This window comes from Gobius niger, assembly GCF_951799975.1.
Source record: "Gobius niger genome assembly, chromosome: 5".
NCBI classification, from domain to species: Eukaryota; Metazoa; Chordata; class Actinopteri; order Gobiiformes; family Gobiidae; genus Gobius; species Gobius niger.
In genome coordinates, this window is record NC_136856.1 from 12,088,174 (window position 1) to 12,213,908 (window position 125,735).

Sequence of the window (125,735 nt, forward strand, 5' to 3'; positions counted from 1 at the left end):
AGTTTTTTGAGGATAAATGGAAATTCTTTTATGACTTGTCTGATATGGAAAGATAATATTAAACTTTAAAAGCCCAACATAGAAAGTATTCCAAAAGTAGTCAGAATACTTTCTGAAACTCATTATGTGAAACATCAGAGTGTGTCGGGCAGTGGGAAGAAGAAAGTGTGAAAGTGGGAGACGGCGCTGGAGCCAATTTATTGCTGTGTGTGATCAATAGGTCCGATGGTAGTGGAAGGCTATGATTTGCTGCTTTTGCAGACTGCAGCACTGATTCACAGATAACAGTGGAAGAGACTTAAGCCGCGCTGCAGGTTACCCACCGGACCCCAATACAAGCTTATAGGTGAAGTCTCGTGCTGGGATCCAAGCGGCCAAAATCATTTAACTTACTTCACAAAACCGCGCCACCAGTCCTGCGCGGATATGACAGCTGTGCGGGCGGAGTGCAGAGGGGCAGAAGGGACCCCACAGTAATTCAAGCAGCTTCCTCCAGGACACGGTGGCCGTCACAGTCGTTTAAGGAAGATTTATGTGTGTCCCTCTCATTGTGGCCCGGTGACATTTCCATTTGCAACATGACGTCCAATCACACGGCCAGGCGTAGGCTGAGGCATTTGCAAAGAAATATAACTTGTGGAGTCAGAAAGATGAAATGTCTTGACTTGAAATATAGTGTCAGTCCAGTGTTTCTACTCAGAACAACGACAGAGGTATATGGCTGCATGGTTTAAGGGAAATATCTAGCTAGGTTTTTTTTTTCCTTCTCTTCTCTTCTCTCTCTTTTCTCCAAGTATGATCTGAGATTGGATTTGCAATTATTGTTTTAAGATTCAAGATTCAGATCACTGCGCACATTTGAAACGTGGCCAGACTCCTGGAGCAACAACATTTGAGAGAAGACTCATGAACGGTTGTACACGAATCTCATTGAATTTCAGAACATGTTTGTTGATGTCCAAACTGCACGACAAGCAGCTTTTCTGAAACCCCATGGAGACAGGATATTTTGTTTTTCGCAGTGGATTTGGTAGTGCCTAAAAGTGCCGTCTTTGCAATGTGATAACTTTAAGCTACAGCCATGCAATTATTCATGCAGCCCTTGTTTTACAGTAGTTACACTTGTACCCAAAGAGTCCAAAGAATTTTCATGTTGTAATATAAATCTTTTGCGAGAGTGTTATTCCAAGCCTGGGCAAATTTGAACATGCAAGAACTTTGACCAACTGTCAAATGTACAATTTCTGTTGCCACCCAAGAGACAAAATACGATGTAGGAGGAAAAAAACAATTTAGTTGAAAAGGGAAATTGGGCATGAGCCAAATAAAGATTTGTTAAGCATAGTTAGCCAAACAAAACACGAGAGGAAAGTGTCCAAGGAGCAGTCCGGAAGTCATCGAGTGCAACAATGGGTCAAAGATAGAAACATGAGAAAAAGAAATGCTTAATTCATGAACTGTGTAGGAGACCATTACATGTAATATAGCTCTCTATGGGGAAGTTTGCGGCACATAGACCTGTGCTGAGATTATGGTAAAATGAGCAGCCATACAAATGGCACTGGTTTTAATGGACTGCTCCAAGGGGACATTTGTCTCTGAGCCTAGTTGAAAAGAGTGCCAGTTGTGCTTGGGCCAGTCCCAGCCTCATCAGTGTCTGGCACAGTGAAAAGCTCAGACTTAAACTGCATTCTAAATGAACTGGAATGCCCAAGAAATACAGTTTATGTGGGTTATTATGGAAGTAGTTATAAAAGGCAGAATCATTTTGAATCCAGTCTTACAAGAGCTCTTTCTCTTGTGGCTGTCCCAATCACAAACAAATGGGGAGGAGACAATGACTTTTTTTTAATTTATCACCTTATATTTTTACACATAAAAGCCTACTTATAAAGATATCGCCTTTTCATGCTTTGTAAAAGATCATTCAAGTATTTTAAAATATGCTCATTACTGTATGTATAACGTAAGAAAATCTCTATCATCTTGTGTACTATTTGCCCGCTGAAATCAGAGCCTTTTATGATTCAGCTTTACAGCAGTTTGGACATAATTTACTGTAAAATGATAAAAGTAAAGCACATTGTAAATAATACTCTGCTGACGTGTCTCCTTGAAAACAGCAACCTCGGAAAAATTACACGGCGTTCAAGTCTTTATATATGGTCCATAAATATTTGGCACTTCAAACCAGGGTCACTATGGAACTTGAAACTACTATAACAATACTGAAGTTTGTTGAGCATAATGGAATGGGGACGGAAAAATGAAGTAATACTAGATACTTCAGAGGGTGCTGGTAGAGAAGGGTTTCAAAGGCTACAATATGCATAAGAAAGGGTCAAATTCATGTACTGACAATTGTTGTTATTGTGATGCCAGATTGTGCGCACTTTGATCTTGTTTCCTCAGGTAGACACTTCGCACCCCCAATGGCACTCCCTTTACCTACACAGTTGAAACAGGAAGGGCATCCTTTTAAAACATCTGCCATCATCATCATCCACCTGTTTTGTGCTAACCATGAACAACAAAGCTTAAGTTTTTTTAACCATGTCATAATCTTTCCTCTTCAAAACCATACCTGCAGTAGTATTTTTGCTTCATTCACGCAAGTTTGAGTACGGTAGTTGGGTTTACTGAGGCCGTCTCCCAAGTGTCTTTCGTTCTTATGAATTTTTTCTACACAAAAAAACTAAATTTCAACGCAGAGGTGCCCAAAAGCATGTGTACAAGCTGCCATGATGTGTCCACTGAAATCCAACAAATCCAACAAAATCATGCATGTTGACTTAGAAGCGACAGAGTGAACTTAAACGAAATACTATATGACATATACTGCATTTGGTCACTGCAGAATGCAGGTTACGCTTGGTCCAGGTGCTGACTAACCCTGAGGTGTTTGTCGCTGCCTGTAATTATTCGCCAGGGCCAAAGACACAAATCACATAGTCAGATTGTCGCTTTAGGCACAGCTTCAGTGTCTATCTCCTTCCTCTATCATAGTGTGTGCCTCTGCCATTGTCACTGTTGTGTCCTAATCTTGTCTCTGTCGCAGTCTGCCACACAGCGATTGAGCATTTAAGTGACCATTTATCTCCCATACAGCCATTTCACACTGCAAATGAGGTCAGTCCATGGCTGCTGCATGCTATCGATCCACTAAATAAGCATAAGTAACAAGGCACCGGCTTGTTAAGGGACTGGGTTAGCACCATTAGGTGGACTGCAGGGGAATGCGGCAAGATGTGCACCTATAGCCTGAAATCTCATAAGGCGTTATTACGCAGCGTGTCCCCGAAGGCTTTATATGGCACTACGCACGCCACCTCTCTCCTAGGTCAGGGTTTGTAATTATTGCAGCCAAATCTCAGATGTGGAGCCAACAGGACCATGAACGCTAATGGAGATTAATCACTGTGCCACAACTGCGCTGGAAAAATGGCGATTTAGCTCATAAACCGTCACAGCTCCAGGAATTATTATTAGAACATTGCCGATTATAAGGAGATTACAAGAGCTGTGGTTCTGAAATTAAGTGCTGGAATCAATATATGAACAGCAGGGGGAGTAGCCTGTAGAAAGTGCCTGGAAAGCATTCGCGTAAGAAGAGGCCATTACTCTTTACATGGTCATGGAATCATATTTTCTACGTCTGTGGATGTTTGTATAACTGTTCATGTGATTTGTCTGTTGGATACAGTGATATTTAAGCCCTGTACTAATATCTAATTAACAATCGTTCATTGCTCCATATGTTACTGTGTCAAGCCCGTCCTTGCTTGAATGAGCCATGTGCAATACAGTGAGCGGTGGTCATTGGAGAGGCGTGTGTAGTTGACACTGGGAGAAACTTTCCAGAATTCTGTTCTGTCTTTTGTCAACCCATCGAGCACATTTGGGTGATGTCAAAGCCAAGTTAAAAATGATCACTGAATATGCAAACCTTTTGAGAATGTTAAGGTGAAGGTTTAAGGTGGACTATTGTCCCTGTGGCCACTAACCTTCTTTTAACACAATAATGATAAACCACATACAAGATATTAACACGTCATACTTTATATATAAGGATTGACTTCACTATTTATTATTCTGTGGAGATATTTTTTTACAAACTTAAAACTTTTAATGTCTGAAATAACAAACAGGAGCTAAATGTACACATTTGATACAATAACCGCAGATTGCCATGGCCAATGCAACTTTTTGTCACAGCACAGCACATATCAATGCAGTGATATACTGTACAAAACAATCATGCAGTCTGGCCAAAACAACAGATGCTCTCTGAAAACACAGACACACAATTCCTGTTGATACTTCAGGTGACTGATGTTAGTAAAAAGTTCATTTGGATATAATTTTCTAAATGAGGATCATGAAATCTCCAGATTACTTTCTGATGCAAGACCTTCTGTGGAGCCGGAGGACAATGAATGCTAATGTTACAACTGATTAAATGGCTTCTTATCTCATCCCAGAAATTATTATCATAAAATCATCAATTAGGAAGTTCTCAGTGGGTCTGTAGAGAAGCAAATATGCAATTAAATTAATAAACGTGTTGCGGAGTGTTTGGTTCGGAGAATAATGGAAACATTTACCTTGGATTCATTAGTATCAATGATTAGGAAGGAAAGGAAAGGCCATATTTTGTTCACAATAAACTTCCTCCTTACTTACCCACTTCAACTCTACAGACTATTTTCCCGTATCACTGGAGATCAAATGTTGGACTCAGTTCTCATCACAACTTTGTTGTCGATTTTGATTAGACTCGTTGGAAAAGTTTGAATGCCCCAGCGGCACAGATTTGAATCTCCCTTGCTCTGAGCATGCAAGGTCAAACTTGTGCACAAACTTGTTATTTTCACCATCATGTTGGTAAAAAAAAAAAAAATCTCCTCCAGTCGAGCCTGAATAATGAGGGTAAACATTGGTCACTGGTCAAAATACAAGGGCCATCTGTGCTGTGGATGAGATACTGCCATACTTTTAATCTACCTAAGTCTTGTGTGGCATATTCAGCTCACACCTCCATCTTTTGGGATTAGTTATGTAAGGAACCACTGGGATCGCTAACTGTCAGCCTTTAAAAAAAAATGTACATTCATCCTTGCTTTTTAGCTTGGATAGATTTCATTTTCATTTATTTATTTATTTAATATGGACATAGCAATTACATTGGACGAACCAGATGCATTGTTTAAAGTGTTATAGCACATGTGCTAATTTTCAACACCTGTCCATAGGGGGCTTTTAGGTTTCAAAGATAAAACACATTATTAAACACAGTTACAATAAAACAGATTATTAAACTAAATATGGCACATTTTACACATGTGAACACCTTTGGGCCGATCTGAGCCACTGTTTAAGCTCTCTGGTGAAGATGGTAACGTTCGTCTGCAGTTTCAGAGCCGTAGGGAGAGAGTTCCACAGTGTAGCCCCTCTGAAGGAGAAGCACGACTGTCCAAAAGATTTTCTAAATTTTGGGAGCACACAATCCCCATTAACTGAGGCTCTGGTGGAAGGTCTGAGAGAGCCCTGACACCTCACCATGAGGCCAGAGAACAGAGGTGACACACAATTGTTCAGACATTTAAAAGTCAATTTCAGTATACTAAAATTTACAACGTTTTCAAAAGTAAAAAGCTTGTGCTTTTGTATGATATCACAATGATGCCATCTCAAAGGTTTCTTGTCAAAGAATCCATATCACAGATCCATATCAGATCCATATCACACTGTTTAGGTGAGAGAGTGATTTATGGCTTCGGCATCATTTTGAAAAGCAGACTGAAGATACGAAGAAAATACTCTCCTTTATTACAAGTTAGACCTATAGGAGGTATCGGCCCACTGCTCAATGATATTTTATCCTCAACTCGATCTACACATGCCTATAGGTGGCAATATTAGGGAAGGGAGCAGAAAGGGTGTGGTCCTGCAGATACCAAACTTATCTTCATGTGTGAACAAAAATACTGAATGTTAAAAACAGAGTGGGATAATACAGCACTTTTTCAACACTGGGATGCAATCTCTCGATGTTGAAGTTGACAAATTGCTTGTACAAATCGAGTCTAGGTATGCTTCCATTTTGCTTCCATTTAGTTATTTCTTTACGGTCGAACAGTAGTTGATAGTTACTCACACAGAAAAATGGAGATGGCCTTGGTAATAATGGAAAATGTCTGGTTAATTGCTCAGTCTCACTGCTCACATGATGGTGCCATGTTCTTGGCCAAGGCACTTCACTCCCCTGCCTCTGCGTGAAAGTGCCATGTGAAAGCAATACATGATTATTATTACAGCCTTTAAAAATACACTGGGTCATTCAGGAATGGCCACAGTGAAAGATACGACCCTCTCTGCACTTCTGCAATTTTGGATCTTAAAATGGGCCCTTCCTCCCATGGAGTTAAAGGGGCTCCGCTCAAAGTATGACACTAATGCAATCCAACTGAAGTTTGGAATTGAAGTGGGAGCGGGCATAAGGCGAGGAGATAGCACAGAGCTTCAGGAGGCGTGATGTCATTGTAAATCTGAGCAACTGGAGGTAGATAAAGATTAAGGGGGCTCGAGAGTGGTAGCGTGGGAGGAGAGTTGCAAGAAAGAGGGGCAGAAGAAGAAACAATAAAAGTGGCTGAATAGAGATGGGGACGTGAAAATGCAGCACGGGCGAGAGGCATAAAAAGTGAGAGAGAGAGAGTGTGGAGAGCGCCAGTGAAGGTGTAGGGGTGGGGGGGAGCTGCACAACAGGCATCAGCCGTGGAGCGCAATACAGCTGTGCAGCGAGAGAGAGCAGCGAGACGCACCAGGGCAAGAGATTTATCCACCACATGGAGTAAAAAAAAAAAAGGAAAAAATCTGGACTATGACATAAAATACCAGGAGAAAAGACACAAACGTGTTGATAGGAGACTGGCAATATCTTCAGCTGCAAGACCTTCAAGCTACAAACAAAGGGGAAAAAAAGGAGTGACCGGTCCAGGAGGCAAAGGGACAAGCTCAACATTGTGACAGGTAGGAAGAAGACACTGTCAGGTGATGTGCACATGCATGGTTGTAGTAATTTGCACGATATTTTGTTGCATGTACAGTGCTGTGTAAAAGTCTGAAAGGTTATGGAAGAAAAGTGCACCTAATACTCATACTACATACATGCATACATATTTAAAAGACAAATAAATCTCGTGCATAGACGGCAAAGGCATTGGTCCTTAGTCATATTTCACAAAGATAACATATTTAATACCAAAAGGTCAGCTTAAAATACTTAATTACCAAAAGCACTACATGGATTTGAACAAACACAACTAAAGCTAATCGAGGTCTACAAACATTAACTTTTTTTTTTCTTCATAGATGATGTATTTACCAGTGGCTTGTGTGGTAAAACAACTGAACAGCAATGTCAATGTGATTAGTGAAGGTGTCAAAGCATGGCATGGACAAATTGAAAGGAAGTGGCCCCTTGCCAGCACTGGCTCAAAAACGGCGCACAAACATGGAATAATAGATGCATGAATAAATTATAAGTGCGGGGCGGCAAATGAGACCTTATGGCGGAGCGTTCATTTTGACTATTAGCGGGACAAGAATCAATGATGCTCATATGTGCCATGATATGCCACGACAGGCTGTTTGAATAATACATTAGGCGTCTAATTGAATGGCTTTTGCAGATGCTATGGCTGTTTGGAGGTGCGCTAACCCAACACTAATGTGGTTTTCCGGTGTAAAGATTGCTCTGGGAGTATGTAAGCGCATAAGACGGGAGATTTATGTGGCTTTGATGCAAAGGATGAGGTGGCAGTGATGCTAAGTGAGAGATTTATAGGTGCGGCGATGGGAGGGGAATTAGATGACGCGCATGGCTCCACTATTGGGGATCGTTGATAAGTTAAAAGAGAATAAGTTGTCAGGGTTGGAGTAGAGACACATTATGAATAAATTATGAGGATGCGGCCACCTGCAGGTAAGGCTTATAGTAATAATGGAAATTCATTGATAGATACAAAAATTGAAGCTCTGCTATTGCGCGTCAGGCAGTTACACTGGAAATAATCCTCAGATGGAGAGGAGACGACATGAGAGCTTTTTTTTTTTTCTCTGCTGCATTTTACAAGTATCTTGGTATTAGGAAAGGCACATTGAAAAAGGCCTATGGTTGGTGAGTTGCAGTGGCAGTTCCCCTGAGGTCTGAGCGCAGGTTGGGGAGGTGCTGCCCCCATGTGAAAGAACCAGGTCATAAAAGTCATGACAGAGACTGATGAGGTCTTCGTGCACTGATGTTTTTGACCTCTACCAGGCACTACTACAATTGGCAAGAATCCAGCCGTATATTAAATTGCCCTGTATATCAATTTGATAATAATGGGTTGAAAAAAAACTAATTTGTACAACTACAAATACATAATTGTGGGAAGCGGGAAGAGCCCTTCAATGCATACACAGTGGAGGTATGTTGGATAGAAAAATCGACAATCCCAGGTGTTTGCCAAGCTGGGCCCTGTTTAAACTACCTGTCCTGAACACTAAAGGTGCAGGTTTACTTCTTGGTCCCTGCAGTTGTAAACTTGCCCTATATCCTTTATCTTGTTCTTCAAATACCATGCGGGCAACTTGCCAGGAGCTGCCTTTGGGGACACTTCTCCACATATTGGCTCAGAATCTCGATTAGCAGTACCTGGGTAAAAAGGATGACCCTATCGTGCGAGTTTTAGATTGATGGGAGAGAAATTGGAGCATCCCAGACAAAGAGAAAAATTGTTCAAATACTAAACACCAAAGAGAATAAGATGAGAGGATAAAGGCAGAATGATGAATGCCAGTGCTTTTCATAAATAAGTTGCTTCATCTCAAACGTGCCACTGCTAAAGCGTTTGTGAATTCTATTACGCAAAATGGATTCTGTCTTCTTTGAATATAAGCCATCATGTCTTCCAGCCTTCCCCTCCGTTATCCTTTTGGAAGCGCTCCCAACTCATCACCATGCCCTTCCTGCTTCGCATCCCGCTGCTCCTGTACATGACCTACACGCAATGGTGAGTAAAACACGCCGCAGTACAGTGGCACTGTAATCTGTTTGTTCTATTGATGTTGTCGTTTTCCCAGGAAAACCCATTGAATCAGCTTATTTTTCCTGTGCTTACTATATCCCATGTAGTTGCCTCCAGTAATTGCCTTTTCTGTATGTTTTTTCCATCAGTGGGTGCGTGTTCCCCTCTCATCACTGGGGAGAATGGAACGACTCTCAACTCCTGCCAACGATACAGAAGCTTATGAAAGGATACAACCGCTACCTCAGGCCCAATTTCAATGGTAGGAGCTTTGGCGCTTGGCTTCTTACAGTAGATACAGTATTTCATTATATGAGCCATATCGTTTGAGCTGTCTTCCCGCTATACCCTTTGACACACAACACCGGCCTGTCCCACAAACCTATTTTTCACTGCGGAAGCAATCAGCCTGGCCTGTGCGCTTCAGAAAAAAAAAAAAACTTACTGTTCTGTAATTCCCAGTGGGGCCTGTGGAGATTGGAATGAGCCTGGATATTGCCAGCATCGATGCCATCTCGGAAATCAATATGGTACTAAATCCTGCTACATTTTTTTTGATCGTCTATTGATAATACCCAGTAAATTAGCTTTTATTTATTCATTTCTTTTTTCAGGACTATACGGCCACAATCTTCCTGCGACAGAGGTGGCGCGATTCCCGGTTGGTTTTCCCGGGGAATGAGAGTGTCAGCGTGGACGGGCGTCTCGTGTCGCTGCTGTGGATTCCTGACACTTTCATCCCCGATTCCAAGCGCTCCTTTCTGCACGACGTGACAGTGGAAAACCGGCTCATTCGCATCTTCAGCAATGGCACTGTTCTCTACGCATTACGGTAATTGGTTTATAATGGGAAACACTCACAAAGCAAAGAAATGCTGATCGACAACGTTTTTTGTGCCTCTTGTGCAAATTTAGACACAGCCTTGACTTTTTTCTAAAGGAAATAGCTCTGCTTTTTGAGGCGTCTGCATCTGAAGGTCACGCTGCGGAGATTGAGTTCCCCTAATTGTTTCTAGTATCATTCATAAAAGTGCCCTGACCTTTTATGGAGCACTGGTAATGAATTTAAATGAAACCAATGTATCCAGTGTTTAACAGTCGTATCACACCTTTTTTAGTAGTTAAATATGCATTACCAAGCTGAAGTCATAAATCGTTATGTTCAGTCACACGTTTGTGTCCAGCAAAATCAATAATGAAGACACAGATGTACCGTCAAACAAATCACCTTTGCAGCGATAAGCATATCCAAGGCTCTCTGGTGATGATAATTCTGTGCTTATTAATTAACAAGAAACTGACAGTCCCTCAGTGTTGTCATAGCTTTGGAGCACTCCAATGAGGGAAAACGCTTTCTTTTGTAAATTTTGGTTTTCATGGTTGCTGTGATGCTGATTCTTCAGCCAACGCATTATATAAAAAAGCATTACCCTTAACCCTAAAGATTACTAATGCTTATTGATACCTTTAGGGCTGGTTACTGTGAAGCTATACCAGTATGGTATTGGAAAAAATTGTTAGGTACTACTGGTATTGATAAATTACAGTGTTGAAAGATACCAAACAAGATATTGAATCTTTAGATAGTTTTTGTTTGGTCCAGGGACAGCATTAAACGAAAGTAATTGACTTGGTTGTTTCAGCTTTAATTAATCATACAAATTTAAAAGAAACTGTTTTCTGGTTCTAGATGACAAATATTTTCATATAGGTATCAGAAAAAAGTATTGTGCAGGTATCGGTAATGGAAACCAAGTATCGTTAAAGTACTGGCATCAGAAAAAATTGAATGGTACCCAGTCCTAGATACTACCTTATTAATATTTAATGAGCTTGATATAAAACAATACCTTTTTCTTAGAAGCATAAATGATTGTTCTTTTACAATGAGTAAAACACATATGACAAAGAGAGCATTTTTACACAACATTACACGGACATTATCAAACCACTCAAACACTTGACCTCCCAAGTACCACCAGTTCAAGATCAAATCAAGACTATACCCGGTCTGAAAAGGCTCCAAAATAGACCTAATTTGGACAAATGTAGGTCTGAACTGGGTGTAAACCAGGTCTAGGTCAGAAAACAACTAAAAGAAACATATAAGTCATTAACGAGTCATTAATAAAATTGCATTTCATTTAAATGAATGAAGTTTGAGAACCATTGATCTAACACAAACATGAAAAAGCAGTCCTGGTTGAAAGCCATGCTTAGAACTTTCCTTTCTATTAACTTGAGTTCAGGGCCGTCACCACATGGGGTTGTGCTTTAACTTTGATTATTGTTTATTCATCACATTGTGCTTTGGAAATACGACCATGTTTTAGTTTGATTTGTATTAGAGGGTTAAAGGAATAGGCCACCGTTTTTACATACTAAGATATGTTCTTACCTCACTTTAGACGTGTTAATATATCCCCGTCTGGTCTTTGTCCGTGCGCTCTGTCACGCAAACGGAGCACATACGCAGCCTCTCCCACATGTCATATAGCTCCGAAAAAGCTCACGATAGAAGCTACCAAGCTCCTCCACGTGTTCCCTATTTAAATAAAGTTACGTGAAGTGTTTTCATGCGAAGTATATTTACACAGAAATGTAGCATGTCGATTTTATAAGCAAATACAAAGGGGGACTATATTGTGAGGCGTAATGATACGAGGAGTAAAACGTCCGCGCAGTAACTCCTAAAGGTTATTGACGGAAGTGAGCGGGGGAAGTCTTTAGGAGTTACTGCGCGGACGTTTTGCTCCTCGTATCATTACGCCTCACAATATAGTCCCCCTTTTTATTTGCTTATAAAATCGACATGCTACATTTCTGGGTAAATATACTTCGCATGAAAACACTTCACGTAACTTTATTTAAATAGGGAACACGTGGAAGAGCTTGGTAGCTTCTATCGTGAGCTTTTTCGGAGCTATGTGACATGTGGGAGAGGCTGTGTATGTGCTCCGTTTGCGTGACAGAGCGCACGGACAAAGACCAGACGGGGATATATTAACTCAACTAAAGTGAGCTAAGAACATATCTTAGTATGTAAAAACGGTGGCCTATTCCTTTAAGGGTAAGATAGCTACTGTCGACTGAAATAATAAAATGCCAAAAGTGCAGACGCTTCTACTCAGTTCAGTGGAATAGATGCAATAAAGCACTGAAGGAATCCTTGCGCTATCTTAAGGGAGCAGTGGTTAGATAAGACAGAGCACAAGCAGGACAGGGACTTGGCGAGACTTGGCTCCTGCCAAAGGCACTCATCATCAAATACCTTAGTCACACTATTGCAAAAGGAAAATCTTCATGTTGTTGGTTTTTAGAACAATCCTGTCCTTATTTCATTCTGCTCTTTTCCAGGTGTAATATTGATTAGGAGAAGATTGAGTGGTGAATGGTTTGAGAGATTAGTCAATGTTAACCACAACAACACCTAACAGCTCTTTTACCAGAGCTTAACTATATGTTAGATGGATCACGCTTTAACTGCTTTTTCTTTTTGTTCCAAACATGTTGAACACAATCTGCAAACATTTGGTAACCATAGTAATGTAGTATGAACTCAAGACATTTTCATGATTTGTGTTGAAAAATCATCTCGGGCTATTAACTAATAGTTAGTAATAGTAATAATAGTATATTGTACTTGTATCTAATACAGTACTAACATATATCACTATTGACCCAATATCTCTTTGCTTTAAACAAGAGGCCTGGTGCTGGTTTCAAGGTCTTTCTCAGGGAACTATCATTCACCTCTCGTAGCAGAAGAACTTCAGAATTGAAAAAGCATCTTAGTTCGAAGGGGACGGCTATTTTCCAACACAGATATCTGCTAAAGTAAAGAGAGCATTGAACAACTTCAGAGACCCCATACCCTATAGCACATGTGAATTTCAACATACATAATTCATATTTCAAGTACAAAGATGTGTGGAGTTGACTCACTTGGGGCTTGTTGAAAAGACGTTTAATTGGATTATTTATTCTTGTGCACAATAGGATCACAGCAACAATAGCCTGCAACATGGATCTCACCAAGTACCCCATGGACCGGCAGGAGTGCACGCTGCAACTAGAGAGCTGTGAGTAGCATCTGCGACGCCCCCATCTATCATTCACACGCCATCCGAAAGTAGATGAGCTTGAGATCAATGTCATTTCACCCCTGCCATATCCCCATCTCCATCTGCATAAAGCCCCCAGTGAGTACGAGTATATAGATGGCATTATGAGGGGAGCTGTATGCCACGGGCTGATTGTGGTTCTGCGGACAGGGGGCTACAACCTGCAGGACGTGGTGTTCTACTGGACCCGAGGGAACGATTCTGTGCGAGGCTTGGACACTCTGCGGCTGGCGCAGTACAGCGTGGAGAGCTATTACACCACAGTCTCGCAGGCAGTGTACGAGACAGGTAATGTATACTAACACTATGCGCCACTGCACCATATCCTCCTCTCAAAGTGCTGACAGTGCAGGGGAATCGTTCTAGTTGTGTGTGGGATCAAAGTCATACAGAAAGAGTCTGATTTTTGGGGAGTTTGCGCCTAAAGAGTGTTTTGAATTTGAGCAAAAAACAATTCAAACATCTAAACTAAATGTCGTCAAGCTTTCTTTAATTGGTGAAATAATCAGGCTGCCAGGATTCAGGAAGCTGAACTCTCTTCCTTCCCTGCCTGCCCTCCCTTCTCCAGCCCCAGCGCCTTAAGGAAACTGAACTCTTAGAAATAAGGGGGTAGAGCTATACATGTGAGGGACTGGGAGTTACGGAGTTACGATTTGTTATACTGTAGGCATTTTGACATGTGGTGGAAAGTTGCATATGACTATAAATTGTTGCTTTGAAGGAAGGTTAGATTGGCTTAGTCGGTAAGAGTGTTTGTAAATGGGTCCAAAGATCACCAGTACAAATCCTGGTTTTGACTGGTGCATACTTCATCCATCTTACCCATGTGAGTAAGTGGGTGGTGGTGCAGATTGACTCCCGAGCTCCCATCAGTCTACCCCAGGGCAGCTGTGACTATACATAGCTTATCACCACTGAGTATGGAGTGAATGTGTATTTTGATCTGGATATCAAGTATTTATTGTGCAACTCACGGGACATTTGACACACGCTTGGGGGTCAGAGGAACCCCAGACAGGACGCCTTTGAAACAGAGATGGTTAATCTCAAGGGGTTAAAAGTAGAACAAGTATCCACACAGCCAGGTAGCTCTCAGGAAAAATACTCATTGATTAGCACTAAGTGTAATGTTTTGGCTATATCCCTTCATCATTCAAGGGGCTTTTCCACTTGAACATAGATTAATGTCAACTAATTTGTATGCCTCATATGAAGCAGCATGATATGGATGTTTAGGGACATTATGTCCCCTCCCTGTACACCCCCAACATCGAGTTATGGAGCGAATAAATAATGACTACAGTTTATCACTTTGAAAAGCTTGTAAAGCTTACAAATGTAGCCATTATTATGTTGTGTTTCAGTGACTTTCGAGCCATTTTTCAAAGTATCCCCCACAATAGTCACTGGAGGAGGCTACACTCCCAGAAATAAGATATGAATGTGCACTAAACTCATTTGATATTTATTTTAACCCAAAGCCTAAACAGACGTTGCTATTTTTTTTCACATATAAAAAACGGTTATGTGTTCATTAAAGCGACTTGTTCTTTATGAGTGTTTTTGTAGAAAAACTCCAAAGTACTTTCTGGAACAGCAGCAACATAAAGCAATCAGATCACGCCTGCAGCACTTGAAAGCAGTAACGTCGTTATAAATGTGTTGTGCCTCTCTTTCTCTATTTGCAGGGCACTACCCGAAGCTGGTGCTGCATTTCGCCCTGCGCAGAAACGTTTTGTTCTTCATCTTGGAGACTTACGTCCCCTCCATTCTCCTGGTGGTGCTCTCATGGGTCTCCTTCTGGATCAGCCAGTCCTCTGTTCCCGCTCGCACATGCATTGGTCAGTGCTGCCTTCTTAACAACTTTACTGCAGTGTGATATATCGCTCCAAATGTGCACCAGACACTAGGACATACATAAAGATTTATTGCTGTGGCCTTTTACTGGGTGTGGAAAGAGCAAGTTCAATAAGGAAAAAGATGTTTAATTCATTTTTATGGTTGGTTTCTACTTAGAATACTAATTTAATTGTCTGTTGAATTAACATCAGATGCACATTTGAAAGAATTCACCAGACTCGCATAACACCACACCCTCTGCCTGCTGCACTGAAAAACACTGATTACATTTTTATATTTTATTGTACACTTTATTGTTTTACCCTTTGTTGTTATTTGACCATTCCTTTAACCATTGTCCCAGGGCAACCTGTAGTCCATTAAGCCACACTGTGCGGTGAGCAGCCCTGTGGAAAGTTTATTACTGGGTTTCTAAATTGGAAATGGAAAAAGACTTTTGCCAAGTGCATACAGTAGCGCTACGCCAATTAAGCCAACAGAAAGTAATTGTATATCGTGCACAATGGGCAGAGTAGTTAGTGATTCTACCTCCCTGAACGTCCAACAGAATCTATACACTAATTAAATCTAACTTATCCTCCGACTCACTGAGAGCAGTCTCTTTGAGCGGAGTTTGCGTTCCTCTTTGTGGTACAGTTGATTTCTATCTACTTCACACTCCAAAGGAAGCTACTAACTCTGATGAATCTAAATTGTCTGATTGAATTTTACTGCCACTGTGAACAGCCTCAGTGTTTTTGTGCACACACATTGGTCAGCCGGAAAATTGACTGGTCTACAGTTCCTGCAGTGCTGGTATACGGACTAATGGCCTATGGACTAAGTAGACGATTGATTTTATGATGTGATGTGTCGTATAGGTAAAAGTATTCACAGTTTCGGATAAACTACATGGTCTTTCACAACTGGCATATGGTATACAGATACTATAGTCCTGGCTTATCCTCCAGGCGACTCTTGGTGTTGTTTTGCAGCTCTGAATCAGTCTTAGCATCAGCATGAATAATAAAAAGTATATGCCTACTTTTTATGTATATATAATACAGATGTAGCATTTGTTTTGCACAATGATATTAATCTTAAACTACTCACGGTATAGTATTGTCCTCACGTGAACCCTTGCTCTTCTTTGCCTCAGGCGTGACGACAGTGCTGACCATGACCACTCTTATGATGGGAGCGCGCACCTCTCTGCCCAATGCCAACTGCTTCATCAAGGCCATCGATGTTTACCTGGGAATCTGCTTCACCTTCATCTTCGGGGCTCTGCTGGAGTATGCCTGTGCTCACTTCTACACCATGCAGCACCAGACGCTACAGGACTTGCACCGGGTAAGCTGAATTTAACACAACGCAGCGCTGTATGAAAGCTAAATGGGATTGTTGGTAAATGTGTAATAGGAATAGTATTTGTAGAAGACTCTTGGGCTTTCTTCCCAATTTGATACAATAAATTGTGAGGTAACTAAATATTTTAACATGTACTAAATTGAAACTATAAATGATCAGTTTTTATTCCATTCTGAATATTCATGTGACTTCTTTATGTTTTTAACTGTGCAATATAGTTCCTCATGTGTTCTAATACTTCGGCAGACTCTTTTTGAACATTTCAGCTCTCATACAGCCTTCACATATTATTTCTTTAGAATAGAATTCTTTATTTGCCATTATACACAAGCATAATGCAACTTGAATAGCTCTCAAAGTCTCAATAATAATAAAACACTCACTTTCAAAACAGTGATAGCAGCTACAATGTGGAGCTAAAGTGCTATTAAGGTGTGATGGAGCTGGAACAGCTTGATTGTAGAAACTGTTTCACAATCTGCTGGTGTGAGTCTTTTACACTCTAAAGCATTTGCTTGAGGGCAGGGGCTCAAACAATGAGTGTCCAGGGTGTGTTGTGTCCTTGTAAATGTTTGTTGCCCTCCTCTTCATCTGTGTGGCGTATGCAGAGCTGAGCGGGGGGGAGCTCCAGTTCCACCGTACGACTGGCTGTCTTCACCACACGCTGCAGGTCTAGAATGGACTCAATTGTACATTCTCTGGTGTGCCTTCTTCACTAGTGCCGAGGTGTTGTTAGTCCATGTCAGCTGGTTAGACAATGTGACGGCGAGAAACTTTAGGCTGTCCACTGTTTCCACCGCCTCTCCATCGATGTGCTTGCCTGGCTCTGTCATATTGTTCCCTATCCATTCCACACAGGGAAGTAACGGAGCAGTTGGAGCAGTTTGAATGGGTGGGCCTAATGCGCACAGATTGTCAGGGAAATAAACCAATCAGCAATTAGAGGACATGACGACAGCTGTAGTCCAATTCACAAAATATGAACTGAATATAAACAGACGAGAGCGCGGAGGCAAAATCCTCGACTCCTTCATCCATAATAAGTTTTGGCAAATAACTTCTGCACATGTCACTGTTGAGTGAACTACAACATAGCAGCGCAGCGAGTGTCAACTCTCCGTGACGGTCATGATTGGTTCGGGCTTCTTTCACGCAGAAAAGAAGTAGGGTGTGGTTTACCAGGCTATCGATGTGCAGGGGCTGGTGTGATAGTCTTTGTCCACCTAAAATCATCAATCATCTCCTTGGTCTTAGTGGTGTCAAGGACCAGGTCAATGTCCCTGCACCACTGAGTAAGATGCTCCATCTCTAGCCTGTAGTGAGATTCATCATTGCTGGAGATGAGGCCAATCAGAGTGGTGTCGTCTGCACATTTTATTATTGAGTTGGACATGTGCGTAGGGGCGCAGTCATGCGTGAAAAGGGTGTACAGCTCATGACTCAGGACACATCCCTGGGGCATACCTGTGCTGAGGGAAAGTGTGGAGGAGATTTCCCCACCCTGGCATGCTAGTAGATATTCTTGTGCTGGAAGAGGTTGAGTCCATGTGTTCAAGGTGTCTAGAGTTATTTTGGCAAAACGTGAATGATGAATTAATTAAGGATGAATGAAACTTTAAAACTTAAACCTCAAGCTTAATGTTACTCTTAACAAGGAAAGTTGAGGTAATTTTGTACATTTGCTAACTAATATCAGATTAAAGTGTTTTTTAATGGTGATGGTCCTGCAAATGTTTCTGTAACATCAGCAACACGGGGAAATTAGATCGTCATTAGATAATTACAGTCTATTCCTTTTCCAACCAGGAACTTCTGAGGGAGTTATACGAGTCCAAAGGAAACGGCTCGCTCCCAATCGCCAGCTCCGCCCATGCCACCCAGCAGCCGGAGGTGGGTTCCACCGCACAGGAGGAGCCCACAGATCAATCGCCCAACCAGGAAGTAAAGATCAACGGTGACACCAAGTTGGACCAGGGCTGCGGACTGTCCACTGTGAAGGACGCCTCTCGACGGGCCGCGGCGATTTTTGTCGTGGAAAATCCGCACAACATTGACCGACATGCACGCACAGCCTTCCCCACCGCCTTCTTCTTTGTGAATATCCTCTACTGGCTCTACTATCTCTGCCTCTAAGCGCTCGTTGTTAAAAAAAAAGATGCTGCCTCTGTTGTTTTTACCATCTGCAAGCTGTTCTACCTCCGCTTAATGGATCGTCAATGGGAGACTGTACAAAATATGGTTTAGTGCTTTTTTTGTACCATGCAAACTGCTGTGCATTTGGCTAAAGCTTTTATTGCAGTGGTTTAAAGAACAATTCATACTCTACTTATTCCTGCATTATGTTGAAGTCTGATGCTGAAAATGTTTGTTTATTTAATGTTTTCCATTAAAAAAAACTCTAGACTCAGGTTTATGCAGAAGAGGATGCACCTTTTTGTATCAAGGGGGCAGATAATGTGATCTGCCCCAGACTTAAACTGAGCTCAGCACAAGGGGTTTGCAGCACATACAGTATGGTCTAAAGCAGATGTGGGGCTGGCTCTTCAAGGAGTTTGATTTAGGCGAAGAACAGGTGTTGACATTTGCAAAGTTATTGGACTATAATGTTTTTGTACAGTAACAGCACTTTTCAAGCACAACTGAGGTAAAATCAATCATGGATCCGTTTGCAAATGACAACAACATGAAAAAACGTTTTGCATCGGCCCTCAGCTCTAGTTTTGGCCCTGCACACCTCCAGACTAACACAGGGTTTCTGCGGGGCATTAAAAGGCATTTAAGTCATTTAATGAATTATGCCAATTATGCAAAATTTCTTTGAAAAGATCACATTTCTTCAGAGGCAGAACCCACAACTATTTTTACTGTATACAGTCATCAACAAATAACTATGGTCTAAAACAAATAGAGCTGCACAATCTTTTTCTCATAATTTGTCAGTTTAGTCTGATTTGGTTTTGATTACAAATGAAATTTGCCAGTGTTTTTTTTAATTTTATTTATTTATTTACATTTGTGGCATTAAGAAGTATAATATTTAGGTATTAAAATGGCACTAAAAAGCATTAAATGTGACTTGCTGCCACCTGTTGAAACCCTGTAAAAGCTTAGTTTTACAAAATGATATATCTTTTAATGCCTTAATGTACATCAATCTGTCTAGATGTATCAATAGTTTGTTTTTTGTTTCAGTATCAGACGCCTACATATCAAAATAGATTAAAAAATTGTAAAAAAGCTACAAATGTAACATTTCTGAACCCGCTGTATGTATGAATGCATTAATGGCTACAAACAGCATGTCTATCTACTCTGATCAATATTCTTAACTGTAAAGGCTGCCTGAAGCACAACGATACTTTGCTGCAAATATTGCCTTCATGACGAAGTGACTTTCTCTCGTTACGTTTCATATTGTACATTTTCATAGTTTATTGTAATCATATTAAAGATTTGACAACAAAAAGGGAGAGACTGTCAATCTGTGATGCATTTGGGGAACAGACTGGATTTTCACTTTTTATTAGCGGCTGTAGTGAAGTGCGGTGGCCATAAAACTTAATGGTACCTGCTGCTGTTGCTCATTAAACCTCACTTTGTCCTCAACAGCAAAGCAATGTTTACCAATGCAAGCAATTATCTGCACACGAATATGCAAACCTGCAAAACAGCGTCTCGGTATGCACTGCACAGTTATGTTTCACTGATTTGTGGTGATCGTTTGAAATCCGCTGCATGAAGCATCTGCGTCAAAGCGCTTCCTACACATCAACACATTCACATTTACTGCATTCATAAATCTCGTGAGGATTTTTACACCCGGCTGCAGTAACCTACGCGTTTCCAACCCATCTGTACTGGTTAATTCTCACTTTCTACGTATGCATGTGTAAAAGGGCTTTGTGATGGATCTTCATTCTGGCAGAGACTCTGCTTTAGACTTGGGAGAATCCTAGGCCGTTATCCCTTACGGCTAGATGTGGCATATCTTTGTTCTTCCAATATTTCTTTTCAATTTCAACAAGCCAAAAGCATGAGCGCCCGTAAAAACTTTCATGGACCGCTGGCCTAAATGTTTGATGTACATGTTTCTTCAAGTTTTAACTGGCAATCTTTACAATTATGATATTTGCTATCTGTTTTAGCGATAATGATATTATTGTAATAATTAAAAATATAACATTTTAAACTACCAAATATGGACAAAGACAAGGCTTAAAGGGACTTATTCACTTTTTCCGGAGGTTTGCGTGGGCGCCGCCATGAATTGTGCCCGCCAATTTTCTCCTATCTGTTAACATGGGATTAGAGAAGTCCACATAAAATCAGTTACTACACGAAAACAAAGCCGTTTTTCGGCCGCGCTGGCTGAGAAACGGTGCGGTGTTGACATGTTGGTGCAAGTGAACTTTGGCCATTTTACACAAATCAATCTACTAAACATCAGATTTGAGCGGGGAATATTTTCCCTCGTTCTCCATTTAAATGAACAAGCTTTACAACAAAAGTGCTGAGACAAAGCAAAAAGTGGCAAAAGTGGGCGGGGCGGAATAAGGTGAATACAGAGTTTAAGAATGTTAAAATTATGTATTATCCTCCTCCTACATGTCCCAGCAATGTGTAGAATGAGCCGAGACCTATTCACCACAACTGCCTCTAAAATCCTGCACTGTCACTCAAAAAAGTGCTGCGGGTCAGAATTGCCACCATGCACGAGCTTAAAGAGGGGGTATTATGTTTTTTTCAATCACATAGCACCAGTCTATAGCACACTACAATGATGACCAAACCTTCTGTTGGTCTGTAAATGCAGTAAATTAGAATAACTGCCTTGTATGAAATTGCTCTCTCAAAATGGCTGTAGGGAAAGTCTTGAAATAGGCCTCTGTCTCTTTAAGAACCTCTGACCCTTTCCAACACGCCCCCTCCACACGCTGTCTGTGGCATCAGTGGGGAGGGGGTTCTGCTGAGGAGCAGTGGTTGGTCACTCAGCTGGTGACGAAAGGTCGGAGGCGTCTCCAGGAGGTGGAGGCGTTCCTAGGAGGAATCAGGCAAACCTATCCTTAAAATGGCTGCCATCAGAGTTCTTACAGATTACTCAAAAATACGCGAATGTGCCAAGGCAACACTTCAGGCATGTTTTTAATGAGGGAATGACATAATAACATGATGTAAAGCTTGAACCAGTCGATTTTGCATAATACCCCCCCTTTAATATAGAAGCCGCAGTTACACATAAGACCTGAGGTGGCAGTATTGAGAATAAAATGACCAACTTGCATCTGGTCCCTTTAAATTGAACAGAATTGCAATGTATAACTTCTGCACATGTTTTAAGATGCCATGTGCTTTTCTTGTTTTAGGCTGTAATAGCAATAAAGGTGTAAATCTCAGTCAGGATGGAAGACCTCAGTGATTTTGCGATATATTGCACCTTCTTGCGATATGGAGATCAGCAATGCGGATTATTTGTCGATATATTGTGCAGACCTACTGCTTCTTAACAAGCAACGCTGCTGTACAATCTGCCCCAAGCAGACAAATGGGTCCTGTAAAAATGTGTCCTTAAAAGCTTCTCATGTGAGCTTATGTAAAATTTTAAAAAGCCAACAAATTATACTTAAAACTGATACTCACACAAACTGACATTTTGCAAATACAATTTATTAATAAAACCTTTGGAAATAGGACATACAGTTACAGTTATTGCCCTGGTGCAGGCAGAGGACAGTAAAGTGCAAAAGTCTCCCATTGGTTCAGCACAGATTTACATATATGTTAATATTGAAACGAGAACTTAATGACTTCGAATGAGAAGCACTTTGTTAGTCGCTACAAAGCGGGGACAGCATAATCTAAAGCCACAGACAGTGCCACAGGTCTTCCTTATATTTTGCTGAAAGCTCATCATTTCTAGTTATGGCTTAGCTGTGTTTCCCAGCCACAAGCTTTGAGAAGAGAAACTGATAAGTGCAGTCAATTTATAATGCAGTAATTGAGTGGCACGCGGCTGAGGAGAACTGACACACTCTCCATGTTTAATGATGACGTTGATTTGATATGAAGCATAGTATAAAAAATACATTTAAAACAGTAGTCATCTTTCTCTATGTACAGACACAACCACACATAAAAGGCACTCTCTGGCTTAGATCAACTCCATCTCATGTCTCAACGTAGCGATTAATTAAACATTTTTACCCTTTAGAACACTGATCTTCAACTGTACACTCCATTTCACACTTACACAACTCTTTCCGAACACAAATCGTCTACAATCCAATCTCAGGCCAGAACCTTTGCCAACACAACCCCTGGTTACAGTGAGACTTGCCTCGTTCATGTAACACAAGTGAATATTCAGGGGGATATACTTCCATCTAGTGGCCGACGTCTTTCATTACAAGCGACTCACAACAAATAAGGAATGTTTTGAGTATCCCAAAAAGTCTCTTGGTCCTTTTGAAGTTCTTATAACTGTGCCTTCTTTAGGTTGGTTTCTTTGATTCCCATTCCTGAAAAAGAAATGGTGACAATAAGACATTTCCATGTGCCGTCACACTTTGTTCTCAGTACAGTCCTATCGTCTGTCCTGTTTCTATGAAAGCCTGTGGAGAATTTAGCAGATCTCGAGCAAATAAATAAATATTTTAAATTCACACACAGGACAGCAAGTTTCAATGAGATAATCACTTAGAGGACATTTAAAACTGTATGTAGGATGTGAAAGATGTACCGAATGACAAGTCTGTGTTTAAAAAAGTAGGTTTTTTAACAGCTGTTGTGACTTCAAACTATAGACAGAATAATGAGTAATGGCCGTTCAAATGCTACTGACACAACCATGAAATAGAGTATTTGATCAGAAATATGACATTAATGTATAACTTTAACATATATATATTTGTAACACATATAAGACCAAACACAGATTGGGGAACTATTCAGTTGTGCCATTTTATTATTAATTATTCACATTTTCAGTTCGTAGGGAACTATTTCTCATTGGCAATTTTACTTTCTTATTTCGAGCGAGATTTACCTTAGAACCGGTCTGAAATGTCCTCAAACAAGCAAAGTAAACTTGGTCCGATCAGGAAAAATGTCTAAATTAGTGAAAAACGCTCAAAACAAGATATATTTCCTCAATTCAAGTCATTTAAGACAATGCTTGATATTTACTTTTTGCAGTGTACAAAAATAACACCAGTATTTGTGATTTGATAGTTAATGTGTTCGACCTTCACAAATCACACCTGTTGGCCATCAGTAGACTTTAATCTAGTCGGGAAACATAAACAAGCGTCCCCCAAAAAGAGACCATTTACCCTTTTTGACCAAATTTGAAAGCAAAATATTCCAATTTATTTTCCAATGATCTATAATAAATGAAGCGTCATTTACGATTAACAAGGACAGTACCTTAGCTTTCTGCATGACAGTCCCACCGGACGAGGCGTACACAGACGGAGGTCTCCTTCTCAACTCAGACGCACAATTTACAGGTAAACCCTCAGCGTAGATATTCTGATGCTTCTTATTAGATGCCTAGAAAACACAATACTTTACATTAATGCTTCTACTAACTACGCACTATAGAGCATTTACAACACATAATTAAAGTATGTTTTTTAGTATGTTTATGAGTTGCCTTGTGAATGAAATGTAAATAATTAATTCATCATTATGTATGCGCAATAGAGTAAAGTTATTTTAAAACATTATCCTTCAGGTAGAATAGACTTTATTGTAGACATTTTATAAACATGACCTAATTGTGTCTCCTGATATGAGACTGTTCTTTATGTTACATGTATTTTAGTTTGTTTTTTTTGGTTCTCAAAGCAATTATCCAATCAGAAAGCAGAACGAGGCCTGAACTTTGAGTGGCCAGTTCTTATAGCTGTATTGTATGATCTTTTGTGCAGCACTTTGGAAACATTATTGTTAAATATAAATAAAGTGGATTGCTGAACCAATTTGGAAATGAACACAAATTGGCTCCTATTTACATTATCCCAGCATCTGTTTCAAATAAAGTACTTATGTTGAGCTAGTGCAGACCACCAGTAGTTCAACTTCTAGATTTCTAGACATTCTTAGCTTTCAAATGTGGAAAGCATGTTCTCCTCAGCAGCTTGAGGCAAACCAAGTTCAATTGTAGTGTTGTGCATCAAACAAATATTACCTTTATTTATTTATTATATTACACACAAACAAATGAACACATGTGACTTTTCAGACCTTGGCTGGTGGTTTGGTCTCCACTGGAGAGACCATGCCGCCTCCTGCCAGACTCTTCTGGAGGTTTTCTTTGACTTGGGTCAGTTTTAGCTCCAGATCCACTCTCTCCGACTCCTTGCCCCGGCATTTTTCATCCAACTCGGCCACACGCTTGTTCAGGTAGGGCTTTCTCCTCTCTGCACAATGAACAGTTTGAGAACAAAATGAGGTCAGTATCATTTTGAACATGGATTATTAAAAGCCTGGGGGTGAAGCATTTCATCTCTCTCTGTGGGAAAGTTGTAATAAGTGCCGTCAGACGGAGTAAAAAATCAAAGATCTCTGGTTAATTTAAAAACACATTTATCCAGGTTGTAAAAACATAAGGTATCTGATGCAACGACTGGTCATATTTACGTTAACGTAATGTAATAACAAGAAATAATAAAGATCTGATGATTTGCACTGGAACGTAGCCCAGAAAAGAGACTGTTTCAGCTGAGAAACAAGCTGAAAAAGATAAACATTAGGAACTCAGATATCAGGTGTCAAAGTGAATATCAGCATAATAATTACAGTATTTACAGAACCCTTTTCAGCTTTCATGGACACACTATAATGTTATGGAGCCTAATTTCAAATGATAACTTTAACATTAAAGAAAATAGTGCTAGAGAAATACTATATAGCATATTATGCAGTAAATACGAAAGTGACAGTGACAGAAAAGTCTTATCATTAAACACAACAGTAAGTATTGATGTAACTAAATTCAGAATTCAGAGTTTATACGGGCAGAAGCAAGTCAAATTCGATGTTTCTTAATGCCCAAATGCCATATTTTAATACCATAAACATAAGAGCGCATATATGGAGGTGTCTGTGAATCCGCCATAATTTCCCTTTCAAACGTGGTCATTATGGTAAACGGGGAGGAGTGAGGAGAAGCTGTCTATTAATTCTACAGTCTATGGCGGAAACCCTGCTGTTGGAAATAAAACTTGTTCTCTCAGCACATGGGATGTTTTAGTGTGTGTTTACTCTAATCAAGACTACATTCGGGGCTGGTGATTTTAATAAAGGATTACTCAAAGTTGATCTAATTGTTCCCTATATAAACAAGGTTCATCGAACAGCTTATACTGTATTTGGGACATCTTTAGTCTGCCCGGCCACAGGAGTGGATCTCTCCTTCAAAGTGGTTCTTCTCATGTTTCTCTTTTGTCCTTGAAGTTAGTGAATATTAAAAATAAAAAAAAACCCTCAAGAGCCCCATTTACCATGTGCCGTTTTCAGCTCCTCTTTCAGCTCCCTCTTCTCTTGCCTCAGAGCCACAAGCGCATTTCGGATCCCATCCTTCTCTCTCTCCAGCTCCTCTTTCTCCTTCAGGTAGCGTTTGGCGTCCTCCTCCGCCCGGGTTTTCCCATAGCGGCCATATTGGTTGTCATCTAAGAAGTGAAGAAGACATCAAGCAACAGGAAGCAAAAGTGAGGTCATGGGGGTTATGGGAAGAAAAGGTGGGCGCGTATCCTTAAAATTTCACACTTTTTTTGTCAAATCTGACCCATTTTTCGATTTCAAACAAGAAACTGGGGAATTATAGAGTAATAAAAGCCAAGTGCTCCTGCAGAGAGGGGTCACGTCACAGCTAATGCTTCCAACCAATAAATCTAATGTTACAAGTAAAGCCCAAATCCTTGTTCTTTGATGTGGGAAAAAAAACACATTGACCACACAGATATCCATTTCAGAAAGCTTACAAGGCTCATCTGCGTTATCTAGACGGCAGAAAGCAACTGTCACGATTGAGAAATGGGAGATTTATTTATTTTTTGCCTGAAATTGAGGAAAATGATGGAGGGGGAGAGCAGAGCGGGGCCACATGAAAGCTGAGGTTTTATTACAGGAATTGTTCAACTGCTGACAGGATGCTCGACTTGGCGCGAAACCCTTCAGAGTTGGACAGAAGCCACAGAGCAATTCGTCATCTTTATGAGGACAAGCAAAAGCCGCAGTGATGATGATGGGACTTACGTGAGCCCGAGCGTTTGAGGGAGACGAGGGGCTTGGTCCGGTCCGAGTCGCTGCTGGAGAAACTGGAGCGCCGTTTTCCCTGATCTCCGCACTGCCCCTAGAGAACAGACAATTTAGTGAACTGCTTTTTTCTGTACAGGCTTTATTGACTTTATATATACACCTGCAGCTGTACTTTTTTACTTGGCTTAATTTGGGGAGGGTCAATACTTTACTTTGCTGAAGAAAGCGGTCACTCTTTTCCTAGTTAAAGCACTGATTGACTCCTAAATGCTGATGCGTAGGAGGATGTGCAGCGGGCAGGAAAGTCAATAAAACAAAGCCACGTCCTTCTTAATTTACTGTGTTGTGGAAACGTGTTTAAATGGCCGGAGGCGCTGAGAGCTGTGATTCTAATGCATGTCTTCTGGGGTTAAAACAGCAATTTACGGGCTGTAAAACTGCCATGACCCGAGCCTTCCTCTCACCCTCCGTTTTCTTTCCACCCCCCCCCCCTCCGTCTCTGCAATGCTATTTCTCTCACCAGACAGGCGTGTAGAATAGCGCTGCTGGAGACTGGAGCTTTGAATGATTGGAGGCATTGGATTCAGACAGTGATGGGCACGAACAGCTGCGCTCACACAGACGAGCCCTTTGTAATCCCCGAGTAATTAAAAAAAGCATTAAGATGGGAGCACAGCCAAGGTGGTGGGGTGTTACCTTTACAGGAGGTTTAACTCAAATCACTTACTCAATGTTTGTCTTGCATCACACACCACTTACTTAGAAGCAGCGATACACCATCTTTCTCCACCGGGGTTAAAGGGATATTTCAGGATTTTTGACATAAGGCCTCATTTCCTAGTTATCCAGAGTGTTGTTGATTTCAGGAGATATTTTTCTTTTTAATTCATGCAGTTCTTATATTTGAAGAGGCTAGCCTGCATTAAAAACAGTGCACCTGAGGCAAAGCACTTATGACGCCAGACTAACGATATAAATGTCAATTGAATATTTTTTTTAAATATAACAGACCCCAATTGGTATTGCTACCGGGACAGGGAGCTATAATGGCACCCACTTTAGGCCTTACCCACTTTAGCTCAAAACAGCTCCACTGCTTGGTTTCACAGTTTTTTCTTATGATCTAATTTTAGGTATATTCTGTGTAGCCATTTGGCTTTTGCAATGTTTTCTATTTAGTTCCTGCATTATTGTACACCATCACACACATACACATAATTGAATAGAACATTCCCAAAGGCTGCCATCATTTACATAAAGAGTAATGGGTTTGAAGTGACCTTTATATGTATTTGTTTGATAATAGTAAGTATTCAGCCTGCAATCATTAGTGTTTGCTCATTTTTTATGAAAGATAATGAGAAATATGAGATTAAAAACCACTATCATGTATTTCTCTCACTTTAATTCACATTGTTGTGGGGCCCATGAGATCTTTTTATCGAGAAGGGTGTCAGCGATGTGCTGGACTTTGGGAAAGGCTGGAATGGATACCGCACCTCCTATTGGATAACAGTTAACTAGAACATTTAATCTGACAACTAAACCAATGTTGTGAGAAAAACACTGTGAAGTAAGATATTTGTTTATACAGACTATGACTCACCTGCAAGTCTTCATGCGGGACGTCATCGTAGTCTGGGGAACTTGACGTAGTGGCCCACCTACAAACATAAAGGAGACAAATAGCTTCATATTTCACTGATGTGTCCGCTGTGTCCTCAGTTTCACCCGGGACAAACTAAAACACATGAAAGCTCAGCGTCATGTCCCACTCACAGGAAGGAGTGTCGCACGGCATCGCGGATGTTGGCGATGGTGTCCACGTCAACGTAGTCGTAATGGAGCGACTCTGGGTCAGTCATCGAGCCGGACTCTGCTAACAGGACGCCCAGCCACCGACCCATTTCCTCTGAACTGCTCGCCTACACAGGGAATGACATGAAATAATGGATTCAAGAGACATTTCACAACCCTAATTTATGATGGAGTTCATGTGGAAGTGTCACTGAGAATTTATACATAATGTACTGCTATTAAAACAACTGCATTTCTCCGACAGATTAGAATTAGATTAGATTAGATTACTTTTACCCAGAACATAGTTAATACAAGAAGAGGCAAATTTATATCCTGCAAGAACACCCACGTTATTTTCCTCTTCCTCAGATGAAACGCTGCGGTAGCTTGTTGTTGGTAGTTTTGCCACTGGGCATTTGCAGGCTGCAGCAGCTCTGTAAATGAAACCTCACCTCGAGGGCTGCCACCTCGTTGCAGTTCCTCATAATCCGGAACGCGAAGGGGTGTTTGGGTCCCAGCCCGGGCGCCACCTCACAGTCGTGCAACGGGACAGAGGGCAGGGAGGTCCGCGGCTCTCCTCGGTCATTGTAAAAACGCAGGTAGCCTTTGGACACACAGCACCACTGCTCTTTCCAGACCTGGTTCACGAGCACCAACATGTGGCCTGTAGGAAGGAGAAAGTCAGGAAATACATTAAAGATACAGAGAGAGAATCAGATTAAATGTTGTTGGCATGAACACTTCAGTCTTGGGTTAAAATGAAAATAATTTTGGATATGCAAACCAAAGATGCAAATTTCACAATTTCACCTAACTAAAACAGGTTTTACATTTATTGATTTAAAGTTGTCACAATATACTATGGTTTTGTGGCAAAAAACACATATTTGAAGGCAAGGGGCATTGTCTTTGCAGAAGTCCGTACTTGTATTTTTTACCTTTATTTAACCAGGAAAACCCCTCAGATTCAGAAAGAATTTTCAGAGTTCTCAGTTTGGACTCTATTGAACATGTTTTAGAGGTTGGAAAACCAGAGCACATGGAGGAAAGCCACACAGGAACTGAGAAAACATGCAAACTCCACACAGAGAGTTTGAACTCAGGACATTCTTGTTATGAGGCGTGAGTTCTATGTGAACCAGCATGCTGTATATATCCAAGTACTGATGAATGTCCTTTAGGAAAGCAACAGTAACTATTTAAGCTGATCCATGTTTTTATCTTTTTTGTATCAATGACAGAAATATAGAAAAAGACAGACACTTTTTTATTCAACGTGAACCTTATGTATCTTCAAGGTTTTCCACACCACTGTCTAAGTAAACACGATGAACAGTGTTTGCAGAGTCACACCTTGTCGGGGGTCATTGAAGCTAACCCCTGGTCGTGGAGGCTTTTTCTTTGAGAAGCTGATGATGCGTGTGATTTTCCGGCCGGCGGCAAAAGCCCCACGTTTCACTTTACCTGCATCGACAGAAACACTGCTGTAACATGGGAGTTTTACTTGCCAACTCAGTGATACATGTCGCCTCACGCCTGACTCGTCTTACCGTTTTCCTTTCCGGTTTCTCCAGCGGACACACCCACGCTATCTGAATCGGAGGTGTTCCTCTCAGCTGATAATCTCTGAAAAATAACAGATTTAAAATGTAGCTTTTCAAAACCCAATGTACATTTTATTTTAAGGACAAGCAAAGGACACAAAGCTGCATCGCCTTATCCAACCATTTTCCCAAACTCTCGTCTTTAATTTCAACTTCCCTCCTTTGTCCAACATCGACACCGGGGCTAAGTGATTGTTAAAGAAAATTGATGGTGACAACACAATTACAGCTTGTCTTGACTTTTCCACACCTCGCTCATAAAGATGAATTGTGGCTCGTGGGGAAAGAAATGACACACACGCACAAACAAGCTCTTGTACCTTGTCAAGTTCGTTTTTTCTCGAAATGGCCGGCGATGCAGACTCCTCCGGGGCAGAGCTCTGGCCGCTCACCTCTCGAACCACCTACAGAGAGCAAGAAAACAAGCTTATTCTTCAGTAACAAAAAGATGCCTTGTTAGGACTGAATAATGTTCAGCTAATGTGACAGACTATGCAAACCAGGGCTACACAACTTGGGCAAAAGAAATGATCGTATTCTACATGCAGTTCTACAAAGCAATCTGAGCCATCTTCTCTCTATGGACCCCATAATCCTACTGTATAGGACAGCAATGCATTCTAAGATTCCTAATAGTTCACAATCCTTTCCAGACACCTATGGTAACTCTTCTTTTCACTCAGGACAAGCACTGACTAATACACTCACCCTGAGCCACCGGTGGGCCTGCTCCTTGCTCTGCACAGCCAGCACCAGAGCATCTCCGTTGGGTAGAGTGAACCGCAGCTCGTGGTGCTTCCTCTTGCTGTCTTTGGGAGCATAAACGACAGTGCACTGGGGCAGGAGTAGGTCCACATACGGGGTGGTGTCCTTTGAGCTCTTATAACACTAGATAAAGATATTAAACAGGTGTGATGCTGAAAATGACATGATTATTAAGGACAGTGCCAGCTACTTCCATGGTTGCGTACCTGAAGCCTGTTGTCTCGTATGACCGTGAGCTGCTTGGCCCATTGCCCGAAGCGTTTCTTGCGCAGCAGGAAAGCACAGATGCGGCAGTCGCGAGCGGGAGGCACTGAGCTCATCTCCTCTGAGGGCCATTGATGGGTCAGTCTCACACTGGGACTACGCTCTTCCTCGTCTTCCTCATAGGACTCATAAGAACTGCTCAGGGCATCAGAGTCATTGTCTGGAAAAGAACATGAGTAAGAAATACACTGGGTTAGTATACAGTTGCCAAGTGTATGGCTGTGCCTCTTACTACGTGGAGCAGTGGTTATCGAAAGGCGTTCAGAACCCACCATCACCAAAGAATAAGAAGCTTTGACCCAAATTTAATAATTTTATTTGCTTTTGCAAAGTATTGCTGTATAATCATTTACCTGTCACCTGCCACCTTAGGGTTGGAGTTAGGGTTAGCAATTATGCATATCCAAATCTCAAAGCGTATTGACTTGAGACCTTATAGCCTACATGCCAGTGTAGGTCAGTCTAAAATGGTTATGATTAGGAACAGCCATTGTAATGTAAGTTTTGTTTCACTCACACAAACACGCAAACATAGTTTTAAAAACTAGAAGGTCACGGCTTTCAAAAGGAGGTATCACACTGTCATATAGGCTATAAGCTCTCCAGTCAATACGCTTTGAGATTTGGATATGCATAATTGCTAACTCTAATTCTAAACCTAACCTAACCCTAAGCTGACAGACAACAGGCTGAAATCATAATCTAATTTACTGTCTTCATACTTCATACTGGCAGGCATCCCACTGAAAATGGTTTCACAACACGTTTTTGAGTTCCAATTCACAAGTACCACAGATAAATATTAAAAACTATGACTTTAATATAGAAATGAACCAATCATAACATTTTGACAGTTGTTAGGCCTTTAACAATCGTAAATCTTTCCTCTACTTGCTTCCCAGGTCTCCATAACTAATCAACTGTCTTCCAGCTTTTATTTTATGCATGAATTTAGCCTAACCCAGTGGTTGCTCTTCCTTACACAATTGTGGTAAATTTTCAGAGCTGGGCTTGTTATTCTCACTTCAATGAGAATACCTTAAGAAAGAAGGTATTGCACAGCCCCTGTTTGAGATAACAGGGTAGTAGTTTGCTCAAATCAGGGTGGGTCTATCTCGTTCTGCTTATATACATTTTCACTATTTGCATTGCTACTTACAGGAGTTTTTCCGATGTGAGTTGATGCACGTTGTGGGGTACTGGTTTTCGGCATCTTCATAACCATCTTCAATGGGAGGACTAGGCCTGACTGAAATTTGAAGACATGACGGTACAAATGAGATCTTTCAGTGCTTGGTGTAACTTCTCCCTTGTAATTTTGTTTGCTGTAAGTCTATGTTTATATAAATTGCAGTAAACTGGGCCCAATTGAGAGGTTTTAGCAGAGAAAATGTCATTCAGAAGGATTGGCTTTGGTTAGACCAGAGGAAGCAACGCAAACCTCTCGTGATGATGTATTCGGGCAGTTTGCCAGGACTGAGCGGGACGGCCTCTTCGTAGTACTCCTCTGGGGGAGGGGTGGTGGGCAGAGGAGGGGGGGAGTCGGCCGAGTGGGAGGTGGGGGAGTTGGTACTGTCCTGCAGACAAACATTACATACTGCAGTGATGATAATAACAATAGACAGCCACAAAGTCCCAGAGCGTATAAATCAGTGGTTGTCAATGATATTAAGGATAATTTTGTAATTCAAGATCTAGTGGGAAGCAAATCTGTCATTTTATGTTAAATTAGCCATAAATAAATTAGTTTTTCAATAAACTTGTATTCCTATAGATTATTTAACTATTAACAATTTTTTTTTAGAGTTCAAAGCTCAATAAATCAAGCACGGAAAAAAAAGCTGAGAATGCCTCTGAAAAATACTTGTTGAAGCAGAACTAAGTAACTCATACCCCTAAAGGCCATAAGTGCCACTGCAGGTGTCACGTGTTTTTACTAAATACTACGCTGACAGAAAAGACAAAGGGAGAGAGGGATATTGTTCATCTAATTACACAATGGAGATCATTTTTTTCACTCAAACTTGGCTGTAAATACTGTTTAAGTGGCGCTAACCCGCAGTTAGCTTTGCCCGTTAGCCTGTTAGCTTCTTCTTCGTGAGTCTATTAGTGTGTATTGGTGACTACAACCCGGAGGCAGAAAAGTTGCATTTGTGGTTTTCAGGCCAGAGACACCAGGGGGAGATGAAAGACCCCCAATCATCCCATTAACACTTATAGTACCCCCTCTGGGACTACAAAAAGGATTTATTAAGGTAAAATTACAAGACTGGAAAATTTGGAGTCTGTAATTTGCTTGCAAGCTTGTAATGAAAGCGTAATTTTGAGACAACTGGCGCTACAGTTTTGCACACGCGTCTGCCATCAGCTGCGGATCTTCCACAAAGGAATTATCAATGGGTACACAACGGACACACAATGGAAACACTGCGTAGTGATGTTGTAGTGACTTCCTGACAAAATCCAAAGGCACAAGTCAACAAAAAAAGTGTAGTCTATTTATGTTTTCACCTGCCTTGTCTCGCCTCGTAAAATGGTTAAGTAATGTTTCAGATCAGGTTGAGTTCTGGTTTAGTCAAAATTTAGTTTATTCGCCTGATTTATCCTTTGTTAAGTAGTGGTTTAAACCTTGTGTGTCCAGTTTTTAGCCCGATACAGATAAAATAAAGAAAACCCAATAGAAATACAGCCCTGGTACTTGACGTGACATGAGTTACAATCACGCATCTAAATCATTCATAAATTAATGACCTATATGTGCACTGTGCAGAGGCCTTGAAACCAACGTACACACACTTCATTTGCAATGTCTGCAAAGTCGGTTAGAAGTTCATGACGCCGTATAAAATCTGATGACAAGGGAAAAACGGGACAACCTTTTCTTGCCAAATACCCCCAGGCCGCACATGTATCGGCTTGGCTGTCGGGATGAGGTTCGTATCACGCACTTGTATTTGCAAATTACATGCATTTGAGTTTTTACTATATACTGTCGGCTATATAGGAGAAAAGCTGGCACGTACCTGTTTTAAAGTGCATGTCCGTGTATCTTTGTCCAGTTTTAGCTCATCTGTGACTTCTTTTAAGTCCCCAATTTCACAGTCTAAAGGAGACAAATTGCAGTTTCAGATTACTTATTTTGGAGGCATACGACATTTCGTAATGTAACACTGTCATAGCTTTGGATTTGCAGGCCTGAAATGTTTGTCTAACCATAAAATAGGCAATACATCACCATAAATATCCCACTGACAACCAATTTCATGCCATTAAGCTTACTCGTGTTCAGCGGAGGCCACAAATATCAAATCTATTGGCAATAGATTTGATATTTGAGCAATAAACATAAATGTGTGGACAATATTATTCCTGCGGTGACCAACACAAAAAGAAAGTTGTGAGATGTGGTGGGACAGACTTGAGGAATTTAAACTTGTATTAGATAAAGGCCAATATACAACAATTGCATGCACAGTCTTACCCAAAATATTTACCCATAGTATTTCACAAGAACATTGACAATACTTAAAGGTTGAAGGAAGTAGCGGCTGTTGGGGTTTTGTTAATCAGTTGGTTTGGCCGCTCCATAAAACCACAGCTCGATGAGACACACAGATAATAGCATAACGTAAAACCACCACATGTAATTCCAGCCAAAGTACACACCATTACTATACTCTCTTGTGTTTGATTCTGATGTGTGCATTTTTATGTATGCATGCGTATGGAAACACTTACCAAAGGACTCAAATAAGGACTCGACAAAACTGGTGCCGTTTCTGTACACTGATGAGTTCACGTAGATGTAGTCTGTACCGGACACTGCACAGAGAGACAAACCAATTTATTGTTTATGGCAGTCAATATGTTAATTTAAACAAGATACAATATTTTAGGTTGCTCAATGGGGATTTTAATGTATTTACAATATTTAAAGCTACATTATTTAGGAGGAAAAAAAACTTTTCATTAGTGAGTATTTGACCTTTTAGTGACCCAGTGGTTAGTATGAGGCCTTTACTTTCTATCACAGTGGTCTCAATGATGCTGCAGGATCACCAGAAAACCTATAAAACAATTGATCCTGGAGCGTTCCACTTTGATGGAAAGTAAAGGGGCCAAGCTGACCACTTACTGTACATAGCCGGTCAGAAAAATGTCAATAACGCACAAATACATATACAAAAAAGTGCATAAAAAGTTCCATAATGTACCTTTAGTTCCTGCACAAGTCTAAGAATATTCAACCACTTCCATTTACTCACTTACATTATTTTATTATTATCATTAGAGGGAACTGCATAGATCAGTGGTATGCAACCTTTTGGTCCAAAGAGCCAAAGCAAAAATGTTAAATTCTTTGCAAACAATTTGAATAAGTATGGTTGTTTAACCACTTACCCCCCCACCTGAACCAATCACATTTTCTCCCGCACCAAAAAAGCGACAAAAAAGAGGATGTAATTGCAACAATGAAGTGACAAAATCTTGCCAGAAAAGCCACAAAAAAGCAACCATAAAAAGCAATGCAAAAGCAACAGAAAAGCGACAAAGAAGAGAAAACAAAAACACTCCAAAAATGTGTCAAAAACGTGACGAAGATGTGAAAAAACACGGCGACAATGCGAAAAGTTAGAATCACTTCTGTAGGTCTTCGCTTTCAAATGAGGCATTACACTGTTGCTCTCCAGTCGAGAAGCTTTTAGATTTGGATAAAGCCGAATTGGAGACAATGCAAACATAAATGATAAGCTGCGTGGCTGATTGAATCTTCTTGCTTGATATTTCAGGGCAGTAGCTACAAATTACTTTATAGTATATATCTCTTGTTCTATTTAATTTGACTTATTAGAGGAAAAGCAACATTTATCTTAAGATAGATTTAAATGTCGGATCAACATTGAACTATTCTCCTTTACCTTGTGGCTGTATCTGCTGTAGGAGGTTCCACACCGACATCTTCTTCTCCTCTGTGGAAGAACTGAGGCTTTCCTGGTCCAGCATCTTCAGCAGGACCCCCAGCTCGCTCACCAGCACCTCCATGGCTGCAAGGGTCAAAAGTCAGGGGTGAGAGGGTTCAGTGTATCAGCCCAGGGCTCAAAGGTCACACACACACGTCTAAACAAACCCTATATTTGAGAAACTTATCACCACACTTCCCCCTGTGCATCAATATCTGCCGTCACTTCAGTTCACAACTACAGCAGGCTTTATTATTGAGACGCATCGGGTATGTGGTGTCGTATTGGGACAGACTAAACAAAAAAGGTGCAGACTTGAAAGGAAAAGTTATTTGCAACCAGTGTCTCTTGGGAATTTACATGAGAAAGATTTCAGATTATACCCATGTTGGCCAGTCTAAACCTATACTCTTTAGATTTCTCACAATTTCACTTCTCCTATACATTCCAACTTATTATGGATCAGGAGTATCCGAAGTCTATTACAGCAATTATGGATCTTTCCCAGTAGCTATGCTCTATATAGGGCTACGTCTGGTTACCTTTTAATTTCATTCTGTACTTGAAAGGGACGGGACTTGGTTACTGGTTTATTGAAAATGTAGTCGAAGTCAAAGTACTTTTGCAACTAAACGGGCAAATATATATTCTTATCAGGCCTATATTGAAGGTTGTAAAGTCTTGGAGAACTTATGTCTAAAGTTTAGGGGTTGGCATGGCCGATAGCTGAAGCATTGGCCTTACATTTATTATTAGAATAAAGGTTTCAACCACAGAAATATAGAACTTTTCTATTAGAGGTCGACCGATGTGGGTTTTTCTAAAGCTGAAGCCGATATGCACCGGTGACACTGATACACTGATATTTTTTATAATCCTTTGTATGATGCTTCTAAACGTGTTGAACTATGACAGCAGGGGGCGCTGTATATTCATGTCTAGTAGGTACTTTAGGGGGAGCTTTGAAAGACAAAAATCAGTAGATTCCAAAACATAAAAAGGCAAGTCTCGGTCTTTAAGGATTCGGAAGTCATAGCCGAAAGTCTACAAAATAGGTGCACAAACTTGTGACTGATTTTCACCACGATGTGTCTCCGCTCCCCTGAGGCCTAATCTAATCTCTTTTTGGTGCAAAAAAATGGGAAGTCTCTATCACCTTGGTTTCCTGAGATATCGGCCGATTGCCAATATTGAAAATACGCTAATATCGGCGCAATCGGTCGGGCCCTACAAAAGACACACTTTCAGGATGATAAGAAGAGTGTAAAAACAAAAAAGAAAGTCAATTTAAACGCTTTCTTTAGTCAGTAAGTGTTGGTTCACTTGAGACATGCTACCTTAAGCTTAAGTGGAAGCAAGGATCATTTTTGGAGTGAGAATCAATCAATGTCTCTGTAACACACTTTGAGAACATCTCCTCAACTATTTGTTTTGCTTCCTCCCTTATCTCCCTCAGACACAAACACCATCAATCAATGCTCCGTCTCCCTCTTCCTTCCCATATTGTTGTTTTTATCTACTGTATACACTACTTACTATTCTCTCCCATTGCCAGACAGCTAGCCACTTCTGGCACGTTTTTTTTTTTTTAGAGATTTTCAGCTTGTATCTCTCTGGGGTCAGCTACGGGACACTAGGCGCTGAGGCAGAAAAGTCTTTGTTTGATGGAGCGGTCATATGGAAACAAGAGCTAGACAAACACAGGCCAAAACATTAAAGCCACAGGAACTCCGCAGTCTGTTTGCTCAGTGAGGTGTGCAGCATACCTGGCTCGCAAAGGCACAATTAGGAGCTGTGTGAAGGGGATAAACGGCTACCAAAAAAAAATGTCTGCAATGCGATATGTAAAGTTGTGTGTAATCAGTAGAGTCTTTGCAGAAGGCCTGAAGATGTATCTGGGGTTTGTCAGTGGCGAGTTCGTGCGAGAAAAAGCTGCTCCCCAACATATTTCCACAAGGTGGGTCTTCCCGTGGGGTCAGAAAGTGCGCTGCAAAGCCCACTCTACACAAAGGCAATATTACGATTCGTTATGAAGCGCCGTGTCTTTTTCCTTGAGCGCAGTTTCCTTGCATTGTGCAGTATAAGTGAGGCGAAAACACTTAGGTGAAAATGATGAATAGGTGCAAGCAACCTAAAATACCTAAGTGGCTCATTAAAGGTGGGGTGTGTAGCTTTTGGCCGCAACAGGTGGCGGCTTCGTTGATTACGATCCCACGCCAAACGGCGCAGTGTAATGGATGCGGACTTAGCACTTATTGCAGCCAGGGAGGGACAGTGTTGGTATCTAAATACAAAGCCTGTCAAATAATTAATGCATCAGGAAATTAGAAACAGTGTTGATAAATGACTTGGCGTCTGCAGAATCCAGTTGCAAAATGTAGGTGCTTCCAGTCATTACATTTGGACGTGAGATCGGCCAGCTTCAAGTACCTGGCAATTAGTATAAGGTCATTTGGTCCAACCCGGGCAGATTGTTAACAATGTAATAACGAATGTTGCTTTGTCATCATCAAACTGACCCCATCCCCAATGCCATTACAGCCGCATAATTACTCCCTCTCAACAGCTGAATCAAACTGTCAGCGACTAAAGCAGCCCACTTCAGATGATGCGTTCTTAACAGTTAAATAGAGACAATGTTTAGTATATGTTTTGGCGAGTTTGTGAACAGACATTTTGCAGATATCAAACAAATGGAGCACAACAACCCCACCTACCAGATGTCAAAATCCCATTAAAAATGTTCATACTTTTTTACTTAAATCATTATCAATAGTTCAAGGAACATAATCAGCTATATGTGGTAACTCATGGACATAAAACACATTTTAAAGTGCTTATAAACTCTTAATATTTGAGTTTTCTTAAAGTCTAATGTGATTTTGAATGTGATTTTGACTTCTGGTATCAGGAGGGTGGCAGGACAGTTGAGCCATATATCTGAGATAAAGATTCTCAAAAACATGACATCACTATAAGACAAGGAATGGGAAGTAATGAGAACTTTGTGGATTAATGGGAATGATGCTGCTGACATGCAAATGCAAAGTTGCGTTTTTTTTTTATCTCAAATGTAATAGACACGTTAAATTTTCTTCTGTCAAGCTCTTATTGGGTTTTGAATGGTTGCAATATAAGCAATCATAAAGTCAGTAGTTATTTAGGTAACATTGTACCTGTAAATAAAAAAATGCCATGGTTTTTAGTATAATACCTGTTTGCCCTACTATCTATAACATATTCTGAAATGCGCATGATTCTGGCATAAATGTCCATCCATTTTCTTCCGCTCTATCCAGGGCCGGGTCGTGGAGGGAGCAGTCTCAGCAGAGATGCCCAGACTTCCTGATCCATGCACACCTCCTCCAGCTGTTCTGAGGGGACCCTGAGGCGACACCAGGTCATCTCGGAGACATAGTCCCACCAGCGTGTCCTGGGCCTTCCACGAGGCCTCCTCACAATAGGACATGCCTAGAGCAGACCAGGAGGAGGCATCCGAAACAGATGCCCTAGCCACCTCAGCTGGCTCTTTTCGGCATTCTGGCATAAATGTTACAAATGTTGTAAATGCTCCTGAATGTGTTGCAAGTGGTTGCAAAACTAGCAATTAAATCACTTAGCTCCATTCTCTCTTCCACAATATATACAACAGTTTTAAGTAACACAACGCACCTTTAACGCCCACCCTTCAGACCACAGTGCGGCGGGGGACGTTAGTGCGAGTGGGCTGAATTGTGGCTTGTTCTCTCCTTTGTCTTTGAGCCAGAGGTTTCAGCTGTTTGGACAATGGTGCGGACTGGGCTTCCCCTAAAAACTGTGCAGGACCAGCCTCATCCTCCATGACTCATTCAACACCGAGGCTTTGCAAAGATTCAAACCAGTCGGTAATAAGTTCAGCTCTGCTTTCAAGGAACAGACTGGGAGCGCTGAAAATAAACATTATCCAATTACGCGTTTTCTCCTTGGGCCAAAACAAGCACAAAAAGGGAATTACACGTTCGGGTATCTGGCAAGTTCACAGAAGAAAGACCACCCCAAGTCCCTTAAGTCTTGCGTTACAAATCAAATGGGTTTCTCACACTAAAACGCAGCACCTAAATCTTTAAATCTCTTAGCTATTTATATTGTGTGTATTTGGGGAGGGGGTTGTTTGAAGTCAAGCGTTGCCAGATAAAACAAGATTTTGTTTTAGCCCAGCCACCTGAGGCAAACCTTTCAACACTCCCCTTGAAGCCCTCATGTAAACAGGCTGGACAAAGTGATATTAAACGCAAAAAGACATTTGTTTTGGCCACTTTCATGCACTTAAAACATAAATATCTCTTGGGTTCAGACAAGGCTTGAAGTGTTAGTCTCTTTCTCGCACCTCTCTGACAATGGCTGGTAAATACGAGACACATTCCTCACCTTGTAAATTGCCCTAGACTCAGCAGAGAGAGGGCATTTGTGCCCCTATTGTGTGTGCGTCCAAGTTTGTTCAACAGCCCCAGACAGGCCTTTTTAGAAACCAGAGGGATTTAACATTGGCCACAAAGTTTGCCGGGAATCGAGGACCAAAACAAGGTGCAGAGAGGAGAAGAGAAGGGGGGGCGCGTGGTGGGGGTGGGTTTAAAGTCAGGGAGTTGAACACCTGTAGCAACACGTCCCGCAAACGCTGATCTGAGGAATTAGGTGACCTCAGCTCAAAGTGCAATGCAGTTTTCCCCTCATTTTTCAAGTTTGAAGCTTGAGGTTGTCGGGATACTTAATTATATTACTTGAACAAGCATAAAGTTGATGACCTGAGGCGGGGTGTACCTTGGACAGTGGCCAGTTAGTGTTATTGACACAGAACGTCAAATCAGTCACACATTCAAGTAATAAAGGGCTGCTACCTGATGTTTTTTGTGCAGTGGAACAAACTATGCGTTTTCATTCTGTAAAAGTAGTTGTAAAGGCAGTGTGCATCAAATAACAAAGCCTTTTTATCCTTGTGAAGCGCTGGAATGTAAGAAAAGTGATTGGAAAGTTACAAATGGAAAGTTTGGACCACTTGTTCATTGTATAGGGCCTTTAAAGTCATGAATTAAACAAAACATAAATGCATTTGGATGTTAGAATGAAGTCAAAGAGTATCAGATGGGTTAATGGGCTTTAAACCAATGTGCCAGGTCAACGTACATGATTTTCCGTGTCACCCCAGAATGGACACGCTGCATGGAACAAAGTATCCAATATAAACCACTAACTCAGCAAATCTGCAGAGTGAAATCCCCTCAAATGCCACAGATCAGCAGCTCATAATAAGTTGTAATTTTCACCAGCTGCCAACTTATTTCCCCTCAACAGTGCATCATTATTTCTCTGGCATCCCGACACTCAGGCACGCAAACAACATCACCTGACTTAATCTACGGTACTACTGCAGCTTCCCCCGATCCAACATTTGAATCTTCCTTGCTGGAGGTAACTGCTTGGCTAATAAGCAAGGAAAGTAGAGCAGACTTTGACTTACTTTCAGCAGCAGTGGAGGAGAATCCCACCATTTTCCAGAGCAGAAGCAGAAATAAATCGCTTCATTCATGCAAAAGCTGATAAGAGAAATCCCCGGGTCAGAGCCTGCCTGTGTGCTGCTGTGGAGTCAAACACAATACTATCCTGGCAGCTGCTCGGTTCACACAGCCCACCTCTCCCTTCCTCCCTGTGATCTGTTATCTCCGGATACCTCCTCCTAGGTTTTTTCTGTGTTTTCTCTCTCTCTCTCTCTTTTCTGTCTTTCCTTTGGGGGCAGTGCTGCATGTGAGTGCTTGTGTGCGCCTATTGGAACCCCCTCTGCTCCTGTAATCCCCTGGGATCGTGAAGCACCTGGGCAAGGCTTGCTATGTAAACACACATCCCAGCTAATAGCTAACTCACATTCTCTATACCTCGCGTTCTCTGCTTGAGCGCATTATTAACCTTTAACTAGCTGCGCACAATGGTGTCTGCCATCACCGACTGCCCACTCTGAACTCACTGACACTGCGGCAAATAGCCCAATCTGTCTAGAGAACAGACTGCAACGTCGCCTTCTATCATCTTTTCAGGATAGAAATTATCAGTGTCTTTTTGTAGAGCTCAGGTGTTAGGTGTTTATTGGATAAATCAGACATTCTTCTGAATCACACACATAGGTTAAGATGGTGATACTTTCTGCAATCATGACTTGAGTGTAGCTTAAAGTAGTGGTTCTCAAGAGTTATGGCTTCAGGACCCACTATTGCCCTAAGACAGGGGTGGGCAAACTAAGGCCTGGGGGCCATATGCAGCCCCCCTATCCCTCCCTTCAATCTGGCCCGCAAAAGATGACAAAGCCCAGTTATGCATTGCCTAAAACAAGGTTTTCATTTACATAAAAAGAATAACACATAACTGCAGCTATTTTGTGGCTTTTTAAAATGTGTTTACAATCACAGTTTAGAATTTGAGAATTGTACTTGTTTGAAACAACCCAATTCTAGCCCCGGTCTGGCCCTCTTGGCAAGTGCAAAAACCCAATGTGGCCCCCGCATCAAAAGGTTTGCCTAAATCTGACCAAAATAAAAATGTAATTTGTCATATATCATATAAAATATTGTATTTTATAAGGTTTTTATTGAACAAGCAGTAGATTTGCCTTTAATAACATTGCATGGAAACACTGCCAGAGAGAGCCTTGATCATACTTTCAGTTTCATATGGAAAATATTGAAAAAAACAAAGAAATTCCCTGGAATAGTCTCGCGAACCACTGAAATGGTTCGGTGACCCACCAGTTCAGAATCACTGGCTTATGCACATCCAGCCATTTCATGATCCCTGGATGTGAGTAGTTTTAATATTATTTAGTTATAAAAAGTTGTCCCCGTGTCTCTTAGGTGTCTTGTATGTAACCTGCTGACTTGTCAACAAAGCCAAGTGCCAACTTGTTGTTGAATCACTTGTTACACAACACTATTTAATTCTCAGTTGTTCAGTTTTCAGTATTCAAACATTCTTAGTGAAGGCTGCTCTAAGGCCTCTAACCAAAAAAAACCTGAATATGGGATAAAGTAGTGTTCTACAGCTCTCTAATGAGGATGGACACTGGCTACTTGGTGGAAAAAGAAGGAAAAACACAGAATTAAACATAATAATATGGTTAAAGAGCTAGGTTTGTATTACTGAGGCCTGGATCAACTCCAAAGGAAGCCAGAAGATTAAACTTGTTTTTCTAATAAAAAGACTCCTAGACGCTGCCTATATAAGGCGGTGCTGTATTGCTACTACAGGATCACGCTAAAACCCTCGTCTCAAAACATATCTCAATTTTGCTGTCTCCTAAAAAAATAATGTCAAACCTCAGTGAGAAATTGGTCCGTACAAGTCTAGACTCCTCTATGCTACACGTGGACGGCTTATTGCCTGAAGGCAGACTCACGGGCCCCGGCACGAAACGACAGGCTGCTTTCCATCACAGTGGCATTACAGCGACCCACTCAAATCCCCAAACGCCCTGGGACAAGTGCACTACTCAACTCACAATACACGGGACTAGTGCAGGCTTTTGGGCCTTATTGGTTCCAGCGTCACAGCTTTAAGCCCGAGGAGAAACCGGGGAATTAGGCAGTAGATAAGGTTTACAGGGAGTAAGCAAAGGAGCAGGATCACGTGATGTTTTTAATACTGGTTTAGCCGCTTTTGCTGTCTCCCCCAGACAAGGCTTCTTTCTGGAAGTGTCCTTGAAGCTTAAGGGTGCTGCTGTGTAGGTGATAAATAAATAGCTGTGCATTGCAATGTGACCAGCTGTTTGGGGTTTTCCATAAGCTTTGTATGAGAAAGTGCTACACCCTACAATTGCCGTTGCAGAATTTATTGCTTTGGCTTGTTGGTGGTTTAGATTTGTGAAGGAAAGTAAGATGGATATCATATTGTAGCTGAGTATATAGAAGAAATAAACCAATTTACTCCATAACAGACGGTGTTTTTGCACTGCAATGTTTCCGATGTTTTTCCTATTTTCTTAAGCTGTAAACACCGCAGACACATCCTGCATTGCCCCGTCACGGTTTGCCACTCTCCTCTTAACTGTGACTAAATCCCACCTTTGACCTCCTGAGTCGTGCTGTGAACTCACATCGGGCCTGGGATGCCAGAGCAGGGAAGGGTTAGCGCTCGTTTCACACTTTCTGCCATCCCTCACTCCACAGCATGACGACTCTGGCTTTATCACAACGATATCTTGAACTTCGGACGAAATGTTTAGACTCACTTTGCTGACTCATGAATAAAAGACTCTTGTGAGATTTTAATCATGTAGAATTCTCATGTCCTCAGAAAAAAAAACATATCCGGAGTGATGCTTTGTTTCAGTTATCATGCTAGGTATGTCAAAGTCAAAACGCTAGCACACACTCCAATGAGCTTTACACCTTTTGAAAAACAAAAACGTTTGCTGACTAAAATACGTGGGATATATACAATTTTAATCTGATTTTGTCTTTTCCATCCTTATTTTGTATTTTCTAAGTCTTGTTTTGACACAATTTGATGCATTATTTTTAGGGATTTTTAGCAATACCAGTATCGGGTATCGGGCTGATACCACATGCTTGTACTCTTACTCGTACTCATTAATCAGGTCCCGATACCAGAAACCACTTGACGTATGGCCGGCGCAGCTTTCCAATGAGGAGAGAAAAAAGCAACAAACTGGGGAATTCTTTAGTGGAAATACAATATTCCACATAGAGCTGACTTTATTACAGACTACACTCCATCAGTCTGTGAGTCTGTGCTGGATTTAACCAGAGCTAAATGTTGTTAGTGCTGCAGCGTGAAGTCTGCATTGTTTACAAGATACAGGCTAATGTGGCTAGCTAGCCGCTAACTGGCAGCTAACAGTTCTGGCGATTCTTATGCCGTTTCATTCAGATTTTTTTAGGAGGGAAGATATTAATGCGTGGACATCAAAGTGCTCCGAAGCTAGAAAGGTAGAAAATCGACATAAAACTACTAAGACAAACTACTCATGTAACCATATTTAAATAGGAAAAACCTGGAAGAGCTTGGTCGCTTCTAACCTCACCCTCTTTTGGGTCCATAGGAATATGCTGGGAGGCTAAATGCTAACAACATCTTTGGTCTGTTTGCGTGACTGAGCACACGCAACAAGACCAGACAGGTATCAATTCGTCTAAGCTCAGGTAAGAACATATCTCAGAATGGAAAAATGGTGGCCTGTTCCTTGAACAATACTTGGTTTACGATACCAATACCTGAATGTCTTTTTTCAATAACTATACTAAAATATTTGTCGCCCTGGATCAGCAGGCATCAAAACTTGGTCTTTAAAGAGGGGGTATTACGCTTTTTTCAATCACATAGCACCAGTCTATAGCACTCTACAATGATGACGAAACCTTCTGTTGGTCTGTAAATGCAGTAAATTAGAATAACTGCCTTGTATAAAATTGCTCTCTCAAAATGGCTGTAGCGAATGTCTTGAAATAGGCCTCTGTCTCTTTAAGAACCTCAGACCCTTTCCGACACGCCCCCTCCACACGCTGTCTGTGGCATCAGTGGGGAGGGGGTTCTGCTGAGGAGCAGTGGTTGGTTACTCGGCTGGTGACAAAAGTTCGAAGGCGTCTCCAGGAGGTGGGGGCGTTCCTAGGAGGACTCAGGCAAACCTATCCCTAAAATGGCTGCCATCACAGTTTTTACAGATTACTCAAAAATACGTGCCAAGGCAACACTTCAGGCATGTTTTTAATGAGGGAATGACATAATAACATGATGTAAAGCTTGAAAAAGTCGATTTTGCATAGTACCCCCCCTTTAAAGGTAGAATACTTTTTTCGGTACCTACTTTCCTTGTCTACCCAGACCTATATTTACCCTTTGTGTGCAGTAAAATGCCTAGAAACAAGGAGTGGGAGTCAATCTATTTGGTCCAGCTGCATGAAACCATCAATTTCAGCAAAAGCGTGGCCTGTTTTAGCTGAAAAGCAAAACCTTATCTCAAAAAGTGCGTCATGCTTTAAAAAAGGGTCTGCAGGTTAAGGAGAGCTGGGTCTATGTTATCTCAAAGTCATGTTAGGGTTATCTACACACCAGCATTGAACTTGCACATAAAAGCTTGTCCAAAGAACCAAACTTCACAGCCTGCTTGTGTTTTCCCCCACAATACACATGTTTTCTTTTGTTGCACTAACAATGGATGAGGTAAACCAGTGCAACAGATGTGCTTGCGGTTGATTTTTATGGTGGTGCACCGTGTAGCAGGATGTGCCCGCGATGCCTACACTCTCGCCAGTGCTTTTTAATGATGAAACTGGCCTCCCACTCTATACTCCTTTAGATTCCAGGCATTTCCCAAGTGTGACGGCGCTGCTCTTCCCCCCCCCCAAGACAAGCCCGGGCAATAATGGGCTCATATCTGCAGGGCTTTATAACGAGTGACTAAACCAAGACGGCACGGTTCGTTGGAGAGATAATAGGAATGATGTTGGATGATTGCAACAATGACCCCACTTGTGCTTGATGTAACAAAGTAGTAAAGATGATACTGAATGTCGTCACTTGATGTTTGTGTCGCGGGAAAGTACGGAATGTGTCAATAATTAAAAACATTTTATGACCATGTCTGAGAGGGGACCGTTTAGAATACCTTACAAGAACGATGTCTGAACAAAAATCACATTTCACTTAACCTCTTAACCCCCACCTGAACAGAGCACATTTTCTCCAGTTTGGCTACACCCAAATCTAAAAGCTTAAAAAAAAAAAATAGCAGCGACAACGAGGATGGAAACGCAACTAAAAACGGTCCGGAAATGCAAGAAAAAAGTGACAAAAAAGTGAAGCAAAGAAAGCAAAGAAAAAGCAACAAAAACTTTGACAAAAAAGCAGGGCTAGGCAATTAATCGAATTTTAACCTAATCCAGATTTTAATAAAGGTTGATCACGGACGGCGCAATGCTGCAGCGCCTGTCGGGTCAATCCCAGGGAAACACTCGGCCCAAACAAACAGTAAGCAAGATACATTTGGGCAAAACAGAGAGAGCCTCAGAGGACCAGGACACGTGCACAGGGATGAAGTGTTTAAACTTTCGAAGATGGAAAACGATCGATCGCTATTTGGACCATGTGGATTTGTTTTGAGGCTGCAGCAGTGGATTAGTTGGAACTCTAACAGTGAATTGTAAGTATAATCGTCCTTTTTACTAATAAATGCGCGGTTTACTCATTTCTTTATGTACATATTAAGATGTTTGCGCTTCACTCCGTGACGTCGTGGTCTTTTGAGGCTCCGCACACAAACACGCGCCCGTTGTCTGCTTCTGACATTCTTCAAACATTACACTTTTTTGCGTCTCCTTTGCAGATTTTTGTGTGTTGCTTGGCCAGGTGAAGGGGTGACATGGGGAGGCTGTACTGTGACGCTAGAAGTGTGGGTGCTTGTTTTTGCTGCCGAGTTAGCTGGAGTTTTCAGTTTGGCTGCAGGATCTATTTACATGCTCGTCCAGGAAAGACCACATTAATAGTTTTTTTTTTCTTTTAAACAAAAAAATCGAATAGAAAATCAATATGGGGAAAATAATCGTGATTTTTTTTTTTCCATAATCGCCCAGCCCTACAAAAAAGTGACAGAAAAGCGTGACGAAAACGTAACAAAAAAAGTGACAAAAACTTGAAGAAAACATGAAAAAAAAGCAACAAAAAAGCCACAAAAAGTGATTTGACAAAGCCACATTCAAGGTAACCAAACAAACACCCGATAAGACTTCAAAGTGACATACGTGCTTGTAAGATGAATTTCCCTACAGAATTTGTTTACAATTTTCTTGCAATTCCTGTTTCTCACAATCCGCAGCAATGTTTGCCCGTTGCATTCCGAAATTATCTCGAAATGCATCAAAGGAGGCATCTGAAGGTCTCTCCGCCTGTGATCCACCGGCCGCTGACGTTACCCAGCCCACCTCATTCACAATGCCGCCCACAGACCGAGCTTCCTGTCCTACATTAGCGAAGCGCACTGACCCACTGTACCGGTTTGCCCCTACGGAGATGAGCTTCCTCCCCGTATCCATGACGTCACGTATCTACAGCGACCTTCTGTTTCCTCTTCCTGTCAGCGGACCCACTTTTAAACTAGCGTGTGCGGCAACCCTATTCTCAGCGCATTAGATCTTTCAGACGATAGGCTCAAAACCGTGCCTCCTCTGACAAATTACAGGCCATCTCAATATGCTATTCTTACAAGTGCTTATTTGTGGAGACCCTTCAGAGAAACAGTTCCTTTCTCAGGGCTCGAAAGTGCAGCGTGCAGTAAATAATGATGGTGGAGCGCGGAGCAATGCAGGCGGCCAGCAGCAGGTGATGTGAGCATGTGGGTTTTATTTGGGAGATGCCGTAAAGTTGTACAAATTGGGGCATACCGCGAAGAAACAAGGTCCTCCAACGGAGAAGCTTGAGGATATTGTAAAAAAGAACAGAATTTTTATACTTGCATGCATTTCATAACATCTTTCTTTCAGGCTTCAATCCAGTTGACTTTGGAGACGCAACATAACCTTTGTTTTTAAGAGCACTCTTTGTTTTCTCTAACTTTCTGCACATATGAGCTGTTGTAACGAATGAATTCTTAACATTTCTTATGGCCTCCTGACTCAACAGTGTCAGTTTACTCGCTTCAGTGGGTCCTATAGTGGCAGGTTTTCTTTCATGCCACGTAGGATTCCATCTTTGATCAAATTTAAATACAATGACTGATCTGCCCACCAAAAAAGTCGCCAACTGGATTTATCTAACTGTAAACCCAGATTGCTGCAGTTGGCCAGGTCCAGGTTCAGCAAAAAAAATGTGATCAGCTGACTACATGAACACCCTGAAAGACCAGGTTATTCCATCAATGGGTTTCTTCTTCCCTGATGGCACAGGCATATTCCAAGAAGACAATGCCAGGATTCATCAGACTCAGGAAGAATGAGACATAATTTTCACACATGGATTTGCCACCACAGAGTCCAGATTTTAACCCCATTGAGAATATTTGGAAAGCGCTGGAGAAGCCATTTCCCTAGTGGTCACACTCTCCCATCATCAACACAAGATCTTAGGGCTGGGCAATTAATCGAATTTTAATCTAATCACAATTTTAATAAAGGTCGATCACAATAATCGCGTGGTGCGAGAATTGGCCAGTCCTGTCACATTCTGGAAAAAAATATGGACGGTTACAAATCAGCTACAAAGTTGTGCTAACTCATCAAATGTGCAAAACAGAAACATGCGAGGAGCCGTCGGAAGATCCGGACACGTACAGGGGGGAAAGTTTACCTTCAAAAGGGAAAACTATCGATCGCTATTTGGACCATGTGGATCATTTTTGAGGCTGCAGCTGTGGATTAGCTGGACTTTAACCAGTGAATTGTACATTTGATCTTTTTTTATTCTTATAAATGCGCTGTTTATGACGAGTATTTCTTTATGTGGGCTACATAGTAAGTTGTTAGCGTGGCCTTGTGAGACTCTGAAGCCATGCGCCAATTCTCACTTCTGACATTCTTCAAACATTTCACTTTTAGCTGCAGTTTTCAGTTTTCAAGTCCAGGAAAGGCCTTTTCCCCCCTTTTTTCTTTAAAACAAAAATAATCTAGCCGAAAATCAAGATCAATCAATATAGGGAAAATAATCCTGACCCAGCCCTACAAGATCTTGGTGAAAAATGTATGCAACACAGAATCTTTTGACATTGCAGAAGCTTATAAAAACAATGCTGCAGCTATAATCAAAGCTAAAGATGCTCCAATGAAAGAGTATGTGACCTTCTTTATTGTGGTGACTTTTTTTTATCAGGCAGTGTATGCTTAAAAGTAAAGTCATGGTGGCAGAAAAGAAACATTTAACATCTTACATGTACTGTCAGTTTCTTGGCAGAGGCCTTTAAGCACCTCTGGTTTTATCTTAACATGCTTCTGCAATGGTAAATCTCTTGATTTACTTGAAACTTTACACAGTAATTGCGCACATCTCATCTCAATCGCATATGCTGTAAGACAGATCAACTAAAAGCCATTAAAGTGATGGGTGTCTACGGAGTTATTGCATGTGTGCTCCTGCTCTACGGTTTAAGCATCAACTGTGGATTTCTGCTGTGCCTATACCACCCTCTGCCTCAGACCAGAAAACTGCAGGTCAAGAGACCTCTGAAGTGAAAGCAGCTGAATCTGGACTCTGAAGTGGACAGGTCGACTACTTCTATAACAATACTTTTTGAAAAATTTGACAATACTATAAATGGCATGTGTGACAGTATTGCTAATATTATTCAAACCGTTTCAGAGAAAGAAGCAAACAACATAATGGCCGAATTCAATTAAACTCTACTTAATTAAACACAATTAATGGTACATAAATGAGAAGTCAACACACAGTTTCTAACACGCAGGGGCAGAGAGATGGATGGAGATTCCCGTCTGGTCCTTGGATCCTCAAATGAGAGTCGACAGCTGTATAATTTGCCACTAAAGCTGAGGTCAAAGGTGAGGGTTCAGAGACCGGAGCATGATACGGGCTGTTTGGTGGGTCTGCTCGCCTCCCATTCCATTTTTCATATCTGGGACAGGACAGAGGGCTTGACTCAGCCGGCTGACAGACAAAGGCCCTACAGTAAGAGTCCCATTATTCAGATCTGCCCCTTAGACTCCGATGAGATCACCACGCAGCTATGTCTCCCGCACAGAAAAGGATTGTGAGAAAGATGCTATTTTGTAAAGTGGAAGTGCTGCCTTACTGATGCCAGGATAATATGCACACCCTCACAAGACGGCTTTGTCCTCTGGGATTAGGGTGATAATAGGATTTTGCATTATTACTTTTTCGCAGCTAAGGAGTGAAAGAAAGAAGGGAAAATCTCATATTAAAAACAAACAATAATGAGATTGGACTGGAGGCATATTTCTATCTTAGATATTGCTGCTATATTTTAAAAAATATGCACAATATTTCCCATGTTTATTGAATATTTTAAGGAATATCTTCGTAGTTACTAGACCCGGAACAAAACTACCACAAAGTTAAACATGTGGCTGTAACTAGCACTGATTAATCAATGAAGTGTCCCATTGCCTATAGAGTTCAACTATTGAAATACAACGCCGGGTAAGATAAATATGTCCAACCAATCAAACCAGCTCACTTTTACCTACTTGCAATGTTTGGTTACAAATCATGTTCCAATAAAAAAAAAAAAAAAGCTGGGTCTGGTTGAGACGAGTCCCACAAGATCCCTCTCCTTAGCCAGCCTGAATTTCTCCTTGTATGAGATGCGTGGCTACAAGATCCCACAGTCACAAAAATCCATCTGGTTCGATTGACTGGACTCATGATTAACCTCTTAACCCCCGCCTGAACTGAGCACATTTTCTCCAGTTCAGCTTTACCCAGATCTAAAAGCTTCTTGAAAAAAGGAGAATGTAGACGAAAAAGAGGAAAAGGCAACAACAAAGTAGGGCTGCAACTAACGATTATTTTGGTAATCGATTAATCTACCGATTATTTTTACGATTAATCGATTAATCGCTTGGCTGTGAAAGGTGCACATAGAGCTAAAGTGACGCCGCTTGAGGACATGTTGATGGAGTAAACTTAAAGTAAACGTTTGTACAAGGCTATTTGTGCTAATTCTGCTTTCTGATTGGACGAGACAAAGACAGATATTTATGAAATTTACAATGTACAAAACACTGCAGACCCTAACTTTAAAAACAAAGTAGGTTTTCATCCAAAATACATAATTTTCATGTCTTTATTGCTCTACTTTAGTCTGTGTTTACTAGAAAACGATGAATCGATTACTGAAATAGTTGACAACTATTTTAGTAATCGATTAGTTGTTTCAGCCCTACAACAAAGTGACAAAAAAGTGGCAAAAGAGTGCCGGAAAAATAACAATAACACGATAAAAAAAGCGACAAAAACAAGATTAAAGAGAGATGAAAAAGCAACATAAAAGCCACAAAAGAGCAACTAAAAATGTGACATAAGTGACAAAAAAGCAACAAAAAAAGCCACAAAAAAGTGACAAAAATGCAATCAGAAAAAGCGATGAAAGAGAGACGAAAACTTGACAACAGCGCTTCAAAACTGTGATAAATATGCGACAATGTGATAATAGAGTTACAATCATCAGTTATGCAGGTCTTAGCTTTCAAATAAGGCATTACACTGACCTATAGGCATCGAGAAGCTATTTGATTTGGGTAAAGCCAAACTGGAGAAAATGTGCTTGGTTAAAGTGGGGGGGTAAGAGGTTAATATACCTTGACGTTTTACCTCTCTGTTGTTGATTTAATCTGAATATGGCAGAGATTCTCAGGTGACGGTGGTCATTTCAAACTCCAGTGCACTGTCATGTGCAAACCGCCCACTGCAGGACACAGTCAGACCCTGAGCGTGAAATTTTTATGTCCGACAGCAATTTCCAGTGAAACAGCAAACATTGTAAGATGCTTACAACTCATAATGTTCATACAGAAGTGAAAGCAGATGTAGATGTATGTCATAGTGTGTTTGAGGAATCCACCGATAGTGAGTGTGAAGTTGTTTCTTGGTCGTTTTGGGGGGTTTTCTTACTGTATATCATTTTGACTTATGCATTTATGGATATTTCTCCACTGCTGTTCAAAACATGACAGACTGTGCTAATAATAAGGCCTATACTGTGGTACGGGTAGGCTCCATCTTTGTTTGACATCATCATTACATCCCACATGGGGCCCACAAACTATAAAATGTACATTACATTTTTAGGTTCTTAAGACTTATCCTGCATTTTGACCATAATCAATCTTGAGTACAAAAGCGCTTGTGTCATTTGCTCCACATAGTCCCTTTATGGACGATATCACCATGGAAACCTTCTTAAACATTCTGCGAGCCTTGTCCGGGCCTTAAGCACTCCCCACTATAGGAACTCCCCCTCACTCACTGACATAAGCACAGCGCGCGGATCCTGTGTGAAATCGAGCCGTGTCCCCGTCAAAGCTGTAGCAGCAGTGGGGTTAAAGAGGGGAATTCCATGCTTTACTCTGAAGCTGCGCAACAATTATCCCTGATTTAGGGCTCGTGTGTGACAGGACGCACACATACATCAAACTAAATTCACTGTACGCTATGCATGTGCTGCGCGTATCAGCGTTAACATGTCTGAAAATGTCAACAAGGCTCACCCAAAAGATAAAAACAATAACTTTTGATCTCTGAGGAAAGAAAACATCTCACAAGTGTGCATAATATACAGTGTAGTTGCCACCAATGCAGTGTATAGGTAATGAAAAAGAGTATGTGCTAGAAGGTAATCTATATTGATCTCAAACTCATCTAAGATTTCTGGGATTCAAGTCACACCGTTTCCAAGCTAATTGTATCAGGAAGACTGTTTATTATGAAAGGATACTATGTAAATAATATATCATGCATAATAGGCATTTGTGACCTACTACACACACAGTAGGGCTGGGACGATCCACTTTTGTCACAATCCGATATGTATCACGATACTCAGGGTCCGATATGTATTGCGATACGATGGATAATTATGATCTGTAATATGTTCACCTTAAAATGTACACAAAAGAAAACAGTCATGTGTCTAAAGTTTGTAAACCCAATGACATTTGACAGTTATTCAAGTGTTTAGATCGAAAAGTGCATTCACACAAAATGTAACAAATTGCTGTTACTGGAAAACAAAGCAGTGCATGATAAAAATGCCTCCAAACACAAGTATTGAAAGTATTGCGATACTTGGAAAAAGTATCGATACTTGATATTGCAGCACAAAGTATTGCGATCCAAATCCGATCCGATATATTGTCCCAGCCCTACTACACAGTAGGTACATGACACAGTGAGATCATCAAGACATAAAGAAACTGGCATTTCAATGTTTTCGTCTCTTCCTTGTCCAACTTCTGTCTTCTTCCCTTATTTACTTCCAAGTTGCTTCCCGTCAACAGAACTAACTTGTTTGTGTAATATGATCATGCAAAACACTTCAGGCGTGATATCAATATCCAACCCACACATACTGTATCATGTAGCAGCCTTGCCACTGCAATATAGATCTCTATTGTCTACTCAAGCTCTTCCATATGCAGCAGACAGCCCGACAATAGCACAATTCATTAAATCTGGGTTAAACACGAGACAGTCTCAGCCCTCCGCTGCTCCACACCTCTGTTGGGACAGCCTCGCCCCTCACACACCCAACTCAAACTCAGCTTCTCAGACCAAAATGAAAACAAACTTTTTCCACACAGCTGCTGTATCTGGCTAAGATAGGGCTTATCAACAAGACATAACAACTTCTGGGTGAACCTACAATGCTGTGCAAACAAAGCAATTCTGTGACATAAAAGGTTTTATACAACTGAAAAAATAATAATAAACCTATGACCACAGAGCACACACAGACTTCACTGGTCCCATAGCACATCACACTCTAGGACGTGTACACAACCTGTTCAATCTTAGCAAGTGGAGATGCTCTTTAGTCCACAAAGAACTCGTGTTTTGCAATGGTAAAGTCTTAAAGCTAATCTAGTTCTTCAAGTGGTTGGCAAGTTCTTTATTGTATTGTATTCAAAACATTGACCACCCTTTTATACTGTCCTGACTGTAATCAATATTCTGATCATCAGGGATGCACAATATGGGTGGGAAATGTGTTTGTTCCACTCAATATGAAGAAAAATGTAAGCTTTTTTGTTTTCTCCATCACATTGTATCAAAACAAGACTTAAAAAATGAATAAAATCATCAAGGCCAAAATGTAACCAAATCAGGAAAATCAATATCTAAAAAGAAATGGTTGCACAATTTAAATAGTAAATCTCAGTTAAACAGAAAACCTCAGTGACATACTTTGAGGCCGTAAAGTGAATCCACTACAATAGTTACCATTTTCGTCACCAAACCTTATTTCCAGCAGTTCACGAGACAATTCTGAGTATTCTATCCCAGCATATGACATACCGAAGCTTCTGCCAGCAACATTTGACTGAACAACAATGATGCAACAGTCATGCAGGTAACCCAGAGAGCATGTATCAACAGTAAGGTGCTCTCAGGGGCCTGGAGTCATGGCTGTGCGTTTTCTCCTGTGGTGAACCCAAACATGAGGTTCCTGTGTACTCAGGCCGCACTGACAGACGAGCGCCTCTCAAAACGTCCTCCATAGGAGGCTTTGTTCAAACAGTGTTACACACTTCCACACTTCATTTCCTCCGGATCTGGTAAGACATGTAAATAAGCACAAATAAACATGCATCGATTGCGAGTGACAAGTACTGAAAATAAAGTTTCATTGTGCCACTGCTATATTTGCACTAATACTCCCACACTTATACTATGTGTGAACTCACAGTTTGCATGCTATAGCAAACGTTTTCAGAATTTAGGCTGGACAAAGTTGGACAACCAAGACCATATGAGTTTTTGGAAAACTTACTTACTTGCACAATGATCTACTATTATCTTCTTCCTCGTGTACAACTACTATAACTACTTGACTTGCCAAGCGCTATTGGGGTTAACACTGGACCGATTGTACTGTATTTGGCAAAGGTATGGTATGATTTAAAACAATGTATTTAGAAAGGATTTATCCAGAAAGTATGCATGTATGTTTCTTTCTCTAAGTATTTCCCCAAAAACCTGTTGACATTGGGATGGCAGAGCAGCACAAAGGCAGGAAAAACAAAATAAAGCTTTATGTATGTTCCTCGGCCCATTTCCTCTCACCTTCACATCGTCAAGTTAAAGGGTCCATAAAGACTCCTCTTGTAATCACTCTCATATGTTCACCTGCCCAGCGGCCCATACAGTGCCAAGGTAACTAAAGGCAGTAACATGACAGCTGCTGTGTCACATGTAAAGAGATCAAACACACTCAATAAAATACATTTAACTTTACAATATGGAGCCAGGTCACGCCTTACTGGATCCATACCCCGAGCCAAAGCCCACAAGGAGAACATGAATTTGTTTTCAATTACAATGTGGGAAAAGTGTTGTGCTATGCAGGGGGGGAGCAAGCCGCACCCCTACAAAAACACACACAAGGTAGGAACGCAGTGCAGTTATGTTTTAGGCTATTTCTTACTCAAAGCATTGGTCTTATTTATAAAATGTATTACAAACAAGTGCCTTATATGCTGCCAGAGTGAAATGTAGTGACATGAACAGAAGGACATGATGGATGCCAACAAAACTGTGACAAATAACGCGCGAACATACACTGTGCACTATATCCAATAAATCAGTTAATTACTAACGACACAAGTGCTTCACAGACAAATGCAACAATTCAAAAACACACCATTACCAAGCATAAAGTTATGGCTCGAAATGTTCAAATCTTACCTTTGGAGCCATTTAAGTCCATCCTGCGGGAGTTCAGGGAGTTTTAAATTTGCTACCGGTCCATGTGGGAGAGCGCAGGGACCACGGCTGAACCCGCTCGCGTGTGTGCGCCAGGGAGAGACCTCTCCGCTGGGTCCTAGAGGAAGCGCCTGCCACTGCCAGTATTCTTGGGTAACTGGTTTTAAAAGACGCCAGGCCTGGGGGGGTTAAAGGGTTGAAGACCGAGGATTGAAGAGCGTTAAGCCAACTATGCAGCAAGCAGCATGATGCGTAAAGTTAGTTCACCACCAAGAAGCCTATACCCGATGGAATTGCCTTTAAACTAAGATTGGCTGAAGGATTTCTAATGGATTATGAAAATGACACTCATTTAGATTCATATTTTACAGTCAGAATGGGGGTTGTTATTATCTGGAAGCATCAGTGGAAAAACGATCATATTGAAGGGAGCATTGTTTACTAAGTGGTAGCAAGTGCTAGTAGTAACACACAATCTCCAGTAGATGGTGGTATTGCTTCTTTGCAGATCCAAGGGGATCGAGGGGAAATGGCTCAAGATTAAGTTACTGCTCAGTGCTCATCATTATAATAGCACTAGTATCATTGCATGTCCTCACATACAAGCTCCATAAACAGCTGGAACAGCATCCTGCTCAATCTACCCTGAGAATGCACCTCATTTAACACCTTGAAGACTCAACAAACAACTGGCTGAAATGAAATCATCAATATGCTCATTGAGCCATTTGTCAGGATCTTCTGAACAGCTGGACTTCATGGACAAAAATGCTGCTGTCTATGTAACAAATGTATATATTTTGCCTCGTTTGAATACATTCTCTATTTTGAGAAGAGTTTTCTTCATTGAGATGCATGACCTGCCTCTGTGCTGGGGTCTTTCTCTGGTGCAGACCTAACTTTCAAATGTGATCAATGTCTATGCACTAAGAACTACTATATTTGAACTAGTGTGTATATGTAGCCTTAACATTTATATTTTTCTAAATGTATGAACTTTAATAATTGCTGCTGTTGGCACTACACCTTTTGCAGATATTACTGACACATTTACAGAATTCTGCATTTATTTGTACTGTCCCTGTCAAATAAACTCAAACATATATTTTCGAGTGCATAGTGAATGATATTTGCACCCAGGTTCAATTTGGTGATGTACAGTAATAAACTATGATTGAAGTTTTAATTATATAAACTCAATTGTAATAGTAATAGCAGTGTTTAATATCCAACATTTCAAATATTCTTGAAGTTTTGATATGCATCCATTGGCAAATGTATGGTTCTTTGTATTTAGTTTAAAGGGTTTTAGTCTCGTATCCTGTGTCTGTGCTGTAAAATCATGGTACAAAGCAAAACATTAGGCACCGAAAAGTTCGATTTTAGTTTATTTTAGTGACAAAATCCATGAACAACAGTATTCAAAAGATGTCAGCCCTGGATCTGTTACACCGCCTTCCAGAGCACGTTGTAGCAAGTGAAAATAACCTCTTTAGCTACAAAATTATTTCAAAACAATATTATATTAGTGAGAACTTGTTGACCTCAGTTTCCATTCTAAAACATTTATCTGATATTGCAATAACTGACTTGTATGGATTGCACTACTGCACAGTGTACTAGAGTCTACTTAATGGAACCATCGCCATTGACTTGCATTGGAAGTGTGCCCGTGCCTCTTCACTTTGGTTTTCATTCTCAAAACAAATCACTGAAAGTCACACATACCTTTTTACCAACCCAGCTGAAGTTGGGACACTGTGTGAAATGTAATAAATGTACACACCTTGGTGTACGGGACTAATTTTGTGTTTTGTGGCCATATACAATCAATAAATAGAATAGTGCTGCATTGAAGCTCATTAACACGTTTCTTTAGGCACCAAGTCAGAAAATGTCACATGGACCATTTTTTTTTAACATATGTTATTGTAGAAATGACTGTGAGAACGACAGACAGATCGGTGCGGCGTCAGCAGTGATGCGGTCGCTGTATCGGTCTGTCGTGGTGAAGAGGGAGCTGAGTCAGGAGGCAAAGCTCTCGATTTACCAATCGATCTACGTTCCCACCCTCACCTATGGTCATGAGATTTGGGTAATGACCAAAAGGACGAGATCACAAATACAAGTGGCAGAAATTAGTTTCCTTTGCAGGGTGACTGGGCGCACCCTTCGAGATCGGGTGAGGAGCTCAGTTACCCGGGAGGAGCTCGGAGTAGAGTCGCCGCACCTTCACGCCGAAAGGAGCCAGCTGAAGTGGCTAGGGCATCTGTTTCGGATGCCTCCTGGAGGTGTTCCAGGCATGTCCTAGTGGGACAAGACCTCGTGGAAGGCCCAGGGCAAGCAGGTGGGACTATGTCTCCGAGCTGGCCTGGTGTCGCCTCAGGGCATCTCTGCTGAGACAGCTACCCCCGCGACCCGGCCCCGGATAAAGCGGAAGAAAATGGATGGATTGATGGATAATTGTAGAAATATAATCTTAATAATTCATTGTATTATTGATCGGACAATGACATTCAAAAGTAGGTTTGTCATGACCGTCAGATTCAAGTGGTCTAAATGAGTTTTCTCCAAACGGAGGCAGGTCGCTCCCGTAGAGATAGGGCTCAATCCATTAAGAGGTTGCTGGAGGGACAGTCTCTCTGCTGGCCCGGGAGCGCCTTGGAGTTCCCCTGGAAGAAGCTGTGCGTGTGAAGGAATCATGTCTATGGAGGAAATGTGTGTTGATAGGGAAGTCTGGGCATCTCTGTTGCCTCTGTGACCCAGTCCCGGATAAACGGTAGAAAAATGATGGATGGATAAAAATGAAGGTCAGGTTTTTTAGCTAAAACTACTACTAACTGAGTTTTGTATATACATTGCACACAGTACCCCCACTTTTTCAGACTGAGCTCAATAGGTTTTTGCATTCCGATATCTTTAACCGTTTCTTAAAAAGGGGAAACAAACTGCATCTTAAAAAAAGCAAAGCTAAGTCACTCTCACTCTCTCTCACGATAAACCATTCACTCAGATAAAGTGTCAGGAATCCTCTGTTTCTACATTCTATGAATTCAGATTGCTGGTGCTGCACACTGTAAATTAGAGATGCAATAAGGCAAAGCCAAAAGTCTCTTTTAGATCCACTTGTTTTTCCTCACAGGAACCCCATTGGTCCTTCGTCATATCTAGATATCACAAACAACCATCTTCAACACAGTCTTGGAGCTTTATAACACTTTGAACTACACACTATTAAGCATTTGTACTGCTTCGTATACTTGAATTATTCAACAGCTAGACTACGCTGGAAGGAAAAGATTGAACGAGCTGGTCAGGGGGGCCAGCTCTGTCCTGGGCTGCCCACTCCACTCTGGAGGAGGACATTACCCAAGCTCTCATCCATCATGGGCAACACCTCTCGCTCACTGCACGGGACTGTAGAAGAGCTGAGCAGATACTTGAGAGGCAGACTGAGGCCCTTGGCCACTGACTGTCAAACTCTACTGTAAAGTAACTGTGAAATAACCTCTTTTTTGTGAAACCATGTGGAATGACCTCTGTATCTGCTAATGTTTGCAGTAAGAATCACTTTATCATCACAATCACCTTCACTATGAGTGTAAACTTAGCTCTTAGCAACAATGACTTTTTATTTTGTTACATTTGTTCTAAGTTGGTTATTTATTCTGTTCCTTTTTTAACGTTTGTATTCATTGTACATAAGATACCTTTATATTGTTTGCCCATTTACCTTTTGTGAGATCCATAAAGTCTTTGCCTACAATATATTCCTCATCATTTAGTTATCATTTACACAAAAGCACGAAAAACTATTAACGTTATTGCCCAGACTATGAATGTTTTAAACGCCTATAACAAAAATAGACTTAAACCTTCTTTTTCAACATTAGCCAATTAATCAAAGCATCTTTCCAGATCCTCGTAAACGATAAACAAATGTTGAGGAACGCATTATAAATATTCTATAAATGATGTATTAGGTATTTTCCAATGCTTACAGACGTGTTACAAACGTGTTTAATAGTGTGTAGTTATTATAAAGTAAAGCATTACAAAGTCTTTTGCTATTGCTTGCGCTACACAGTTCATCTGTCTTTGTCCTCCCGTTCTCTCAGAGGTCCACGCTGGTGTGACCACTGTTTTGGTTTTTGAGGAAGTCTTGAACAGTCTCTCAGCCATGGCAGTGAAAGTCAGCGGAAGTCCTAGTTGTCTAGTGGATCCTTCATATATTTCATAAGTCTCTGTTAGTAACTATGTTATTATGTGACCAGGCCGTGACTAAAACAGTCGCGCCTGTTTCTTCAGTTCGTTTCTTTTCCATAAAGCCAGTCGGTCAAACTCCTCCACGGTCATGCCGAAGACTTGACCAAACTCCTCTGGGGACAAATGCCGCTGAAAAACACAATGCAAATATTCTCATTGAATATTATGGCAAGACGGCAACATTTTGTTCTTCACATGCAGTAATAGTATCAGTAATAGCAGTCCAAGTATGTTGCAAATCCTCAAATTTTATTTCAGTTCATAATTATTATTTATGTTTCATTAATTTATTTGCCTTTTACAGTAAATTTAATTAGATGTATTTCTACACATACTTCTTCTTCCGTCAATCAACTTGAATTACTTTGCTTACTATGCTCTGCAAATGAACTTGCTCTGCATTTTGCGAGTTAGTAGTGTTAAGAGTGTTTGCAGTTATCAGAATACAAATACTGTATGTAATTGTAAGAAATATATATTTAATAATAAATACAAGTGTAAGGCATTCTTGTGTTTGGTTGTTGTTGTCCCACGTTGCCTCACATTAAATGGAGTGCACTGGTTCCCTGGCCTCCAAAGATATACCTCTCGCCTTCTCGCTTACCTGTATTGCATGGGCAAGATTTGTGATGTATATTTTGAGGAAATTTCAGGTAGAAAATGACATTTTTAACACGTCTGGGAGCAAGTACATTTAAGAGGAAGTGAATTATGAACTGCTACTACTGTTTGTTTGAGATCAATCCCTCAGACTCCGTCCACTTTCCATTTGTAGTAATAACAAGAACAACAACAACAAAGCAACGTTAGAAGTATGTAGTATTTAGTTGTAGTCATCAATCAAAAGTGAATGCATCAGCGTCAGTAACAGGCAATAGTAGACTGATAGTTATTTCATTCATACGCTTACCTCCAGCCTGGCTCTGTCCACATCATGTGGCAGTCTGCTGCGCCCTCTTGTGGTGACAATTAGCATTTCATAAGGATAAACCTGAAAAGGGAAGATATACAGCAATGTCACACACTTGAGATGTGTTGCTTTTTGCAGAAACATGACACAAAAGTTAAAAGTTTGAGCATACCTTATATTCAACTGCAAAAAAAGAAAAAAAAGAAGAGGAGACAAATAATTTAATTACTTGCTTTCATGTGATAAGACCTATAGCTATTTAAATCCACCACATCATTACCTTTGTTTCCCCAGTTGACCTCACTGGAGCTGTCATACTGATATTGGTAGCAATCAGCACTCTGAGGCTGCAGAGAAATCAGAGAGGAAAATATATTAAAGTTTGTTAGTTGTGGTCCAAACTCATTCCAAACACATTTCTGACATCCCAGTGCATCACAGGGATGAGTTTCTAAGCACTTTCAGGAAGTACTGTCAATAATAGCGCAACAATGTCTGTTATTCACAAGTATTATATTACAACACATGACCAAAAATGATTAATCCACAAAAAAAAGGTATATGTGGTATTTCAGGTATACGGTCTTTATCGTTTACCATTTCTTTTAGTGTCCCTGTCCTATAACAAGAATGAATGAACCCCTATGTAATCAATGTAAATAGACTCACCCGTTGAAGACCATTTCTTCCATAACCAGGAAGTGAAGAGGATTTACATCCAAAATCTAAACAGGGAAACAAGGTGTACATTTGAATCCAGAAAAAAACACATGACAGCATATTCATCATCAATCTCCTGGCAAATATAGCCCTGCTGTGGATTGGTCACAGTTGGAGGTGATTTCTTTTCAGTCCCGTCGCCGACACTGCTTCACGAACACCAAAAGATGGCGCTCTTTTCCAACTCACAAATTTACAAAGTGCAGACGTTGCAAACAGCACAACTACATGTTCATAAACAGACCACACCATCTAAAGGTAATGTCAGCTATAATGTTGAACTCATAATTTCACAGCATAATGTTAAAAAACCAAGCTCACCACTTTCACTGCTGTACTGAGACCGAGGAGCTGTGAAGAAAAAAGAAATCAAAGTTACACAAAGAAAGTCCTTGATAAAATATTCAAAATGTTGCACAGTTTGTACTCTCTCCTTTGAACAATAAGGGACACTTTAACATAACAAAACATCACAAAAGGCAAAAATGATATCATCCAAAAATCAAATGGTGATTTACTTAACCAGTTAGCTGAAAAAAAAAAAAAGTAAAAAGAAGAACAGTCTCCACATATGGCCCCTCCCTTTGCAGAAACCACATTAATGAGCCGTCTTACTGCTCATAAATAAAGCAGGAAGTGGGACAGCAGCTGGGAGCAGGGGAGAAAGATGCTCAGATGAATGAGACGATCGACGTAGCGCGGAGTTAACACAGTGAAGATGTGAAGACAGGAAACGCTCGATGAGGAGACTGCAAATCCACTATAGCCTATGCAATGTGTTTTTTAGTAACAAGTGTGATGACAATTTGCACAAGGCTGTCTGTGTCAAAGCGGCATGAGGTAGTCGCACTGCTTGGCCTGAATAAACAACAGTTTTTAACAGTAGCATCACTATCGCAGTGTTAGGTGTATATTTTTGAGTCTTGTTTTGGCAATTACGATTATTACGATTATTTCTTTAATATATGGTTATAATAATGCAATATTCAGTTCAGACAGTTATAGAATACTAAGATATTTTCCACCTTTTCCACATTATTTACCCAAATCTAAAAGCTTCAACAACAAAAAAAGCATCAAGATAGTGACAAAAAAAGTGACAAACGTGCCGGAAAAGACAACAACAAAACAAAAAAGCCATGAAAAAAAGCTGTGAAAAATCAATAAAAAGGCCACAAAGTGACAAAAAAGAGACGAAAAAACAGACCAAAACATGACAAAAACGCTTAAAAATGCGACTAAAAACACGGCGACAATGTGACAAAAAAGTTACGATAAATTAGGACTAAATTACACAGAGTAAACTGGGATTTTGAAATATTCTAAGTCAAAATTCATTTTAATTTTAAGCTCTATAAGGAATGGAATCTTAAACAAAACTGAGAAAAGGTAAAATTGTCAGCGATATTGAATCGTCTAAGATCACAGTATCAAGGGTTAAATAAAACGGCACTTTATTGTTTCTGTGGGTGAAAACATCAATTAATAAGAACAAAAAGATCTTGTGAAGGATTATATCATTTCTTTGTGGGTGGATATGGAAAAAAATAACTGCCTGAGAACCATTTAAAAAGAAATCGAACTTGTATCTGACGACAAAGAGCCTTGACTCAGCAGACCTTCACAGAAACAGTCACTTCAAAGCTCTCTTTATTCTTTCCCAGCCGTGCGTCTTTGTCACACCTGGTTAGACGGTGTTTTCACGGAGCCCGAGACCATTTCAAATGAGAGCGATCAGATATCCACGCACCAGTGACGGGGCACATCTGCTGCTACAGCTGTTTGAAATGCTCAACATGTTTCCAACTCAATAAACTGCTTTAGCCTGAAGTGGCCCTGACCTTCGCCAACCTGCCCTCACCGCCACTCTCTGCCTGACACCAGCACTCAATGGAGTCAGGTCCACTGAAAAGCCTGCTTTAATTAGGATTTTCTATGAGGATTCGATAGTTACAGTACATACAGTCACAAAATGGTCCTATTGCATTGGAAAAGGAACCTATTTGCATGGGTGTTTTCTATTTAGAGTCCTCAGTAAAAGTCTCACAAACCTTCTCCAATGATTTCATGACGTCAAATGGAAATTAGGAACATACTATTTGTTGGTTGCTTTAGCTATGTATAATAATCATTTACCCTCATTTTGTTTAAATGCTAATGAACCTTGCATAAACAAGTGAGCGGTAACTACAGTCCAAAAGCATGTGGAGTTAAGTTGGTGAATTTAAATTGCCGTTTTGTCCATGGACTGTAAATGGTCTGTGAGTGTGCTGTGTTTTAAAGCATGAACTCAATGTCTCATGTGGACAATGTGGAGAATGATGAACATACGAAAATATACGCTTAACATAGCATCGAAGGTCAAATGCTGAGGACACATTTTACCTACGGGGACAATAAATTACAGCTTGTACATTAAAGGAACAGGCCACCGTTTTTACATACTGAGACATGTTCTTACCTAAGCTTAGACGAGTTACTGTCTGGTCTTTGTGCGTATGCTCAGTCACGCAAATATTGTTAGCATTTAGCCTCTCCCAGCATAGGTATAGTGTCAAACTGGGGTGAAAAGGGAAGCTACTAAGCTGTGCCACATTTTCCCTATTCAAATGCAGTTTCGTGAGCCTTTACAACGATCCAAGTCTAGTTACACAAAATTAAACATGTCGATTTTCTAAACGGATAAAAATGGGTGGATATATATTGTAAGGCGTAATAACATAGGAGCACTTGGACGTCCATGCAGTAATATCTCACTTTACTGCACGGACATTGAAGTGCTTTTAAGGTATTATTACGCTTACATATATAGTGCCCCTTTTAATCCATTTAGAAAATCGACATGTTTAATTTTGTGTAACTAGACTTGGATCGTGTAAAGGCTCACGTAACTGTATTTGAATAGGGGAAACGGGGAACCGCTTGGTAGCGTCTAACTTCATCCCAGTTTGGCGCTATACCTATGCTGGAAGAAACATTTGCGTGACTGAGTGCAAGAATAAATACCGGACAGGTACACATCAACTCGTCTAAGCTCAGGTGAGAACATATCTGAGTATGTAAAAACGGTGGCCTGTTCCTTTAAACAACATAATCTTATTTGTGGAACTGACCATATAATGATGCCATACACGTACAAATAAAATACAGATATTTTATCTCATGCATGCCAATATATTAAAACTTCATTAAGGATGCAAAAACCATGGTCCATATACTATATACTGTATCGTTTTAAGTTTTTATACTGTAGTTTACTATTTATCTAGCAAGTTTTATGTTTCATCTTGCACATTTGCACTGAAGAAAATTCCTAGTTTGGGAATCTATTCTGATTCTGACAAGCTTCTCTAACTAGTCACTATTCACTCACTCCATATTGAGTGGTGTACATACGTTGCCACAGCTGCCATGACTGATGGAAGACAGGCTGCTGAACTGCGCCATCGGCCCTTACGTCCACCACTAACCACTCACTCTTTCGATTAGTGACGAAACGCTCTCACCAACTGAGCCACTGTCACACAAACGCATGCACTGTTTTTACCCAGCCCTGACTCCAGGCTGTGGCGTTTCTCTAGGGGCAGTAACAGTCTCGTGCACAGGGGGGGCAGGGCGGATGCTTACAGCCGTTGACGGTGTTGTTGTACGCCGTGGAGACGTAGCCCGTCGTGTTGAGCGTTTCTTTGCTCCCACTTTGAGAATTCCTCCGACTTCCCCAGGGGTCGTTGTCATAGGAACCAGATCTAGCCTTCATCTCCTCCTTTAGGATCATCCTCCCGATACCACTCCCAATCTGGAGTTCACGAAGAAAAGCAAGAAAGAAAAAATCCATATAATATTACGGACACGAGGGCAAAATGAAGTGAGAAATGACGAAAAATATGAATGAATAAAAGCAAATAGAAAAGAAAGATCATGAGGCACTATACCATAAGAGGTGCATTATTTATGGATGTTTCTGTGGAGCTGGAAGACGAGCTTGTGGAAAGCGAGACAGAGAATAATGAAGCCCTTACTCTTTGAAGACCGTGGCTCCAGCCCTCTTCATCCCCTCCTGTTGAAAAACGCCTTCTTGGGGCTCGATACGCTGCGCAAAACGAGACATTTTTACATCAGTACAGAGAGCACAGTTATTTTGGGACATTTTAAACATGTGTGGATGCACAGATGTTTGGACTGGGGAAGTCAGCGCTCGAGAATGAGATGAAAAGATGTTCCAAAAATGATAAATCAAATAGAAAGGTGTGAGTTTACTTTTGTTTACCCCAAAAGTGACTGTTTTGATAGACAAGCCTTGTTATTGGTTTTGGTTGGCCACACTCAGATTATTGAGTTGTATATATTTGTTCCGAGCCTGATAAGCTCAGCTACTTTCTTTTAAATGCATGAATGTCTGAAATCAAATTCAATAATTTATCCACCACCCAATTATAGATGTTTCGTAACGCATCGCCCAAATGAGACATTTACTCTCCCATAACCCCTTATCATTCAAGGCTCACTTTATAACTTCTCTCATCTTTGATTAACTGTATTTAAAGTTCCGTCTGTTGATTTTGCAGAAGATGGCGCTGATTCTCTCTTGTCGGTAACTTGTGTTGACACGCACCAGGCGTCCCTCATTGATTACTCTCTTTGGGTCAATCACACTCATCTGAACTTGGAATGACAAGACAATATCCCAGATCCCAAGTCTTTGGATATAATAGGTAAAGTAAGTCTGTACCCATGCAGGCCAAGCTAGTTTGTTCCCTCAGACGAGTTCACGCTTTCATCATTGACATTTTCATTGTAAACAGAGCCCCCAATGTTCCAGAATCAGGATCAAAACAAAGTACTACTCAATTTAATGACTTAAAGGGGCTTGATGCAAGTTGGTCATTTTATACTCACTACTGCCACCTCCGGTCTTATGCATAATTGCCATCTCTATATTAAGCTTGTGCATGACGGCACTTCGGACCCAAAGTAACACTTGTCTGAGTGACATTGCAGGATTTTAGAGGCAGCTGTGGTGAACAGGTCTGGGCTTATTCTCCACATTAGGACATGGCTGGAACATGTCGGGGGAGGAAAATACTTAACATTTTAAACTCCATTTAGTCCCTTTAACATTGACATTCATGTGACAGAATCTGGATACCCTAATTTTACCCCAGAGGAAGAAGAGCAAATTTAACCAAATCCTGTGCAAATACACAAGTAATCCTGGCTCTCAGAGGCCAGCTTAACAAACACAAACATTGACAAAAACGCCTCAGTCAATGTCAAACCTCGGGTCTCATGAATAAAGAGGCACCATATTCAATCTTTGTAAATATATCTTTACATAATTTAGCTCCAAATTTAACGGGGCTGCCAGAGGGACTGCCACAAAGAAGTTTGCTGCTGCTGATATTCATAACCTGCTGTAAGCAATGTCAGAAGTAGCCTCAGAAGTACCTCTTTTTTTCTACAAAGTAATAGAGCACATCGGTGTTAACAAGGGAACAGTGTGGAAAGAGTCATCTGTTCTGTGAGTGCGGTACCTTTAGGAGAGCTGGCGTAGTTGTAATAGTCGGACTCTGATTGGCTGTATGACTCAGGAGAGTAGGTGGAAAGTCTAGACGACCTCAGTATGTCCTCGCTGGTCCGGCTCTTGGTCGCTGCATCCACCACATAATTATCTGAAATCAAAAATAAAAAAAATTGATTGAACTAGTGAGAAAAAAGCATTGTTAGCAGTGGAAGAAGGAGTGTCACTGAAGAGGGAAACTTGAGTGCATAAATATAAACAACAATCAAATCCACTTTAGGGCCACTTTAAAGGACACCGTTTGTCAAATCTCGGATGCAATTTATTTCCGTTTCTGCCGCTATTCCCCAAGAAACCTCAACATCAATATGACATTTCTGTGCACAGAAATCCATATCCAAGCACACTTCTTTTCAATATGGTAATACAAAAACAAAGGCAAGCTAGTTTGCTATAACCTGTCATATATTTTGGTTTATTGCTCAATTGTTTTAGCCATCAGATCTGACAATTCAAAGCATGGGGCTCTTTGCAATTTCTGATTAGGCTTTAAAAACAAAGAATTCTGGACATGGACGACTTTTGCATCGTGCGTCGGTTTCAGGATGCATTGCTAGGATAAATGTACATAATAAAGTGGCCAGCAAACAGTCATCATTCTTACAGATCAATATGTCAGTCTGTGAAATCATTAGTGTACATTAAGCTTGGTCATTCTGATGCAATGTAAACAGTGTAAACGGATGATATTACAGTTAAATGCCACCGACACATTGCTAATGGAAGTCCTTGTTAGGTGGCATGCAACAACACTAGACACAATAGCCATTCCAGCACAAATACGTGGTTCATTGACAATCATCGACAAATCTTCAAACAAGAGACATTGATGGATGAGATACAGACATACTTCTTTTTCTCAAGGAGGGAGATACTCACAGAGAGCCAAGGCCACCGGGTAAAGCATAGCAGAACGTGGAGGGAGAATAAAGTGATTTGGATGCAGTAAAAAGAGGTAAAACAAAGGGATACATTACAAGAGCATCTTCAAATAGGACAAATGTCAGTGAGCGAGCTTTTCTACTCAGAGGAAAGGGTAGACCAGACAAATATGCAAGACAGGGAGAAGGGAAGGAAATACAGGGAAAGTAAAGTGTACATAACAGGCCTCGGACTATAGCAAGAACTAAAATTTTTCAAAAAGTGCATACATAAGAATACAATGATTCACATTCAGGGTTATGCATTGGGTACCGAAAACAAACGGGATGTTCTGAGTCACAAGAGTCGCTCTTGACTCTGCGCATCAATCATGGTTAATGTTAAAACAAGAGCAAGTGACAATCAATAACTGTTTAGGAAGATATAAAACCCCACAAGGATCAATATCGCTGCTGCTGCTGCTTCTGTTGTGTGCAAGGAGAGGCAGCGGCAATCGCAAAGTAAAAGGTTTAGAATGAACATTAATCACTGCTCAGTTGTTTAAGCAGCATTATACGGCCAGTGATGTACTTTGGAGACAAAGAAGGAAACACTTCAAATGACAGTACGGAGAGACATGCAAGGAAGTTTTAAACTAAGCCACGATGCACATTTGAAGCTGAAAACCCGACGGGTAAATCGGAAATCAAATTACTTTAAATAGTCAACATAGTATTTTCTTCCAAATGAATGACAACGCATAGGTAGATAATACTTTCTACTATCTTTAAAGCCAGGACTCCCCTGAGGAGGAGATTTGGAAGTCCTGGTGGGACTTTCCAATATAAAAGGGAGGAAAAAAGGTTCTAATGAAATAGCAGGTATTAGCGTTTAACTATAGCTAGCCCTGTAGAACAGGAGTTTCCAAACATTTTTGTAACGTGACCCCAGCAATTGCCACACAAACATCCCTGAATACCCCACAAGTTTATAACATGTATTTAAGCAGTTTGTTTTGACATTTGACTGGATTTCACAAATAATACGCCGCTTTACACAATACATTATACACAAACAGTGGCATTTTTCTTTTTATTTCATCTTCGAAATCATCTTGAGACCCTCACCAAGGGCCTGTCTGCCACATTATACAACATCGGATTCCCTTATTGCATTTTTACCATGTTATCCGGGGTTTGGGACAGGCACACATAGTACACTGATCTCTTGTGTCTGGATTACGTACTGTAGTCTCCATAATACTGTCTGCCAATAAGCTTTTCAGTTTCTAGTGCATGTAGTGTCCCCTATGTCCTCTCTACTCAACACCTGTCACGCCTGAGAGGGTGCACCGCTCTGACCATATCTCCAGACAGGAATTTCACACAGTTTCACACAGGCACACTTTTAGAGACGGCTCTTTTACACGCGACCACTTAGTAACGCAATTAGTCACAGTCTGATCCTTATCAGCTTCTTTCAAGAAACCAGCTCGTACGAGTTGATCTCCATTTCCTTTTCTGCTAATCATTTTTTTTTCACTTATCTGATTGTGTGTGTGACAACTGCAATTTTCAGCAATAACTAGAATGTCAATACTTAGTCGAAAGTGAATCATGGACCGCTGCTGTAGGCGCCGATAGCTCGATAAGAGCGGCGTAATGGAGTATTCAAGCACAATGACAGGCGGCTAACAGGCAGACTATGGCGGCGCTAGCTGCACTGTACCCGTTCGCTTATAGATGGGTTGCTTCCTGTAGATGTTGGGGTCCCCTGTGGCTGAGGAGAGACAGAGGAGATGGAGAAGTGAACTAGGAGGAAGCTAAACAGTGCATCAGTGGTGGAAATGTAATTTCAATCTGTACAGCTTGAACAGCCACAGCCATTTCTACCTACTATTACACTAAGGGGGTCATTCAAACAGAAAAATAACATATGCTACTTTGTGGGCAGGTTGCACCTAATTCACCATTTGAAATTACAGTATTAAGGCCCCAAGTCTGATATGCGTGAGTAAAACATGCACACATAAAATCTGCTGATCCACTTTTGCTACTCATTCTGCACAAATGCAAATGCTTGGTAATGACCCCCTGATGGTACAACTACTGGCCTTAAAGGAACAGGCCAGCATTTTTCCATACTGAGATATGTTCTTACCTTAGCGTAGATGAGTTAATGCGTACCTGTCTGGACTTTGTGCGTGCGCTCAATCATGCAAAAAGACCAATGATGTAGTTCGCATTTAGCCTCGCCTCCTCCAAACGGGGGTAAAGTTAGAAGCGACCAAGCTCTTCCACATTTTCCCTATTTAAATACGGCTACGTGAGTAGTTACACGATCCAAGTATAGTCACACAAAATTAAACATGTCAACATGTCCCAACATGTCTTTTTGCGTGACTGAGGGCACACACAAAGACCAGACAGGTACACATCAAGTCTAAGCTCAGGTAAGAACATATCTCAGTATGTAAAAGCGGTGGCCTGTTCCTTTAACACAGACTTTATAGTTAGAGTACAGTTAACTTCCACCACTGCTGAACAAGACTCACAAAGTGGGTTGTGTTGCAATGGGGAGGAAAGGGAACTGGAAATAAAATAACTGTACATGAAGGGAGACATATGCCAAGAGCAATCACAGTGTGTGGCATAAACACATTTCGACAACATCTTACTCTTTGAGAAAGTAAAAGATGATGTAGGCTAATGATATGCGTTAGTGAAGAGGGTTAAGTATGGACACTGTGAGAGAGAGGATGCAGTGAGATGATGAGGAGGGGGTCCTACCTGGCACATGAAAATGTTTGGGGGGCTGGTTTGTGGTGGGTGTGCTGGACCGCCCCTCTTGGCCGTAATAGGGCGAGCTCCTGCCACTCTCAGAGCCTGCAGCCCGCCACAGCCAATCACAGCAGAGGAGTAATGATGAGCATGGAGGAAGGGGTTAACAGGGCACCATGCGAATGAGAACGTTATTATCGTTCAGAATTACACCTGTGACTTTGAACAACTATTCCACTTGTGTAATGACAGAGTTTGTTACATTGTCAGACAGACAGTAGAAATACTGGACCAACGCTTCCTGTGTCAAAGGAAACTTGTTTGTAGAGGCTAATCTAAACGGCCTTCGGAAGATGTGTTTGTTTTTCCATTTACTATTCATTTGCCTTTACCCTGCCGACATTTTTCATCATATTAACCTTTTGCTGTTTCTGTGCAGTTTCAGAGGAACAGGGGTCTGGGGCAGCAGAATGAGCTCTCGCTATCGGCCACTGATCATTATTTGTTGTTTTGTTGATTGATATCTTCAATCATTTCCTTTCAAACTATTGTTTTAACATGTTGGATGTAAAGTATATACCAAAAGTGACCCAGCAGATAATGGAGTACTATTTAAATGCATTTATATTGTTTTGTGAAGACTAGAGCTAGGTACCGTTACAATTTCTTCTACCTAACGATTCTTGGTTTTCAATATTGATACTTCAACAATACTTTTTTCGATACCTATACTAAAATATTTGTCATATAGAACCAATAAACAGATAATGTTATTTATTTTTCCATAAAAGACTACACTGTAAACCCAAAAGTTAATTGCATTCAAATGGTTTAGCTATAATCACTTATGGTAATTAATTTTCTTTGTAAAACTAAAATCATATAACTGTGGCAGACAGAACTCATTGGTATAAGCTTAATGCACTTAATCTATATTGTTTTGCATGTGATGCACTTAAATAAATACATTTAACATGGTCCTTTCAATTTTAAGTTCATTGTAAAATATAGTTTGAGTGCAATTGTTTATAAGAGAATAAGTTTTAAATGAAACACTCAAATAATAAGAGTAAATGATAGTATTACTAATTGTGTTAAGTTTAAAGCACTTTCATTATCTTTAAATTTTTATAGCCCCTCCCATATTTTTTTACCCGGCACTGGAACCGAGGACACGTCTGGACTTGTTTGTCAGAAAATTTCAAGAAAACGTCGTTTTTCATGGTTTTGCCTGGGCTTGGACATTTTATTTTCAGTCTACAGTCAATAGAGAGTACTTTTCCTCAAATATCCACGCAAGCTGGTGAGTTACATTTTTGTATTTCAACTTTAAGCGAAAATGGTATTATGTTGCATTACGCAAATGCGCACGCTAATTCAATCTACTGAAAATGGTACACGGTGGCAGTGAATCTCCACACCACGCATGTTTCCATGCTGCTGCTGCTTTTGGCTGAGAAGTACACGAGGGCAACTTTTAGACATCAACATCACGCGGGCACATTGTGAGGTTACGAAGCTTGTGTAACGTGTGTCGCTCCAAACTCTTTTCTGCTCCTGACTGCACACGCATTTGCCTAAAGACACAATGCGGAGTTTTCGAACTACAAATTAGCTCTTAAAACAACCTTATTCATATGATTAATTTACCAAATTAACACAAATTCAACTGAATATTTTAGCTTCATTTTCCACTATGAATTTACCAACTTCGAAAACATAATACTGAAGAACTGAACTGCCAACACAAAGTGAATGGATTTGATTAGATGTTCACTATATTTTATAGATTTTTGATTATAATTAGTTATTTGTCTTTATTATTTTGGTCCAGACTATATCCTATTGTTTTAATGGAGGCTGATTTCACCAAAAGTGTTTTTATGCATAGTTGTATTTTTGAAAATAATAACTGGACTTGTTCTATAGGTCAACTTGGAATTCAACAGAATCACTGGAAAAAACCTCATAGGAGAATTCTTTTCTGCTCTGGATGGTTTGTACCCTGGCCTGGAAGAGGTCTTCACCAGAAAGACAGGACGTGTGGGCCAACAACTGGCAGACCTTCGAAAACAAAAGAAGGTGAGTTGCCATCATATTTTAATCTTTTAATTGTACAGCATGTCTCATCCCATGATTTCAGAGTGGTAAATGTGTCTGTTTTAACTTGTTACAGAGCATGTAGCCCACTGTCAACAGATGCTACGCCTTGAGGGGACTTCCAATTCTTCTTGGGGACAACGCCTCCAAGTTCTTTACGAGCCAAGTAAGTATATTTGAATGTTGCAATTTTTCTCATTTGCAAGAGAGACCTGTTAACAATTTTACAAATTTAATAAAACATACAATGTAGACAAACTCCTTCACATGGGTTTTAAAATGTTGAAGGGCCATAAGGCTGTCCACAGACTTAAGATATTATTGTTCACAAAATGAAATAATTGTTCATGTACACGGTGCATAATTTATAAAGAAACAGACAAAACAACAACAGACATACTGTACACCGAGGACAATTAGCCTGGCTAACGCCAGACTAAAATCACAAGTGATATTTAGTCTGGGGACCACCAATTCATTTTCTCGTAGGAGAGGTGTGGTTTACGGGGCGCTACGAACGTCTATCATGCGTCTGCAGTAGCCACAGCCAATCGTAACATTGTATCCGATGACGTATGACGTAACCGCTGTAAACTTTCGAGCTAAACTATTTAGAACACGGCCTAAAGCTCGATCGAAAAATAGCGTTGCGTCTGCTGCTGTCATGTTTGATCCGTAAATAACCTTTTTTTTTTTTTTAAACATCTTGCCGTCCCTCCTCGTTCTGTGATTGGTTCCCAAATCCACGCAAAATTTCGGCCATGGTTCCCAGGCTGTTGTGCAGTTCGAAATGATTCGAGCGCACACAGCAGCCTGGCGTTTGCCAGGTTAGAGGACAATGGGATCTGCTGTTAAGAAATGTGATATCTTTTTTTTTAAAACAAGCCTTCCTGCATCTGAGTGCCATGTACCTCTATCCTGAGTGTAGAGGGTTGAGCAAGGAGACCACCTCATATAGTAGTGATGTGGACATGGAGGGACAGACATGAGAAATAACCTTCTTCAATAAAATAATAATAATAAAATATATTATATAGAAATACAAACTGTAGAAATATTTTGGTCTTTTGTTACTCTCCACCAACAGGTTAACTCACTGATTCTTCTTTTCCCCTCTGTAGAATGCTACTGATGGTGACCTTGAAATCCCCATAGGAATCATCTTTAATGGTGAAAACGGAGGTCCAGAGCAAGAACTGAACCCCTCCCAAGTGGGGATCCTTCTGGAGGGCAATGTGGTCATGGATTCCGTCTGCAGTCTTCCTTTGGCAATGGGTCTCCTGTTTGGACTGACTTATGCACTCCACTTGGAGTACCCAAAGTGCATGAAGAACACATTCCTGTTCATCCAGCAGATTATGCTGAATCTGGGACGAAACGATCCTCCTCCAAAACTCCAAAGGCTGAAAAATGAGCTTGCTATGTGTGCATAGATACATTGAATGTTCACTCTTCATTCAGCAGCTTCATCTCAAGTTCAGGAAGTCATTATTGTATTTGTTTTTATTGTCTTTTGATTTTGGTGGATGGCAAAACCAGGACTTAATTTGATTGTCCAGCTGGGGCCATTCCTTATTCCATATTTTTTTTTCAGATGGGTAAAAAAGTTCAAATTATTGTGAAAAGAGGTTTAACTGTTACAACCTGTTACCAGTGTGTCGCACCAAAGTTCTCTGTTACTACTGATGTACAGTTTTAGCTGTTTAAAAGGATTTTTAGAAAGAAAATATTTTATTGGAAGTCCGATGTCGTTTGTGAAAACATAGCAATTACTGTCAAATAATGCCAAAAGTGCTTGTTGAAAAGTGGCTTGGAACTACTAAAATGTAGTGTTTTCTTAGAATCACTGTGAAAATTGGAGTACTGTTCATAGGAAAACAAAATTGTTACAAATAAAAATTTGTAATGTAATTGCCAACAGTACTAAAAATAAAAATTACTAGAAGTATTAAGTGTGTTTGACTTGACATGTTAAGTTAACTGTAATTAAACATATGAGCTTTGGAGTAGCACTACGCAAACTAGTGAGTTTTCTAATATCGGCACTACTTAAACAATTGAGTTTTCTACTAGTACTTCCCTTAATAAGTTAAGTTCATTATACATAAACAAATTAGTTTTGAAATGTTGAATACTTAAACACATTAGCTGGCTATGACTCAACATAGTAATTTGTGACATTTTTTACTTTTGAGTTTACTCTACTAAATCAGTTATTTTTTGGTTTTGGGTCAATTACTCAAACCATTTGATGGGAATCGGTTTCCTCAAACGATTTAAGTGTATTGAACTTATCCGGGTTTACAGTGTAATACTTTGAACTCTCTAAGATATATTTTTTCAGTACCTGCTTTCGAAGCTTTTTTTTTTAGATCATTAACGGTGCCAAGCCCTAGTGAAGACACATATTGGGGATTTTGCCTTCAATTTGATTACATTTTAATATGTACAATATGAGGATCATCGGGCTGAAGTTTTTATTTTTAAAAATCGTAATCATTTCAATTAATAGAAATGCTTTTCCAACATAACAATAACCAAAATGTGCATAGTAGGTAACGTAGTTCATTGGTCCATCATTCTACTGCGTGCAGCGTCAGTGCACATGTGTAAGAGTTTCATGGAATGACCAGCCATTGATGGTGTTACGCCAATTAAGTGTTAATCATTGAAATCTTTCATCATCAATGTATTTATGCAAGGGTCTACTGACGATGGCAGCAATGGGAATTACAGCGCAGTTATTGTCTCGAAATTAAGCCTGTTTTTTCGACTGGTAGAGCGTGATTGGAAATGATGGACTCACCAGTGTAGCTAAAGTGCTGAGGAGAGCGAGGCATGATGGGAGACATGCCCGGGCGACTGTACGTTGGGGAGTCGATGTATCCCGGGCTGGAGCACCTCTGCTTGTCCAAACTGTCATAGTCCTGAAAACACAAAGAGGTTCCTGTCGGTTACTTAGCGGGGAAATGGGTAACGACAAGCCAAATAGTTGAATGGCAGGTCAAAAACGGCAGCGTGTGACGTGCCCAGACCTGTCCCGAGTGGAAGAGTGCTTACCTGAGAATATGGAGAGAGCGTCCCGAGAGACTGTGAGGATGACAGAGAGGCCAGTTAATATTTATGGAGTCAATAGAACACGGTCATAAAGCATCAGCATCAAGATTGCATTTGCAAAACTAACAATCATCTTTTTTTCTATCTACAAAGATGACAACAATTAGTGGCGCTTAAGACAAATGCCCCATTGTTCCCCGTAAAATTTGTCAGTTGAAGTTGGCTGCCAAGTCAGATACAGTTTTTACCTACAACAGTGGTTCTCAAACTGTGACACGTATGGTGGTACTTGGCTTTCTTCAGGTTCTTCTTCTGATTGCAATTTTTGATGTATATTTTCATCACATACAGTTTTATTCATGCAGTGGAGTAAGTTTGGTTTCTTCCTTGTTGATGTTTAGTCGTGAAATACAGTAGACCTTCAGTTCATCTGTTTTAGCAGCTTTTGGGACCAGGATAAGTGATGATTTGGTCCTGGTAGAACTCAGAAAGCCAAATATGGTAAGAGTTGGTACTTTTTGAGAAGTTGGAGAGTTTCAGAAACATCAACCTACAACCTCTTAAAGCAGAACTAAGTAACACATGCCCCTAGAGGCCACTACAGGTGTTATAGCATGTTGCGTTTTGTACTCATTAATTGTCTGTGAGAGTAAATACTACGCTGACAGAAAAGACACAGGGAGAGAGGGATATTGTACATCCAATTATACAGTGGAGATATTTTTTTCACTCAAACTTGGCTGTAAAAACTTGGCTGTAAAAATTGTGGCGCTAGCCCACAGTTAGCTTTGCCCGTTAGCCTGTTAGCTTCTTCTTCGTGATTCTATTAGTGTGTTTTGTGCCTCCGACCCGGAAGCAGGAAAGTTGGAATTGTTGTGTCGGGAGATGAAAGATCCCCCAATCATCCCATTAAAACTTGTATTACCCCCAGAGGAACAACGAAAAGGATTTAAGGTAAAGTTACTTAGTTCTTCTTTAAAGTCCCAAAAAGCACAGTATATTATAATCACTATACATTTAATGACAGTCACCACCAACTATTGCCTATGTTTATTATTATCATTATTATTATTTTTCAGTGGATATAATAGATCTTAAATTTGCAGCCATCCCCACACAAACAACAAACCCCACACAAACTTATTAGACAACCCATTACTTTTTCCGAATACTCTGCTATAGTTTTATTAAAATGATTTTCCAGATTGAAAATCAATGGCCATGACACTCCAAGCAATGTCCCATATCTGACTCTCTCTTTTAACCTTTCTTAAATGACTGTAGTGCTCAAGCCGAGGTGACACAGAGGAAATGATCTGTAATTAATCAGCTAATTGAACGGTGCCATATAAATGTCAATGAGTTTGTAATCATGCATCAGAGCGTGAAAGAACAACTAGGGGTTGTTTTAATTAAACATAACATTTTAGACCAAATGCCAACCCATTATTGAACAGAATGGGCAGGAAGTACTTCATATCATCAATGAAGATTTTTTTTTTGTAGCTGTTAATGTTTCATTTTTGTCTTCGGAGCTTAACTACATTTGAGACGAAAGCATAATAAGAAAATACAAGCTCAGTCATGTTTGCCCCCTTTGCTTATGTTGATACAGCAGGATGAGCTTCGGGCTGAGAGTAATCAGATTATTTGGCTAAAACCAGTTTGTAAATGAACATAAAGGCATTATCTTTCACAATTTTGCTGATCTACCATAGCAAAAATTGGGAAAATAAGTCCCTGTTAGCTGTTTTTTGACAACTTTCTGTCCCCCATTTGTTGCTTCTCATATATTTATATCTGTTGCACTGCCTGACCCCAAAAAAAAGTCACCGTTTTGTTGGTTTGTTTCTTTGATTACAGCGCGCATTTGCTGTGGCATTGTTACAATAAGCTTCTGCGATGCCAAAAATCAAGGGTTGCATTAATTTTTCATCAAGATCTTGTATTGATGATGGGAGAGAGTGGCCACTGCGCAAAGCCTGCTCCAGCACATCCCAAAAATTCTCAATGAGGTTAATATCTGGACTCTGTGGTGGCCAATAAAAATGATGTCTCATGCTCCTGAACCAATGGAATATGCCCGTGCCATCAGAGAAGAAGAAACCCATTGATGGATTAACCTGGTCATTCAGGATGTGTTGCAGATCCCAGATCAGAACAGTTAGTTAAATCCAGGTGGTGACTTTTTTTTTTTAGGTCAGTGTACTTTTTAGCAGTGTGCTTTAAGGTTAAGTTACTGTAGTTCCCCTTTGTGTATCCCTATAGAATACATTGACCAGTGTAGAGACCGCGTAGAGTCCAGGTGAGTGCTTTGAATGTACCTCCCCATAGCTGTAAGTGTCTAGCCTCTCATCGGAGGCGTATCTGTGGTAGGGCTGGTAAGAGGAGCATATGAGGTCAGGCGGCTGCACCTCGTAAATGGCCTTGATCTTTGGGAGGGCAGCTAGATCCTTATAATCTAGGAAGTCATTCTCCACTCTGGCCTGGAGAGAGGACATACAGAACACCAAACCACAAAAAAGACAGACAGATCAACCACATGGACTGCACAAGAACGCATGCTGCATTCAGGCGATCGTGGAAAGGAGCGAAAATGCTGACGGAGACAGCTTTTGACAGCTTTTATTACCCCGATGAGTTTAATTTGAGAGCGAAAAAAGATTTACGCAACTTCAATGACTCATGATTTATGCCCTATAGAGACAGTGCATTTACAGCCACCTGTGCATGATCTTTAAAACCCTGAGGTGAAGTTATCAGCAATTTAGCTGGAAAGAAGTCGTATTTAGACCTAAGAGGTAAGCCAGTCTAGACAAGCTACATACTGTACGTCCTTCACTGACACTTGATCGACTTTGAACAATAACATGGTGCTTCATCACAACAAATTATCAGAGACAGTGAATTTCGTTGTGATTTTAAGTCAATTCTTGGGAACATATTAACTCTCTGGATTTTCACTTGTTGAATTTGGTCAATTAAAGCTATTTTTACATTTAGCATTTTCTGTTGAATTGAAAATATAAAAACGATTTCCACCTCAGAAAAAGGAGCACCTGAATGCAGCACAAGCACAGAATGGGACCTTGAAAATCAACAAAAGCAGCTGCAAGAGTGAAGCAAGAATAAGCCGCAGCATGCACCTCTATGCTTCATTCTCATGTTACACGCAGCATCATAGAAAGTTGTTGACCTTCATAGTAAGCCCTGCATGTGTAACACAGGGACAGTATAGACGGGGAAGGCGAATGCTTACGCTGCGTTTCCCTCTCATCCATCACCTCAGAGCGAAAGGTCATTGATTGTAGGATGGGAGTAGAGCGGGCCAGTCCTGCTTACATGCAGAGCAGTCGTGACATGCCAAGGCACAGGCAAGCAGCAGCACAGCACAGTTTCAGGCAACACGGCGAGCTAGAGGCTATAACATACACCTGGACTACACGGGAATGTTCTTAGAGAGAGAAGCGACTTTTTATTAACCTGCTCTTGTCTCATCACTGAGTTACAAAGGAATATCTGCAGGATTTTTTTTTATTTAAAATGAGGGCTCTCGAGTTTTGATCACTGCTTGTGAGGCTAAACAGTTATCAAGAAAAAACAAAGATGCATCACTTTATTATATCAACTAAATAGATCAGTTATGGGCGGTACGGTGGCGCAGCGGTTAGCGGTCCTGCTTCGATCCCCAGACAGGGCCTTGCTGTGTGGAGTTTGCTCTCCCCGTGTATTTCCTCTGGGTATTACGGTTTCGCCGACCACTAAAAACATGTACAATAGGCCAGTATGAATGAGGGTACGTGGTTACGGACGGAAATGAGCCCAAGCCTACATTAACATGAACTGTCCTAACCAAATAAACCAATGAATAAGTTTGTCTATATCAAATAACATAAGGCAAGTGTCCAATGAGGCTTGAGATATTTTTACACTTTTTATATGGTGCCATTGTTAAGCATTTACGTTTTGGTTTACAAATCCAATTATCTCCCTCCAAATGTTTAGTGATCCATCTCTACAGTACTGTAAAGTTGCTGTGTTTTATACCAGAGACGTCTTAAGGCAAAACACGTCCATGAATTCTGGATTGGGACAGGGATAAGGAGGACATTGAGTTGTGACCCAATGTCGCTGACTAATCCTAAATCACTATTAAAGCTATGAACAGAGACATTTTTCCCCTGTTTATTTAACTTTTAATCTCCTGTTCACCGCAGGATCTGTAATCCACACATATTGATTTCACACACACAAAGCCCAGTGCAAGGTGAGACGGACAGAAACACAGCCGTGAGCGGTGACACAGAAAACCAGCGAACAGGCCAGAGGAGTCGGGTCAGTGCTGAACCAGTCGATGCCTCGGGGTGCTGCTTGTGTTATAAAGGCGGAGGGGTGAGGGTGGGGAGGGGGGGTGGGTCTTTTGAGCTTGCCACTAAAGGTGACTGAGCGTTGCCCGGTAATAGGTTACTTACACATATGACTCTGCTGGGAGAGCCGATGGAGGAGCCCGGCGGAGAGATGGATGCCTCCGACAGACGCCTGTGCTGTGTAGGAAAAAAGACAGAAAGCGTGTTGTGTTAGATGCCGCAGTTGTTTGGAGTCATGTATTGTGTATTGTTGTGATACTCGCTGACTTGCACACACCCTGAGTCTTTTCTCTGCCCTCGCCGCCTGCTTGCATAACGGGTGCCACACCTCCGAGCCTACAAAAGAAGTGGAGACAGTTTGTGTGGTGTTCCCAGGGGTGAGTTATACACAGATACTTTTACTCAAGAAACGTTTTGAATAACTTCTAGACGCAGATTGGTCACAGCATACAGTACTTGTAATTGGGTAGAATTACATTGCCTGACCAAAAAAAAAAAGGTTGCCACTTGGATTTAATTAACGGCTATGAGCTGGGGTTGGTCAGGTCTAGGTTCAGCAACACTATGAGATCAGTTGAACATCTTGAATGACCAGGTTATTCCATCAATAGATTTCTTCCTCCCTCATGACACCGGCATATTTCACGATGACAATGCCAGGATTCATCTGACTCACATTGTGAAAGAGCATGAAACATCATTTTCACACATGGATTGGCCACCACAGAGTCTAGATCTTAACCCCATTGCAAATCTGTGCGATGTGCTGGACAAAGCTTAGCACAGTGGTCACACTCTCCCATCATCAATTCAAGATCTTGGTGATAAATGAATGCAACACCGGATCTTTTGACTTTGATTTATTTGTTTTTTGTTATAACTGTTTTGGTGGTTCTGTTTTTTTGTAGTTCCTGTGTGTTTGTATTTCCCCTGTTGTGTTGCTCTTCACACCCCTGTGTTGTGTGGCACACTGATTGGGGCGTGGCTGGTTCAACATTTATGGACAACTCCCAAACCTGTTCATTTTAAATTAAGCCATGATGAAGACCTGTCAGTCGAAACATGTTGGCTTGGCCATCTAAATAAAGGCCTTTTTAAATACTTCCTCGTGCTGTGCATATTTGTTTGTTGCTTGGATCCCTCTCCCAAGAGCACCTACAGACATTTTTGGAATACATTGAGACACCTAGATTGCAGAAGCTAATTGAAACAATACCACAGTAAATGTGTGCCGTAATCAAAATAATATTTTTTTGGTGGCAACTCTTTGAATATTACTCAGAAAATATTTGTAACAACACATTTTAGACACATAATTGAGTAAAAACATTTGAACTGCTAAACTAAATTACACAGATAGAGGATTATATACTTAATAAGGCCCCATGGAGGTAGGATATATTGTCGTTTGCAGAATCTATTACATGGTAAAGCGCTTTGAGTGCCTAATGTCCATGGAAAAGCGCTATATAAGTTGAGACCATTTACCATTTTACCATGACCTTCACTACAGTATTTGCGATTTGATAATCGTGCCCATTCATTTTAGATTTCGACTCAGTTGCAATTGCATCCACTGGAAATACACAACACCACATTGCATAATCCTCAAAAGTACCAGGATTAAACATGGGACTCAATTTTGAATAATAATAATAATATACATAAACAAATAAACGACAATGCCAAAAGATTACTAAAGCCATCTGCTTGATTACTTCCCTAATGTCAATAGCATTCTTTTGAAATCTCTCTATCTTGGCTACACACTATCCACCTTTAGGTTCCCCCCACACGTCACACATTTGTTTTCTCTGTCACAGGGTTTTGAAGTTGAGTTTCACCTGTCAAGTACATTTCCTCTCCCTCTTTGAACATGGTGTTGCAGCGGGCGCAGCGGGCACAGGTGGGGTGGTAGTGCTTCCCTCCAGCCTGAAGGAGACAAGAGGGAAAAGAGTAAGGGGAGTGACCGGACATAAATTATCACCATAAACAGTTGCTCCACAGTCAGAGCTAATCTGCAAATTGCCCCCCACCACGAGCGGGTCACACTGTCCATATGTTTCATAATGTTTATCACTTGACCACCATCAGCCTCACACCGTTTAAAGACATAACAGAAAACAGTAGCCAGGGGTGACCGATTCAGCCTGCAGCCATCATAAGATAGACCATTATGCCTCACCACAAGCAATGTTCTGAAAGCTTTTATAACTGGGACAAAACCAGGACTAAATACAGACCAAGAACAAACCCATAAACTGATGCTCAGAATTGAGTGTCACAAGTTTACATAAATTACACTGTAAGCACCTGGATAAAATTTTCCAGCCTCAGGGCTCCTAGACACCCACCTCAGGTGCAAAATTGTAATATTGTACAGTTTTAAATGAAGCATAATAAAATACATTCTAAACACTGGACTATCCAGCTATGAAACTTATTTTGGTTGTAATAAATTAGTATCTGTTGCCATATTTATTGGTAACTAGGGCTGAGTTAAACGATGCCAGTATGGTATCGGAAAAAATAGTCTTGGTTCTAGGAGTATAAAAAAAATGAAAGTATCGAAAGCAGGAACCGAAAAAAAATATAGTTTTAATGCTGTTGGTCCAGGGACAGCATTAATGGAAGTGACTTGGTCGTTTTCCCCTTAACTTCTTAACATTTTTTATTAAATTTTTTACCCCAACTATTTTCTGAATGTTTGCCCAATTTTTATTACTAATATTTTCCTTATTTTCTCCTAATTTTCCCACAAATTTCTTCCTTTTTTCAGATTTTTTGCCACTATTTCTTCCAGTTTTCCCACCCCCCCAAAAAAATTATTTCCCATTTTCCCCACATTTCTTGACATCCGAGATGAACCCAATATTGTACATTTTCATTACTGTTCTGCTTTCTGGTTCTAGATGACAAATATGTTTATATGGGTATCATTAAATGTATCATTCAGGTATCGGTATTGAAAACCAAGTATCGCTAAAGTACTGGTATCGAAAAAGCATGTAACGGTACCCAGACAAAGTAATAACTGGTAAAAATGTTTACCAATACCTGAACTAGCCTAAACCAGGTCTAAAACAGGACTCACCTGCACATATGGAGGTCAAAATTGTATACAAATCTAAATAAATCCTTGGCAGAGAAGAAAAAGATCATGATTTAAGTGATTCTAAATAACTGGTATTACCACAAGTTTTAGCATCATCCCATGGGCCATCAGATTACTCAAACTTTTTGAGAGCCACCATTGCCTTTTCTCTATCCCATTAGTAGAGAATGATCCCTGTAGATCAGTCACATGAAGAAATGTGCAAAAAGAGTCGACGTGAGGGAAGGACACGAGAAACATGTCCTTGGCCATGGCTCTGGGGGAATGGCTCATGTAGGCGAAATGGGCACACGAAATGGTGCATGTACGACGCCTCTACTGTACAGCAGACCAGACTGTCCCTCTTCACTGCACGGTCCATTGTCCCGGGACGCCGCACAGGCAGCAGGGAAGGTGGCCGGAGCATGCCCCCGTCCCGCCACCTCAGCACCCCAGACGTACCAAGAGAGAAGCGCTATTTATAGAGGCCCAGTCATGTGACCCGAGTCAAGGAGAGGGCATGTGGTCCTACACTGCAGTCCTACATTCATGCATTATTAAACGGAAGAAGAAGAAGTCATATTTCTGGGGTTGGGTTATGCTTTAGCTAAGTGTTTTAACATTACAGCATATTTTTAGTTTATGTATTACAATATTTGGTTGGTTATTATTATGGATGGATTTATTTATTATACTTTTCAACTTGATGATCCCATTGATGCTGCCTTGTCACTTGTACTGTATGATGTGTGAATGAATCGACCAATATTCTAGGATTTTAAGAAAATTGCCATCCTGACTGAATAGTCTTTGCAAGCCCTGAAGAAACACCAACAGCACTTCCCCCACTTTTATTCAAATTTATCTCAATTCTTAGAAGTTTTAGCCTGCTTTACATTGCACCAATATGGAAAAAGTCACTCTGATAAGGGTGAAAAACTGAGCACACAATTTTTAAGCCAAATCAATCAACTCAATTGGCAATTTTAGAGTCGAATCAATCTTTTCAATCAACTCACCGCTTCTGGCATGAGTTGGCCCTCGGTGACGCAAACCCACTTATCCAATTGGGTCTGAGACAGCCATGATGAATAACACTTTGCGAGTTGAATATAATAAATATTCTTATCGCAGAAAGCACATGAACACACGAGAGACGGGGGATGACTTTCAACCCTGTGATCACATGAATGCAGCAATAGGCCAATCGAGGCAAGAACACACAAAGAATCCCCTTCATATTTCTCCTTCCAACGTCACAATGCTTTTATGTGATTCAGGAAGCAGCGCTCTTTGATCAATGCACTCCTTGTAAGAACTGTTCTGATCCTTCCCAGTCTTTCGGGCTGAATTCTAAATACCTCCTCTTTCCTCTCCTGGGCCGTTCTCAGGTTACTCTGTAAGAAGAACCAGGAAAGGATGCTCCTAGAAGACTGCATTTCCGCCCCATGCTTTCCCAGCAGTGGCACGGTTTATATCAGCAGAAGCCACATGATATTACTTCTCCATTAGAGACTGCATGAGCCTTATTAACGACCGGGAGTGGAGAGAAGTAAGAATGAAGGCTAAGGCTGCACTAAAAATGCGGAATGGTAATTTGTTTAAATGAAAATTTAGTTAAAATCTACTTCAAACATGCCCAGGAGCAGAAACATTTGACTAAAGGCTTTGCCAATCACACGCATTTCAGAACATGATGGAGATCGGATCTACAGGGTTAACAGGTTCAAAAAATACAATAGCTCAATCAAAGGCACAAAAAAAAGAGAAAATAGATAAATACATATTGTGTCTGAAACCAAAGTTCAAATAAGGAAGCTTTTGTGATTCGGACTGGCAGGGAACTCAGCGTGAGTTCAGCTCATGCAGGGCCGAGATCTAATTGTTTTGCAAGTTCTCACACTTCTGTCTGAGCAACTTGCAGATGCAGTCAATTAACAGTTGTGTTCTTGGCCCAAACAAATGTTCTTTGGTTGCATAACATCATACATTTTAAGAACTTTCTTCTTTCAGTTTGTTAAAAATCCTGACAGGTTTAGGACTGGCAATCATATCTTATGTTACCAGTCCAAACACTCTCAGAATAAAACCTATGTTATTTTAATTCAAACTGTTTTAAGCATTTTAAGGCATTTTTCACTAAAAGATTTATTTTTTGTGCTGGAATCATTGAAGAAGTATTCCTACAAATATAGCAACAGTGGGACTCTTGCTATCACAAGAAGAGGATCCCATTTCGAAGAGTTTGGATGGTATATGCATGAGATTTACTTTATTTTATCATTACTTGTTTGCACATTATCCTGTTATTCTTTAATTGCACACTTTCCTGACTATTTGCACCCACTGAGTGTTCTTGAGAGCTGATGTGACAAGTGAATTTCTTCATTGTGAGATCAATAAAGTTATAGCTAATCGTGTTAAGTTTGAGAATGATCTCAGCGTTTGCTGTCAGCATGTTGGTGCCAGATGCCACAGCTGAGCTTCAGAAGGGAGTGGGACTGCGAGTTACAAATGGTTTATAACTCACACTTACAAACATATTCTTCAACGCTGTTGGGACGACACAGTGCATCAAACTCTGTAAATAAGTGTTGATAACTGTGTTGAAACAGAGAAGATGGCACAGTGTGTTGTTTTGAGGCGGGTAAGACTGTACGCCACACATGAGCATCACTCAAAATAATAAGCATGCTCATCCTTGTGAAAGGAAGAGTCTTATCTTGTAGTAATTGTTCATATGACATTTGAATGCCAAGAATTACGTGCTCCATATTACTTTTCATCATTACATCTTATTGGAAGAGCAGCTCATGTGCTGTAAGCTCTGTGTGAACATGTCAATCACTCTTAAGGTCAAATCTGTCACTTGTTACATCTGAGTCTGACTGTTAAACACAATGAACAAGCCACTCGAACCTGGACCCCTGCATTTCCAAAGGGCGAGTGGCAACAAAAAAGACATACAGCACCACGGAGAGAGAGAGAGAGAGAGAGAGAGAGAGAGAGACTTGTAGATAAAGGCAGCCCTGAGTCTATAAATAGCCAAGAGAGTCTGACAGTCAAGAACAAAGCACTTTACACCAGCCGTTTTGACAAGCACAGGTCCCTGAGTGTTTCGTGTCTTACAAAGTTGTACAAAGTTTGCCATGTCTCCGCTCTTCCCCAAAGACATCCCGCATTATCCCAAAATGTTTAATTAGCATCTGTACTTTATAACTACAATTATTTTGTACCAACTGCCTCATTATCTCCCCTCTGCTACCCTCCTAAAATCTCCCCGGCTCAGCACCCTCCGCTGCTCTCTACCTTCATTACTTATTCCATGTCTTTTTTTAAGTCTTTAAAACCACGTGAGGCACACTTTTGGAAGAGTGCTCCCTCTCTCTCCTCTCGTCTCTCCTATCATTCCCATGGCACCCGTTCTCTAAAGCTTCTGATCTGCCTTCTGTGCAAAACTCCACATGTTGGCACCATCGAAATAACTCGTGTTGTAACATTAATGAAGACAAAATTAAGGAAAATATTGAATTAAGGCTTTGTGCATTTTATTTAATCATGACAGCTACCCATCCGCCCTCATAACAGGAAGCTGGCATGAAACATGCAAACTTTTGAAATTTATCAACACTCATAGACGGCTATGTGGAATTTTCTTCACAGTATTGTCTAAACCAGTGGTTCTCAACTGGTGGGTCGTGACCCAAAAGTGGGTCACGGAACTGTTTTGAGTGGGTTGCGAGCCGTTCACAGAAGACATTTATTTTAATGTTTATGTATAGAAAAAGTATAGAATCATGAGTCTGTTAAAATGACTGTTATAGGATTTTAGCACTTTGTGTGCTTTTTTTTTAAATCATTTTTGAGGAAAAGACTATATTTTACATAATAATTTAGTCGTATTTCTTAGTCGTCATCCCTGGGTGATTGTGGGTTCTAACGATGTCTTCCACATTTCACCCATCCTTCATGCTGCTGGGGCAACCTGTCAGGAGAGAGTGTAGCATAAGGCTACCCACCTCCTGATCTTGAAGAGAAGGGTATTTTATTTGTATATGGTATATGTATATGGTAATAGAAGGTAAAGAATACTTGATTGTCTATGAGTGGGAAAATGTGTAGCTCACATAGACATAATATTAATAGACTATGTCTCCTCACTTTTCCCCATTTTCCATAATAACCATGTTCGAGGGGAAAATCATGGAGATTTGTAGCCATACCGCCTTTGCTCTGCCCGATTCCGTCAGACCTTGGAAACTAAGCAGGGAAGGGCCTGGTCGGTACTTGGATGGGAGACCGTTTGGTAACACCAAGAAGCCTAGCGAATGTAGTGTGTGAGTGAGTGGTTGGTGGTGGTCGGAGGGGTCGATGGCGCAGACTGGTTGCCTCGCTTCCGTCAGTCTACCCCAGGGCAGCTGTGGCTACAATAATAGCTTACCACCACCAAGTATGGAGTGAATGAATACTGCAATGTAAAGTGTCCAGAAAAGCGCTATATAAAACTGATGCATTATTATTATTTTTATTATTTACAGACTCCTCCTACCCAGCTCTTACGGAGCATGTTCCTAATAAGGGCATAAGGGCGGGATCTTCACTGTAGACTTGGCCCTCATGTGACGTGTAGTGCGGTCGTAGCCGCGCCCGTGCCATTAGCTCTAATGCTAACGGCCTGTCTATCAAAGTCCGGCCTTCAATAGTATACGAGATTTCTAAAAATGTTCTTACAAAAACCCGCCTAGTCCTTGTAATTGTGCCTAGGCCTGTCACGTTAACAAATTTAAATTTTGATATATTGAGGCAGGAAAGTATCACGATAAACAATATTATTGACTCTAACGATACTAGATACTGTCAACTCTCAGGCATGAAAATGACATTACACCTTTGTGCTAAAAGTGCACCATCATACCCTAAAATACCACACAAGCTGCAATTAACAATGTAACTCAAATTGCTTCAGTTAGAAATCAAAGTTTTACACGAAAATATAGGTGGACAATGCTAATAAATGTACAGACGATAAATATCGAGCCCAAAAATGTAATGTTAATCTGCTATTTATTGAACGATAAGCTGATATAGTAATTATATACTATATACTATATATAGTAATTCATGACAGCTTTAGCCTAACCCAGCGTTATCACAGGAGGAATATCCAGAAAAAAGAAAAGAAAGAAGACTAGCTTGTTCTGCAACCAGCAGCCATTGGTAGCTCTTCACGGGACAATTCTTCACTCACTCGATACTCGATAGTGGTATGATATGTATGTAGCCACATCTGGAACCCCAGAGTCAGAAGTACCTATAGCTCGCTAGAGAATTCAACTATTGTGCCTTATTGTCACATTTCTCTATTAAGGCCAACAAACAGCAATCGCAAAGAAGCCCCTACAGTATGTCTGCAAACTGCGACGACTGATGCACTTACCTCCAGCACTCTCCCACTGATGTATCTGCTGCAAGTCTCGCATTTCACCCCGTACTGGGCGTGGTAGTCCGCTTCACAGTACGGCACTCCATCCCTGCAGAGCACAAGTGCACAGACCATATAAACAGGTTAACCCGCCCATTACCCTACACAAAACTCTTCATTGATTTTCTACCGAGACGTACTTGCTGATGTACTCTCCGGTGAGCACCATGTTGCAGGTTCGGCAGCGGAAGCAGCTGACGTGCCACTGTTTCTCCAGGGCCAGGAGCGACTGGCCCTGCTTGATCTCTGCTCCGCATCCCGCACAGTCTACAGAGGAACGAGAGGGATTTACACGAGAGACAGGAGAGGAAAGACATGGAGCACCTAAGTGAAGCAAATATCAATTAAAGCAAATCGATACAATACAAGAGGTCAGGATATTTACAGACAGCGGGTACCAGTCCAAATATAACAATAAACACAAAAGCGAGGCCTGCAGTAATGCTGCTTATCCCAAGACCGCATGACTCATTACACATGATCATACAAAGATCATGCACTGTGAACGGATCAGTATCGCAACAACCATACTCTCTATACTGTATTACGTTCTAGATTAGTTTAAAGGATAGATACAAGGTAAGGTAGGCAAGGTATATTTTATAGTCCCCATTAGGAAACTTCTGTCTTCCAGATTTGACCCAATCTGCAAAGCTGTTGGAACAACCTGGTCTGAGAAGCTGCAAGTCCAAATCTTGAGCTAGATTTGCTCAGGACTGACTAGCTTAGGTTTAGTCCATTGTCATGCACGTTTTACATTTCACTATGCGTCAAAGCAGAGCTGTGAGCGATAGACACTGCCTCGCTGTTAAAGCCACATTTTATCTGATGGTACATAATTGCAGGTCCCCTACTATTTCCCTCCTTTATGGAAACACATCATCTGTCACTCACAGGTGTGGACGTCTCTTTAAACAATGGGAACAGCGGCAGAAATCACATCTCGGGGCAGTGTGATAGATGGAGTATCATTTGTTAAACGCGGTACAGTCTCAGCTCCGAGCCCCAGAATAACTGCCCTCTACAGACCGCTCTATTCAGAGAAATAAAACCCTACAGCTCCCTGGGCACATGTTCATCACTTCTCATGAACAGGCGGGACATGAGAAGAGACACAGTGCACCCGCAAATTATAACCACATAGCTTTTAGTGCGTGTTCCTTTTGATCAAATAAACCTCATTTAAGGAGTACAGGCTGTGCTTCAAAAGATAGTAGAAGCACTGTGAGCTTGAGTCAAGAATCTGGCAAATCGCTGCATATCCTTGATAAAAAAACAACTCTCAGGCTTCCTAAAGCTCATGCTGGAAAAGGACCCAATCAATTTAAGAGGTTAAATTAATGATTCCAACAAAAGTGACATTTTTATGAATCTGATTGACTTGATTGAAACAAGCAGTTTCTTGGCTCAGTCATGGTGAAATCTGGGTTCATTTTCAAAAACAGACATTTGTCAAGTCTTGAATTTAATCAAGCAAAGCCAAGACGTCAACTCAAACTTCTTTATCGCAAAGGGCTTTTAAGGCAAAACTGGAATGATTCATGGTGAGTCATTTAAAATATAAAAAAACAGCAGCGGGGTCAGATCGTTGACAAAAGTCCTATCAATCACTGCTAAATGTCAGTCAGGATCTTTGCCGGCAGCAGAGTAAGGCAGACTACATTGCGGTTTTCTAGTGCAAGAAAAACAGTTTGTCTTTGCTGACAGAGGGGCGCAGAGGGTCCCTGGTGACAGTGCGCAAGGTCAAAAAGGTGAAACTAAGCCAAATGTCAAGCTAAAGGAGATGTGCCCTTTTCTACATTTAAACACAGTGAATGAAGCCATGCATTATCCGAAGCTCCTGCACTGCTTTACTTTGGTCAGAAAATCACTTTTCGCCCATTTGGAAACATGTGGTGCAAAAAACAAACTGTCATTTACTTTTTATAGTTTAAAAGTACAAAGGAAAACAGTATAAGGGGCAAGCAACATAAACTGTGTGCATACAGTGTTTTGTAAGGGGTTCAAGGTTCACAAAATCGACGGTTCTTAATAATGCAACACTTACTATAGCTAAAAATATATATTTTTTTTCCAATTGAGAAGACATTGAGCCAGTTCATGTATAAATTTAGATCAATGCCTTTACATGATCCAAGTCTAGTAACACAAAATTAAACATGTCAATTTTCAAAGCAGATAAAAAGGGGTACTCTATTGTGACGTCCCTCTCTCCTGGTGCAGCTGAATTGTTTGCCTTTTTCAGCGAACCACGTTGTTTTTCTGGATACTTTTGTACGTCTTTACCGTGTTTTTGTGGAGGTTTGGTGGATTTGTTTATTTTGAGAGTCCAAAATGGTCCTGAAGAAAGCAGCTTTTTGAAGGTAAACAAACTGCTAGCTTATCAGCTAAACCCATTTGAGATCTACAAACATCTTCTTCTGAGACACTGAACAGTGAAGAGGCACCAAGAGCCCCCCACACCTGCAGCACGGAGGAGGCGTCACAAGAGGAGCTACAGGAAACAACAAAAGGGACCAACGAGGAGATGGTGATAGACTGTGGAGGGAGCTGTGCAGGAGGAAGAGGAAGGACGAGGTGGAGCTGACCAGTGCAGGACACCACGCTCTGAGACGGGGACAAGCCCAGGAGGCGCGGTACTGATAGGAAGAGGATTGAAATGTAAGGACTGAAGAAGGCCAAACCACAGATGACACATCAGCGTGGCAGGTCTAAATGATTTGACAAACACTTGGTTAGCGGAACGAGCTACGTGTACGTGATGGACACATTACATCAGCGTCAGTGCAGAGAAGGGAAACTTACGACTGGGCCCGTGGATCTTGATGGGCTCGCTGGGTTTGGTGAGCCTAACGGAGCACTGTTGGCACACACAGTCCTTCCCGCGGAACGTCACTCTGTCTCCGATGGGAAAGGGCTTACTGTGGAGACATGAGAGCGAAACTAAATTAAAGTAATTAAAACTGACAATGTATGAACCACATTTTCCACAGTATATTCTAAACTCGTTCTCTGACTTCTGTATGTGCACATTGCCTTCTGTCATACACTCACATACACCAGCGCTCGCAGAGACATGATTAAAACAACAGCCAGGGCCGAAATCTTGCTGACAAACGTTTCCCGACGCGCTCCGTGAACCCGAGGATTCATATTTAAACAGTGAGGACGGGTTAATGGACGGGGACTACTTCTGTGATTAAAGAGTCCATAACGTATCGCTGCCAAAGACTTCTGAAAGAAAATCTGGCTGCGGCCCTGAGAAAGAACATTATTAGGCAGAGAGCGCAGCGTGCATACTGATGCTAACTTTTACTCTTGTCTGTCAGCTCAGCGTGCTCTGCTTCTGCCAGGGTTTTAAACTGCATTTTCTCTCAAGATTAGAACTACTTACTTTATGTCTCAACACAAAATAAATTGGAGTGGGGAGCTTTGTTTAGTTACTTAAGACAAAGCCATGCTATAATATTTGATCTAATAAGCATTAAAAGCTTTTTATTAGAAAAAATCTTCAGTGCTCTTGCATCTTTCTCAGGCATCACCTACTTGTCCCGAATAAAGATGTTGTTTTACTTTGTCAACAGTCACCCAAACAAGAGGTTTACAGTGCATGCTTTATTATGATAACCACGTGTACTTGTCGCATTGTCTTTTCCAGGTTGAGCATTACTGTAGGATCTTGTAATCACTGACATATTTACTATTCTTCCTGGGGTCCATTGTTATTTTAAAGCATTATCTATACAGCACACACCAACTGTACAGACATAATGTTCTGCAGTGTGGCTTTAAGAAGAAGCACAGAGAATAGAATCTATCTGTATGTTTGGGAAACAGCTTTGGGTAAATGATAGATAATAAGGGCTCTACATTGTAATAAGTTACCACAATCAATGTTACGTATAACACAACCACATGCTGTGAATACATACTGCATCTATCAAATCAAGCTGGCCAAGCCACACTCTGCGATGTTTGTCTCTCCTCACTAAGGGGAGACAGATTGATTCCTTTACAAGTGGGGAGGGTGTGAGAGTGAATGGTGAGTTAAAAGGCTTAGAGAAGGCTGTTTAAAAGACATGGAAGGCAACAATCCTTCCCCTCACCGCCGCAGCCCACAGACGGTGCCAAGGCCCAGAGGGAGTCTCCAGTCTCCAGCCGAGCTCCTCAGTCAGCACATAAAGAGAGCACTCCATCTATGAACGCGAATGTACGGGACAGGGAGGCACATGGGATCTACTTATGTATAGCAAAGACAATGGATGGGTAAACAGCAACAAGTTCAACATGTGCTACCAGCCGGGCCATGGGCTACAGATGGGAATCAGCACATCTAAAAGTTTAGACCGACAGTAAGAATCCTTAAATGAATAATGCTATACTACGTTTTGTGCTTGACCTTGTAGTAACCTGCTTGTCACTACTGGTGTCCCACTCTGCGTCATCGGCCATTCTCTGTGTTTTAAATAATTTAATCTGATTTCATATTTTATGCATTTTCGACAACTGGTCAGCCACGCAGCTATATTAAGCCTCAGTGTAGTGCCCATAGCTTTAGTCACCATCGAACTTTAGAGACCTCAGCAAAAAAGGGCAGTCTCATCAGCTTGAGGACAGACTCATCAGCTTGAAGACAGAGATCAATGATGGGGACGAGCAAAGAAAGTGATTTAGGGGAGACACTGATTTTTATTTATTTTTCAGGTTTTGAGACAGTTTAATCTCTTGTAAACTTTTCCACTGCATTTGGTGGAGGAGATCAGTGCTGCTTCACTCACAGGGCAATGGTTTTAGTGGATCTTCTCATTGCATACAATTGTCAGAGAACCTTCACATCTGTCTGATCATATCCTCTCATAGGGCTTTTCCACTAAGGTGCTGGTTCTGAGCTGGTTCTGGGCTGGTTCAGAGCTGGTGCTGGTGCCGGGTTGGTTCCGTACTGACTTGGTTTTCCACCAAAATGAGAGCTGTGTCTATTGCCATAGCAACGCTTTGGGAGAGAAAATATCCATATGGGCCCGATTTACACTTGACTTTATTTGTATGTGATAAATAAGTTCATATTCCACCAGAAAATGCTAAAAAAGAGTGGAAAAATTGTGTTTCCCAAAAGATTCTACTTTCCCCCTCAGCGATGCCACGCCCCCTTCTATGACGAGTTGCCGTCTGTATCTATTGGTTGTTTGTCGGAAGAGAAAGCCACACCCCCAGCTACTGACATCACTGGCGCTCATTTCTTGGTCCAGCTTTTAACTGGAACCAGCCCGGACCCAGCACCGGCACCAGCTTGGAGTTGAAAAGGGCTATCACCGAACAGGACTGGTGTTAAATATTGCAGAGCTAAATACATAAATAAGTATTGCAAGCTGAATAAAAATAGAAAATCCAGGGGTTTACCGGGAGAGTTTGGGATTTTTGAGAGAGAGCTTAACATGGGCTTGTGGAGGTCAGAGAAGCGATGGCCTAGTTTTAACTCAGTCGAACAGCGGGAAACTCCACTCCAGCCTCCTCTCGGAAACAAAGCTATGCAATCAGGTAACAGCGCAGTGAGTGGCATTGATGAACACGAGTGAGTCAGTCAGGCGCTTGTAATTTTATGATGGTGTAAAGTGAGGCGCCCGCAATGTAGTGCGTTTTTTTCCTCACAGATGATGTTGCGTCATTTTGTGCGGTGTTGCACGGTCATGGGGCAGAGAAATGACTCACAGCGGGTAAATAGAAAACAAGATATTCTTTCATTCAGCTCCACAGTTAATGTCCTGTTCTCAGTAGTCTTATTCTGATATGCTTTAAATGGGCACTTGTACTAATTAAATGATACGCTGTCTTACAGAGAACTGAAGGAGCTGAGATTGAATGCACTATAGAGAGAGTTATAAAGGCCCTAAGATATTTTCTCAGAGCTGAAAAACCTCTGGATACAATAGGTCAATCAATCAAACAGAGATGCCAAAATTAAATTGACCTCCATCAAACTCAACATTGTGTAAATGTGGAATCCTCTTGCTGTCCTGTGTTTGAGTGCGTACCTGCAGACACTACAGACGAAGCACTTGGGGTGGTAGGTGCGTCCGAGGGCAGACACCACCTCTCCACTGATGAAGGAGTCGCAGCGGTCACAGCGCGTCCCGTACAGACGCTGGTAGTCCGCCGTGCAGATGTACTCGCCCTTCTTCTGGAAGAACCCCGACCGCGCCAAGTCGCAGTTACACACTGTTGAGAGACGGGGGCAAGAGGTGAGGCACAGAATTACCAGCAGAATATAAAGCATACGGATTTGTGATTTGTAAGATTGGAAAGATATAAAGAGATAACAAAAATCAATCACTTATTCAGTCAGTTGACAGATTACTAGAGACAATGACTAACAACAACGTACCTCGCATTTATTTACATTATTTACATTCACAGCTGAGATTAAAAAGAGACAGAAACACTGAATCATTTGAATCGGCACAGTGGTACAGTGGTTAGCGCTCGTGCTTCATAGCTAGAAAGGTCCCGCTTGCATGTTCTCCCTGCGTAGGTTTCCTCCAGGTGTTCTGGTTTCCCCACCACTAAAACATGTACAATAGGCCAGAATGATTGTGGAGTGTGAGTGGTTGGTGTTGGTCAGAGGGGCTGAAAGCACAGACTGGTAGCCTCGCTTCTGTCTATCCCAAGGGCAGCTGTGGCTACACCAGGGTGCGAATGAAAAATGACTACAGTGTAGTGTTTTAAGAAACTTGGTAACTCAGGCTTGTAAAGCGCAATACAAGAGTGGGAAAAAAAATGGTGGAAAAGATGGAAAGTGGCGCCTTTATCATATACGACAAGTCACAAAGGAATCTTAACCTAAGTTTCTCTACCTCCTAGAACAGGAAGATATCGGTAGGAAGAAAATAATTAAACCTAAGCACGCTACAGGATTAATGGCCTTTTCAAGACCACCCCGGTCAGATCATCAGAAAGTTTTCTCCGTGGGTGGAGCTTGTTCACATAACCTGTGTGGGCTCATTTGCTTTTCGCTTAAGCTTAAAACACATCAGTAAAGCACTGTAACCTCTAAAGCACTTTGCACTATAACCTTGTATGAAAAGCGCTCTAAAAAAAAAAGTATCATTGATTGATTCATTGAAGTTGCTTCCAAAATTCTAATTTATCTGATATATGAGTTTTACACCTGTTCCACCGGCTGCAGTTGCTAATTATGAAGCAGATCGGTTTAAGTACCGTAACATACAGTGGAAAACAGGTTAATGTTAAAATGCCAGCTCAAAGACATTTACCATTTCTACTCTTTTGTTTTCTGAGAGCTTTGTGGTGAGGCCGTCTTCACACATGGCTGCTGAGAAAGATCTCCCGCTCTGTACGGTCGTGAGCAAATTTGTGCTGATGGGAATATAATGATATAATCAACGGAAAACTCATTTTGTGCAAAACAATGTGGAGACTGAGAAAAAACAACCAACCGCGAGTCGCCGGCATCAGACCAGGCTCATTAAATACCGATCTGCGTTTCCGAGTGTCTGATTGTGAGGTGTCTATTCAGCACTGGGACATGTGGGAGAGGGGTGTAACATTATAGAGGCGTTTTCACAGCTCACTGCCCCAGCGCTGTGGCTGCGGGGCTCTGGTTACTTCCTCCCTGTGTGGTTTACTAACAAGAGCAGTTGACAGTTTTTGTCTGGGCTGTGGAGCATGTTTTGACCCGACAGACAGGCCACTAATGACTTGAGGGTCAGATGTGAGGGAAAAGGAAGTTTAAAGGGACTATACGGAGCTTAACAATAGTAAAATTACGTATTTTCCTCCTCGTACATGTTCCAGCAATGCCCTAATGTGTAAAATGAGCCCAGACCTGTTCACCACAACTGTCTCTAAAATCCTGCACTGTCACTCAAAAAGGTGTGCCGTCATCCACGAGCTTAAAATAGAAGCTGCAGTTACACGTATGACCTGAGGTGGCAGTAGTGAGTATAAAATGACCAACTTGCATCTAGTTCCTTTAAGTTTAAAACACATTATTTTACATCTTGTAAAATAAGAAATAAAAAGCATGTATGGCCTGAGAAAAGTACCACATTAGGTCAAGCAGCGTGTTTTGAAAACGCATAGTTATTAGGACAGAGAAAATTTAGACAAATAAGGTCAATGTTCATACACAAATGTTGTTAAAGCTAGCCCGCTTTTACTGCAGTTTTGTCTTGTCTACATTTATTAATAAAATGTTTTAATCTTTTTCAGTGCAGACTCATTTAGGCACCTTTAATAAAAAAATATATTACTTTCAACCATCGGATAATGCAATTAACCTCTTTTGATTGTGTTTTAATAAACTGTGTCATCTTCACTTCATTTGTAATTTCATAATGAGCTGAAGTGAAGTCTCCACAGGTTCCATAATTACAGTTTTGTCAAAAACAGAACCAAACTGTCCCACATTTGGAACATTTAGTCTGAAGCCAATTCCCAGACAACTGAGACTGCACAACAGATGGAAACAGGATCCCCGCCATACGAACGGTGCGTTGGACAGTATCAGGTGAAAGTGGTGATGGTGAACAAAAGTCTATGGCGCCAGCGCAAAGACAAGGAAGATTTACAGCAGCTAAACATCTTTCTGTTTGTTGTAATATGAAGCATTTTTCACAAGTTAGCTCGGGGTTCTCATGATCTCTCATTTTCATTAACTACGTCCGTGCGTGTCATTTATGGCTAAACTGAAACATACATTTAGGGAACATATTGTTTCTTTTAAGGGGAGACACTACAGGCAAAACATTTTTTTTTAAGTTTTCAGGTTTTGGGCCAGATTGGTCTCTGAACATACAAGCTTTCACCTGGAAACAAAAAATATACCTAATCTTCGCAACAACATGTTTAAATATTGCACTGATTCAATGTTCCCCCATAGATTTACATGGGAAAATGCAATTTCAAGGGCCTTTTTCTCAAAACACATTTTCATCTCATTGTGGCGACACTATCTCCACGTCAGTAGCACCTATTTTCCAGCCTTGGACTGAACTATATTTTGAAGATCTTTTCAGAGGGATTTTTTAAATATTTAATTCTAAAACTAAACAAGATCTCCAAAATCCCCTTTGAAAAAAAGGTGTATCTCAATCCGTTATTCAGATTTCGTCGCCAAAAAGATGGGAATTTTTGGGCACTTTTAGGCATAAAACACCTTATTTCTATATAGAAACATAAACTGACAGAAAACTTGCAATATATTTTTTCTCACATTTATGCCGGTAATCTACAGCATAAGTTTCAAACTGATATCTGTAAATTTAAAAATGTTCCCTATTTACCTTCAGTGTCTCGCCTTAATTTTAGAAAAGAAAACTTTTTTACAGACCTATCCTGTGTACAAATGGCGAATTTCAAATGGTTTGACAGCTCTTTGATTGAAAAAAGTAGCCTATATGTTTATGGGGACAAATCATCTAAAATGGTTTGTTGTACCATTGACTAAACAAAAACATCTTTCATGGCGCCATTGATTTGTGAGGGTCCTGGCAAAAAATGGGCGATTTAATCCCCCAGACTGCCAGCGGACGGTGCTCCAAGAGCGGTCTTTGCTTATCAATATTAGTCTAGTCAACAAAAACTAACATTGGCACACACACGAAGACTGGTAGCACAGCTCACTCTCACTCACAGGCTGGCTGCACATAAACCCTTCAAAGGAGCTCATTTAATCTCAAGCTCTTTATGAGTGCGGCATATTGACTTAATAGTGTAATAAAAGATCAATGGGCCCTCGCTTAAAAACAAAACAATCTCAGCTCGCATACGTGGAGGAGAGGGCCGCATAAATCCGCACACTGATGGGACGTGGCAGTACTGTGAAAAGATATGAGTCTGGGATGGGACAGCGTGTATGGTGAGATATGAAGATGGGTCAGATTTATCAGCGGGACAGGACGTTGGCAGTGGAGCAAAGGGGGCTGGCAAAATGTCAAGCAATGATTCAGTGAAAGCGCCATGATGGATAGGTCGGGTCGGGTATGGGTAAAATATAGTATGTCCCTGCATGTGCCAACCGCGTTTCCACAACCACAGAACAATGGTCAGGGTCTGCTTTTGACCGAAAATCACATGCTGTCGATGCCTGCACGGAAAACAGGAGCAGGAGATGGAGCGGCTGCACATTTAATAAGCATTTGACCATGGAAAAATGTGCCGCTATGACAATTTAAATATGGATTCACGTTCGCCCACAGGGTATATCACATTTCTACATTCTGCGGCTCTTTGTTTGCCCAAAGCGGCTGTTCAATTTGCAACTCAGATTGATTTTCACATAACTGGATTCAGCTCAATTAGCCTAATGCACTTCATTAGCATAGAGACGCCTCGACCAATCGCAGCTGCGTTCCTGCCGGAGCTCACCGCAGACTGGTCGGTGCAGACGGTCTGGTTCGCCTGTTTTGGCCAATCGCGTTGTTTACCTCTGACCGGCTGATTGGCTCGAGTCGCCTCAAACACCACCCCTTCACTTAGTTGCCATAGGCGATGTAAACCTTCCACGGTTTCCATAGAGACAATCCAGACACAATAATGTGTTGGAGCTGCTGGCATTTTAACTTTTCTCATTTGACTGATAGAGAAAACACATCAGTCATCCCAAAACAGACGGTCTCCTATTCATTTTAAACCTATAAAGCAAGAGACCTAAGAAATCTCACTTTCTAGACGTCTTGGAGCTTAATTCCTTTTGTCAGCAAACCCCATATTCTCCATATAAAGTCTGTCATTTCAGATGAAACCATGAAGGGACTTTAAAGTGTGCCACCACATGACCACACGGTGCAGCTGCCACCACTATCCAGGGCTGGAGTGTGGTGTCTCAACTGCAGAGACGTGGCTTTGCTTGGCACACAGACGAAAGGCTCTGGCTACAGCCACACAACCAACACCACACTACCAGTCGCCCAGAGAAACCACCAGCACCAGCCTGGTCTGTTCCGCTGCTCTAATAAAGGCCATAAGGCATGGTAATACATGCTTGAGGAAGAAATACTCATGGGAATGTGCACTTTGCTAAAATGCCGTTAGAAGTAAACAAATGCATAAAAAAAAAAAGTTATTTAAATGTTGCCCTTTTCACAAAACCAATATAATCATCTTTTCGAAACTTTGCAACATCAAAGGCTCGATTTCAGTCATAATCCTCCAAGTGCACTAATGAGAGAGCAAACTCTAACTTTTCACTCTCTCTTCCTCATGAGTTTTTTTGGCAGGAAGTTCACATCCACAGAACATAAGTCTGCTGATTAGAGGCCAGTGACGGCTGCTGTTTGCAGCTGTGGTCATTACAACAGCACTGATTAGGCAGCCACAGGGGGTCCGGATGATTGGGCATTTATCTCACGCCAACAGACGCAATTAAAATTCTCAGCTCAAAGTCGGCCCAGGCCGGAACCCCAAAAATAGTGCTGCCGGGCCCGGCCACCTCTTCTCTCTCTCTCAGTGTGGAAACCTGACTCTTCCTGGACCTCATTATGCTGCTGTTCAGACCTCATAATGCACTATTAAGCAAAGTGCCGTGTACTGTGTGTCAAATAGCTTGCTGTGTAATTGTTTTTAGTGCTGTTGTCAACATTATTGTAATTCCAACTGCTATGACTAAGAGTAGGGCTGGGCAATATATCAATATTTAAGATATATTGATATATTTTTAAATGAGATATGGAATTAGACGATCACATATATCGATATAGTTAAAATTTGTGCCGAACAGAGCTAAATGCTGCCCTCAGAAAAAGATTGACCTATTTTATTTTATAGGCTATTCCTATTTAAGATATATTTTTATTTAAATGTGCACCTTACAGAGCTTTGTTAGACAGTGTTTATGTTTACATTTTATTGTGAGTTTTCAATAAAACTACTCGTATTTGACCTTGACTTGACATTTCATTTCACAGCTCTCACTTGGCGGAAAAAATATCGGAATATATATCGTATATCGAAATTCAACCTAAATATATCGGGATATGACTTTTGCTTCATATCCCTCAGCCCTAGCAAAGAGCATGTCAAATTAGACAAGAACTGAGCGTAACATGTCATGTTGGACAGACTGACAAAACATAAAAAAGTATATATTTTTTTTTAATGTCAGGATTACTCAAATATCCCTTTTTTTATTTGATTGAGGAGCTTGTGACTTAATGCGTATTCTTGCTTTCATGCAAATCCCTGGAAAGAAAATCCCTTGAAAATCCCATTGAGCTCGTTTACATTCATAATCAAAATTAAAGCCACATTGCCGGACATTCCAGGCTGTAGTGTTGCCTATAAGAAAAGCGTCTCTGAACAACCCTTGACTTGCGAGAACAAAGTGCTCCTGTAAAGTTTACCCTCACATCTGTGCCACTGGTAGGTGGCTGTGGTTCAGTCAGCCCTCCCCCTGTCCCCCGGATCTGCACTGGGTGACAGGAGGAGAGACTTCAAGGGTAAATAATGTGTTTTTTCAAGTTGTGCCAAAATCCGAGGGAGAGAGAGGAGGCTGTGAGACGAACAGGAAGACCGAATCCAAGTGTGAATCCAAGAAAAGAAGCAAAAAAACAAAAAAAAAGGGGGACAGAGAAGGGGACAGAGGGAGGAACAGAGACTGGAGTCAAAAACCTAATCGGCAAAAGCTATTCTGTCTGTTGCATTAATACTGAGGCGGTCATTAGAAATAGTACACTTATTTACATTATATTCATTTTTTGAGGTACTTTCTTACTTGAGAAGTCACTCCAGTAACATTTTGATTGAGTAATATGTTTGTGCGGGCTCTCAATCCTTCCTGAAGTATTGATTGTAGCTACACACCACTACGATTTGACTGAGCATCTTTCATTTGTCTTGAAGTAATATTCAACCGGCAGTATCAGTACTTTTATTCAAGTAATGAAATCAAGTACTTTGACCAACACTGCAAGCCCAGTGGCACCGTTCATAGAGTCAAAAGAGCCAAAACAATACACAATTACTAAATGGGAATTCAATGCAATATGACTATATCTAGATTTTTGGTGGTACAGAAGTGTGCGGCTTTAGGCTAAAAGCAGAGAGACGTCATGCACAGCAGTGACATCGTCCTCTCAGCTCCGGGCAGGACGAGTGGTGGGGACAGATGGTCGCCCAGTGGAGTGTCTCCGACCACAGACCAGTCCTGCTGCTCGGGCCCGCAGCTCTTAACCCTCTGCGCTGTGTGGAGGAGAGGCACGCATGACTTCACAGCAAATTTCACCTCATGTTGGGGTTATATGGGGCTTAATCAGATTGGAAATTGCAACAAATTATAACAAGATGATCATAATGGCTCAACAATGGGTTTCATGATAATCTAGACTAAATCTAAGATGGAAAAAGGTTATTATGGGTACTTCAGTTGCATGTCAAACCTCCTTTTCTCTCTAGTCAGAAAAATGTCATTAAAATATGAGCCGCTCTGGAACATTTTGTGGTAGGAGGTTATATAGCCACAGCTGCCTTTGGGGTATATTGGCAGAATCACAGCAGCAAAAATCTGCGGCGATGGACCTTCTAAACCACACCAACCACTCACTCACACTCATGCAGTATCCAGCAGTTACAAATACCACTGCTAAATCAGACGTGTACCAACAACTATGAACCAGGACAACTTTTTGGAGCTTTTAACCATGTTGTAATGCTATTTCCTCAAAAAGCAGTGTTTTTTGGTTTCATTCACCCATGTCTGTGCAATCCCGCTGAATCCGGCTCTCTGTTCAGCTGCTCCGCCCTCTCTAAAGGACTGGCTTGTGCCCTTGTTACGCATTTTATGTATGATTGTAAAACCAGGAAGTGCCCGACATCTGTGATGTAACGGCTTACGGTCTGATTTTAATTTATAAAAGCTTTTTTATTATTTCTGTTGTAAGAAAGAAAGAAAAAAGGAAGTGCCTGATGTGTCCGCACTGCCTCTGCATAGTAAACAAACAAACCCCCTGAGCATCTGAACAAAGTCATTTTTGCCCCGAAGTTGTGAAGAAGAGGCTCCTTTCTAACTGGACACCACCCGTTATTTTTTTCTTACCTAACGAAAATGTTTCGGCGAAAATGTGCGTTTAGTGCAGGACTTTATTCAACTTAAAGAGGAGTCCACTCGTCATGAAGTTGGAATTTCTCTCTTTTCACCGGTGGATGCTTGGCTTGGCCAGAACCAAAGTGGATTAACTCTCATAACTTGCGCCATTCCCACAATAAAAACACCCGATGGAGAGGCCAGATCAGTAAGTAGATCAAAATGCATGTTAGCGTGTGTGTTAGTCGTTTATGAAGCTATGTTGCAAATGTTAACTCCTTTTAACTGCATTGTGAAGTAACTTCACTTATTGCTGCGATATTTATATTCCTACTACTGCTATTGTTGCATGGGCGACATCAACTCGGAGAGAGGGGGCGGAGTTAACTGAATCCAAGCGTCTTGTCTTCCTGGTTGGAAAAATACCCCCAGAAAATACTTATATTTCTCACAAAAATGAGTACTCCATAGTGGTAGAGGTACAATATATCATATAAATGCCCATAGTTTACTTTTGAAATGCTCCATAGTATGCAAAGCAGGTAAAAGAGCACACTCTCTTCCCAAAAGAAGAGAATTAAACAGAGATCTCACCAGTGACGGTCCTTGTAAGTAACCTCTGTGACTGTAGCTTTGTTCTGTTCTATGTACTGTGTCTGTATTTCTCTTCTGTCAGTTAAAGCTTGTTCACCTGCCTTGGGACAATGGCTGTAATTTAGCGATTATGCTAATTTTACATTTACATTGAGGCTTTCTGCTGACATGTTGGTTAATGTGCACTGTCCAAATTCAAATAAATAAATGAACAAATGAAAATAAATAAAACAAAAAGAGACTAAACATCTTCATCCTCTGTAGGCAAATTACAGATAGTATCATTTCTTATACAATACCATGATGATTTCTGATACAAATCTTTCTAATTGTAAGGGCTTGCGGTGTAACTATGGCCTGTGTGGCTGAATCATATTAAGTCCATCCTTAGTCCAGTAGCTTGTTAACTCATCCTTAGCTTTTATGAACCACTTCATCGTCTCCTCTCATTCTCTTACTCAGTCTGTTGAAGTACCTTAAAGACATAACACAGCAGCTGAGTGTGTAAAATTCCTACGGGACAGCGACGCTCCCCAGTGAGTTTGAGCCGTAATCCCTGTCATCCATCCCTGATCCGCGCAGTCGTCATGGGAACAGCGTCGCCGCCTGCCCCAAACTCCCATCCCTCTCTCTTCCGGATTCTCTCCCTAGCAACCAGACAGCGCTGTGGTGATTGGACCGGCGTGCCCGTCGTTACTATAGCTACGGGAAGCTCCCATTCCCCCGACTGTAACCCCCTCCATCTTTTACTAAAATATTTCTTTTCATTGTCTTGTCTTTGTTTAACTTAATTTTACCGATTTGTTTTTGGCAGTAACAAAGTTCGAGGTATAGAGTGACAGCAACGATCGGGTGATGATAATTCACTATTTTTAGGTTCCAGATGTGAACTTTTTATTATTATTTTTATTTTTTCATTAGAATCTGTGACGTTACTGGAAGAGAGTGCAAGAATATTTGGCAAAAATGTGAATGTGTGGAGTTTAATAAATGGCGCCTGGCTGTGTCGTGTATGTTAGAGAGCTATGGGCAATATATATATGGAAGTTGAATGATGAAGACCTCATTCTCAGGTTTCAGGCCATGTCCAGCTGACTGAAGAAAACCTTCATCCACCAGCTGTCGGGAAACTAAATTCTTCTTTCCTCCCTCTGCTTCACCTGCGTTCAAAAACCGTGGCAATGATTTTGATTATTTATATTTGATCTATAGGCTGAATTTCAGAAGTTTCTCCTGCTTAATCTTCCTCACCCATGGACATAGAGAGCAATGTGACGTTTCAAAGCTCCACATTTCCTCCGTTTGATAATATGCAGAAAATGGTATAGTGGGCTATATTGACTGAATAGCAGGCTGCAGTGGGATTACTCTTGTCAGTTTACGTCTACAGTTCATATTGAGGAAACATTATTTCCATTTTCCATTTTCCCAGTGTGATTTATGACTTTCTCATCTGCGAGTGTCTGCGCTTGTGCCTTGCTGTTTCCCTTGGATTCGAAAAGTGCCAATTAAACTTGGACGGCAGATAAATGTGGTCACTATGTCATTAGGCCAGTATGCAGCAGTCAGCCCGATACTGCCGGTAATATTACTCCATATCTATCCATGCAGCCCGCAAGAGGAGTGCTATGGCTTTCACAATATGAGCGTGTACATCTCTGATTTCCCCCTGCGTTAGTTTTAGCCGCTTCTGGCTTCTGTGTGTGTGTCTTTTTCCTCTTGGCCGATGGCTATGGCTTTTCTCTATGGTATAATCAGCTGCTGTTCGCTGGGTTCAAATTACAGGTTAAATACACAGTGATTACTGTTGTGCACCTTTCAATGACAAACGCGAGGTAATGCGGCTGCCAGTAAAAGTTATGTGGCTTGTAAAACACATTTTACAGCCGTCTCAGAAGAACCTTGAAAATGAAAGAAATCAGCTGAACAGACACCAGTCAAAAAGAAGAGGAGATGGCGATGGAGAAGTGAGTCACACACTTAGAACACAGGCACTGAGGTGGATCCCACAAGGCGAGAGGCAAAGAGGACAACCATACAACACCTGTAGCTTAAATCTTTAAATGGCCTTGGGAGAAATGACAACTTAAAAGCACAAACTCACAAACACTGTCCAAGACAAGACCCGAGAGCAGATTGTTGATGGCTGTGCCCTGAAAAGAGCGAAAAGCTGGGATTTAAGAACTCCAGCTATTTTGTAAACACAGTGTCTTTTAGCAGGGCACCTCAGTTTGATCTAGTAGATAATGTTAAGTCACAAGAGATAACAATATCAATATGCTGCTGACTAAGTAAATATGAGTGGGCCTTGAGCAATGCGTTGTAGTTACCATTTGCTCAGGACAGATTTTTACCCAAGAAAAACAAAATGGAAAATGGTCTCAACTTCTATACGTAGCGCATACGTCCAAAGCGCTTTACATGAAGGAACCACTCACCCATTCACATTCTCATTCATACACCAATGGACGCAACGCCAGTGTACACCCGCAGGAGCTGGGATTGGAACCACTGACCTCCCAATCCTGAGACGAACCGCTTTACCACTGTGTGTGAAACGTGTGTATATAACACAACATACATTTGTACACCGTAAACTTTGAAAATCACAGAATATAAAGCAGTTTGTACAGAAAAAGGATATCAGGCCAATGAGACAAGCTCATACAGTAAGAAGACTGGCCAGTATAAGAGTGACACAGGATGAATAAATATCTAGTATTGTTGTAATTGAAACATTTTCAGCAAATGTGTCTAAGCCCTTATTGAGCAGAAACACTTCAAAGATGAAGGTCAGTGCCAGCTCTGATTCAAGGAAAAATCTTCAGCAGAAAAAATAAATCGAATGCCCCAACACTGCGAGAAATGTCTAACAGAAAAAGCCATCAGCTCCTGACAAAAGAGAAGTTCGCACAAATCGCAAAATACAATTTAGCTATAAGTGTCAAAATCTTGCACCCCAACGCACCAATGTCACCCTGTCCCCGAGATGAGAAATTGATTTCATGCTCGAGTAACTGAACGAAAACTGAAGAAAAAATAAAAACAAAACAGAGAGCGGCGGTAGGAATTGGAAAAATAAGTTAACTGAATGTCATGGTCTGGAAAAAAGACCCTGATAAACTGATTTTGTCATAAATTTAGCAAATACACGCTTTTAAAGCAGTTAGTAATGCATTGGTACCTCATTCATTCATTTATTACTATTCTTTGTTAACCCTTTTCACCTGAATGAATGCTATGTTAAGAATGTGCACCAGACTGGATAGGGTTCGGCATGAGTCAAGAATGGCTAAGGTTAGGAAAAGGGCTGTTGCATTATGGGTCTGTACATAAATCGCTATTAAAGTGCTTGTAAGTGATTATCAAATGATCTGTAAAGCTCTGTCACTGTTACAGTAATGAATGAATTTACCAGTGTAAAAGTTAGTGTAAAATGACAAAAAGCACTTTTATTAAACTATTAAGCAAGCATTTAAGTACATATGCACTGCTATAATAGAATGCGGTGCTATTATACTATAACCCGATGAAAACATGTGAGCCTAAACAAAAACAGCTCAGTATAGAGTATGAAGTTCAAATGAACATGCAACATGTTTTGTGTTTGAGGGTCTCACACAGGGAACAATGCGAGCTTTAGAAAACTGCTGGCTGTGCACAGGCCCATACAGGACCACATAATATGGGCAGGGATGTGGCAGAATCTGGACACACAATAGGCGCCCAATGGCCTGGTGGGATGTATAGGTTTAGGGAGAGCTCTCTGGAAAATGAGAGGCGGAGCTGTTCAATGGGTGCTATACAGTACAACGCATTCACTCACTGTCCCTCATTACTGCTTTGACAATGTGGCCGCGCAGGTTTGACTCAAATGGGATTGTTATTGTGATGATGTAATGTTTAGGCGACACAAACACCCCCCTCCTTCTCCTCCTCCTTCCTGTGTGTTCACCCCCTTTTTTCTCTGGGGCATGAAATCAAGGCTTCCCATTGGTTAGAAGGGCCATAGAGATGCTGAGAATATCCACCAACCAGGGCCCGGGTGCCCCCTTCACGCCGTTACCACAGCAACGCCTCACAACCGCCGCTCGTGCCTGCAGGCGTGCGCGCTCAGTGTGGCCGTACACGTGCGCGCCCAGCCTGTGTTTTCATGTGTCTAATCGCTACACGCGGAGAACATGTTTCGACAACTCTCTCCTGAAGAGTCCTCCAGACTATTTGATGGGCTCAAGACTGAGGCAGAACAAAGAGCGCAGACCTGCTCAATTTGAAATCAAATCAACGTTTTATCACAATCATATCTGTACAAGAAGGCAAAATATATCACAAAATGACTGACTGAAATGTACACTTTTTGTAATTTACTCCTATTAATAGACTTTAGAGTTTCTGTGGTCCTGATTCAGTTTGTTTTGTCTTGTTTAAATAATGGTAACAGTATTAGTCTCATACAGCACTTTTCCAGATGCAATTTCTGACACTTTGCTGGATTTGTTGACAAAGACTTAAGTAACTCATGCCCCTAGAGGCTATAAGCGCCACTGCAGGTGTCGTAGCATGTTGCATTTTCTTTTTTTTTACTCCAATTGTCCGTGAGAGTAAATACTACGCTGACAGAAAAGACAAAGGGAGAGAGGGATATTGAACATTGTGCCGAAACCCAAAAACACAATGGAGATATTTTTTGTCACTCAAACTTGGCTGTACATACTGCTAAAGTGGTGCTAGCCCACAGTTAGCTTTGCCCGTTAGCTTAATAGCTTCTTCTTCGTGATTCCATTAGTGTGTATTGCACCTCCGGGTCGGACCAGGGAAAGTTGCAAGTGTGGTTTTCTGGCCAGAGACACCAGGGGGAGATGAAAGACCCCCCAATCATCCCATTAACACTTATATTACCCCCAGAGGGACTACAAAAAGGATTTATTAAGGCTAACAAGTCACTTAGTACTGCTCAAGAATCACATTTTTTCCCTCATATTGTACAGATCTTTGTGCGCAGGAAGACAGAACCGCCAAACTCGTCTTGCAAACCTTGAAATCAGATAACTACCACAGCTTTTCAGTATTTGGGTACAGAGTGTTCAATGGCAGAATAATTACATGATTTGTGGTCTCACTCCTCATCTAATTATCTGAACTGACTGAAATGACTTGTTTTTCATAACCTATAGCTATAGCCTATAGGTTATGAAAAAAGTGTCATTTCAGTCAGTCTATATTAGTCAAGCATGTTGTCACATATGCATATACTTTCGTTTCGTTTCTGCACTTGTCAGGTCTGTGGTTGTCAGAGTAATGTAATGTATCCATTTAGGTTGTCAATGTGGCACTTGATATAAAAATAAAAAGGCACAAGAGCCGGTGCATATGCAAAGCAGTGGAGGGCTGCATGTAGAGATTTTCTGATGTAAAGGAAGACTTATAGAGGAAGAAATGTCCCATATTTAGCTTTGTTTGACTCGTTTTGAAAGCGCAAGATCAGAGCAATTCTGACTTGACATTTGTAGGTGTTTCATCTCCTAAACTGAGCTCATAAGAATGCAAAACAGGGCATAATTAGATGAGGAGGTTGCTGCTGTATTATCACAGTGTTTGTGCAAAACCATCTGTTAATGGTCATAAAAGAAAAGCCTTAAGTGCATCTTAGGTTTACAAACAACATCATTTAAATAACTCTGTGCGCGCCACACTCCAGGCTCAACCGAGGCATGACAAATAACATTCACCGCTCGTTTGGTTTCTGATTTGCACAAGTTTATAACTCCTCTGTCACAAGCCGATTTTCAGATGACCGCTTACAGTGTAATTTGTATCCATCCTTTATTAATTATCCAAACCTAGCAGCAGATTCCCAGACAACCCTCAATTTTGCCCTCAATTAATCTTCACAAGAGCCCACAGTGCCAACCGTCCCAGCTTGAAACAACTTCATAAATAATTGATAAAAACAAAATCCTTACACATAATCTGTCTGAAAAAGCCTTGTGTGCCGACTGTTGAGGTGCACAACAATACAATGAGTGGCATAACCTTCTTGCCTATAACCCATGGCCATCTAATCAAAACCAATGAAACCTGGGCTGGGGCGACATTGATTCTATACTTTCTTGACAATAAGAAATTTGTAAAACCATGCACTAAAAACGTCTTAATTTAGATGAATACGTCCCTATAAACAAGGAATGACTTCACAATAGACCACTGAAATGCAGAAATCCCACTTTATACATTATTCCACTCGTTTTTTTTGTTTTGTTTCTTGTATTCTTGTCTATGAGGATGCCACCGGAGGCTACGACGTTATTAGCTGTAATTCAACATAGCCACTAAGCCATGGGATGTACAGACTGGAGAATCCCTCCTCTGAGCTGTAAGTGCATTAACAAGTCTCCACAGTGCGAGCCTGAGAAACCCCTGAAAGGCACCTCTGATCCCCCCGCTGCACATCCCCACCGCGGACCAACAGCACGCGACATAAGCAGAATGGATGAACTGGGAGGCAGTAAATCTATCACGGGGCAGAGGGGGGTGTATGTGTGACCGAAACAGATGCATTACCACAGGAATCCCATTTCTCTGCACAAAACTCCACCAGCCTCAATAATAAGGACCACCCAGGCTACAGTTAGTACAGTATGGGGCCTTTCGTGTAAAAACAAGAGCGTTTTGTCTTTTGACAGTATTGATGGGATTCACGGCTCTGTAATTAGAGACGAATCTTTGGACCCATTTAGTCATAAACAAGCCGTTTGGAATTCATTGCTTTCATCACTTACCAGTGCAGGTGAAGCATTTAACATGGAAATGTGTGTCCTGCACTCGGACCACTTCCCCTTTGCACAGCTCCCGGCATCGCTGGCATCGGATTGTTCCTGAGGCGCGATCGCTGCCCGTCGAGCCTTCAAAACAGAGAGATATTTTAATTGTCATTTCAAAACAATGTGCAAATGTTTACTGTGAAAGAGGGAATTATGTATGGCTGCATAAAGTGGCTCTATAACATTTTACTCCAAGTATCATCTAAGAAAAAATGGGTTCTATGAATATCAAGACCAGACCACGTACACAGGACAATACCTGGCCAAACTTTGCCTGAATCAAACCAAAACCCTGATGAAATTAGTTCTGAACAAGCCAACTTTTGTGCCACACACAGTTTAAGATGCCCAGCCCTCATTGTGACATTTTTTTTATCCGAGACAAAAAGATCAATTTGTGTGTCCAAGAACAGCAATGTCTCACCGCACAACCTTTAAGATATAGCACTTTGGTATCATATCTCTCTGTAACACATGTATCATAAATACAACGCATTAAATTGACTGAGGAAAAATGTAAATACATCAAGGCATTTATAAACTTCAAAACTCAAACTAAAAAGTTTTCTTTTCACATCCTAAGCATGTTGTTAGTGACCTGTAACATGGCACTGTACTGTCATACTGGTAATCGCTCATGTGGGGATCGCCTGTGCAGTACTTGCAGGTTCATAGTAATGTGTGTGAGCCTCCTGTTAGCACTTCTTCTGAGGCTGTTAGGTCTGACTCCTATAAAGTGGATAAGCTCCCGGCTTTCTATTTTTCACCCACTCATAAGCCCTGACATGGCGCCACAGCGTCAGGTGAGAGAGGACAGATCTGCAGACTTCATTATGCCTAATGTGAGTCAGACAGATGTGTAATATAGCGCAGCAGTATCTCACATAGTCAGGGGTGTATGGGACCGAAACATGAGCACAATGTCACAATGATGGATGAAAAAGAAAGTTAAATGCAAGACCTGAAAGTTTATTTTAAGTACATGATGTTGAAACGTGAGGAATTATTTTGATGAAGGAATTTCTTCAAGTGCATCTTTTTTTTAATTAAATCTTCTTTACTTGCAGATTTAAAGTCAACCAAAAAGTCCATCGATGATGGTCACAAAACATATAAATATGCTTGAAATTATTTGCTTAATGAACTAATATCAATAATTTTCTACTTGCTACCAAACATACACTGTACAAACTAAGAGTGCTTCTATGACTGAAAGAAACTGGTACTTTCTTGAAAGCAGCACAGGGCTGTCGTGACGAAGCTCCTGACTCTATTTCTTTGAATAAACCCCAGAGGACTGTGTGCACTTAAAAGTCTGCCACAGAGCTCCCTTCCCCAATATGCAGAGATTGTGAAGGCACACACACAGTATAGCTACAGCAAGCATCATGGATCTGCTTGTTTGTTTTCCTGTTACAATCTGACCCGTAGGCGCTGGAAATATGCACTTGCCATTCACTCCCACTCCCAAAACCCCGACAGTCCACCTCATTGTTTAGTCCACAATGTTGGTCCCTCCACTGGGACCCTGTGCCCTGTCCGATAAGTCCAAAATAATGGTCCTCCCTTCCTCAAGAGTGTGAGGGGGAAAAGGAACCAGTGCTTTTAAACGCACAACCAAATGAGCAGCCCTGACTTTATCAAGAGGGAATGAAAGACAAAGGTAGAGCATGAAAGCTTATGTCAATGCGCTGCAGGAAACCATGTAGGAAAATGTTAATAATCAATTAGGTTAAAGCTCTCAGGAGGAAGAGGACATTTTCACGGGCCAAGTAGAGATGCATACAATCACTGTGCATTGCTAACAGCTTTCAAACTTCCTCTCTCCTTTCTCCATCACAGCCATTCACTTCATTTTATGAATTAGCCTGAACTGGCCATGGTGTCAATAGTTTAGTTTTAGTTAAGTTTAGTTTAGTTTAGTTATAGAGCAGTTTACATTCTTAACTTTTTACAACATTCACATTATTCAGTTATAAAAGCTAAAAAAAGGAGTAGGCTGAAGCTAGAAAGCTTATATACGCCTACCCCGTCATCAATGTAATAAACATTTACATTTCCCGGAGATACTGCACAATCGGGTCTGTATCCAAGATAACATTTTAGAAGCTATTTGCTTCCAGAGGCGGGGAGTCAAATTATAATGATGTATCTGTGCTCTTACGTGAATAAAAACAATCGTTACATTTTCCACTGTGAGTAAAAATTTAAGCGACAAATGCTTCATTTTGATCCATAAAGATGTAGATCGTCTCATGCACCTTATTCTTTACAATTATTTAGTTTTTCAGTATTTTATGCCATTTTCTTGGAATTCTCTTAATGAATATCACTATTTCCACATGAGTTTATGTTTTATTTCACACAATTTATGGCGTCATGGAAAATAAATCTGACTTTTTTGCTCAAACAGTTACTCACAGTACTCAAGTCCATGTTCTTAGTATTTTGTTTTTTCGTTTACTTGAGTCTAGGTCACCACCTTCCCTTTCTACTCGAGTAAAATGACTTCAAAGTAACATTACTCTTAATTGAGTAAATATTCAGGAAGGGGAGAGAAAAGTGGACTGGTTCATGAATTTTCGTTACGTTTCATATGGCCAGATTAAGGAAAGTGAAAAGGCAGAGGGTTGACTAAATGACACTACATCTAAGACTGCACACAATATTGCCATATTTTCCTTATTGCAAATCTCACAGTATCCATATTGCATATTTTGTGTGACACAGAAAAAGACATGTTAACTTTAAAAGGTCAGTTTTGGTGATTAGCTTCCAGATCGAATGCCTTTAGCCCTGATTACGTCTTTCATCCAGTCTCGTTTTGACACAATTCGATGATAAAACAAATTGCTTGTACGTTTTGTTGATATTTAATATAACTTACTCTGCTGAAATGGTGTAAAATTTTGCAATAACAATATTATCGGAATGTACTTTCAAACTTTTTCCCTCATATTTCAGTTTTTGTCATATCCTGCAGCTCTTATGTGTATGTGCAAAAAAGTTACTGAGTCAAATGTGCATGTTTCTGAATAAGGGTGAACAGCACGCTCAGGAATCAAGCTTACGTAACTCTATCCAATAGTGCCTGTTCACTCATTCCTAACATGTGTCCTATTCATGTAAACCAATTAAAGGCCACTCAATACAGCCAGCATCTTCTCCAGTCAGCGCTGTGCAGGCTGTTGAGTCACTGCTCCAGTGATAGCCGCTGGTCCACAGGTGTTACTATCCAGCATTTGGAATAAGCAGCTAATGCCCCATGAGAGCATCGCCGGCGGGGAGCAGACAGGCGATAAGCAGGTCTCGGGTCAGAGACTGTCCCGGGGGAGCGGCTGGCCTGCTGCTATTCCTGCCCCTGACCTGAGCCCCCGGGAGGAACACGCTCACAGCCTTGTCACAAGGCATGCTGGGAGATCAGTGGTGACGAATGAAAGAAGCCATGAGAAAAAAACAATGAATCACTAAGAATCAAATGGAAACAGCAGTGCAGCCTTGTGATGATCTGTGAGCTATTTAAATAAGAAACACTGTCCTTGTTGTATGTAGTGTTTAAGAAACAGGAGCACCTGGAGGAAACCTACACAAACACAGGGAGAACATCCAAACTCTACACAGAAAGGGATCAAACCCATAACCTTCTTGCTGTAAGGCATGAGCCCTAACCGCTGCGCCACCATGTCACTTGACTAACTTTGTGAAATGGAATCAAATAATGCTGAAAAAACACAGATGACTAGTGGGTCAAGCAAAAAAACGTTTAAGAAAAACTTTTTAGAAAAATTCAGACTCTCTTGTACATGTGACTCCTGGCCTAACAAAGGGACCCAATATGGTATTTTCCATCAATGAGAGGCTTCAGTGTCAATAACTGGACCAGTCTTACATGAACTACAATAAAAGAAGAAACCTCTGAAGATAATGGTTAAACATCTTATATTCAATCGACCTAGTCCAGGATATACTACTACAAATGAAGGGACCCAAATATTTCGAGAGAAGGTGAGAAAATTAGAATAGAAAGTCAGTAAACAAATCGAACCAAGGACACTGTTGCTGTGAGTCAAGAATATAAACCAGTAGACAATATCAATGAAAAGCCCAAATATGGAACAATAAATAAATTACAACAAATAATGCAAGTGGGGAGCAAGTGAACCTTCATGGTCCTACTGCCAATCCAAAGATGAGCACCTGTTAGTCAAAGTCCAGATGTTGCTAATCGATGGAATATACATTTGACACATTACATGGTCAGTTATCGTTGTTGCCCCAAAATTGGGCAAATTGTGTGTAAATTCAACGTCCTTCTTTGACCGTAAACCGGTACTCTTCTGTCCCCGGACCCCATTTCATCCCTGTCCATCCCTGTCAGGACCTTGGATAGGAGCATTTATCAGCTCTATGACACTATCCAATACAATCACAAACACGCTGTCACTCCTGAGAGAGAGAGAGAGAGAGAGAGAGAGAGAGAGAGAGAGAGAGAGAGAGAGAGGGAGAGAGAGAGAGGGAGAGAGAGAGGGAGAGAGAGAGAGAGAATGGCCCACATGATCATTCAATCCTCTCAAAAGTCAAGGTTACAACAAGAACGCCTTCAAGACACACACCAAACAATGCAGCTGTTGTTCATAACCAGGCTGAAGATTTAAGATGAATGTGTGATATGCAACAGTTCTGATTGTGTTGGTACTTTTGACAGATTAATTTGCATGCAATTGCAATTCGTCGTAAAAGACATGGGGCCAGGTCTTCCACAGGGCACAAGGACAGCGCTGCTCCAAACGCGATGGTCAGCTTCCATGAGTGCAGCTGTGCAATGGCTATGTGCTATGGCGTCGCTTATTAAAACAGAAGAGGTCGACGAAGGCGTGGTTTCATACTATAGCAAAAACATTTATTTATCTCATCTTGAATTAAACAATGTCAGTGTCCCGAGAGAAAGGGATGTAGCCTACTGTCAGTCTCGCTCCAGCACGGGTCGGCACTCGCTCAGCTGTAATTGAGTTAACGTGACCCAAACAAAAGCACATGTTCACCCCCCACTCCTCCACAACCCCTCCCCCTTGACACTACCCTGTTGGAGGAAAAAGGCTGTTCTACATAACATCGCCATTGGCCATTTGGTGTTTCTTCACGCCATGTACAAGTTAAATGCGCTGAAGTGGCCAGATAACAAAGTGTGCTCCCACTAAGCGCAAAAAGTAACGCTATACAGTCTGCGTTTAGAAACAGAAGGCCCATGTACTTTTTTACCATTCCCTTGGGCTTGAGACACCTCGAAGGACTGGGATAGGAATGGCATCTGATTCATAATCTTTAACAAATTAATATCTTAAGGCAGGGAAATTTTATGTGTGTAGCACTTTTAACACAAGTCACACAAGTCACTTTTTTTTCTCCCCCATTTATGCCACGAGGTTTTGGTGAGCTACACACTGTATGTAGTCACAGCTGCTCTGAGGTACACTGACAGAAATATGGCTGAACCAATTTGTACCATCGGCCCCACAGCCCCACACAAGCTCCTGGTATTCCCTCTAGAGCTCTTCTCAACGTATTAACCAGGCCAACACTTTATTCAACCCAAAGGACATTCTTGTCCTGTGTCTTTTATTACATTCTATTGCAATTTGAATTGAAACTTGCGTCTGTTCTCTGCATTTTGCTGCAAACCAATTAACAGAAAAGCTTATGTAATTACACACAAAAGTTCACTGTGGATATTCAGCTGTGCCCCCTGCCGCCTGTGCCTACAGCTGGGGTTTTTTTGTCTCCCGCCTTTTGTTCGCCATGTTATTGAACTAAGGCGTCTGGCGGTGTGAGTGATAAATTGTGTTTGGCTCTGGGGTGAAGCACTCTCCAGATGAGGCAGCGTGCAGGGGATCATATAGGATTTGGCGCGTATCCCTGTCTATACCTGTGTTCACACTCCCACCAGCTCACACTGACATGGGAACAGTGTGGAAAATCCATTATTTTTAGAGCTGTCTGTCACTCTATTAAATGTCCAGTCTATGATTCATCCACTGTCCTCTTGTAGTTTCAAACTGCCTTTCCTTCTGGCATCAAATCAAATGCCTATAACATGCAATGATTGTGTAGCTATTGTTAGCACCAGTACTGAAACAACTCACTTAAGTGTTGTGGCACAATATCCTCAGAAAACAACAAAATGTGTCTCCCTGTCGAGATTAATCAATCAATCAAACAAATCCGATGTGATTCTTGTATCCCTTTTGGATTTCATATTGCTGTATTCTGACCTGAGGAAGATCCGGCTTGGATCCAAATGTCTGATTAAAAAGCAGTTAATTGGAAAGCGTGGAGGCTTTTCACTGTTTGCATTTCAATCTTTTCTCAATGTTAAAGCTCCTGAAAGTGTTTAATATGTGTGTTTTTGGCCATGAAACTGTAAATCTAGTCAACATTCCCCACATCTATTGATAAACTATTTTTTTGAGATCAAGGTTGTAGATGCTGAGCACAATTTGGAATGAGTGCTTCTCATTTTTTATTTATACTTGATGCCACACTGATGCATCTTTTGTTCATGGCCATTCTGTAAAACCTGTTTAAAATTTGCATAGCTGTTTTTAGTGTCTTGCTAAACTGGATTCCCCTCTCAATGTACTTCTATATCTGCCAGGCTGGGATGAATAATTATCACATCTGAGTCAGTCCCCAGCCATCTCATTTTCCTGCTAGGTAAGTGGGTAGTGTGCTGTAAACTGCGTTAACATTGTGGTACATGTCTGGATGAGAGCGGAGCATTTCGATGGGAACTCCCAACAACAGAGAGAGTGAGGTTCCAGTGCTGCCTGATGTATTGGTCTGCAGATTCCCCTCTCCCGGAGCTCAATGATCACTGTATTGATCAACATGTGTTTTACCACTCCCAAGGAAGCCATGCCAACTGCTCAGACAGCGAATCTACTAGAGGAAGTTGCAATTTGTGGAAGCCAAGTTCCAGAATATTGTAGAACTGAAGAAAAAAAAAGATTTGTGAATGTCAATCTTTATAATGTGTGGCGCAGTGGTTCGCAAGAAAGTCAAATAAATTCAGTTCCCGGAGCAGACATGGCCATTCTCTGTGGAGTTAACATGTTCTGCCTGTGTCTCCATAATTGCACTATAATTTTGTGACTTACGTTGACCCATTGTGGCACTGGTGGCAAAATAGAGTAGCGTAATTTTCATACTGTGCATACTGTCTGCTTTTTCTCACGCCTCCTCAAATTGGCCAACCTGTCTCTTGCTCTGAGTGAGTGACAGCCAGATATGAGCAATCGCAATGAGGCAAGAACAAACAGAACCCGTCGAAGCAAAACAAAGCTGCAGGTGTACAAGAATCCAAATCCTGACAAAGACTTGTGAAGAACAGATTATCATCATCTGAACTCTTCTGAACCACTTTATCTACAAAAGTCCAAATCTCTGACCTCTATGGCAACAGCACACAATTCAAATAACGTCTGAACATCTTTATCTCAGCCCAACCCTGGCTTCTGTCATTTTCTCAGAACTACAATTTCTTCACACATTTCAATTTAACTCTTAAACAACTGGATGGAAGTCATATTTTTTTAGAAAAGTGCAAAGGTGCTGTTATAGCTGGTAGAAAAACATGTGTATAATCCAATTAAAATTAACCCCTGCTATTAATGTTGTGGTGTGATAAATGCTAAACATACATGTCCCTTGCAAGTGAATGCATTAATTATTTAAACGTCACAAAAAAAGACACCTATAGTACAGTCGACTGATCACATGACACAGTGGAGCCTCGACATGAACACAGACCACTAGTGCTAGTTGTAATTACTATCTGTCAATAGCCACAGGACTCTCACAATCATTGCAGCAGAAACACATAGAGCCTGCCCTGCACAGCCCAGCAAGCCCCTTCATGATCAAACCTTCCTGGGAGCAAAGGGGACATGTGTCTGGCTGACTCGAGCAGGGGCGAGTTGCTCTTTCGTCAGCCTGCTGCTTTGTTGCGCCTCAAGCTCCAGTACCGATGCATGTCACCAGACCATCTGCCCCAGCTGCTGTGACAATACCGCTTTAAGGTCAAACCGCAGGTACAGAACAGTAGACGCTTTTGCTTTTGGTTAGCATTCCTGTTGGACCACATGTTTTGAAAATCACATGTGGCCGTGACAGTTTTGACTTCAGCCTCTCCCACTCATCTGATCCAAAAAAAAAAAAAAACCATTTAATACGCTTACAAAAGGAATGTGTGAGTGAAAATGCCACTCCCGACAAGCACAGCTCACACAGGTGCACTGAGGCAAGGTGGAGAGTAAGAGAGTTGAGTGTGTTGATGAATTATGCAGCAGCAACACGACAACAGAGTAGATTGTGTTATGAATGATGCAGAAATTGAGTCTCGTCTGAAGTCAAAGAGGAGAGGGCAGGGTGGATGTGACCTGATGTACTTATGTAAACTTCAGCTAGCCTTTTGACAGCTCGGAAATGTGCTGTTGTTTTAGTCAGTGCATGTTACACCAGCAATAACAGCTGTTCCAGTTATCTTATGATCAAAATGCTTAAAGGTTTGGACATTAAAAACTACTTCGATAGGACAGAACCCTAAGTAATACGCATGTTTTAGACTACTTGGACAACCACATACTGTTCAAAACCACCTGCGCTCATCCATCTTCCTCCCCTTATTCAGGACCGGGCCACGGGGGCAGCAGTCTGAGCAGGGAGCACATAAAATTCCCACTTTCGACACTTCAGCTCCTCAAAAGGGACCCGAAGGACAAGCCCATAACAGCCCTCAAGAATGGTGTCCAGGAGGAATTCAGAGCAGATGCCACCTCTGCTGGATACTCTAGACCTGGAGGGGTAGAGACTCCAGCTTCCCCCATGGTGACTTAGGTCCTCACCTTATGTCACATTGAGGGAGCACCCAGCTGCCCTAGGAAACCATTTCCACCCCTTGCAAGCATTTTCAATTATTGGTCATTTAAGTGTACATTTTATATTATTATGATGATGATGATGATGATGATGATGATGATGATGATGATGATGATGATGATGATGATGATGATGATGATGATGACGATGATGATGTTTATTATTATTATTCAAAGAGATTTACTTTTCGTTCAGTTGTATTCACTATTGAATTCAGTGGAACACCTAACTATCTCCTCCTTAATAGTAGAACCCTAAGTCCTGACCTGGGTTATAATAATTGTACAAAAATTATAAAGACTGTTTGTCCTCAAGTGCCATTTTATACATTTCCCCTTTCCTCCTGTCACTGAGTGAGGAGTTATAGCTGGCTGTGTTGTATGCTCTGACCACAGCGCATTTGTTCACTATTTATTCACTGTTTACAACATCCAAACAACAGCCCCGAAGGGAAAAGCCTGATTCAGCTGACAGAGGATCGGGGTCAGCTGATACAAGGTCAGGCCCTGAAGCAGGTCTAGAGATGAGCATGACATACAGCAGGAGCCCTAAAGCTGTCCGACGCACCCCCGTCACTCACGCGCCCTATCACCGCGCGAGGCAACAGCGCGCGGGGGCACATCATGAGACCAGACCCCGAGCGTTTCCCACAAGGGTCGAGACAGGTGGACTTCTACAAACAGCTGAATAAAATACGGGTGGTCTGCTACTGTTGACATGTCCTACGTGGGAAAAGAGGAGAGAGACGCAACAAAAAGGCAGGCAGAATTTGGGAGGGACCGTCCAAGCAACAGCTGACAAGTTAATAAAGAATGCCAAAAATCCGTGTGTACCCAAACGCCACTTCACCTCCAAGATATTCTTAGCTGAACTATCCACTCTAAACCTGCCTCAAGTCTATTATCCAGATTAGTGGGCGAAACTATCTGTACACACGCTGCTTACTACGTGTTTACCATCATGCATCATCTCAAGAAATGTGTTGGTGAAATGTGTTTTAATGTGGACATTGCGCAATGGAATGGAACTACATGGCTAAAGCTGCGCGCAAAAGCTTCTTGTACTACAACTTGTACATGCCTAATCCTAATTGTGTCAGCGTCCAATTACAGTGGGTGGTAGCTCATTACTGTTGTCATCTGTGGTATTGTCCCTTTTTCGCTTCAAGTGCACACGCACAGAGAGCGCGCGAGAATGGATAGACTTACCGCTGGAACTCATGATGCCCAATGCGTCCTCCTTATCGCAAACAAAGCAATCCCATACAGCACGAGACGACCTTCTCGGAGCAGTTTGCCCCTTCCCAGTCGCATAAATAGTGCTACAGCAGACCTGCCAATTGATGTTTTTTTTCTCACTCCATCCCAGTTGAACCGCGCGCTGTCAAAATTCCCGAAAAAAAAAAAATGTGTTCCAAGCCAGGCAAATTTTACGCAGGGAAAAAGAAGAGAGAAATGTTTGTAAATCCCAACGCGAAGCTCCCGCTCTTGCAGTGTGGTGTGGCTTCTCATGGAAACAGACGCCAATGACAACACAATGCCGCTCAGGCAGATTGCACCTTCACATTTTCGCTCCCGGCTGATTTTCCACAGTGTGCTCTCTCCCTGGCGGTGTGCGGCTGTCAGCGCGCCACTACTGTCAATGCAGCGACAGCAGGGAGCATCCGGTGCTCACTTTCAGAATAAACTAAGAAAAAGGGCATCCATTAACCATATACTGTCGAGCCTATGTCCACACTTTTGCATATGGCTACTATGTGGCCACTATTAATCATTTAGTGTGTTAAAATCAATCATGTTAGTGTATTACAATTACATTTATAAAGCCTAGGTAAAAAGCCTGTACACTGGTCTGTGAAATAAAGCGGCACAGCAGCAGCCTGGCCAAGATTAGACTAAAATGGGTAAAATGTGCGTTTGGTTTGTTGACTTTTGCAATTACAAATCAAAAGGATTACGCGCGTAAAAAGTTTATGTCCGGTATTGCTGCCTGTTCATTGCTGCAAACTTCCCCCCTCTTTATTAAGCGACGTCACCGTGGGCTGTTGGCTTCAGGGGTAAAGTATCTGTCATCAAATCGTATTGTTTAATAAGCTTGAGGGTAAACACCCGCACCTGCAGCTTCTTTTCATTACCATGTGTAGGCTGCTGCCACACTGTAATATCTCGCAGGCTAGTACAACAAGTTTCCTACACTAAGTTACTTGAAAATCACAGGTAAAGCAAATGGTTGCAAGTTCGCCCCACAACATGAACCTGGAATAGATATGAAGACAGCAGTGTGTAACCTACAACGTTTTCTACAGGCCTACCAATAAAATGTGTCGCGCAATTTAACATTTTAGAGCTTCTTTGTTGATTGCTAGTTTTTTATTGGGCTATAGGCTATTTTCCTCCACTGTGAGTTATGCAAGTTACAGTACTGAATAGCAGTCTCGCCCCTATGAGTTATTGTACTTTTTTTTTTAAACATAACTTAAAGCAGACTATTACTTGCACTTTGGGAGAGGCCCATTTTTTCTATTTTTGTTGTGCAAGGACGAGCTTGTGACTAAAACTGTCGTGACACCGCCCCCTTCTGGAGAGTAGACGCACATGATTTAATTGGATTATTTGCAGCGTGGGTGTAAAGAGACTAACAAAGTGCTGAGAGAGTGAATGGAGATTAGGTTAAGTAGGATGCAAAGGAAGCCCTAATGACTGGTAATGCCACCGTAGGCGTTGGACTATAAATACCCCATACCTGTTTTACAACACAATAGTTTAGCTTATGCAGATTACGTGCATGAAGAAATCAACTATTTATAATGTTGAACTTGACAAAATTGACAATACAAGTCACCCTTCTTTCTAAACACGATATACAGCATGTCCCAAAATGTATGTTTTAACTGTAACCAAGGATTATGGAAAATTACATCACATCAGTGCATTTATTATTGTATTAAATTGAGTAATGAATTGTAATAGTCTAGTTTAACTGGAGGAGTTTTCAATCATTGACAAACACTAAAACAACCCAGTACAGAAACCTTTGTCTATGGTTATAATATGCAACGCTCTAACTTTTTTTTTACGTTGAGTTGCTACATCCACAAGAAATATGCAAATCAAGTCAAGTGCTTTGGCCTTTCCGCCTGATGATTAACCTGACCCAGATTAAACTCTGATCAATAATAAACTCATAGTGACTGACGTTCACCCACGTTGTTTCATTAAGGAGTGTTTTCATATGAATGAATGGGTGTAGCTGCATGTAGCTGCTGGGCGTCCTCTTGGCCTTTGGAATGAGGTGCATATTATGGTCCAAACCCAAGTCTATATTATGGTTGTGTCATCCAAACAGAGGGAGCAGAAAAACAGGAAAATTGGCTTCCTGTGGCAGAAGGGCGTCGGGTCAGCTGTGCAGAGGCTACAAAGGTGCCAGTGGATTATAAACTAGTGAGGCAGACATCCCCTGGTATGTGTTAACACAGCTAAACTTAGTAACTTGCACCTAAGAATATACATAATTATTACATATTAGGGCTGTCATAAGATATTCCAAAATAACTAAGGCCAACTATATTTTTTGTGGAGGCCAGTTATTTTTGTTGGCTTGTGGGACATTCAATTCCTTTTCTTTTTACCATCATGCATAATATCTACTGCACCTTGTTCAATAACAGACCAAAACCAGCATCTATTTAGTTTCTTGTAATGTTATACAATTATACAAAATAAGTGTCAGCTCTATTGCACCACCAACTAAAATAGTTTGCCTTCTTTTCCTAAATGATTACATAGTAAACAAGAGGGAGATTTGTATCCCATCCCTCCTTGCAAAGTAACAAAGCCAATAATACCTATGTTCTGCTGTAATTATAGGCCTATGGTTGTTTTCTGAGATAAACAGTTGTTTTGCGGTCACACTCGGGGCATGAGCCCACTATCAGCACTATACTGCATTCTTCACCAACCCTCTCCATCTCTGTCCTTTGTCTATTCACAGGGTCAGGGAATATCACTCTGGAGTCTCCACTATCTCCACCCAGGCATAGCTGTTTGTAAGAAGATCTCATTTGGTTCACACACACAGTACTTCCCTTCCTCTTGTGCACAGATTCCTTTAGGAGAAAAATGTTTGATCTATTGCAATGGTGTTGATTTGGGTACTTTACTCACTCAAAGAAAGTACTTAAAGTGTCCTGTAGTTCCTAACCAGGAAGTTGGGACACCGTTTAGAGTCCCCAGATAACTTATTTGTAAAGAAAATCAGACTTTCATATATGGACGAGGAGTATCGAGATAAAACACTCTGAATGCTGTTAAAAAAAAAGGCTCTGACCCGCTGCTGTAGTCCACAGTATTGCAAACTGTGCAAAATAAATGGCCCGTGTCTGGCTGCATGGCCAATTTCATGATCACATGGGTAGCACTTGCCCAGTAGTGTGTGCTCAGGGTGACCTTGGCCTGGTTCACTGGGGGCTATAGGGATACTACTTACACACAATAAGTTCAGCCTTTATATTTAACCAACACAGGAAAACAAAGAATAGAAAGAAAACAAGCAAAAAAAACGTGCTAGCATGGGGATTGTTATCTCCTCTCACACAGATAGGGACCAACATGACCCAGAAAGTGAATGTGCGAAACAGATAAAACAGAAAAGCCCTTGCTACATAGTAACAATGGGGAAAGGCGGAGGTAAAAATAGACTGAAATAGTTTGTAATGAATATCACTAGAAGGTCAGTTTTGATGAATACAGAAATGGTCCTTAATACACAACACGAAATCAAGAACTATTTAGTTGGTATAATTATATCATTTTCAATGCAAGGCTACTCCCGTCCCATGACATCTATATTAGTCATTGATTTGTACTTTCTATGCAGCTGGAATGAAGTTATGTGAACTATGTGGCGCACCAATACACAACTCAGCTGACTGTTGGCTTATTTTGTCTCATTGTGTTTCTCCTCCACTCTGCCAAAACTGGTGAGACAGGTGCGGGGAATGAGGAATTGATTCCTTTTTACGTAATACAACTTTTGAGAATACTCCCTTTTACTGCTCAGAGTTGGAGAGAGTACATCTTTTGGTATTACCATTGCCTAATGCTCATTTAAAAACTTTTGTGGTACTTATGCTGCTACTTTTGAGCATTTTCACTATTGTTTGGCCAAATAATGACACTTTTACTCATACATTTGCTATAACTTATTCCACTTCCAAAGTTTTGACAGAAAGCAGTCTAGAAGAAGCTGAAGATGTCTATGCAGGAAGGCAGAGGGCTGTTCCCTGTTCCTAAAGAAGTCATGGGAGGAGTTAAATCACAAAAAAAAAGTTCTCACTCTGTAACACGCTGCCTGAGACGCACACATTGTCTGCTCACTGCTACTGCTGACTTAGTACATACTTTTTTTTTCTGTTTTTCTTTGCTGAGATTTGCTGGAGAAGAATGGCAACTATTCCGTCAGCTGTCACAAGACGCCTGCCTCACGTTTTCCAGCCAGGACAACAGGCTTAAACACAGACAGACAGGGAGCACACATGAGGCATGAACTGAGAGAGGAACTGGGAGAAACACAGAGGTAAGACTTTTTCTTTTTTGAGAAACGTTTCTGCTTTCTGGGAAACCTCCATGTCAGTGAACCCAGCTCTCATCCGGAAGAG

The 125,735-nt window shown here is 41.1% G+C and overlaps 4 protein-coding genes across 16 annotated transcripts in view; 2 read left to right on the forward strand and 2 right to left on the reverse strand.

The window, feature by feature from the left end:
* Positions 1 to 6,778: 6,778 nt before the first annotated feature.
* On the forward strand, positions 6,779 to 19,350 carry gabrp (gamma-aminobutyric acid type A receptor subunit pi). The gene is made up of 10 exons (XM_079557190.1): positions 6,779 to 7,029; positions 8,956 to 9,053; positions 9,218 to 9,330; positions 9,531 to 9,598; positions 9,683 to 9,900; positions 13,068 to 13,150; positions 13,343 to 13,480; positions 14,881 to 15,033; positions 16,191 to 16,384; positions 18,209 to 19,350. The coding sequence occupies exons 2-10, from the start codon at positions 9,001 to 9,003 to the stop codon at positions 18,533 to 18,535; spliced, it is 1,347 nt and encodes a 448-aa protein (XP_079413316.1). The 5' UTR covers positions 6,779 to 7,029; positions 8,956 to 9,000; the 3' UTR covers positions 18,536 to 19,350.
* A 2,726-nt stretch (positions 19,351 to 22,076) lies between these two features.
* On the reverse strand, positions 22,077 to 56,633 carry afap1l1a (actin filament associated protein 1-like 1a). 4 transcript variants are annotated; one of them, XM_079556199.1, is made up of 19 exons: positions 41,551 to 41,721; positions 36,015 to 36,140; positions 34,834 to 34,917; positions 34,119 to 34,198; positions 32,537 to 32,672; positions 32,255 to 32,344; positions 31,038 to 31,255; positions 30,775 to 30,954; positions 30,387 to 30,470; positions 30,013 to 30,088; positions 29,816 to 29,926; positions 28,915 to 29,126; positions 28,442 to 28,587; positions 28,269 to 28,326; positions 26,660 to 26,750; positions 25,906 to 26,073; positions 24,647 to 24,822; positions 23,825 to 23,950; positions 22,077 to 22,917 (listed from the first exon to the last, which is right to left on the reverse strand). In XM_079556199.1, the coding sequence occupies exons 1-19, from the start codon at positions 41,579 to 41,581 to the stop codon at positions 22,891 to 22,893; spliced, it is 2,220 nt and encodes a 739-aa protein (XP_079412325.1). In that variant the 5' UTR covers positions 41,582 to 41,721; the 3' UTR covers positions 22,077 to 22,890. The 4 variants fall into 4 exon arrangements, with proteins under 4 accessions (XP_079412325.1, XP_079412324.1, XP_079412327.1 ...); XM_079556198.1 differs by having other exon boundaries at positions 22,078 to 22,917; positions 26,660 to 26,756; positions 41,551 to 41,720; XM_079556200.1 differs by lacking the exon at positions 41,551 to 41,721 and adding an exon at positions 56,463 to 56,633 and having other exon boundaries at positions 22,079 to 22,917; positions 26,660 to 26,756.
* A 3,562-nt stretch (positions 56,634 to 60,195) lies between these two features.
* Positions 60,196 to 121,688, reverse strand: ablim3 (actin binding LIM protein family, member 3). 10 transcript variants are annotated; one of them, XM_079556212.1, is made up of 23 exons: positions 121,288 to 121,688; positions 111,104 to 111,226; positions 95,725 to 95,908; positions 92,501 to 92,616; positions 89,836 to 89,962; positions 89,651 to 89,744; positions 82,964 to 83,051; positions 81,397 to 81,455; positions 81,225 to 81,296; positions 79,077 to 79,238; positions 76,756 to 76,785; positions 76,502 to 76,622; positions 71,605 to 71,700; positions 70,544 to 70,594; positions 67,908 to 68,045; positions 66,396 to 66,466; positions 66,004 to 66,172; positions 62,698 to 62,727; positions 62,326 to 62,381; positions 61,937 to 62,003; positions 61,829 to 61,839; positions 61,657 to 61,737; positions 60,196 to 60,875 (listed from the first exon to the last, which is right to left on the reverse strand). In XM_079556212.1, the coding sequence occupies exons 1-23, from the start codon at positions 121,298 to 121,300 to the stop codon at positions 60,762 to 60,764; spliced, it is 2,073 nt and encodes a 690-aa protein (XP_079412338.1). In that variant the 5' UTR covers positions 121,301 to 121,688; the 3' UTR covers positions 60,196 to 60,761. The 10 variants fall into 10 exon arrangements, with proteins under 10 accessions (XP_079412338.1, XP_079412339.1, XP_079412336.1 ...); XM_079556213.1 differs by lacking the exon at positions 61,829 to 61,839 and having other exon boundaries at positions 61,926 to 62,003; positions 67,908 to 68,024; XM_079556210.1 differs by lacking the exon at positions 61,829 to 61,839 and having other exon boundaries at positions 61,926 to 62,003.
* Positions 121,689 to 125,459: 3,771 nt separating this feature from the next.
* sh3tc2 (SH3 domain and tetratricopeptide repeats 2) overlaps positions 125,460 to 125,735 on the forward strand; it is a 24,344-nt gene continuing 24,068 nt past the window's right edge. Inside the window, exon 1 of the mRNA XM_079556870.1 lies at positions 125,460 to 125,653. The gene's annotated coding sequence lies outside the window, so the exon portion shown is untranslated. The remainder of the gene's footprint in view (positions 125,654 to 125,735) is intronic.

Excerpts from the sequence above, each read along its gene's own strand:
- ablim3 (XM_079556212.1), bottom strand. Across the intron at positions 83,052-89,650 it reads TCAGTGGGAGAGTGCTGGAG|GCTGGAGGGAAGCACTACCA; the intron begins GTAAGTGCATCA and ends TGTCTCCTTCAG. Across the intron at positions 68,046-70,543 it reads ACCCATCTATAAGCGAACGG|ATAATTATGTGGTGGATGCA; the intron begins GTACAGTGCAGC and ends TTTTGATTTCAG.
- gabrp (XM_079557190.1), top strand. The coding sequence starts at position 9,001 with ATGCCCTTCCTGCTTCGCATCCCGCTGCTCCTGTACATGACCTACACG. Across the intron at positions 9,901-13,067 it reads ACTGTTCTCTACGCATTACG|GATCACAGCAACAATAGCCT; the intron begins GTAATTGGTTTA and ends TGTGCACAATAG. Across the intron at positions 16,385-18,208 it reads CGCTACAGGACTTGCACCGG|GAACTTCTGAGGGAGTTATA; the intron begins GTAAGCTGAATT and ends TTTTCCAACCAG.
- afap1l1a (XM_079556198.1), bottom strand. The coding sequence starts at position 41,581 with ATGGTGGGATTCTCCTCCACTGCTGCTGAAA. Across the intron at positions 31,256-32,254 it reads CTCACATCGGAAAAACTCCT|ACAATGACTCTGATGCCCTG; the intron begins GTAAGTAGCAAT and ends GTTCTTTTCCAG. Across the intron at positions 30,089-30,386 it reads GAAAAAACGAACTTGACAAG|AGATTATCAGCTGAGAGGAA; the intron begins GTACAAGAGCTT and ends GTTATTTTTCAG.